Genomic DNA, 144,179 nt, shown 5'->3' with positions numbered 1-144,179 from the left:
CTGCAAACAAAATAATTTCTTAACATTTAAATTCACAATGTCCTGAAGTTGCAGTGCCAGAATAAACATTTCAGCATTGCAGTTGCTTTCCCAGGCTTTTGACTGCAAGCACCTAACTGATAACTTTTGAAAATTTGAGGGCACTTTCAATGAAAGGGACATTGAAAGACCACCAGGCTGCAATTAATTAGAAAAAAAAGACACAATGTGCTGGAGGAACTCAGCAGGTCAGGTAGCATCTCTAGGAGAACATGGATAGGTGGAATTTCAGGTTGGGACTCTTGTTCAGACTGATAATAAGAGGAAGTAAAGAAAGCTGGAGGTGCAGGATGAAGCCTGGCAGGTAATAGGTTGATACATGCATCTTATTTCTCATCCATGCGTTGGCCACTATCAAAATCTGAAAACAGTGTTAATCTCCACACGTACACAGATAATTAGTTTCATCGCCAACACTCAACCCTTTTGGTCCGATTTGTCACTTCAATGCTCCAATTCTTCTTCCAACTGGCTATTCACTGTATATCATGACACATGACAATAATAAAATTAACTATTGGGAAGCCCAAAGTCGCTACCTTCTTTCCAGAACCCATGTGCAGTGCCTTAAACACCAACCTTGTTGTTTCCCTTGACAACTTTGAAGACTGCCACATTTTGTCTAGAATGCCTACTTCTTCAGTTTTAATCTCTTCTGCACCCCAATGTAACTGCTCAACACAGGTGGCTACAATTCCAGGTGCTGTTGGCTTAAACTCTGGAACTTCCTCTCAAAGCTTTGCGTTAACAACTTTTCCTCCTCCAATTTGTGATAGTCTTAAAAACCGACCTCTGGATTCAAATATTTAAAAATTTGCTCCGGCATTGAGATGATTTACTCCTATCAAATTGATATAAGGAGATCTCACCGCCAAATACAAAAACAGGAGAATGACACACTCAGGTTAGAAATTAAGATTTACTTTTGCAGTAATTAACAAAAGCAGTGTTGTTTATATTGAGATGTTAATGTGGACTCAAAGACACAAAATTTTAACATTAAACGGCCAGAATTGCCTGCCAGAGACAAGCTACTAATCCGCATAGTATTGCAATTACACCATTATTTTGCAGTCCCAGTCAAAGTGGCAAGAGTAAATCCTGCCCACAGAACAGGTGAAGAATGCAGTTAGCTATCAAGTCTGTTAAAGGCGAAAAATATCTGCCATTTAAAAGCAACCAAATTTTTTTAAACAATATTTAAAGGACTGACTAATTCTTAATTCAAAATTGCATAAATTAGTTAACACATGCCTTTGAACTTTCCCATATATTTCATTTCATTCAAATTAATGGACACACAGGTCCTGCACAAGTTTTGCAGGCAGATTTTTCAGTGCAAGTGTAACAGAAATTTGGTGTTCCATTATTGGACTTCAACACCAATGTGTTGTTAGGAAATGGTCAGTGAAGAGCAAGCTTAGGACTAATATTTTAATGAGAAATCCCCAACTCAATGTCAACACTTCCACACAAAATTGATATAATTTCCGATGACATTCCATCCCATTAGTCTAGGAAACACTTTATAATTTCACCATATTCTTTTCAATGCAATTATTTTGAATAATTTAAAATTCTGCCTCCTTTTAAATGGATATGAAGATAGCTACTTTCATACATAATTTCCACAAGAAAAATTGACTGCAAAACTGGAAATAGATAAAAAGGCTCGCCTTTCAGTTGGATTTCATCCAAGTCTGGGTTGGGCAACTGTTGAGGTGTGGTTCTACATTCCTAACCTAATCACTTTACTAAATCAACATGCAGAATTTGTAGTGTAGGAAAGGAAAGATGCTGGTACAAATCGAAGTACTGGCCACATCTTCCCATCCCCTCCCCTTTCTGCGTTCCGCAGAGACCGTTCCCTCCGTAACTCCCTGGTCCACTCGGCCCTTCCTACCCAAACCACCCCATCCCCGGACACTTTCCCCTGCAACCGCAGGAGATGCAACACCTGTCCCTTTACCTCCCCCCTCAACTCCATCCAAGGACCCAAACAGTCTTTCCAGGTGAGACAGAGGTTCACCTGCACCTCCTCCAACCTCATCTATTGTATCTGCTGCTCTAGATGTCAACTTCTTTACATCGGCGAAACCAAATGCAAGCTCGGCGATTGTTTCGCTCAACACCTTCATTCAGTCCGCCTTAACCAGCCTGATCTCCCGGTGGCTGAGCACTTCAACTCCCCCTCCCACTCCCAGTCTGACCTTTATGTCATGGGCCTCCTCCAGTGCCATAGTGAGGCCCACCGGACATTGGAGGAACAGCACCTCATATTTCGCTTAGGCAGCTTGCAGCCCAGCGGTATGAACATTGACTTCTCCAACTTTAGATAGTTCCTCTGTCCCTCTCTTCCCCTCCCCTTCCCAGTTCTCCCTCTATCTTCCTGTCCCCACCTATATCCTTCCTTTGTCCCTGACCCCCCCTGACATCAGTCTGAAGAAGGGTCTCGACCCGAAACGTCACCCATTCCTTCTCTCCTGAGATGCTGCCTGACCTGCTGAGTTACTCCAGCATTTTGTGAATAAATACCTGCAGAATTTGTAACTTTGATACAAATATATTTGCTGTACATTCAGCAGTGCAGTCATCAATTTGCTCTACAGACTTAGTTTTTTTGCACTGTTATGGTTACCTAATATTATGTACTAATTTATTGTATTCATTGTATATTTGTGTGGTTTTTTATTTACAGGCCTGCTAAGCTGCAAATTTAAAAAAATAACCGTTCTATTGCCAGTACTTATGTCAACTAAACACACCTGACACTTGAATTTAAATATACAAGAGTGAGTAATCAGCAACACTGGAAAATATAACTATTTAAAGTACTTTGGATTATTTATTCTAAATGTTCTGCAGACAATATTTGCAGTAAGCACATTAAGCTGACTTGTAAGGATTATTTCCAGGTCAAACTACTGTAAACACTAATAAAAGCTGTGTTGGTGCATAATTCACACCTCATTTCCAGCAATTTCGATTTTAGAAAACAAGTTCAAAGTACCCATTCCACTGTAAGGTTTAGGTCACCACTTAAACATTTTTTAAAAACTAGACTAACCAATTCAAGATTCAAGATATCTTTATTTGTCATCCAAAAAACAAGTTTTTTGGACGAAATTCAGTCACCCACAGTCCAACAATAAAAGCATTAAAATAGACAAATTACACAATAAAAGCATTAAAATAGGCAAATTACACAACCCCAACCAACACACACAAAAAAAAAAGAAACATCCATCACAGTGAGTCTCCTCCAGTCCCCTCCTGTGATGGAAGGCCACAATGTATTTTCCCTTCCCCTGCCGTCTTCTCCCGCGGTCAGGTTGTTGTGGTTGCAGGCCGCGCCGGACGGTGGAAGGTCAATTGCTTCAAGTTTAATAAAACATTTTTTTTTAAAAATTCTGCCAAGCCTAGATTTAATAGGGGAAGCATATTGGCATATACATTGCCTCAATGTAGCTATCCCACCAAATCAACCCGAAAGCAGAATTAAAACAGCAGTTTTAGTGTTTCTGTATGGGTGGGGCAGGCGTTCTGTTCTGAAGTGGGAAGGAGTGATAGGGTGGTGAAAGGAGTCTTTCAGAATCTGAATGACTATTAGGATGAGAAGTGATGCTTCAATATTTCTGCCTGAACACACACACACACCTGAGTAATCCTCAGGGATCATCAGTAAAAATCTATGGATTTTACCTCCTTACAATTGGAAAAACTTCCCTTACAACTTCCCTATTAAATATGGTGTGCATCCCCCCCCCCCTCTCTCCTCTGGTTCCCTTTCACCTATTTTCCTTCATCTGGCTTCATGTTTCACACCTCTTTCCTTATCTCACACTTTTTCTCTTTTCATCTTTGGCCTTTGTCCAACCATCTGCCAGTCAAAACCTCCCTCACTTGTAATCCACACATCACTTGCCAGACTTGGCCCTGCCCCACCTATTCCAGTTTTCTCCTCCCTACCACAATCAGTCTGGGAAGTCGAAAGTACCTTTCTTCTGTACGAGGTCAAGCCCAACTATAGATAAATTATGTTCACATCCAATAATTTAACAATTTAACATCTACCAAATACTTAGATGTAAATTAAGAGTAACCTATGTTATTAATATCACAGTATGTTAACAAAATAATATAATTTCACAGCTTTTTTCATCCAAGCCCATCTTTGATAACTTGGCAAGAAAATGTTCCTCAGGCACAAAGAGATTATTTTAGTTATGTAAATGTGAATATACTTTAAAGTGGTGAATGCTTTTGTTGTTCCTTGCTGATCTCAGCTTATTTGCCGCTGAAACTCACAACAATGTCCCTGACTATTTTCCTTCATTTAACCCTTTGAACATTTAGATTAATCTTGAATTTTGGACCTGGTGGTTTAAATTGTACCAGGGTTCACTTTTCTCCTCCACAGTTGCAGACTCATATTTATGAAAATGGTTCCATTAAAAAAAAATCTAGTCACTACTTTCAAATGTTTCCATAGCCTCCTTCAGCTCTATTGATTTTGAGGATATCTGTATCCCTTCAATTCTGACCTCAAACTGGTTTACCATTGGCATCTATACCAAGGTCCTCAACTCTGAAATTCCCACCCTCACCATCTCATTCCTAAAATATGCCATTATACTCAAACATGGGCAATGTTCTGTTCGTTTGTACTAATATTTGCTTATTAGCAACGTTAAACTTAGTTATGGCCCAGTTGAGACATTTTACCGTGTTAAAATGAACTAAACAAATGCAAGTTATGGAAATATCAATAGATCCTATTGAGGATATCATTAACTTCCATAATGTAGTATAAACTATTTGTACTGAAGTACTCAAATTCACATTTTGAAAAATGTTTTGATTTCCAAAGAAAAGTTGTGTCTTTCTTTTCCACCTTTGGTTTAAACCAAGATTCTTTTTCAGTCAAGTGTCAGCAGATTCTATGCATGCCTCTGCATGTAACTGGAGATTGGATGGGCCAGCAAGGCTGAAACAAGTAATTTCAATCTGACTCCACCCATGAAGCTGGTCTAACTAGAGCATTAAGGCAAATTATGATTTGGAGATTTTTAAATACAAATCAGAGCATAATACTAAAGACATTTCCATTCTTAAACAAATGTTCTCAGTTTCCAATATTTCAAGCCATTATATTAAATCCATCACCCAGATCAATTTACCTTCTTGGTCCTAATATTTTGATATTGTAATTAGTTATATCATATTATACAAACCCATTTCAGAACAAATCTCAATTGCTAAAACAAAATACTCATTGGAACAAATTTCAGCACCTACCGCTTAAAAGATAAAAATCTATACATTTAAATACAGATAGAAATCTGGCACAATACAATTGGTTTCCATTGAGCACAACTAAAGTTGAAATCACAAAGTCGGAACGCAAAATCCTGGCACAATAAATACACTTTACTTCAGTTTACACCACTTTTAAAGCCACTTTTAAAACAAAAATGGAAGATACTGAAACAGAGCCAACACTTCAGATGACAGACACAAACAGCTGGAGTAATTCAGCGGGACAGGCAGCATCTCTGGAGAGAAGGAATGGGTGACGTTTCAGGTCGGAACCCTTCTTCAGATGACGATCTTCCACCAAATGATTCTGTTTCTCTCTGTAGAAGCTGCCTGACCTGCTGAGTATTCCATAACTTCATTTTTATTTCAGATTTCCAGTATCTGTAGTTTATTATTTTTTCCTTTAAACACCTCTTCCCCCATTGAATCCTAAAACAATGAGTTTTTCTCAAATTTAATTCCACCTAATTCCTCTCATAGAACCCTCAACGGTCTTAGAGAAAAGGCAAGACACAAAATGTTGGAGTAACTCAGCGGGTCAGGTAGCACCTCTGGAGAAAAGATTTAGGTGACATTTCGGATCAAAACCCTTCTTCAGATATTGCAATATGTGGCATGTTCTACATGGAATGCTTAATAATGTAAACACTTTTGATCATTTCATTTGTAAATTTATGCATGATCCTTTCATTAGAATTTTTAATGTTGATATTTACTGATATATTATAGATATTTATACAGACATTGAAGGGTCCCAAACATAAACATCACCTATCCATGTCCTCCAGATATGCTACTTGACCCACTAAGTTATGTCATGGCATCTGACAAGTTACTCCAGCATTTCGTGTCTTTTTTGGTTATTTCCCTGTATTGTTTCATTTTGTAAACCGGCATCTACAGCTCCTTGTTTTTACAAAGAAACACCACCAGGTCAGGCAAGTATCTATGAAGTGATCCATTTAACGATGCAGGTTGAAATCCCTTCGTTAAACGCCCATTTTCTGATCTGAGTTTTATTTCAACGTACTATAGATGTCAATGGTATTTCCAACTTTCCTTCACACATCATTCACAATACAACCCCTCCTGGATTTAGTTGCTGATGGGCAAAATGCGTCACAGATTTGAGTGCAGGGAGGGAGGTGAGGTCCAAACTCTTCAGGTATGGGCGGCAACGGAGGGTGTAACCAAACTGCGCCCTAAACTGGGCGGAGTGTCTGGAACCAAAGTGGGATTTTTCCTGTCGTTTACCTGCAGTCGCGGGAAGGCGGAGAGTCGTGCGGCCGGTGGCATCCGTTCCGTTTCTCGTGAAAGAGTGAGGATTAATTGGAATTCCAGCCACCGACCTGGCCTGGGAGACGGGCCACCATGAGCCAGCACGGTTCGCAGACGATGCTGAACCGGCGCCTTTCGGAACGGCGCACCATTCACTCGCCCGGCAACTTCTCGGCCCGCAGCGACGGAGGCGGTCTTTCTGATGTCTTTCTGCCTGAGCAACATCAGTTTGCGGGAATAGGGGGTCAATATGTATCCGGAGTCCAGATGCACGGGATGACGGATAGTAGAAGTGAGACGAACAACAGCAGCAGCTTCAGACACCGGACTCTGCAACAGTCCGTGAGCTCCCGCCCCATCATCGACGCCGGCTTCGGACAAACGCAGCAAGTCAGGTAAACACCACCTCACCCAACCCTCCAAAACAGGTCGGGACGACTTTATAGGGGCTAAACCTTCTTTTTCAATGTTTCGAGACTATTTTTCTTAAAGCCTTTCAAAATACTGAGGGGGGAAAAAGTTTTTGTTTTGGGGAGAGGAAAGTCAGGAGTTCCTGAATGAGCAACACAAAATGGACCCCACCTGCACTGGGCGTGTCTCGTCTTTGCTCGTCGGTTTTGTCAAGTTCGAATTCAAGTTGCCTGTTTCAACAGGTTGGTCCATTTGTAACCGATTAAGTAGGAACATCTGTTCCAACGCGTTTAAAAAAAAAAAAGAAAGCATTTTGTTTAACAAAACGAAAGAAAGCAAACGTTAACAAATAAGCTCTGTGTAAAATGATTGGGTATGGAGAAATGGCACTGGGGAATATTTCATCATATGAAATGGTGGGACAGGCTTAACACAAGAAAATAGGAGCAGGAGTAGGCCAACCGGCCCCTCGAGCCCGCTCCGCCATTCAATACGATCATGGCTGATCCTACCCCAACCCCCTTCCCACTATCGCCCTTCTTCCCACCCAAAAGAACCGTGTGATCTCCTGGGAGAGGCTAAAAACCCAGGCCAATTTGGGGAAAAATCCGGGAAATTCCTCTCCGACCCCAAGCTAGGCGATCGAAACTTGAAAGGGCCTGATGGCTCACGCCTGCTCCTATTTCCTTGTGTTCATATGACTGTGACTTGCCTTTATCGGTGCATTTAAAGTTCTGCCCAAATCTTAATACCCACCTCATCCCTTTATGATCTACGGTATGATAGTGTCTCGATTATTAACATTGTTTGTTTTGGTTTCAACTAATTACACGGCCAAATTATGTCTGTAACCGCCGCTGGCATATCAGACTTGTGAGACAACGGTATTCCTTTTGACACATCCCCGATTTTAAACCTTATAATTGGTACCTATGCCCGTTGCTACCACATCATTCCGTGGTTGAATATTTTGCTGCCTATCCTGATGTCTTATGATCTTCTGTTTTTACGAAGTTTCTATGAATTGCTGTGCATTGAAAGAGCTATATAAATGAAACTATTTTGTTCAATCTCCCTTTAATGGCCTTTTTATATGGGGCAGAATTAGGCTGTTGATTGAATTGTGGATTATCGTTGTGAGTTGAAGGCATTTACAGCCACCCGGGGGGGCATCACATTTAAAATAAATAATTACAAATTAACTTTTCAATGAGCATTTCTTGATACTTTGCCTCACAGAAAATCACAGCACTGTAGAAACTGTTTTTTAGGAATGCAACCCCCCCACCCCACCCTTTTCAACTTTAGAGAGCTACATCGTGGAAACACGCCCATTGGTCCACTGGGTCCATGCCGACCAGCGATCACCCCACATACTCGCACAATCCTGCATACACTCGGGACAATTTACAATTTTACAGAAGCTAATTAACCTACAAGCCCGTTAATGCAGGGGTCATCTGCAGTAAAAAAAATTCTAAATGTTGTTCTACTTATTATAGGGGACTATGTTGTCAAGCTGATTATTGCAATAAATTGAAGATCAATGGGAAAAATAATGATTTTCCCAATGATTACACCTATCCATCTTCACCTCCCATCTTGAAATTTGAAAGCAGAAGACATTTAATAAGTTTGCTCACTAAATGGTGTTATTTTTAAATCATTTTTTCAACTAATCTACATGTTTTATGTAACCACTGTACACAATTTCTATATGACTTTTGGACAATAGAGTTTAATTTAGAATTAAGTTTTCTAACACTGTGCTAATAATTCTATGGATTCCACTTTGTATTCGGGTCGACTTGCTCTAGTGTGGAATTAGGGTTTCACTGGACCAAGTGGACCCGTTGGGCCCAAACCACTCCTGCATTGGTGCAGCACCCTCTCCTCCCCCACTCCCCCTCTGAAGGGGGGTGAGCTGGCCGGGGAGAAGAGGGGGGACGGGGGAGAAGAGGGGGGGACGGGGGAGCAGAGGGCAGGCCCAGCACCAGGCGTCGGCCCGGCCTCACTACTGCTGCTGTTGCCGCCTTTCCCACTCGCCCACCTCAGGCTCACTTCCCGGCACCAGGCCTGGCTCTCCCGCCCCCGAGACAGGCAGTCGAGCCCTGCTCAACTGGCCCCAACTGCGCTCGCGCGGATGCGTCAGCCATCTTATGTAAGCAACGGAGCGGGTTTTTAAACTTTAAAAAGTGAATAACTATAAAAATATAACACCGATTTCAATGAAACCTTCCATAGGATCACGGGACGAAGGTGAGTAAGGTGGGCTTAAAATTGTCGCACTATCGTGTACCGTTTTGGCTGTATTTCAGGAACAAGCGAACAAACAAGTTTTAGTATTATAGATGTTATGGTATGAAGTGTTTGTTATATGTAAATATCTCAACTTCTGAATGCACTTTCTTTTTCTTTCTAAGTGGTGGGGATGTGCTGAAGAAACGGCATGATATCAGCTTTACAATGACCGAACATTGTGCTATAAAACTTACTGAAACAGAGAAGTTGCTGCAACAGGTACATTATTTTTCCAGTTGGAACTGGAACTCCGATAACTCCTTTCAATGCAAATTACAACAAAATGAAATGCTCATGTGCCTACAACCTTACATAAACAAGATCAAAAATAATTTTTAAATCGACTATTCTTTGTAGTATGCAATCCTTCTACGTTTTTAATAAATTTTAAGGTCCTTTTTAAAATTGCTTCTCTCATTAACAATATGGTATAATTTAAACTTTGGTGCAATTTCAAGATATGACTAAGACTATCAACATTAAAGCTCTTATTGTGCTTGTAACATGAGACTGATGCTATTGCACTACATATCACTTACATTAACATCATAGAACTACTTATGGGGTGGTATCCATAACAGGCAGCCAACAAGACAGTCCCCTGTTTATGCTTGAAAGTGGGCCACCTGTGCCAATGTTTCAACTGCATTCGGAATCCCTCCCATTTTTCCTCAGCATTTCTTTTAGCCATCACTGTCTGCTCAATTTCCCTCGTGTTTAACTTGCTCCCCTTAAATGCGTCTTCACTTTGTTGTTGGCAAATTATTTTTTCCCTGCATTGGGAGAATGCTAAAACTGGCTACTTCCATAACTTCACTGGCTCTCTGCTACAAGGAATACAATTGAAGAATGTCCTAGTTTTGATTTAGTATATCAAAGTGTAAATTGTGCAGAAAACACAACCAAGTATCAAATGGCTGTCTCCAGATTCCATAAATGTGCATTTAGAGTGGGGATTATTCGTGCCAGGGAAACAAAACTAACCCTTTTCTCCATAATCCAGGAGTTAAAACTGATTGCATTATTGTACTGTAGTTCTGACTGCATATTTAACCATTTCATCACCAATTGAGAAATGCACAGAATATTTTGTCCATGTTTTACTAAAACTCAGATCTTATGTATGAGTATATTTGTATGTTGGGTTTGTGTATGTATCATCCTTCTAAATTCCAGTGTATACAAGCCTAATTGCTCCAGCCTTTCAACATACGACAGTCCCGCCATTCCGGGAATTAACCTAGTGAACCTACCGCTGCACGCCCTCAATAGCAAGAATGTCCTTCCTCAAATTTGGAGACCAAAACTGCACAGTACTCAAGGTGCGGTCTCACTAGGGCCCTGTACAACGCAGAAGGAGCTCTTTGCTCCTATACTCAACTCCTCTTGTTATGAAGGCCAACATTCCATTGGCTTTCTTCACTGCCTGCTGTACCTGCATGCTTCCTTTCAGTGACTAATGCACTAGGACACCCAGATCTCGTTGAACATCCCCTCTTCCTAACTTGACACCATTCAGATAATAATCTGCCTTTCTATTCTTACTTCCAAAGTGAATAACCTCACACTTATCTACATTAAACTGCATCTGCCACTCACACAACCTGTCCAAGTCACCCTGCAGCCTTATAACCATATAACAACTACAGCACGGAAACAGGCCCGTTCGGCCCTACCAGTCCACGCCGACCACTCTCTGACCTAGTCTCATCTACCTGCTCTCAGACCATAACCCTCTAATCCCCTCTTATCCATATACCTATCCAATTTACTCTTAAATAATAAAATCGAGCCTGCCTCCACCACTTCCACCGGAAGCCCATTCCATACAGCCACCACCCTCTGAGTAAAGAAGTTACCCCTCACGTTACCCCTAAACTTTTGTCCCTCAATTCTGAAGCTATGTCCCCTTGTAGGAATCTTCCCCACTCTCAAACATGACCTTCCAGATACAAATCCATGTTGACTGTTTCTAATCAGGCCTTGTTTATCCAAATAATTATATATATTGTCCCTAAGTATCTTTTCCATTAATTTTCCCACACAGACGTCAAACTAACAGGTCTATAATTGCTAGGTTTACTTTTAGAACCTTTTTTAAACAAAGGCACAACATGCGCAATGCGCCAATCTTCCGGCACCATCCCCGTTTCTAATGACGTTTGAAATATTTCCGTCATAGCCCCTGCTATTTCTGCACTAACTTCCCTCAATGTCCTAGGGAATATCCTATCAGGACCTGGAGACTTATCCACTTTTATATTTTTCAAAAGTGTCCGTACCTCCTCTTCTTTAATCCTCATAATTTCCATCACTACTCTACTTGTTTCGCTTACCTCACATAATTCAATATCCTTCTCCTCGGTGAATACCGAAGAAAATAAATTGTTTAATATCTCCCCCATTTCTTCCGGCTCAGCACATAGCTGTCCACTCTGACTCTCTAATGGACCAATTTTTTCCCTCACTATCCTTTTGCTATTGACATATCTGTAGAACCCCTTGGGGTTTACTTTTACATTACTTGCCAAAGCAGCCTCATATCTTTTTTTCGCTTTTCTAATTTCCTTCTTAAGATTCCTTTTACATTCTTTATATTCCTCAAGAACCTCATTTACTCCCTGCCGCTTATATTTATTGTATATCTCCCTCTTTTTCCGAACCAAGTGTCCAATTTCCCTGGAAAACCACGGCTCTTTCAAATTATTATTCTTTCCTTTCCACCGAACAGGGACATAAAGACTGTACTCTCAAAATTTCACCTTTAAATATCCTCCATTTCTCTATTATATCCTTTTCATAAAACAAAAAGTTCAATTTCACACCTTTTAAATCCTTTCTCATCTCAAAATTAGCCTTTCTCCAATCCAAAATCTCAACCCTTGGTCCAGATTTGACCTTCTCCATAATTATATTGAAACTAATGGCATTGTGATCACTAGACCCAAAGTGCTCCTCAACACATACCTCCGTCACCTGACCCGTCTCATTTCCCAACAGGAGGTCCAACACTGCCCCTTCTCTGGTAGGTACCTCTGCGTATTGCTGCAAAAAACTATCCTGCACACATTTTACAAACTCCAAACCATCCAGTCCTTTAACAGAGTGTGGTTCCCAGTCTATGTACGGAAAATTGAAATCACCCACAATCACTACTCTGTGCTTACTACTAATATCTGCTATCTCCTTACATATTTGCTCTTCCAATTCTCGTTCCCTATTTGGCGGTCTATAATACACCCCTATAAGTGTGCTAAACCTTTCTCATTTCTGAGTTCCACCCAAACAGCCTCCCTAATCGAGCCTTCTAGTCTGTCCTGCCAAAGCACTGCTGTGATATCCTCCCTGACAAGCAATGCAACACCCCCCATCTCTTGCCCCTCCGATTCTATCACATCTGAAACAATGAAATCCTGGAATATTTAATTGCCAATCGCAACCCTCCTGCAACCATGTTTCACTGATCGCCACAACATCATACTTCCAGATGTCAATCCAGGCTCTAAGCTCATCCACCTTTCTTACAATGCTCCTAACATTAAAATATACACATTTAAGGGACCCATCATTTCTTATTGCATCTTCCTCACAATTCACACTACCCCCCCAGCTTAGTATCATCTGCAAATTTGCTAATGGTACTTTTAATCCCTTCATCTAAGTCATTAATGTATATCGTAAATAGCTGGGATCCCAGCACCGAACCTTGCGGTACCCCACTGGTCACTGCCTGCCATTCCGAAAGGGACCCATTTATCCCCACTCTTTGCTTTCTGTCTGTCAACCAATTTTCTATCCATGTCAGTACCCTACCCCCAATACCACGTGCTCTATTTTTGCCCACTAATCTCCTATGTGGGACCTTGTCGAAGGCTCATTAAATGCTCATTATACGTTAACCAAATCATCCCGGGAATAATTCTCGTAAACCTCCTCTGGACCCTCTACAATGTTAGCACATCCCTCCCCAGATATGCGCCCCAAAACAGCTCACAATGCTCCAAATGCAGTCTGACCAGTGCCTTGTAAAGCCTCATCATAAATGCTAGCATCGCATTTGCCTTCCTCACTACTGATTCAACTGCATCAACACTCCCAAGTCCCTTTGCACCTCCAATTTCTGAATCTTCTCCCCATTTAGAAAGCAGCCTATGCCTTTATTCCTTCTACCAAAGTGCATGACCATACATTTTGCTTTGTTATATTCCATTTGACACTTTACCCACTCTCTCAACCTGTCCAAATGCTTCTGCAGAGTCCCTGCTTCCTAAACACTACCTGCCGTTCCACCTATCTTTGTTTCATCCGCAAACATGGCCACAAGCCTTCAATTCCCTAATCCAAATCATTGATATATAACATGAAGAATAGCAGCCCCAACATTGTACCATGCGGAACACCACTAGTCACTGGCAGCCAACCTTTATTCCCACTCTTTGCCTTCTGCCATTCAACCAACTATCTATCTATGCTGGTATCTTCGCTCTCATACCATGGGCTATCATCTTCCTTAGCAGCCTCACAGGAGGCACCTTATCAAAGACCTTCTGAAAATCCAGGTAAACAATATCCACTGACTCTCCTTTGTCTATCCTGCTATTTATGTCCTCAAAGAATTCCAACAGATTCACCAGGTAAGATCTTCCCTTCACAAAACCATGCGGATTTTGGCCTTTTTTTCAATCATATGCTTCTAAGTTCTCAGAATACTCATCCTTTATAATGGACTCTTAACATCTTACCAACCACTGAAGTTAAACTAACCTAATGGTTTCCCCTCTTTTGCTTCACTCTCTTCTTGAACAGCAGAGTAATATTTGCAATTTTCCAGTTTTCTGGGACTACTCCTACCTCAATGATTCTTGCAACATCACCACAAATGCCTCCACAATCTCAAAATCTACCTAAGGTGTAGTCCATCTCATCCAGGTGATTTATCTACCTTCTGACCATTCAGCTACCCAAGCACCTTCTCTGTCTTAATGGCAACTCCACTAACTACTAGCTCTCTTGAATTTCAGGCACGTTGCTGGTGTCTTCTACTGTAAAGACTGATGAAAGAAGTTTATTCAATTCATCTGTTATTTCTTTATTCCCCATTATTACTTCTCCAGTGTCATTTTCCAGCAGTGTCTTGCCTCTTTCTTACTCTTTATACATTTGAAGAAACTTTCCCCGCCCCCTCCCTCTCTTTCCCCGCCCCCTCCCGCTCTTTCCCCGACCCTCCCTTTCTTTCCCCGCCCCTCCCTCTCTTTCCCCGCCCCTCCCTCTCTTTCCCCGCCCCCTCCCTCTTCACCACTCCCTCTACCACATCACCCTGTCTTCTCCACCATTCTGCATCTCTTCCACCACCTGTCTCACTCCTCCAGCCATCTCCCTCCTCGCTTTACACCTGTCTCCTCCAGCATTCCCACCTATCCTCCCCCACCCCTCCACTTAAATTAAAATGTAATCTTGTTTGATTAGATTTTAATGTGTTCTGATGTGAAATGACTTGGGAGATGTATATATGGCTGCTGTCACTCTCATGATGCAGTTTATAACGGATATAGCTGTTATATAAGGCAGTCAAGGATATTGATTTATTATTTATTTTTAACAGAAGCATTAAATTATGTTAAAATATTCCTGGAATTGCATGCAATAGATGTTAAAGTATTACACTGTTTTGAGGATCTGGCAAGGAAAATATGTTAATTCTTCAAATGCTGTTTATATTTCCTGCCAGGATTTGAATGCTTTTGAACATGGCCAGTTTGGGAGATACAGGCACCAGATTGATGCATACTTGAGAGATGCTGGTGATGACCTAGCACATGTTGAAGACAACATTGCCATTTTACAGCATAATGGGTACCCTTCAGAATCACTGCAAGAGAGGTGTGGAAAATTATTTTCTCTCACAATGACTTCCACCACTCTCCCCTTTACTGTCTCTCTCTTTCTCCTCCTCCTTGTCTCCCCTCTGTCCTCCCTCTCTTTATCTCTCTCTTTATCTCTCTCTCTCTCCTCACCATAGCTCTTTTTCTATTATTCATGTTTGGGACAGTTAATTTATTTAATTACTCTGGTTTGCATTATGCACAACCTTATCAATACTGCTCAGAGAAAAAGGCAATGAATCCATTCCACATTAATTAACTTCTGCTTTTGAAACTCCACAGTGTTTTTCATCTCCGAAAGCAGATGCGTATGATTGCGAAAACCATATCTGATCGCTGGACTGTGCGTTCCAAGTCAATGTACAATATCAATCAGAGACAATCCGGGTCCTGGGATGAAGGGCTGTCAAGATCGACCAATGAGCTATTCGCCTGGATACAACAGCAAAAGGTAAACATGATTATAAAGAGAGGTGATCTATTACAGTTCAGGTTTTTATCATAATTTCCCTTGTCATCTTTCTGAATTTCTTCTCAAGAGGTACACACTAAGCTTTTAAACATTTTTATATTGTTCTATGAGGTCTCCCTTCAGCTAAAGGCTGAAGGGACACCTAACAGGGTATACACAATTATGAAAGGCTTAGATAGGATAGACAGTCCAGAACCTTTTGACAAAGTGGAAATCTCAAAGGCCAGTGAGCATAGCTTTAAGGTGAGAGGGACAAATTTTAAAGCAGATACAGCTGAAAAAATTGTCTGTCGGTCAAATCCTTTGCACTCATCGGCTAGAAGTTGCTTTTGTGCATAATGGAGTATACGTAGGAAGTTAGTTTTGCAGCCATTTGGAGGGGAACATGCTTGTCCAATTAAATATTTGGGACAAACATGCACACCAATAATCTTAACCAAATGTTGCATTTTAGGTGATTGTCTGGGGTGGATGGGAAAATCCTTGCCTGTTCCGTCCTCCTGAATGGTCTGTCTTAAAGTGCAGTCAGAGAAAACACAGAAAAATTCCCCCTTCCCAGTTCTCCGATAGTCTCCCCCTTCCCAATTGCTCGACCAGTACTTAAAGTAGCCCTTGCCTCCCCTCTCTCTCCACCCCCCCTCCCAGTTCTCCGACCAGTCTTACTGTCTCCGACTACATTTTATCTCTGTACCGCCCACTCCCCTGACATCAGTCTGAAGAAGGGTCTTGACCCGAAACGTCACCCATTCCTCCTCTCCTGAGTTACTCCAGCGTTTTGTGTCTATCTTTGATTTAAACAAGCATTTGCAGTTCTTTCCTATACACAGAGAAATGAACTGTTTATATTGTGCAGACTAAGTCATTAGTCTTAATATTCTAAAGGTCACGTGTTATAAAGACATGGGTGTGTAGAAGATTTGAATCTGCTATTATATATTGTAAATAACTCACTGTATGTATATTAACTGCATCATAATATTTAAATAGGATTATGTAATAGCAAGCTTTTGAGCGGTCAGTTCATAATCAACACTGATTAAATTGGTTTCTTTCCCTGTGTAGGGTATCTTGGATTCTCAAGAATGGGGTGTGGATGCAACCTCCGTAGAGCAACAGATGAATAATCACAGAAGACACCATAAGAGCCTCGAAGATGCTCGCAGGAAAATCGATAAAATCAAATCAGAACAGGTAAATGCCGTGCTTTTTTTTGTGATGGTGCAGCGTAGGGGCACCTCCAATTTATTTTGGAATTTTTAGTATTACAAAAAGAATACTAAAGTTTAAAAATATAAAATGTATTAATTAAGTTAGGCAGTCAGGCCCTTAAACAGTTGCACAGCTAAAAGGATGATGATCAGCCACAAAAATCAATGGCAAGGGAAGATATGTGTACTGGCACCTTTTTTGTCTACAAAATAAGCATTGTATTGAGTAAATGTATGGTTGATGTCCAGGACTTCCAGCACTTTGTTTCTCCAGGTATGATTCACCTGGTGGAAGTGTATGTCACTACTCTACCACAGTACCCAGACGCCCATTCTTCCAAAAGATTCTTCAGACAGGCCTTTGATATTCATGATTATCAGCCAATGGTGGAATGTTTTTACTGGAATAAATTCAGGATTTAGTCACCCACAGTCCAACAATAAGAGCAATAAAATAAGCAAATTACACAACCCCAACCAACACAAAAAATAAAGAAACATCCATCACAGTGAGTCTCCTCCAGTCCCCTCCTCACTGTGATGGAAGGCCAGAATGTCTTTTCTCTTCCCCTGCCGTCTTCTCCGGCGGTCAGGCTGTTGTCGTTGCCACGTTCCTGGCCGAGCCGGGCGGTGAAAGGTTCGCAGCGGGCCGACCCAAGCCCCACGATCCGGTGCGGGCGAACACGCTGCCGCTGCACGTCGGGGCGGTCGTGGCTCCCAACATTGAAGCCCCCGCCGAGCGGAGAAAAATTCCGCGGCCTATTTCATGCCGCGGCGGGCCAACCCAAGCCCCGTGATCCGGGGCGGGCGAACACGCTGCCGCTGCCGGAGCTCCCGATGTCGGCATCCACGCGGCCCGAGCCGAAGGCGAGTCGCAGCCGCTCCCGCAGCCTCTGAGGACAGCCAGCTCCGCTGATGGTGAGTCCGGTCCGCGGGCTCTGCGAACCAGAGCCCTGGAGGCCGCCAGCTCCAGGAGTTTGGCCGATGGTAGGCCGCAGCAGGAACGGAGACCCGACCCAGAAAACAAAGGTCGGGTCTCCGTTCGGAAGGGAAAAATTTACAATTTTACAGTTCCCCCCTCCCCCCACACACACACATAGTACACAACCACAAAAACATGACATCACATCTACAATTAAGACCAAAAAAAACCCAACAAAAACTCAAAGACAAACGGACCGCAGGTAAGCCGCAGCTGCTAAGGCAGCGCCGCCATTTCCTGAACTGGCTTCAGTCTAAAAATCCTTGACTGAGATGAGTGAACATTATGACTGGAGTTTTGTGCTCCTCCAATAGGAACCATGTGATTCACTGTCCTTTAAATGAAAGTTGTAGGCTCAGTATTATAAAAGATTATGAAGCCCATATCCTGAGTGTTTATAACTTACCAAGGACATCTATTAGATGTAAAAGAGGTGACGCTGGGGATACATAATTTTTAGCATGTAGCAAGAGCATTTAGCGTAACTTAGAATAGTTTACAAAGTATCCACCTTGTGGTGGAAGTAAAATTAAGAATAGTAATGTGAAAGAGAAAGGAGCTATTTAAAATTGAAAGTGATATTTTGTAGATGTTATGTAGACATTACCTTCTAGTGCAATATGACAATTTATTGTTGATTTGTGGGTTCTAACAATGTGTTTGAGACAAGACTGAATTGTCCTAATATTGCTGTGAATCCCTCATGAAGTGTAGATAGCCTGAGGTCATTTCCAAACGTTCAACACAACTGGCAGATCTCCAGTGGCCATGTTTTCCCATGTTTTGGGTGCTATCTCTCTATACCAGTAACACACAGCTCCTCAATATATATATATTTTTAAAAAGCATTCTTCCGTGGCTGAACAAAATGTGAACAGGCGGCAGAGATGTGCGTTAAGGATGGTTGCCCGATAACACAGATGTAAGCTGCAGTTGGATGCCTGGTCATGCACGAGGATTGCTGCTATGTTACGTGACCCTCTCCGAATAGCACAAGATCAAGCTTGTAGTCAACTGATTCAATTGTCATCATGGTGAAAACTGGAATATTGTCTCGGCCAACACTAAAAGCACAGGGGAAACTGTGGTTGTAGCTTTAAAGAGATCCTGGGATCCAGGACCACATTTCCCTAAAAGAGGTAACACAAGTTGAAAGAGTAGAAAAAATGACTTATGGAATAGTATGCTTGCCTTCATTAGTCAGGGCATTGAATAAAAGAGTCAGAAAGTCATGATGCAGCTTTGTAGGACTTTGGTTAGGTTGCCTTTGTTGTATTGTGTGCAGTTCTCGTCGCCCCATTACAGGAAAGATATGGAGAGAATGCAGAAGTAGTTTAGCAGAATGCTGCTGGATTAGGGTGTATAAGCAGAGGCTGGTCAAATGGCTTGGAATGTTTTTTCTGGAATGCCAGAGTGAGTGGAGACCTAATAGGAATAAATAAAATTATGAGAGAAAGAGATTGGATAGACAGTCCAGAACCTTTTACCAAGGGTGAAAATGTCAAAAAACGGAGGGCATATTTTTAAGGTAAGAGGAGCAAAGTTTAAAGGAGTTGTTAAGGGCAAGTTTTCTACACAGCGGATGGTTAGTGCCTGGAACGTGCTGCCAGAGGTAGTGGTGGAGGTAGATACGATAGCGCCATTTAAGTGGCTTTTAGATAGGCACATGGATATGCAAGGAATGAAGGGATTTGGATCATGTGCAGGCAGCTGAGATTAGTTTATCTTGGCATCATGTTCCGAACAGACATTGTGGGCTGAAGGGCTGGTTCCTGTGCTGTACAATTCTATTTTGTATGGACTGTCATTGAAATGATCACATTTGACGAAATTAACGGAAATCTGCTAGAGACTGTCGGGTGGATATATATCCTCGGTCACTTATGCTAAAAGTGCTATATAATAGTGACTGCACATTAAACCTGGCTTCAAAAAAGATTACTTCTTTTGATTTCAATACAACTAAATTTCTGCAGGGGCATGTCTCCTCCAGGTAGGAGACGCACTGCCATCTGCTGGTAACATTCAAAAGATTTTTGCCTAAGAAGCGAAAAAAGTGTACTTTGCATCTATCTTAGGTATAAATCAGCATCTGCAGTTCTTTGTTTCTAAGAGACAATAATGCTCTGTTTCCACAAAATGTTGCTACCAAAAAAGATGAAAAGGCTTAATACTGCTCTTGGTTAATACACAATTAGTGAGTACTCAATAAATAAGTCAAAGTGCAGCAGAACCCTACTTAATTAATCTTGGTGTTCAATTTGAGCTTTAAAATGTTTCCCATATGGTGACAGTAACTGCACTGCCCAATTAGGATTTATATACCTTTGAATAAAGTTAGCCTAAACTGGCAGGCAAAATACCAATCCACAAAGTTTACAGATTGAAAATAATTTTCATTTATGGCTATATAGCTCTCTGAAATTCCATTATTATCCCTATTGAGAGTCTATAAATATTTATTTTCATCTCATTGTGATATAGAAGGAGGCCATTTTATTCATTGTCTATGCTGGCTCATAGAGTAATCATGTTCCTATGCTAATTTCTCTTTGTAACAATTCTGTTCATATTCTTATCAACGTAGTGCGACATAGTGGCACAGTTGGTAGAGCCGCTGCCTCACAGCGCCAGAGACCCATGTTATATCCTGTCTGTAGAATTTACACATTCTCTTTGTGACTGGGGTTTTTCCCCAGTGCTCCAATTTCCTCTCGCATCCCAAAGACATATGGGTTTGTATATTGATTGGCCTCTGTACGTTCCCCTTGTGTATTGGGAGTGGATGCAAAAATGGGAAAAGAGAACTAGTGAGCAGGTGATTGATGTGGACTCTGAACTGAAGAACCTGTCTCCGTCACCTACAACAGTCATCCACCAACATTTCCGTCACCTACAACAGGACCCCACCACTGGCCATATCTTCCCATCCCCTCCCCTCTCTGCGTTCCGCAGAGACCGTTCCCTCCGCAACTCCCTGGTCCACTCGTCTCTTCCTACCCAAACCACCCTAACCCCGGGCACTTTCCCTTGCAACCGCACGAGATGCAACACCTGTCCCTTTACCTCCCCCCTCAACTCCATCAAAGGACCCAAACATTCTTTCCAGGTGAGACAGAGGTTCACCTGCACCTCCTCCAACCTCATCTATTGCATCCGCTGCTCTAGATGTCAACTGATCTATATCGGCGAAACCAAGCGCAGGCTCGGCGATCGCTTCGCTGAACACCTGCGCTCGGTCCGCATTAACGCAACTGATCTCCCGGTGGCCCAGCACTTTAACTCCCCCTCCCATTCCCAGTCTGACCTCTCTGTCATGGGCCTCCTCCAGTGCCATAGTGAGGCCCGCCGGAAATTGGAGGAGCAGCACCTCATATTTCGCCTGGGCAGTTTGCAGCCCGGTGGTATGAACGTCGACTTCTCCAACTTCAGATAGCTCCTCTGTCCCTCCCTTCCCCTCCTCCTTCCCAGAGCTCCCTCTATCTTCCTGTCTCCACCTATATCCTTCCTTTGTCCGACCCCCGACATCAGTCTGAAGAAGGGTCTCGACCCGAAACGTCACCCATTCCTTCTCTCCCGAGATGCTGCCTGACCTGCTGAGTTACTCCAGCATTTTGTGAATAAAAAGAACCTGTTTCCATGTTGTGTCTCTAAACTCCTCCGGGATTCACTGCATTCTAGGTCATTTACGGTGGTCAATTAACCCACCAGCCTATTTAGGCTTAAGTACAGCCCTGTAATTAACCATTTTTTCCCTAAAAGCTTAAGATGTAGAAAAATATTTTATTTTTTGAACTCAGGAGGTCATAACTGGCAGATTTTCTCTTTCTGATGTAGAACACTGCCTGCCCCTCCACCATAATGCTGTTATTCTTTGTTTCTTACTATTTAAATATGAGAACAGTTAAGGAAAAAAATAGGTGCCAGAACTGCAAAGCTACATATAGTAAAAGAGGCTTTGCAGCTTTCTGTGACACTGCTGAAATGAATTACAGGTTCCTTTCTGGATTAAGGCAGGCTATTATCTAAACGGAGAAAGAATGCAGATGAGAGAAGTACAAAGGAACTTCGATGTCCTGAATCGCCTGAAGTAGGCCGGAAGGTGCAGCAAATGATTAAGACACAAATGACATATTGGCTTTCATTGCAAGTGAATTGGAGTTCAGAAAAAGGGAACTATTGATGTAATTGTATGGGGTGTTGGTATGGCGTGAGGACCTGGAGTGCTGCTCACAGTTTTGGACCTTTATTCATAGACTCGCTTTGGAGGCAGTCCAAAAGAGATTAATGTAGCTAATTCTTGAGGATGCCAGGGTTGTCCTGATAAGGGGTAGGCCATTTAGTTAAGAATAAGGGGGAGGACTGAGATGAGGAAAACCTTTTTCACCCAGAGAGGTATAAATCTGTGGAATTCTCTGCCACAGAAGGCAGTGGAGGCCAATTCACTGGATGTAGTCAAGAGAGTTAGATAGAGCTCTTAGGGCAAACGGAATCAAGGGATATGGGGGAAAGCAGGAACAGGGTACTGATTCTGGATGATTAGCCATAATCATATTGAATGGCGGTGCTAACTCGAAGGGCCAAATGGCCTACTCCTGCACCTAGTTTCTATGTTTCTATATCCTATCATATAGTTAACAAAGTTAGATTTTTTTGCAGTTTAAAACATCTTATTGAAACATGTATGATCCTGAGATACAATGACATGGTAAATGTCAAGTTGATTCCACTAAAGGAAGAAAATTGAGCGAGGGGACATAGTTACAAGATTAGGCATTGGCCATTTGAAACTGAGGTGCATAAGAACAACTTTTTGAAGAGGGAAATATAGGTCTGCAATTCTCCATCCCAGAGGGTTATAGAGGCTAGATCGGACATATCCAAAGTCCGGCCCGGGGGCCAATCGCGGCCCGAGGTCAGATTGTATACGGCCCGCAGCTTCCGTCTTAAAAATTATTATTTATGGCCCGCCAGCACTGTCTAACAGAATGAAGGGAGGGGGAGAGGGGAGAGGAGAGGGCGACTACACCTCCCGGCAGTCAGCGCTGCCCGACCTCCCCTTCCCCCCCCCCCCCCCGCCCCGAGCGGGAGAAGCGACGGCGACTACACTTCCCGACGGTGGGGTTGAGAGCGTGCGGGGGCGACTACACCTTCCCGGGGAGCGCATTAGTTAAAGGTCCGGGGGGGGGGGGGGGAGCGCATTAGTTAAAGGTCCGGTGGGGGGGGGAGCGCATTAGTTAAAGGTCTGGTGGGGGGGGGGGGGAGAGCGCATTAGTTAAAGGTCTGGGGGGGGGGGGGGAGCGCATTAGTTAAAGGTCTGGTGGGGGGGGGGAGCGCATTAGTTAAAGGTCCGGTGAGGAGGGGGGAGCGCATTAGTTAAAGGTTCGGGGGGGGGGGAAGTATTAGTTAAAGGTTTTGGGGGGGGGGGGGGGAGGGCATTGGCCCTTGGGTATTTTCACATTATCAAATCTGGCCCTCTTTGAAAAAAGTTTGGACACCACTGGGCTAGATCAACAAACAAGTCGATATATTCTAGAAAGTTCCAAAGATTGAGGGCTATCATGAAATGGCACAGAATTTCAGGGCAGAGTATGGGACAGCCACAATCATATTGAATAGCAGGGCAGGCTTGAGGGGCCGAGTGGCCTACTTCTGCTATTTATTTATGTTTGGGGGGCCTTTCCTAGAAATTCATTACAAAGCACAATATGGACACCACAGAAAATTGTTTTGAATTCCACACAAACTTGGTCCTTTATCCTTTATAGGGATAAAGGATCCTCACCCCAAACTTTTTTTGTTCATTCCCCTGCACAGATGCTGCCAGATCCACCTAGTTCCTCCAGCAACTCTACATTTTTAGCCTTTGGAAACCACTTGAGTCTATTTTGTCACAGCTGACCCATGGCCAATCTGCTTCTTGTTCCTGGTAGTAATGACAGATCCCTCCAGCCCATGTGTAATATACCAGGTTTTGTCAGATATTCTACTGTCTGGTTTGGTTAGGAACTGGAAGCATGACCTCGATTAGATATCCATGTTAGACTGTATAGAATTTCCCGCTCACTGAACATACAAAACACATATGATTAGTCTGAAGAAGGGTCTCGACCCAAAATGTCACCCATTCCTTCTCTCCAGAGATGCTGCTTGTTCCGCTGAGTTCCTCCAGCATTTTGTGTCTACCTATGATTAATCTGCTTTGGTTTATGGGAATGTCAAATTACCAGCATCCAGTTTATCGAGTTATAAAATCATATAGCGTCAAAACAGGCCCTAAGGCACAAGTTTTCCATGCCAACCATGAGGCCCATCTAAACTAGACCCATATGCGTGCGTTTCACCCATATTCCTTCAATCCTTTCCTATTCATTTATCTGTCCAAATGTCATTTAAATGTTGTTATTGTAACTACCATAATCACTTCCTCTAATAGCTTTTATACAAAGATTAAATGTGATATTCATTTACAAATGTGATATTTCAATTACAATTTGAGCTGCATTGCAGATGCTCCACAGTTACATTACTCACAATGAAGGACAATAATCAAAACTTGCAAGATGCGCAAACCTGTGCTGATGAACCTCCATCATCATAATAATAACCAATGGTAGCCGATCAGCTGTAGGTCGTTCACAACTTTTGCCTCCCATGCTGAATATCTTCTGCATGTTAAAATCTCTACTGTCCTTCTGCACATCCCCTTTCCCTTAATGTTACATATTTCTGATGGATATGTTTGTGTTGGATAGATAGAATGTAGCACAGATTCACCAGGATATCACTTGCATTGGAGGGCCAATCTCATAGGGGGAGAGAGATTGGATGGGTCTAGCTTATTTCCCCTGGAATGGAAATATGCTTGTACAAGCATATGATTATGAGAGGCATAGAAAATCAAAATATTTTTGCTGGCGGTAGGGGAATCAAAACAAGAGGGAATAGGGTTAAGATAAGTGGTAGCCGGTGTTAGGGATAAGCTTTTTATACAAAGAATTGTTGATATCTGGAAATCGCTGCTAAAGGATTACCATTACTATGTTTGAAAGGCATTTGGATGCATACTTCCATCGCCAAGGCATGGAAGGATACAGTTCTGATGCGGGCAAATGTGATTAGTATAGATGGACATGGTGGGCTGAAGAGCCTGATTCTGTGCTGTACGGCAGGAATTTAGAAGTAAACTAATTTAAATTAGGTAAAACAGATCCTGCACCCTAGTAATAGGTCTTTTGGATTTGACCGCAAGGCTGCATTTTGGTTACAACCAACTACTCAAGACCTGAAATCGTTGACATCTTTTGTAATACAAAATAAGTTTTAATTGAACTTGAAAGAGGAATAATTGTAAGAGACTTTTACTGTCTTGGACAGTGATTGGTTAGATATAATCATTGTTTATTGGATTTATCAAATCATTTACAATATCAGTGCATAAATACCAGTGACATATTTTTCTGCCATCATTACAAATTAATGACAACATGTATTCACACGTTTCGATTAACGTTTCTTTCTCTCACAGTACGACAACCATTCTAGCAACTACAGGGAGGCCATCGAAGCAATAGAAAATGAATATGAAAGTATGTTGGTAAGCAGTAATGATTAATGAAGCTGAACTCTGACTTTTTGGTGATTTAGGAATATGGGAGCAGCAATAGTCATATTCCCTTCTTGATTCAAAGAGATGGAGGGTTGGTCTGTGACCTAGTTCCACACCACAAAATCAAATAACGGTTACAATATGGAAGAAGACCATTCAGCTTATTGAGTTCATGGTGGCCTCTATGTAAGTCTTACTCCACCACCCTCTCTCCATACTCCTGCATTTACTTTCCTTTCAATTCCTGACCGAGCTCGCTTTTGAATCTTGTGATTGAATCAGGCTTCACTACTGCCTGGCAGTGCATCCCTGATTCTTAACCCTGACCCCGATACTTAAAATTGTATGAGTTTTGATCCTTTTGCCAATCACCTTTACTCAATATCCTCTTATTCTTCCACCACTGTGAACGGTTTCTCATTTTCACTTAATATCTACCTGTTCAGACCCTTCATGAATTTAAATACCTCAAACAGATCACCTTGCAGCCTCCTTAGTTCCAAGGGGAATTATCCCAGTTTCTCCACACTTTCTGCATAACTAAGGTTTCTCACTGTTGGAATTATTTTGATCAACCTCTTCTGCACGCTTTCCAAAATCATGGCATTTTATTGAAACGTTGAATAAACCCATTTTTTTCTACATTTTCACTTCGGATCTAAGCTCCATGTAAATTGGTTCAATTTACCTTTCCACTTTCAGAACTCAAGTGAATCACCCCTAAATTGTTGAGATTCCAGAGAATACAACCCTTGTTTCTGTATCTTCTCTGTGTGTAATTAAACAATGTTGTTTCTGTACATCTTAGAAAGCTTCAGAGGACAGATTTGATCAACTGAGAAAGTTTCAGGACATCATTCAGGCCACTTCCAACGAGATCATGTGGATAAATGACCGTGAGGAAGAAGAACTTGTCTATGATTGGAGTGATAAGAATACAAACATGATTCAGAAGCAAGAAGCATTCTCAGTAAGTCAGTGTATTTCAGGATAGAAAATGATTGCCCTGCAATTAGGAATTAGTCTTTTAAATGAACATCCAAAATCTCTGAAATGCAGTGGGGTTTGGCAAGGATGTGACCAAATTGAACAACCAGGAATGTGCATGTGTACTTATTTCATGTATTTTTAAGGATGAGTAGTTTCTACTGATTTAGCGGGCTTGACAATGAAAAATGATAGTTAAGCCAATCAATCACAAGAAATACTTATTGTTCATGAAAAAAACTTCTTTACCAACCAAGTGGTTAGACTATGGAACTTGCTACTATAAGTAATACTCAAAGCAAACAGTGTAAGTGCTTCAGATCCCTGAACTGAATGTAGAGCATGCAGCACAGAAAACAGCCAATTGTTCTCCTTTTCTCGGGAAGCTAAGGGGTGATATTATAGAGGGGAATAGATAGGGTGAATGCACAGTCTTTTCCCAGGCTAGGAGAAATCAAGAACTAGTGCGCATAGGTTTAAGGTGAGCGGGGAACAATTTAATAGGCAGCTGAGGAGCAAACATTTTCACACAGAGGATGGTGCATATATGGAATGAGCTGCTGGAGGAATAGTTGAGATAGGTATAATAACATTTAAAAGACATTTGGACACATGCATGGATAGGAAAGGTTAGAGGAGTATGGGCCAAGCGCAGGCAAATGGGATTAGTTTAGATGGTCAGCCAAAGGGCTTTTTCCATGTGTATGAGATGACACTATGGCTGAACGACTCTATAATTACCCCTGATTATCACTTATCTGGATTTGGAGTAGTGGACAACAGCCATTGAACCCATAAGCACATTTTGGGATGTGGAAAAAATAAGAGCATCTGAGGGAAACCCTCACAGTCAAAGGTTTCAAAGGTCTTTTATTGTCATGTGTACAAATTAAGGTACAGTGATATTCGTATTATCATCGTAAGCAGAACATGCAAACTCCACACCGACAGCACCTGAGGAAAGCCCTGATCCCACATTGCTTGAGGCGTGAAGCAGCAATAACTCGTGTATCACTGTGCCACCCCAAGTCGAAGTATGTTTGGAGAAGTTGAAATGCCTTCTGATAGAGCAATTTGGTGATTTAGATGGTTTTAAAATAACAAAGTCCCAGGGAAAATACAAGCTATACACGAAGCAAAGGAACCGTATACATTCTTTAGGTTCTCATTATCAGGTAATAAAGGCCAACAATACTGCTGTCACTTGTTCTTTGTATTTCTTTGTGGATGATCAGCTCCTAACTGATTACCACAATAGTTATCTAATAGTTAAAATTTTGCATAAAGTACACGTACAGTAATGCCATACAAAAGGACAAAAATTATTGAAGATTAGTTTTTATACAATGTCCTCCATAATGTTTGGGACAAAGACACATCATTATTTATTTGCCTCTGTACTCCATAATTTGAGATTGTAATAGAAAAAAATCACATGTGGTTAAAGTGCACATTGTCAGTTTTATTAAAGGATATTTTTATACATTTTGGTTTCACCATGTAGAAATTACAGCTGTGGTTATACATAGTTCCCCCAATTCAGGGCACCAGAATGTTGGACACATGGCTTCACAGGTGTCTGTAATTGCTCAGGTATGTTTAATCGCCTCCTAAATGCAGGTATAAGAGAGCTCTCGGCACCAAATCTTTCCTCCAATCTTTCCATCACTTTTGGAAATTTTTATTACTATTTATCAACATGAGGACCAAAGTTGTGCCAATCAAAGTCAAAAAAGCCATTTTGAGACTGAGAAACAAGAATAAAACTGTTAGAAACATCAGCCAAATCTTAGACTTACCAAACTCAACTGTTTGGAACATCATTAAGAAGAAAGAGAGCACTGGTGAGCTTACTAATTGCAAAGGGACTGGCAGGCCAAGGAAGACTTCCACAGCTGATGACAGAAGAATTCTTTGTATAATAAAGAAAAATGCCCAAACACCTGTCCGACAGATCAGAAACACTCTTCAGGAGTCAGGTGTGGATTTATCAATGACCACTGTCCGCAGAAGACTTCATGAACAGAAATACAGAGGCTATACTGCAAGATGCAAACCACTGGTTAGCCGCAAAATAGGATGGCCAGGTTACAGTTTGCCAATAAATACTGAAAAGAGCAACCACAGTTCTGGAAAAAGTTGTGGACAGATGAGACGAAGATTAACTTATATCAGTGATGGCAAGAGCAAACTATGGAGGAGAGAAGGAACTGCCCAACACCCAAAGCATACCACCTCATCTGAGAAATACAGTGGTGGGGGTGTTATGGCCTGGACATGTATGGCTGCTGAAGGTACTGGCTCACTTATCTTCATTGATGATACAACTGCTGATGGTAGTAGCACAATGAATTCTGAAGTGTATAGACCATCCTATCTGCTCAAGTTCAAACAAATGCCTCAAACCTCATTGGCTGATGGTTCATTTTACAGCAAGGCAATGATCCCAAACATACTGCTAAGGTAACAGAGGATTTTTTCAAAGCTAAAAATGGTCAATTCTTGAGTGGCCAAATCAATCACCTTATCTGAACCCAATTGAGCTTGCCTTTTATATGCTGAAGTGGACTAGCCCCCAAAACAAGCATAAGCTAAAGATGGCTGCAATACAGGCCTGGCAGAGCATCACCAGAGAAGACACCCAGCAACTGGTGATGTCCATGATTCACAGACTTCAAGCAGTCATTGTATGCAAAGGATATGCAACAAAATACTAAACATGACTACTTTCATTTACATGACATTGATGTATCCCAAACATTATGGTGTCCTGAAATTGGGGGACTAAGTATAAACACTGCTGTAATTTCTACATGGTGAAACCAAAATGTATAAAAATGGCCTTTATTAAAATCTGACAATGTGCACTTTAACCACATGTGATTTTTTTTTCTATTACAAATCTCAAATTGTGGAGTACAGAGGCAAATAAATAAATGATGGGTCTTTGTCCCAAACATTATGGAGGGCACTGTATGATGGTTGATGTGCCAGAAACATCGTCGAATGTGACATAACACACATTTGGCTTGCTGTCAGTGTTATATCATTTTGTGAGGCAGCTTTTATGAAATTAGATGCATTTTATTTTGCTACTTTGCATTTTGTGCTTAATTATTTAAATATCTTTTCTTTTCCGTTAGATGTTGATGAGTCAATTGGAAGAAAAAGAAAAGCAGTTAAACAAACTCAAGCAAGATGGTGACCAACTAGTAGCAAATAATCATCCTGCATCTGACAAAATTGAGGTGGGATATTGGTCTAAACGTTCAACTTAGGGCCAGGGCAAATGCTGACAAATCCTTTGACATTCAAGCTTGCTATCAGTTTTGGACATTGAGAATTTGCTGGACTTACCTAACTGCATATATTCACATATAACTGCTCTCAATAATGTGATGTATGAATAGATTTAATTACCTAGGTATTTAAACAAGATGTAGAAATAAGGTACTGCAGTTGCAGACATCCAGTCTGAAGAAGGGTCCTGAAACGTCACCTATGGTGTGCTCCAAAGGTGTTGTGTCACCTGCTCAGTTACTGCAGCACTTTGTTTCTTTTGTTTATACAAGAAGTTAAGAGATAATTGCTACAAGGCTTTGATTTAGGTTAGGTGCTGGTTTTGTATCAAGTTCCTTCGCTGTTTTAATGGACCTTTAAAATGTACAAGCTAATGTACCCTCTAGGGGTAATTTTGAAGCAAAAGTGGGGAAGAGGTGACTCCTGAATTCCTGCCTTCTCTACTCATAAAAAAACATAGATTTTAACCTTTATATGATTGAAATTATATTGCATGCAAATAGTTATCAGTTGATTGAAATACTAAAATAAATACAATGAAAACCTCTGAAACGTTTGTACATTCATGATGTAATTTCCAGATTAGAAGTGCCAAGCATCTGCAAAGTCCTAATAACTGGAGCTTGGAATTAGCAGAATTTGAACTAATGGGAAAAATGGTTTTTTTTCTTGCACTACAGGCATACATTGATACATTGCAGACCCAGTGGAGTTGGATTCTCCAGCTTACCAAATGCATTGACGTTCATCTGAAGGAGAATTCCAATTACTTTCAGGTACACTCCAACATTCAATACCTTTGAATAATTTACCTTTGAAAATATTGTGTGTACTATCAAGTGGGAGAGTTAAAAAGATATTTCATTAATGTTACAATGATAGACAATTCATCTATGGAGAATGGGGAGGCGAAGGGGAAGCAAAATACTGCTGGTGCTGAAAATCTGAATGAAAACAGACGATGCAGGTTAAACAGTATCCACAGAGAGCAACATAGCTGATGCTTCTGGTCTGCTTCCTTTCACGAGAATTTACTTCAAATCAAAGGTCCCCTTGGCTGGAAACAATAACTGTTTCTCACTCGATAAATGCTGCCTGAACTAATTTTCATGCATTTTCTGTTTTTATATCGTGAAAACTATTGTAATTCATTTTGCTATGCTGATTAACAAACTACAGCGCCTTAACTCAGAGATCAAGTTGGGTTTAGTGGACAGAATGAAAGAAAATATTTCAATGGGAAAGGAGAGGAATTAATTAACTGCACTCTTCGCTGCACATTTGTTAGATTTTGTTATTTATCATTTTGCAGTTTTTTGAGGAAGCGCAACTAACCGAAACCTCTCTGAAGAAAATGCAGGATTCCCTAAGAAAGAAATATGTCTGTGATAAGTCAACATCACTGCAGCAATTGGAGAAAATGATTGCTGAATCTGAGGTATTTCTTTCAGAATTTTAAAGCAGAGGTTAAATAAATGTGTGCAATGAAACTGGATTTTAGTAAGGTTATCCTGTAGAACGTTAATGTGTGAAGGAGTAATGGTTAATTTTTCTGTGCTTTGTTTCCCACCCACCTTGCGTCACTGAATTTTGAAGGGGATAAGAGAGCTGGGCCACCAGTGATGCAGCGCAAATGAGAGTGGACCAGGTGTACCTGATGCCCCTGACTTGGCTTCTTCTGGTTGGGCTGAATTTGGCTGAATGTGTACCTTTCATGGTTTCTTAGGCAGCTTGCAATAGTCTATAGGCTTCTACTGCTGTGAAATAGCTGACTCTAAAGGCAGCTGTGCAGTTTTTAAACATTCAAGATTTAAGTTTCTGCTCCAGAGGTTTACCAGTTGGTCTTTCCCTACATTAGTGCAGTTAATACAGCTGCTGTCTCACAGCGCCAGAGGCAGGTTTCGATCCCGACCTTGGGTGTGTGGAGTTTGTACATTCTCCCTGTGATCACATGGGTTTTTCCTCTCACATCCCAAAGACGTGTGGGTTTGTAGCTTAATTGACTTCAGTAAAATTACCCCTAATGTGAATGAGAAAGTATGATGACATTAAACTAGTGTGAATGGGTGATTGGTAATCAGTGTGGTGTCACTAGATTGAAGGGCCTGTTTTCATACTGTATCTCTAAACTCTGAATTCTAAAAGATCAACCAATGTCCAAAAAGCAAGAAACTGCAGTTGCTGGATATGTGAAATACTCCCAATGGACCAAAAGCATCACCTGAAGCTCTGTTTCTATACATGGAAAAATAGGTGCAGGAGTAGGCCATTCAGCCCTTCGAGACAGCTCCGCCATTCAATATGATCATGGCTGATCATCCAAAAAGCCCACCCAGTCAAATGCCTCCCCTCCCTTCTGATTGTCTCTAGCACTCACTGATCTTGTTTCAGAAATCCTGAGCTTTGGCAGCAAGGCACCAGCTTTCTTTTACTAGTATACTTCCTGAAATGCAGCCCTGCCAAGGCACTCCTGCAACAGAGATATCTCAATGTATCATATTGAATGGCGGTGGGGGCTCGAAGGGCCGAATGGCCTACTCCTGCACCTATTTTCTATGTTTCTATGTATGCTAATACCCTGACATACCAAATATTCAACAGTTTAGTTTAGAGGCACAGAAAGAAAGCATGCCCTTCGGTCCCCTGAGTCCACGCCGGCCATCGATCACCTGTTCACACTTGTTCTATGCTTTCCCACTTTCTCATTCAAGCCCCACACACAAGGGACAATTTACAGAGGCCAGTTAACCTACAAACCCTCACATTTTTGGAATGTAGGAGGAACCCTGAGCACCCAGAGGAAACCCAAGCAGTCACATGAAGAATGGGCAAAATCCACATTCCCAAGACAGCACCCAAGGTCAGGATCGAATCTGGGTATCTGACGTTCGGCGGCGGCAGCTCTTCCAGCTCCACCACAATGCTGTGAATCAACTCGAACATTGGGGAAAGGTCAGAGGAATCAAGCAAAAACACTTGATTTGTGGACTGTAGAAACAAGAAACTGCAGCTGCTGGTTTACAAATAAAAAGACACAAAGTGCTGGAGTAATTCAACGGGTTATGCTGCCTGACCTGTCGAGTTACTCCAGCACTTTGTGTCTTAATTTGAGGACTATTTCTTTTAGATTAAATTTCTTCTAGAATCCTACAATCATTGCCTATACTGAAGCAGCACCAAAGTGAATGGTTTCAATGTAGTTGTATTAGATTTCTTAGCTGCTACTATAAAATAAAATATTCAGTTGAATATATGATAATCAAAGTGACTTACTACGATTTGACTTCAAGTTCCTCTTGTTATATTTGTTTTCTTTATTTTGCAGAAAGATAAGGAAAAAATCCACGAATACAAAAGACAGGTGTCAAACTTGATTAACAAGTCGAAAAAGATAGTACAGCTAAAGCCACGCAATCCATCTACTGGTATTGAACAACGGGGTCCAAACCAAATAATTCTCAAGGCTCTTTGTGACTACAAACAAGATCAGGTATAGTTATAGCTCTTATTTTGGTGAACATGTCCTTGTCAGTTCAGTGCTACCAACACAATCAGCCTGTGTGCAATGGATCAGGGTAGACACAAAATGCTGGAGTAACTCAGCGGGACAGGCAGCATCTCTCAAGAGAAGGAATGGGTGATGTTTCAGGTCGAGACCCTTCTTCAGACTGAAGAAGGGTCTCGACCTGAAACTCGCCCATTTCTCCACTCCAGAGATGCTGCCTGTCCCGCTGAGTTACTCCAGCATTTTGTGGCTACCTTTGATTTAAACCAGCATCTGCAGTTGTTTCCTATGCAATGGATCAGGTATTGGTAGTGGACTGCTGTCAATGCAGCTAGTTTGATCATAAAGCATTCCCATTATTGAATCTGTTTTTTTATTGGCCCTGCCTTGTTAGTGTCCTACCCAGTTCATTGGAAGCTGATGGACTTGTTAAATCAAAGTGAGAAACTTAATATTAGCTAATATTGTTGAAAATACATTTTTAAGTATTGAGAACTTTCCTTGCATTGGATTGAGTTCTACACAGAGTTCCTTTAACCATTAAATCTCATCCTGATCATTTTATTTCCCAGTATAAATTTACTGTAAAATGACAATAAAATGTGACTACAGTGAAACCATTACATCATATAATTACCAATTCTCAATGCTCAAAAATGTTTGTCAAGTTTGAGGACTCTGTTAAACGTTATTGTCAATACTAAAGCTGAGCTGCAAATCTGATTTGACCAGTGTTGTATCAGGCCCTGTGAGCAGTGATGATATCTGTATTTTTTTTAAATTGTGCATGTCACCATAATTGTCTTGAAAGATAAATTTTGCTGGGCATTTAAGTTAATAAAATATTTTACTTTGCTTAATGTAACAGGAGACTACAGTGCAATTTAATTGTAATAATTTAACATTTATTTTAACAAAAAATGTAGTAATTTTATATGAACCATTTGCTATTTATACATTATTATGCATGAGAACAACTTGAGGTAATGATAAAACTTTCTCATCGGAAAACTAAGCTTGAAATGTTTCTGGCGTAAGCAGCATTGTGCTAAATCATGACAATATGTTCTTGGTTTAAATTTGTAGAGTTATAGTTAACATGTTAAATAATTTTACTATGATTCTAATATATTGTTCACTCTCTTTATCTTTTCTTAAGAGAGCAGTCCAAAAAGGAAATGAATGCATTTTATTAAATAACTCGCAACGCAGCAAATGGAGGGTGATTGGACCGGGTGGAATGGAAATGGAGGTTCCATCTATTTGCCTTCTTATCCCACCTCTAAATCCTGGTGCAATTGATCTTGCAAACAAGTATGAGGCAATGTTACATGGCAGTTTACATATCTTTTAAACTTATGAAGGGAGTCTTGTGTTTTGTTGAAGATTCTGAAATGGTGCTTTTTGTTATTCTGCCCAGAATTGATCAGTACTATGAGGCTATCCTTACTCTGTGGAACCAGCAGTACATTAGCATGAAGAGCTTTGTGTCTTGGCAATACTGCATGATGGATATGGAAAAGATACAGAGTTGGACCATATCCATGGTAAGCCCTCAAAACCTATCATCTGAATATGTTTCGGAAAGTTTTATGTCCTCGGACGAAGGAACACTGCAGGACAACACCATTTCAGTGAAAGTGAGTGTGTAATTAACACACTCTCACGGTAGGTATACAAAACAAATCTAATGAGGATAAGCAATTTTTTCAGAGCAAGGAAAGATAATGACAAACTGACAAGCCACCTGCTCCAGTCGACTGGTTGTATCAGCTTATTAACTCAACAATGGTAGCGATCAGAAATTATTTTGAGTGTTCCAAAAGAAGACTCTTTCCTGGATAAGGATAGATATTGGAAACATGAGATTGTATTTTAGTTGCTTTGGCCCAACTTTAACCTAGTTATGAGAAAACTGCGCTCTGTTTGGCAGTATGGCCTTGTAATTGACAAGGTAACGAGGCATAGCCACTTGCAAGTAATCTTTGTTTTGTTTTCAGTTACGAACAATGCCTCGTGAGGATTATGAGTCGGTCCTAATAAGCTTAGAGAAGAACTTTAAAGCTTTCCAGATGTACAGTAAGGATTCGAAATACTTCTCTGATGCAGACAAGCGAAAATTGGAATCTGACTTTGGCAGGAGCAAGACGTGCTATGTGAACATGGTTACAACACTGCAGGAACAGAGCAATACTGGGCAAGGTTTGTAACATTTACTGTGCTTATCTCTTGAGTTGTACAAGTTACACTTTTCAGTGATGAAAGGAGTAGAACCTGCTGTTGGATCTGACTCCACCACACTGTTGAGCATTGAATTCCAGATCATTCTCTCAGAGCACTGGAACATCCTCAAGGGAGAGGATGAGCAGCCAAAAGTTGTGCACGTTGGCGCAATTGATATAGGTAGGAGATTATAAGGAATTAGGCAATTGGTTAAAAAGCCGAACTTAAAGGGTAGTAAACGCCAGATTACTTCCGGTGCCTCATGCTAGTAAGGATAGGAATAGGAAGATAGGACTAATGAATGTGTGGCTCAGGAGTTGGTCAGGGGGCAGGACTTCAGAATTTTGGATCATTGGGATTTCTTCTGAGGTAGTGGTGACCATTACAAGAGAGCGGATTGCCCCTGAACTGGAGGGGGACCAATATTCTTGCAGGAAAGTTCACGTACGTAACTCATGATGATTTAAACTAGTGTGGTGGTAACCAGAGTAAATGGCCAGTAAATGGAAGGACTGATGGGAAGGTAGAGGTTAGGACCATCAATTCTCAAATGACAGGCAGGGAGAGGTGAAGGAATATCATGAAACTAATGGGCTGAATTGTGTATATTTCATTGCGAAGAGTATTGTGGGGAAAACAAATAAATTTCGAGCCTGGATTGGTACTTGGGACGAGGATATTGTGGGAATTATAGAAACTTGGTGGTGAGAAAGACATGATTGGCAAATGAACATTCCAGTGTTTTGATGTTTCAGATGTGATAGAGAAGAGGGTTACCTAAAACCATATGTGGATAATTCAACTCGAGGAGGGACAGTACTGGACCTTGTTGGGAAACGAGCCTGGCCCAATGACTTGTGTTTCAGTGGAAGAGCGTTTTGGGGATAGTGATCATAACTCAATTATTTTAAAGATTGTCTTGAATAGAGATAAGTCTGGATCTTGGGAGAAGGTACTAACTTCGAGTAAGGCAGATTACAAAACTATTAGACAGAAGCTCAGGGGGGTACATTGGGAGCAGTTGTTATTAGGTAAGTCCACATCTGACATGTGGGAGTCGTTTAAAGGCGTTGAGTCATACAGCGTGCATAGAGCGTTTCAATTGTGGGTTCGCCGCAGCAGACTGGCTTAAGATATTTGAGTGGAACCACAGGGAATCGGGGGATTGGATTGTGAGATTTGGGGAGTTAACAGTAACATAGTTGAGAAACATTACCAAGAAACACCCAATGAATGATTTCACGAACAACACTCCCAATGATTTTTGTACAAGGAGTGGCATTACCCTGAGCACAAATTTACAATTTGATAGACATTAACATTAGATCTCTGGAAAAGGAAAGAAGGAAGTATGAGCTGGTAATTATGGGAGGTTGCTGTTGGCAATGTTTCCCATTACGACAGTGGCCACACTTAAGGAGTATTTGATTTGCTGTTTAAAAAAAGGTATTTAAGAAATATAGAAGAGAAATGTAAGCTTTTCAATTTACTGTATGATTAGATGACATGCTTGGCAAATTAGCAAGCTTTAAAGGAGAAATGTGACATATTTGTACTGTTAGATATGTATAGTATTGTCAATTGACCCCATCAAGCATGTGCTGATCAGAGAGGTGATCCATTGCCAGTGTCAGTCTATAGTTTTACAGATTATTGTACTTCAAGTGCATATCTGAATATTTTTTAAATATGACGAAGGCTTTGACCTGTAATATCTTTAGAGAAATGAGTGCCAGACTCTGACCTTTCTGTGGTGACAAAAAATATCAACTCCAATCCAATTTTTCCAACAATTACATAGAATATCAACTCCCTGGTTATTGAGCTCTCTGTTTGGGTAATTGGGTCCTCCTTATTCCTTTTATCATACCCCCTTTTAATTTTATGTATCTCAAAACATGCTCCCATCAACCCTTTTGCACCCAAAGAATACAGACCATTCCGTCTCTCCTTGAAACTAATGTCATCCAATCCTAGCACCAGCCAAGAAGGCACACCAATGCCTCCTCTTACACACCTACAGATGCACCATAGTAAGCATACTGTCGAGTTGCATTGCAGCTTGGTTTGGGAACTGCTCTGTCCAAGACAGGGAGAAAATGCAGAGAGTTTTAGATGTAGCCCAGAGCATCACACAGACCCGACTCCCCACCACTGACTTCATCAACACCACGCTGCCCCTGAAAAGCAGCATTGATGAGATAACCTGTGAACATTTTCTCAGCAGTGTTGAGTGAGGAAAATCTGTTTTATATTTTTTAGCTATTTCACTTGTTTGGGGTGGCTGGCTGCTTCAGGAGATCAAGTAGGGTCAATGATGATCATTTGACCTATGGAGATAATTGTTTCATGGAGTGATTGATTCCTTTTTAATCTTGACCTTCGTTATCCAGTATCCGAGGTCGTTCCAAAAATACCTACACAACAGCCAGCACCAAGAATTCACATGAATTTCCAGCAAGACCTCCAGAAGATACGTCATCGTTTAGAGTTGAATGATAACAAAATGATGGAAAAAATACATCTCCTCATAGATTCAAATGCACAGGAGGAGTTTGCACAGAGAATGTCTGAGCTGGAGGTAAGAATGAAATGACAATTGAATGTGAATTTTTAACTGCACACTTTGTCTGCAAGTGAGTACTTGGGTTACTCCATGTAGTTTTACCAAGTACAAGCTGCCCCAGGTTACAAACATGTTTCATTTTGACAGGCGTTTTAGATCGTATGTATGGGGTTGCCTCTAAGTCATGTGTTCGTAACCTGGGGAGGTCCTATACAGTGACATAGAATAAGGATGTCACATGTTGAATGACTAACAATTCAGGACCCTTCTACAGACTGGATCTGGGTCATCCTCTGTACTCTGATAGAAAGCTCTCGCACAGTTAGGAATGGCTTTTGTTCAGAACCCCAGCACATAATAGTAATTGGCTTTTCAAAGACCAAAATAAAAACATTTTACATGTCCTCTGCACTTGATAAAGAGAGAGAAAACCCTCATTCAATTTAGACTGGGTTAGAGTAAAAGGGTAAAAAATGGTTTTATTAACGTGAGTAGAGTGGCAGATTTTCCATTGCAAAGCATCAACTGGATACTGTACCAATAATAAAAAAAATAGGCAGCTTTGTAAAATCATGTACAGTAGAGAGGGAACTCCATTTTTTTGTCATTTAAAATGAAAGTACAAAGCCTACACATTTTGTTATTGTCCACTGTATGCTCTTCTCGGCCATCTGTTCACCCCAAGTACGATAGACGATGATTTTCACGACAGAGAGAAAGAAAAGAAGGGGGGGAATGCAAGTGGAGATTGTTGCTGGAGAGAGTTAAGCAGGGCCACAGAGGCTGCCAGTGCTGGAATTATCTAGTAGAGTTTATTGGCCAATGCACAAGTATGGTGAGGTATCGATGTAATAAAACTTTTCTTCCATTCTAATATTTCTATATTTGCCCTTGACAGTCTCTGCATAATCAGTTGAATACAATTGATGATGACTTTATCAGTCTTCAGAGTAGGTGGTATAAATCACCACATGCATCAAGTGAAGAGAAAGCGTACTTCGAAACAGAATTTAGCCGAATAAGCCAAAGATTAAAGAGCGGCAGTGACTTTTCTTCAGCCTATTTAGAGAGGTAAGAGAAAGTAAATAATAATCATGTTTATAGAAACAAATAATATACGTTGAAACCGCAGTATGTACAATGCGTGTATTGATGTACTTTACAACAGCGCAAATGTTAAGAATACATGCATTTCTTTATATAAATCTTGTGATGAGTACCATTGTTCTGTGGTGCGTTTAATCTGAGATTCAATCTGCTGCAATCTTTCCTGATTGACATCAGATTTGCATTATTCATGGTTTTCCTCCATTGCCTTTTTACAGTATTTCCCAGGAAAGAGTTCGTTAGATCCTTTAAAGAGGCAACTCAATTAAACAGCAGTTTATCACAGTTGCACTTCACTCTCACAGTGAACAGCATTGTAGGAACTTTGTTTGTGACGTGTTTGTACGATACGATAGAACTTTATTTATCCCAGGAGGGAAATTAATTTGCCGACAGTCATAAAAACACATGAAACATGAAAATAAAGTGACGAGTGGTAAGGCTGTGGAGATGTGCAAAGATTGAAGAGATGAGGTGGTGGGAGGGGGGTCTGTCTCAGTCTCAGTCTACTCCATGACAAAAGGGGGGAGGAGTTGTAAAGTTTGTTAGCCACAGGAAAGAAGGATCTCCTGTGGCGTTCTGTCCTGCATCTTGGTGGAACCAGTCTGGTGCTGAAGGTACTCCTCAGGTTGACCAGTGTGTCATGGAGGGGGGTGAGCTGTATTGTCCAGGATGCTCTGCAATTTGAGCAGCATCCTCCCCTCCAAGACCGCCTCCACAGAATCCAACTCCGCCCACAGGACAGAGTCAGCCTTCCTGATGAGTTTGTTCATCCTATTGGCGTCCGCAGCCTTCATCCTGCTGCCCCAGCACACGACAACAAAGAAAATGGCACTGGCTACCACCGATTGGTGGAACATCTGCAGCATCTCACTGCAGACGTTGAAGGAACGGAGTCTTCTCAAAATGTACAGGTGCATCTGTGCCTTGTATAGGGCCTCGGCGTTCCTGGACCAGTCCAGTTTACTGTCCAGGTACAGTCCCAGGTATTTGTACTCCCTGGTAAACTGAACATCCACACCATTGATGGAGACGGGGACAGGGATCTTCCTCGCCTCCTAAAGTCCATCACCAACTCCCACTTAGTCTTGTCGGTGTTGAGCTGCAGGTGATTCAGGCACACCACTCAACAAAGTCATTGACTACACCTCTGTATTCAGCTTCCCTCCCCTCACTGCAGGTGATACAGCCGACAATTGCAGAGTTATCCGAAAACTTCTGCAGGTGGCAGGAGACAGAGTTATATCTGAAGTCTAACCCTAATGCTCTAACCCTATAACCCAAACCCTAATGCTCTAACCCTAACCCTAATGGATTGAACGCAATTCTGTTAAGGAAATTTAATAGTTATTCTCGGCAGTTGTAAAATCGAGACAAAATTATCCTTGACCAGAGGTGATGCTGACGAAATTGATGACAATTGTGCTTTTGTAACAGAAGCTTAAAGTGTGCTATTACTGTTTCAGAAGAGCCTTTAATGTGTCATTTGACATAATGCTGCTGTTTGAATTTGTGTATGTCATTTGAGCCATTTACTAGTTTTTTACTTTTACTTCATTTCATAATGTTTCCCTTTTTAGAATCCCATTCTGCAACTTTGTTTTGCATGCCATCCCTGATGTACCATGCATGAGTCCATTAAGATAGTGTAGAAAGAGAAGTAGACGCAGTGCAGCATAGCGTATTACAGTCAAGGAGAAAGTGGAGTACGTAAAATGTGCAAGGGACACAACAAGGTCAATTGGGAGATTGGAAAGACATCCTTCGCATGGGAGGTCTATTCAAGAGTCTAATAACAGCAGGAAATAATCTATTTTTATATCTGGTGATACGAGTTTTTAAGATTTTGCAGCCCCTGCCCTTCTAGAAATTTAAAATTAGAACAAACTGAATAATATATTTTACCATAAGCAAAAGATATTTTTTGGAATGTCTAACATTTACATCCGTAGTGATATTCCCCATTGTAGATTTTGCTATTCTAAAATTTGTGAGTTTTGTTTTGTATTAAGGCACTAATTTAATTTATTTTGCCTTAGAATGAAAGCATTGAGATTACTCTTTCAAAATATTCTGGAAGTGGAAGATCTGATAAAAGTTTATGAAGCAAGACTAACAGAAGAGGAGACTGTCCCAATGAGCCTGGAGAAAATAGAATCTTACAGACACAATTTGAAGGTACATAGAACTACGAGTATTACTTTCACTTTTTTAAGTAGGTGATAATTTGGTGGGGCAGATATTCCACCAATTCCATTGATTTCCACAGGAGGCAAGTAAACTACTCAGCCAGTTTGTCAACCAAACTAAAAGTTAGCCTTTCAACAGTTCTTTTAGATGCTCGTTGTGTGTTCTGCAGTATAAAGTGGTTACTTTTTGAGTGTAAGTGATGCTTGGCTATTAAATCACCTATAGTGACGAATGTAGAATTTCTAAGCCTTAAAAATAAATGTGAGCCAAAACAGATCCCTGATAAAGATTGAAGGAAGTAAATTATTGTTTGTGGAATTCTCATATTGATATTTTTTCCCAATAGAACTATATTTTCCTACTCATCCCTTTGTAAAAAAGCATGTTTAAGTGCTGGGTTCCAGTTTCTAACAAAGTGTTTGATTATGAGGGTTATTTGATCTAGCTACTTACATCCATTAGCTATCAGTGCAGTGAATCTGGCCAATATTTTGTTTTTGTTTGTGGTTCAAACCACGTGTGTTTTTCTAATTACTGAATGAATTAATAAATTGTGTATTTCTAGGAAACCATTCTGAATTAAGCCTAGAATTTGGGACATTAGTCTCTCAGAAATGTATTATTCATGCTAAATACTTTTTAGGCAGGGTTTCAGTACATGTACACCATTCCCTTGAAGTCCTATCCTAGCTCAGATATCATTTCTCCATGGTCATCGACAGGCCTGAAGATACTAACAATATGCATGGTGCAAATTTCTGGATCAACAGGTCATGCTTAAATCGCTCTTGAAGAACAGAAATTACTTGCATTTGTTAAGCTTAGTTAGTAGAAAGAAAGATTTGTATTTCTGTAGTATCTATTACAGCCTTTAGAAGTTAGTTGTTTGTTGCATTGGTGTGGAGGGGGGGAGGGGAAGAGTCTTATTTCCAAAGTTTGCATACCATCAGTGAGAGTGATCAGAGGTCAGGTGGTCACTTCAATGATATTTAGCTGGGTCCAAAGGAAAGGGGATGTTGCTTCTGCCCCAAACCTGACCAATGAGCATTTTCATGGCAGGAGTTTGGCATGGTCATCAGGTGTTCTGACTTCATCCTGTCATTGCCATAAAAATTCAGCCATGCCTGATTTCTAGGTAGCTTTCTTCTCTCAAGCTCTCAAGCTTTGAGATCAAGGTTCTCTTGAAGTTTACAGAAGATGGGAATGCATAAAATAGGTCACTTGCTTTTCTCCTCTCGTCCTGCCCATCACAAATAGATTGATACCACGGAATTGGATCCGCCTGCATTAATATTTATGCACAGAGCCAAACTCCGTAACATGGAAGTCTTTCAGTAATTTCACTGTGCTTCGAAAGTCTTATTTTTGTTTTGCTCTTTCCCCTTAGAAAATGAAGAGTGAACTGGATCAGAAGAAGAACTTGTTGACATCGATGCAGGGAAATTTGCAAGAATCCCTTCGTATCAATGATTACATAATGCCATCTTTCTACAAATGTGATATAGATCTTGCAAAATATAATGAGAAAGTCACACAGCTGTCAGACCGATGGCAGAGGATCGACAAAGAAATCGATAGCAGGTGGGGTTTTGCTGAACCTGGTGTCAACCAGTTAGCTCAGGCAGAGAACTAATAGCTTCACCTATACTCCATATCTGGTGCTATTAACAAACTGCAATTGCATTCAGATTCTCCTGGAAAGCCAGTTGTCTTTGTAAATTTGATTGTGGCTGAAGAATCAAGGTTTGAGATTTGAATATGAGTGCTGGCATACATGTTAACACCTATAAACCATGTGTATTTTAAGTATTTCTGCAGAGAATCGATGAAGCGATGACGGGCTTAATAGATCTTAGTAGATCTGAACAAGTTCCTGGGACCTTTATGCATGTCAGATTATATTCCTTTGGCAGTGGTCTCAAAAGAGATGTCTACCTGAAGGAAGTTTCCAACCTCAGATGTCCTGACTCCTTAAGCGGAACTGTTTGGCTATGGCTACTCCAGCTTCGAAAGTACTCAAGTGCCCGGCCCTAGATAGAGTCATCGTACTTGTCTACTTTTGATCTCTATTGCTTAAAAGCACATCTCATAGTGGAACTCAAGATTAAAAATGAGCAAAACTATGCAGTTGAGGAATCTACTTTTCTTTAATGGTGCTATTGAGGGAAGATATTGTATTCATCCTTATTGGCCTCTTTGTCTAAGTAGAAGTGTATTAGAGCACCATTTATCTGCAGTCGCATTAGTAAATGTCAGAAGAACCTAAACCTGAAATGCACAAGTAAAATTCTGTAACAAAAACAGGGAATATTGAAAACATTCAGCAGGATAGGCAGCATCTGTGGAAAGGAAAACAGAATTAACATTTCAAGTCGAAGACCCTTCATCAGTATTGGGAAAGAGAGTAAACAAGTTAATATGAGCTTGAGTGAGGTAAAATAAAAGGAATACTGTCGCTATGAAAGGGTGCCTGGGTGTCCTTCAGTCAGATGGATCAATGGGGTAGTGAGAAGCTGATATTACAGACAAAGAGGTATAACGTGTAGCAAATAGAGGCGTTATGCGAGATGCCCAGCAGGTCAGGCTATGCTGATGCGGAGAGAACAATGAGCCAAAAGCTCAGGTGAGTGACTTCCAACAGAAATGACAAGTTCTAATGCAGACAGAGCAAGTGAATTATCTGAACTAGGAGAATTTGATATTGAGCCCAGAAGTTGCATTGTTTAGTTTAATTTAGAAATACAGCTGGAAACGGGCCCTTCGGCGCACGGAGTCCACGCCAACCAACAATCATCCCATACACTAGTTCTATCCTACACTCTAGGGACAATTTACAGAAGCCAATTAACCTATAAACCTGCATGATTTAAAAAACCAGAGCACCCGGCGAAAACACTCATCACAGGGAGAACATGCAAACTACGTACAAACAACACTCCGTAGCCTGGATCGAACCAGGGTTTCTGGTGCTGTAAGCCACCCATTTATATTTTTCGAAGAAACCATGTCAGATAACTTTTAATTGAACTATTACTATTCTCAAGGAATTAAATGTTTGTGTTTTATCTGCATCATTGCAGGTATTATGATTTAGATAAACAGCATAAGCAACTGAGAGACTACCAAGATTTGTTTCAGAGGCTCAGTAAATGGATTGATGAAACAAAACACAAACAGGATGGGTTGCAAGTCAACAGATACCAGGATATCGATGCCCTTTTACAGCACCTAAATGAGCAAAAGGTTAGTATGCTATTTAAGATTTTTATGGTATACTAGAAAAGGGTGGACCCGTTGGACCTAAACCTCTCCTGCGTTGGTCTTGCACCCTCCTCTCCCCCTTCCACTCTTCCCCCCCCCCTCACTCACCCACTCCATTCCCCCCTCAACCACCCTTTCCCCCACTCCATCCCCCCTTATCAACACGTAAGTACAAGTGCTCCTCAACTTACAATGGGGTTACGTTCCGAGAAACCCATCGGAAACCGAAAATATGACGAAATGCATTTAACCATCGCAGTCGAAATTTCATAAGTCGAAGCATCATAAGTCGGGGAGCATCTGTATTAGATTAACAAGCCCAAACTGCGCATGTGCGGACCCGTTGGGTTCCCATTGTGACCATGCGTGCAATCTATGGAGTTTGCATGTTCTCCCTGTGACCACATGGATTTCCCAGGACATGCTGCCGGTTAATTAGCCACTTCCACAGTAGGTGGTGGCAGGAAAGCCAGTGGAGAATCGATAGAATTATCAGGAAGTATAGGTTGTAGGGTAATACAGTGCCCATGATCTTTGGGACAAAGACCCATCATTTATTTATTTGCCTCTACTTCACAATTTGAGATTTGTAATAGAAAAAAATCACATGTGGTTAAAGTGCACATTTGCAGATTTTAATAAAGGCAATTTTTATACATTTTGGTTTCACCATGTAGAAATTACAGCAGTGTTTATACATAGTCCCCCCATTTCAGGGCACCATAATGTTTGGGACACAGCAATGTCATGCAAATGAAAGTAGTCATGTTTAGTATTTTGTTGCATATCCTTTGCATGCGATGACTGCTTGAAGTCTGCGATTCATGGACATCACCAGTTGCTGGGTGTCTTCTCTGGTGATGCTCTGCCAGGCCTGTATTGCAGCCATCTTTAGCTTATGCTTGTTTTGGGGTCTAGTCCCGTTCAGTTTTCTCTTCAGCATATAAAAGGCATGATCAATTTGGTTCATATCAGGTGATTGACTTGGCCACTCAAGAATTGACCATTTTTTTAGCTTTGAAAAACTCCTTTGTTGCTTTAGCAGTATGTTTGGGATCATTATCTTGCTGTAGAATGAACAGCCGGCCAATTTGTTTTGAGGCATTTGAACTTGAGCAGATTGGATGTGTCTATACATTTCAGAATTCATTATGCTACTACCATCAGTAGATGTATCATCAATGAAGCTAAGTGAGCAAGTACCTTCAGCAGCCAGACATGCCCAGGGCATAACATCCCCACCACCCTGTCTCACGGATGAGGTGGTATGCTTTGGATCTTGGGCAGTTCCTTCTCTCCTCCATACTTGCTCTTGCCATCACTCTGACATAAGTTAACCTTCGTCTCATCTATGCAAAAGACCTTTTTTCCAGAACTGTGGTTGCTCTTTTAAGTACTTCTTGGCAAACTAACCCGGCAATCCTATTTTTGCAGCTAACCAGTTGTTTGCATCTTGCAGTGTAGCCTCTGTATTTCTGTTCATGAAGTCTTCTGTGGACAGTGGTCATTGACAAATCCACACCTGACTCCTGAAGAGTGTTTCTGATCTGTCGGACAGGTATTTGTTTTTTTTTCTTTATTATAGAGAGAATTCTTCTGTCAACAGCTGTGGAGGTCTTCCTTAGCCTGCCAGTCCCTTTGCGATTAGTCAGCTCATCAGTGCTCTCTTCTTAATGATGGCCCAAACAGTTGGTTTTGGCAAGCCTAAGGTTTGCCTGATGTCTCTAACAGTTTTATTCTTGTATCTCAGTCTCATAATGTCTTCTTTGACTTTCATTGGCACAGCTTTGGTCCTCATGTTGATAAACAGCAATAAAAGGCTCCAAAGGTGATGGAAAGAGTGGAGGAAAGACTGTGCTAAGAGCTCTTTTATACCTGCATTAAGGAGGCAATTAAACACACCTGAGCAATTACAAACGCCTGTGAAGCCATATGTCCCAGACATGATGGTTCCCTGAAATGGGGGGGGACTATGTATAAACACAGCTGTAATTTCTACATGGTGAACCCAAAATGTATAAAAATGGCCTTTAATAAAATCTGACTATATGCTCTTTAACCACGTGATTATTTTCTATTGCAAATCTCAAATTGTGGAGTACAGAGGCAAATAAATAAATGATGGATCTTTGTCCCAAACATTATGGAGGGCACTTATTCACAAAATGCTGTAGTAACTCAGCAGGTCAGGCAGCATCTCGGGAGAGAAGGAATGGGTGACGTTTCGGGTCGAGACCCTTCTTCAGACTGATGTCAGGGGGCGGGACAAAGGAAGGATATAGGTGGAGACAGGAAGATAGAGGGAGATCTGGGAAGGAGGAGGGGATGGGAGGGACAGAGGAACTATCTAAAGTTGGAGAAGTCGATGTTCATACCACTGGGCTGCAAACTGCCCAGGCGAAATATGAGTTGCTGTTCCTCCAATTTCTGGTGGGCCTCACTATGGCACTGGAGGAGGCCCATGACAGAAAGGTCAGACTGGGAATGGGAGGAGGAGTTGAAGTGCTCGGCCACCGGGAGATCAGTTTGGTATGGAGAGCACTGTAGGTGGGTGAATGGGACCAATGGAAATGTTCTCTGTAGAGACTCAATAAGCTGAATGGTATCCTGGATTGTAAGAAAATATGAAAGGCGGAAGTTCAAGATAAGCTGGAACTTGGATGCTGTTCCATCTGACTACCCATTGCATGACGGGACTCTCCATTGAAACCAGGATTGGATCATTGACAGCATCTCCAACATCAGTTTTGAGTTTGGGACCACTACTCATTCCTCCATATAATGGCATCATATTGTGTTTGGCCCACTGGCAGGATATTCTGGGCCGTGAATTCAAGGGAGCTTTGACCATTCAAACTGCCCAAATGTCAACCTGACCCAAAATATTACATATCCATGTTCTCCAGAGATGCTTCCTGACCTGTTGAGTTACTCTAGCACTTTGTGTCCTTTTTGGTAAACCAGCTTCTGCAGTTCCTTGTGTCTCCATGCCATCCAATAAATATATGATCCATTGATTAATTTGCATTCCATGATGTATTGAGGTGGAATAATTTTATTGAAAAGAACTTCCTATTAACATATTTGCTTTATTCTTGATCAGAACTTGCACTCAGAAATAAAAAGTAAACGAAACGATGTTGATGAGTACCAAAGACATGCAGACCACTGCGCAACATCTGTAAAGGTAAGAAGTTTTGATGGCGTCTATGATGTGAGCATTGCTGCTTGTGTGAAATTAGTCAAATACATAACCATTGTTTATTGAACAGGATTATGAGCTACAGTTGGCATCGTATAGCGCTGGGCTGGAAACGCTGCTCAATATTCCAGTCAAGAGGCAAGTGGCTCAATCAATTTCCACTACAATTCTTCATGAGGTATGTAAAACTTTGTGTGTTTCTGCGAAAGCAACCATGATTTACAATCTATTTGCTGGTCTAATTTAAATTCAAAACAAAATACTGAAGGCTTAATTCTCTTCTGAGGCCATTCTCTGTTTGCTTAAGTAACTTTGTTCAGAACTGTTTTTCTAACATTTATCATTGAATCAAAGAATGGTAACAATTAGTTTGGAGGCCTTTCTGCCCTTACTGTGTTTGGACCCAATATCATTTTGTAGATCTCCATCACGTTTCCACTCAGGTTACCTACCTGAGAATATTCCACCTTCTTCTGCCTTGTGGGAGACATTCCAGGAAATATTTTCTACATCTTCTCCAAGTCCACCTCAATCTCCCAAAGCGAGGTTACTTAAATACTCATGGGAGGCTGGATCAATATTTTATAAAAGTTTATATTTATTTATTACTTCAGTACCCTCTACCTCAAGCTCAACATTCTGTGTGCATTTCCTTCCCCGAACACATACACAAAACATGTGTTAGGATTTGCTGTTCTTGATTCTCCGTTAGATTTCTGCCCATTGACTCTCCATATTCTTTACAAGAGAATGTATCAGTTCATACCTTTCTGCATATAAATATATCATCTGCACATTCCTGCACCCTTCCCAGGTTCTCATGGTATTCTCCCTCCCTGCCATCCTTCAAATTTTAGTTGTTAACTAGATCAAGTGGACCTGTTGGGCCCAAACCTCTCCTGCATTGGTCCAGCACCCTCTCCTCTCCCACTTCCCCCATCCCCTCCCACTCACCCACTCCATCTTCCCTTAAGCCCCCCCTCACCCACTCCATCCCCTCTCAAAACTCCCCCAAACCTCTCCTGCATTGGTCTAGCACCCTCCCTTCCCCCTTCCACACCCACTCCATCTCCCCTCAACTGCGCAGGCGTGGACCCATCGGGTTCTGCGCTTGCGTGGATCAGGCAGCCTTCTTACGTAAGTATTAGATCAGCGGTCCCCAACTGCGCAAGCGCGGATGCCTTGGGTTCCCATTGTGACGTCAAACACGTGGACCCATTGGGTTTCGATTGTGACGTCATACACGGCTGACAGGGATGGCAGGTGGAAAAGGTATTCTTAAAGTTTAAAAAGGTGATTTTTAATGTTTAATAGGTGAAAAAAAAATGTAAAAATATTTCCTGAATGTCTCCCACAAGGCCTCCAAACTAATTGTTACCATTCTTTGATTCAATGATAAATGTTAGAAAAACAGTTCTCAACAAAGCATTTTAGTAACATATAATGTATTTAGTAATATACATTTTAGTAATATATATATTAATATAACTACCCCTGATAGTTTTCTAAGTTGCAGTACTGAGTTAAACATTCAATCATCTACTCTATTTCAAAGATGATCAAATTGCTGATTCTATTATTGTGTGTTAAAATATTTTGTGGATGTTTAGTGGTAGACAGCAGCGGCTCTCCCACTGTTGCTGAGCCTCTGGGGAAGGCACTGAGGCTGGGGAGAGGAGGGGGGCAGGGGAGCCGAGGGCAGGCCCCGGTGCAGGCCTCGACATCCACCAACGCCCGGCCTCACCGCTGCCTCTGCTGCTGCCGCCTTTCCCCTTGGCCCACCTCAGGCTCGTGGTTACCGGGTCAGGCCCAGGCCACGCACCGACTACTTCCCGCGGCACCAGGCCTGCCTCTCCCACCCCCGAGACAGGCGGCCGAGCCCTGCTCAACGGGCCCCAACAGCGCAGGCGAGGACGCATTTGTTCTGCTCACGCACAGATGCGGCGGCCGTCTTATGTAAGCACCAGATCAACGGAGCCCCAAGTGCGCATGCGCATTTAAAAATCTTTAAAATGGGAATAACTTTAAAAATATAACACCGATTTCAATGAAACTTCTGCCATAGGACCACGGGATGACGGTGAGTAAGGTGGGCCTAAAATTGTCACGCTATCGTGTACCGTTTTGGCTGTAGTTCGGGAACAAGTGGACAAACAAGAGTTTTAGTAAAAAGATTGCCAGGGTAGAACATATTGTTTAAATCTTTAATGGATCACTTGGCTATTATGGGGTATGACGTGCATAAATTACTAATAACTGTTAATAACTTGCCCAATTAAAATGGGACATTTTCTCCATTTTATTTCATTAAAATATTGGGAGGTAATTTTCACATTTGGCTTGGGTGAGGAGATAGATACCACCTAAGTCTCACTTCTGGTGTAAAGATGAAGAACAGGTGCGATCGAAACATGCTGATTCAGTTTACTTCAGGTCTCTAAAATTCCCCCATCGATTTGTGAAGTTGGAACCACCGTCATTGGCAGAAAATGCTGAAAACACTCAGCAGTTCAAGCAGTGCCTGTCGAAAGAGGGTCAGAGTCCTTGTCAACTGTGTTTCCCTTCCACAGGTGCTGCCTGACTTGCTGAGTCTGACATTTATTGTTTTTAGAGTTCCAACATCTGTAGTTTTTTATTAAGATTTTCACTGATTTATTTTCTGGGTCAAGTGTTTCTGCATTTATAGCTTCATTTCCTTGCATGGACTTTAGTAACAACATTGCCGAAGCACCACATGTCAACTCTGATCTATTCAAGCTGCTCTGCAAAGGTCTTATACAAACTAAACTGAGGGATTGAATAGACCTAACCACTCCTGTGTGGCTGTGAAACCAATCTGAATATTACCAGCTACTAGATTATTTGAAGTATAACTGCTGATATTCCCATTTTCAATATAATCTATTACTCTTCCTTGAAGGTGCTCCCCTGATATCGATTAAATAATTTTACACATATCCCTTTGGCCTCAATCATTTTGGGAAATCAAATTTGTTTACGGTTCCTTTCTTTTATTTGAATCCTTATATTAACAGTGCGCCTTCTTTGCCTCTCCCATTTCTTTGTATATCCCCAGTGGTAGAAGATTTTTAGGTTGTAAATGTATTCCACCCGGAAGCTTAGAGACTGAGGCGTCACCTGTTATTTTCTAATGGGTCATTTTCTGCTATAAGCAAAAGGAGAAGGTTAAGGCATTTGGCTACTATCACATAGAATCAATCCAGATATCAAGGAACAATGCTGACAAGGTGGTTAATAGATGACTAATCATGCCTTACTTTGATAATTGGACTGCTAGACAGAATAATTCGGGATTAGTTGGGATTGTTGTAGATATGTGGGAAAAATGGTGATAACTAACAGCATTTTAGCGGTTCTGTATTCACACAAAAAAAGGAAACGAGCACTAGTTGTTTTAACATTATGACTTATACTTTTTTTCTTCAGTCTGCAGATCTGCAGTCTCGTTATATAGAACTTCTTACAAAATCTGGTGACTATTACAAGTACCTAAGTGAGATGCTGAAGAACATGGAAGAAGTAAAGGTGAATATAGTTTTGTTCCATGAAGCTTTAAAATATATACTTTACCTCTTCCAGAAAATATTATTATAGTTTTAGCTGGCTGTTATCAGTTAGAAAGTAAAACTTCTTGCTATTGAGGGCGTGCAGCGTAGGTTTACTAGGTTAATTCCCGAAATGGCGGGACTGTCGTATGTTGAAAGACTAGAGCGACTAGGTTTGTATACACTGGAATTTAGAAGGATGAGAGGGGATCTTATCGAAACGTATAAGATTATTAAGGGGTTGGACATGTTAGAGACAGGAAACATGTTCCCAATGTTGGGGGAGTCCAGAACCAGGGGCCACAGTTTAAGAATAAGGGGTAGGCCATTTAGAACAGAGATGAGGAAAAACTTTTTTAGTCAAGAGAGTTGTGAATCTGTGGAATTCTCTGCCTCAGAGGGCAGTGGAGGCCAATTCTCTGAATACATTCAAGAGAGAGCTAGATAGAGCTCTTAAGGATAGCGGAGTCAGGGGGTATGGGGAGAAAGCAGGAACGGGGTACTGATTGAGAATGATCAACCATGATCACATTGAATGGCGGTGCTGGCTCGAAGGGCCGAATGGCCTACTCCTGCACCTATTGTCTAAAACTATACATTCATTTTTCTAATAACTTTGTTTATTCTTAAAATTGTGTGAATTTATAATTTGTTCTATATCCATGATTAAAATTGTAATCAACTTTTAGATTGATGGCTTAATGTTTGTATTAAAGAAATGTAGGTTAAAAAAATCAAAATATCACAGGCCACTTCCATCTAATTTTAATTATACAGATAAAAAACACAAAAATAGAACTTTTGGAAGAGGCCCTTAAAAATTCCCAAGATGAGAATGCTGATAGTATGCACCAGAAGAAGTACCTTGATCAACACATAAGCCAGGTTCAAACAGAGTATACCAACTTCCGGAAAAATATTTTACTCGTCGAGGAACAGAAGAGATCTGCTGAAACAGACCGCGATGCCACGAAACACAATCTGGATGCACAGATTATCAAAATAAAAGAAATCAATGAGAAGATAACAAGGCTGACGTTTGAAATTGAGGAGGAAAAAAGGAAGAGAAAATTAGCAGAAAACCAATGTGATCAGCAAAAGGGGGAATACGAAAATGTTTGCCGAATTAAAAAGAAGGAGCTCGATGACGCCCACTGGCAGAAATTGGAGCTCGAAAGATCGACCAAAGAGAGAGAAAAAGAGATAGAAAGGCTTAAGGATGCATTGCAGGAGGAATCCTTAAAAAGGCAACAGTTTGATAGTGAGCTAGTTAGGCTCAGGGATGGTTTTGAGAAGGAAAACAGGATATTGAAGTCACAGATTGAAAGAGAGGTTCACATAAGGGAAACCACAGTTGAAAAGTTAACCTTTAAAAAGGAAGATGATGTTGCAACTTTGAATATTCAGTTAGAGAAAGCATTGAGGGAGAAAAAGGATCTTATGAATGAACTAGATCGATTAAGAAATTCTGCCAGAGAAATTGAAATGAGTAGGAATAGGGCAGAAAAGGATGTTTTGCAACAGAAATCAGCTAATACTGAGGAATCCAGAAAGAGGAGGAAACTTGAACTAGAAATTGAAACACTCACTAAATTTAAAACCGAAGAAACGATAAGGTTTAAATCATTTCGGGAGGATACCTCCAAGGCTATCCAAGACAAGACAAAGGAGATTGAAAAGCTAAAAATCTTGTTAGAAGAAGAAGTAAATAAGCGAAAGCATTGGGATAATGAGAATGATAAATTGAAACAAATGCAAAATGATTTTCAGAAGAAAGAAGCAGAAAATCTTACCAAATTTAAAAAGACAGAGCAAGAGTTTACTATTATAAAGGTAGAACGTGAGAGAATATCTCGAGAAAAGGGTGGTTTGGAAAAAGAAATTGCACGCCTGCAGAGCAGTATAAGGGAGGCAAACAATGCGAAATATAAGGTCGATGAGGAACTGATACAGCTAAGGAAGAATGTCATTGAAGAAAGTTCAAAGAGAAGAAGTGCTGAAGAGGAGATTGAACGCCTTGGACAAAAGTATAGGGAACATACAACTTCAATTACACGGCTCACCAATCAAATTGAGGAAATCTCAATCTTAAAGCAGAAGGCTGTGAATGATCTCTCCCAGCAACGGAATGCTTTTGACCAACAACACAAAGAGAAGGCTATCAGCACAGAAGAGTTAAATAGATTGCGCAGCGATGTAGAAACGTTGCAACGCCAGTTACGTCATGAACAAGAAAATTTGAGACAGGCTCATCAAAGAAACGAATATTTGCAGAAAACTATTGAAGAGAAAAGCAAGGCTTTGAATGAAAGCACAAGTGAGATAGATAGACTGCGTTCAATTGTGGAAAATCTCACAAAAGAACGCCTGAAACTAGAAGAAGAATTAAGAAAGTTGAAGACTGATTTTGATGATTTCCGGAAATTCCAAAATGAAGCTGAGGGTGATAAATCACAAACCATCTCTACACTTCGCCTGCAACTTGAACAAACTAACAGAAGAACAACTGACCTTCAAGGGCTAATTAATGAGTTAAAGAATGAGAGGGAAAAGTTGAAACTGGAAGTTGAATCATTCCAAAAGCAGGCTCTAGAGGTACATGCAAGTTTCTTTGTTTTATCATGTGGTGTATTATTATTATTAACCTTTACTATACAAAAACATAAAGGATGAATGCTAACACAATAGGGTGATACCATTTCATCATTTCAAATGTCGAAAGATTTCAGAAAACTTGAAAGTAAATTCCGATAAAATTTTATCGAATTTCCCAGTCTTCCTAAGGAACCCTAGTTGGAATTGGATAGAGGGCTATTTATTATCATTCTGTAGAACTTCAATGAAATTGCATTGGTCAACACGGACACCCTTGCAAACGTCACTGCTACTTATTCCCACAGTCCGTATTTAGACGGCCACAGTAAATAGGTGAAATGTACCATGATTCATTGATATTTTCTACTTTTAAAAATGAATTTAAAGCAATTCAAAAAAGAATTAACATGATTAATATTGTTACAAATAGATTCGTTCAGAAAGATATGTTATTTTTATCAACCTCATAAATTAAAAATAATTTGAAAATCAATCAATAGATTTTTTTCTGATTTTTCATTGTAAATTGATGAGAGGTTCATTGGAACTGCTGGAAAATTGATCAAATTGGAGCATATATTAAAATTCTACCCAAAAAGCACTTTCCGATTTCTACATTTATAGAATTCATTATTATCAAGCATACCCTGCCTGAGTGATATCTAGTGAGATGATTTAAGCCTTCGACTTTGTCATTTGTCCTTTAGCATTCCTCAGCATTGCACAACATTATTTTTGTATTTGCTTTACCCATATGAGAGAATGGACACAGGTATTGGCAAATCTGTAATTTTAGTGGGAGAAACTGACCAAATAGACATTTCTTTTGTGTTTGTGGTTTGATGATATTAAGGCAGTTGATTGAGAGAGGCCTTCAGCAAATTATAATCCCTTTCTTAGCACCAGGTATGCTTTTGCTTTTATTAAATAACTCAACATCAAAATCCTTCAAAAAAAGTTATTGATGGAAAAACAAGGAGCTTCCTAGAGGCAAGTTGGGTTTTGGGTGCCTATGAATCCTACAAATCTTTTAAAAAAATTATTGATATATCTATTTATGGTATCAATGAATCAGTTTATGAATCACTGATGAATCAATTTATTTAACAAGGCAGCAAAAAAACAATCTTGAGGAGCATTAAAGCAGATGGAGCGGTGTTGACAACGTATCTCTGCTGTTTAGTTAATATATTGAACTTGTTATTGCTGGTAGCTGTTAGACTGGAGATGACCCCTTTATATTTACCAAACCATTAAACTCACTTTAATGAAATTACTTGGTTTCATATTCCAGTAGGTCAAAGGTAATGAAAATACTCTAACCGTTTATCCCAAACAGGATATTGAATACACCGGTGGAAGGCTTAATATCATAAAACACAATTTAGGTTTTAATTTGCTCAAAGAAATTATATTATCCAAGAAAAGTACCTTTGACAACTGGGGTATTGTTGGCACAATCGTGCTACAGATGCAATGGTCTCACAGCTCCAATGATCTGGCGACAGTATTTAAGTGATTTACCTGTCTATTTGAGTTCCTGGTTAGTGGTGAGCCCAAAATGGTGATAGTTGAGAACTTAATGTATATAATTGTCACGGGCAGATAGCTAGATTCTTTCTTGGAGATTATGATTGTTTTGACAGCTTTTGTGGGGTGAATATTACTTGTCACTTATCAGCCCAGGCCCAAACTGTTGTCCAAGTCTAGGTGTATGCAGGCATGGACAGCTCCATTTATTGAGATGTTGCAAATGGCATTGAACAATATGTAATAATTGGACACCCCAATTCTAAATTACTATTTTTTTTTAAAAAGTGTATGCTATAACACCAGGATAAACGCTCAATCAAGAAAACTATGCCCAAAGCCAAAGTAGTATCTAAACTGTCTATACACACATATGCTCTAGGACAATAACTAACTCCATATTCAATAATAAGCTATCTACATGTAACTAGCACATGAAAAACTAATCGTGTCGGTGCTAGTATAGGGCTATCAAGGGGGCACCTCCCTTCACTGATGTTTCAGTGAGTTATGTCCATGACACCTCGGGAAGGCTCAACAGTTAATTCTGGCGATTCTGAACTATCCCCCTCAATACATGCTCTCATCGCCTATGCTACCTGGATGCACGGAGCAGCTAGCTATGTAAATATCTACAGACAATTAATGAACAAATGCTAAACATTCGCACCCTGTCTTACATTTATCTTAACCCATGATCAAACCATCGTAGTTCCACAAATATCAACCGCACATATTAAACCGGGATACACTGACACAGAATACACTTACGAAGAAATACATTTACCGCATGTATACATTTCCCTTCTGCCCCCAACTGACTCTGTTTCTTCTCCACCAAATCCACCTACTGCCCTGCTCTGCTGCCTCTGGCATTTCGTTTACGGCCTGACGCAAACTCTGTCCGCGAATTCTTAGCTCTCCAAATAGCCACATGGTCGATCACACTATGAAATGTGATTGAATTCCAACAACCACAACTGTCTTCCTTTGTTCTGGGATTGTCTCCTACCAGTGGGTGGATGTCACTTTTCCTGTGATGTCATGTCTGTGTAAATGCAACCTTCAGATCAAGTGCTCTCACCTTTACCAAAAATTAGTGCTTTATCGTTTCTGCTAAGAAATACTTTCCATTTGGTTTGTCGATTTATTTTTTAAACTATTGTGCCTCATTGTGAATAGACCACATATTTTCACTTGCTAGAGGACACAAGAAGTGATGCAAGTGGAAGCAAAACTGCTTTGTAGTATTTGTATTCTTTACACATAACTTAATTGTGTCATCTAGCCAGCCCCTGATCTGTTTAAGAATGAGTACAACTTCAATATTATTGTATTATTTCATTTTTGTACACTGCCATGTTTCTCTTATGGTGACATGAAAAAAGACACATGCCTTAAGTGTAGGTTGATAACATTTTTTAAAAAGGGTAAGTTACAAAATTAATGTCTCAGTTGCTGTAAACAGTTTGCAGGTGATATACCTCATGCAGAAACATGCAATTTATTTTTTGTTCCAAATATCCAGGTGATTATTAATTTTCACTTTGTATATTATCTGTGTATATTATCAAGTTATACTTTAAAAAAAACATGAACCTTTCATGAAGATTTCTTAATTTTTATTTAAATACACACCCAATTAAAAGACAATGCTTTACATCAGCATTCTAATGCTGAGAAGCCTTGCCAATACCAGTGAACATCATGAGAATTATGGAAATTACTGCTAACATTTGTTCATCCTAGAAGGAAGAATAATTTGATCGCTGAAATCACTTGTGTCTAACAATTTTCAACTGCATTTAAATGAATAGGTGAAAGATGCAGCTTTGCTTTATTGCATTTCACATGAAATAGCTGGAAATATAAGATGGGCAGTAATATAAAGTTTTTCATGGTCCTATTAAAAGAAGATTGCTCAAAAAAACAATCTCTGATTGCACATAAACAAAGATAAAAATGTAAAGCCTTTCTTTAACATCTCCAATAGAAATTTTGATGCTTTTACCCAATTTCATCCAGGTTTTTGTATCAATCTTTGAATTTGCTTGGCATTAGTCTTTCCAATGAAGAAGTTATACATTGCAATACTAAAAATTCAATAGATCTACCCAATTATGTTGTTGTTGTGTTATAAATGGAAATTGGACAGGAAAAGTAATTTTGATATTGATAACGATATAAGAAAATAGTTGTTTGAAATCAAAGGATTTGTTGAAAGAATAATTGCCGTGCTAAATTATAATCAAAGGTAAAAGCAATCTAGTTTAAAGTTATAACTTTAAATATCTTCATTGTGTTGGCCAAAGGTGAAAACCTTGAAATGTTAAAACATGATTATGTTCTATCTTAACATTTAGGCAACTGATATGATTAAGCAGACTCATACTGCTCATAAAGACATTTTGCAAGAAAAGGAATCTCTACTGTTGAAGATAAAACTCTTGGAACAGGATAAGTCAAGGCTTCAGCATTATGAAGATGAACTAAGTCGAATGAAGGCATTGCTTGCAGCCGAGTCTCGCATGAAGCAACGAGTCCAGGATGAAATTGAAATAGTCAGAACTGATCTAAGCTATTGGAAGAGTCAGGTAGAAGTGCAACAGTTAGAAAAAGGAAAGTCAAGTAGTGAGTTTGAGCGTTTGAGAGCCGAACTAGATAAATTGCAAACAGAATTGAGAATGACTGAGGAAAGATACAGACGGAAACTTGAGGAAACTGAAAGAGCAAATAGGATGGAGATAGAAGCTCTCCGTTCGAAAACCAAATTAGAAATTGAAAGGATTAGCCAGACACCACCAGCACTCAACAAGCAAACTCAAACAGGTGATATGGTTGTGATAGATTCTGCAAAACTTCTGTTTAATGGAATCCGTAAAAAGGTTACAGCAAACCAATTGTATGATTGCCAGCTAATTGATAAATCAACTTTAGATAAACTGCTCAGAGGAGAAAAAACAGTGATGGATGTTTCAAATGACATTAATTTGAATCTTCATGGGTTGGAGAATGTAGCCGGAGTCTACTCCCAGTCAAATGGAGAAAAACTCACAATGACAGAAGCATCAAAAAAGAATATTCTTACACCTGATGTGGCCGTATCTCTTTTAGAAGCACAAGCAGCTACTGGATTCATCATTGATCCACACGGAAACAAAAGGATGACTGTGGATGAAGCTGTTGCCACAGGCCTTGTGGACCTCAAAGACAGAGACAAACTCCTGGTAGCAGAAAAGGCAGCATCTGGGTTTAAAGATCCATTCACAGGAAAAATTATCTCATTGTATGAAGCAATTAATAAAAATATCGTTGACAAAGAGACAGGTTTTCGCTTGTTTGGGGCACAGATTGCAACAGGTGGAATAATTGATTCAGTCAACAGTGTGTATTTACCAAAAGAGCTTGCTTATAAACGTGGGCTGATTGATGCACAAATGTATCAAAAACTCACCTCTCCTTTTGATGAATCAAAAATCTTTGTTGATCCAAATACAAATACTAAGGTTTCCTATCAGCAGCTGAGATTACAGTGCAGAACCGATCCTGGAACAGATTTATTACTTTTGCCAGTGCAGAAATCAGAAATAACATTACCAGGAATCAGAAAACCTGTTCCAATACACACTCTAGTGGATGCTGATATTATAGGTCAAGACACTGTCGACAATCTTACACGCGGAGTGCTGACAGTAGATGAAGTCGCTGCCCGATATAAAGACTACCTGCAAGGCAACAGTAGTATTGCAGGAGTGTTTGTGGAAGCCACGCAGGAAACATTGCCAATCTACCAAGCAATGAAGAAGGGCCTGCTCAGACAAGGCACAGCTTTAGAGTTACTAGAAGCCCAGGCAGCCACAGGTCATGTAATTGATCCTATCAATAACCAAAGGCTGACTGTTGAGGAAGCTGTTGCAAAGAGACTTATAGGTATGGAGTTCAAAAATAAACTTATTTCAGCGGAAAAGGCTGTTATTGGCTACAAAGATCCAGAAACGGGGACAACCATCTCACTGTTTCAAGCAATGAAAAAAGGCTTGATTGAACACACTCATGGTATTCGGTTACTGGAAGCCCAAATTGCAACTGGTGGAATTATTGATCCAAAGCACAGCCATCGTTTACCAGTTGATGGTGCTTACAAGCGGAATTACTTTGATGAAGAATTGAATGAAATTCTGGTGGATCCAAATGATGACACCAAAGGGTTCTTTGATCCCAATACAGAAGAAAATTTGACCTACCTTCAGTTAAAGGAACGGTGCATTACTGATAAAGTTACAGGCCTTTGTCTGTTGCCTCTAAGGGAAAAGAAAAAAGAGCCCACAACTTCTAGGTCATCTGCAGTGAGAAAGCGTAGAGTTGTTATTGTGGATCCTGACACACAGCGAGAAATGACAGTACGTGAGGCATACCACAACAACATGATAGATTATGACACTTTCCTTCAACTTTCTGAACAGGAGGCAGAGTGGGAAGAAATAACAATTAAAGGATCAGATGGGAGCATAAAAACTGTAATTGTTGACAGAAAAACTGGGAATCAGTATGACATTGAAGAATCATTGCAGAAAGGCATAATTGACAAGAAGAATTTAGAGGACTATCGGGCCAGAAAAATGACTCTTTCACAGTTTGTTGATTTGTTCGCTAACAAGGTTAATCGTAGTACATCTATAGAAAGCAGTGTAACAAACTGTGGTCCAATTCCATCACCAAGTTTAAAATCAACTTTGGATTCTTTTGAGGAACCCACTGCCGTTGCAGCCATCTTTGATGTTGAAACATTGGAGAAGATAACAATTTCTGAAGCCATACGCCGCAATATTGTTGATGCTATTACAGGGCAGAGGCTGCTTGAAGCTCAGGCCAGTACAGGAGGTATAATAAATCCTGCAACTGGCCAAAAACTATCCATTCAAGATGCGATATATCAAAGTATCATTGAGGAAGACATGGGAAAGCGATTAAAACCAGCACAGAAAGCTTATGTTGGTTTTGATGATGTGAAGAACAAGAAAAGACTCTCTGCAGCAGAAGCAATACAAGAGAATTGGTTGCCATATGAAGCTGGGCAACGGTTCCTTGAGTACCAGTGTGCTACAGGTGGTCTAGTTGTGCCAGATGTTACAGGGCGAATTGCCATAGATGAAGCAGTGACGAGAGGGATGCTTAGTGCCAGAACAGGTCAGAAACTGCAGGATGGCAGCAATTACTCGAAATGCATTACCTGTCCCAAAACAAAATTGAAGATTTCGTATAAAGATGCAGTGGACCGTTCAATGGTTGAGGATAAAACTGGCCTAAGGATGTTGGAAGCAACATCATTTTCTTCTAAAGGCATTAACAGTCCATATAATGTAGGCGGCTTCTCTGGACCAAATTCCCGGCCTGGTTCCCGTTCAGGTTCCCGATCAAACTCAAGAAATGGATCAAGACGAGGAAGTTTTGATGCCAGCTCTTCCACCGTTACTAGTTCTACTCAAATGACCATTAAATCTTCTAATATTACATTCTAATCATTTATTACACATATACAAATGCAGTGGATTTTCAAAATGTTGAAGATCCAAATTCATATTCTTTTCAAATGCTTTCTCAATATGTTTGATTCATACATTGGTGCCCTGTTAAGATCAATATCAGTTTGATGCAAAACGTTAACTCGAGTTGAGATTGAATATTCAAATCCAAATGTTGCTAATATTATGAGCAATTCAGTATAAAACCTTTACCAGAAGTGGCTGCTGTTTCACAGAGCACACCCTAAGTAAATCAGATTTAAAATGGCAGAAAATAGTGTCTACAAAGTGGTCTGTTAAATGTCTCCATTCTTTTATTGTACAGCAGTGATCATAGAATTATTGCTTGTTTTACACTACGCTAGAAATTTTCCATAGATAAAACTGATTGATCTTAAATTGGCTTCATTGTATTTATATAATCTTATCGTGGGATGTTTTAGCAGGTGGAAAGGAAATTGTGCTTATAGTTTATTTTCTATTATTTTAATGAATATATAGTACTTGGCCAAAAAAAATCTGAATTAATGAAAAGGATGAATCTTTCAGTTTGAAGCTTGCTCAATTATAATAATATGTATTTTTGCTTGTCATAATAAAGTTTTATAATTTGAAATGTTTTTGTATTTGATTAAATACTTTAGAAGTATTATTCACTTATTGAAAGGTCGTAGTGGTTATGGATGTAACAGAAACATAGAAAATAGGTGCAGGAGTAGGCCATTCGGCCGTTCGAGCCTGCATCGCCATTCAATATGATCATGGCTGATCGTCCAGCTCAGTATCCCGTACCTGCCTTCTCTCCATACCCCCTGATCCCTTTAGCAAAAAGGGCCACATCTAACTCCCTCCTCAACTACCTTCTGTGGCAGAGAATTCCACAGACTCACCACTCTCTGTGTGAAGAAATGTTTTCTCATCTCGGTCCTAAAAGACTTCCCCCTTATCCTTAAGCTGTGACCCCTGGTTCTGGACTCCCCCAACATTGGGAACAATCTTCCCGCATCTAGCCTCCAACCCCTTAAGAATTTTATATGTTTCTATAAGATCCCCCCTCAGTCTTCTAAATTCCAGCGAGTACAAGCCCAGTCTATCCAGTCTTTCTTCATATGAAAGTCCCGCCATCCCAGGGATCAATCTGGTGAACCTTCTCTATACTCCCTCTAAGGCAAGAACGTCTTTCCTCAGATTAGGAGACCAAAACTGCACACAATACCCCAGGTGCGGTCTCACCAAGGCCCTGTACAACTGCAGTAGAACCTCCCTGCTCCTAAACTCAAATCCTCTTGCTATGAATGCCAACATACCATTCGCTTTCTTCACTGCCTGCTGCACCTGCACGCTTGCTTTCAATGACTGGTGCACCATGACACCCAAGTCACGTTGCATCTCCCCTTCTCCTAATCGGTCACCATTCAGGTAATACTCTGCTTTCCTGTTCTTGCCACCAAAGTGGATAACCTCACATTTATCCACATTATATTGCATCTGCCATGCATTTGCCCACTCGCCTAATCTATCCAAGTCACTCTGCAGCCTCCTAGCATCCTCCTCGCAGCTAACACTGCCACCCAGCTTCGTGTCATCCGCAAACTTAGAGATATTGCATTCAATTCCCTCGTTCAAATCATTAATATATATTGTAAATAACTGGGGTCCCAGCACTGAGCCTTGCGGTACCCCACTAGTCACTGCCTGCCATTCCGAAAAGGACCGTTTATTCCTACTCTTTGCTTCCTGTCCGCCAACCAATTCTCTATCCACCTCAACACTGAACCCCCAATACCGTGTGCTTTAAGTTTGTACCCCAATCTCCTATGTGGGACCTTGTCGAAGGCCTTCTGAAAGTCCAGATATAACACATCGACTGGTTCTCCCTTATCCACTCTACTAGTTACATCCTCGAAAAATTCTATAAGATTCGTCAGGCATGATTTGCCTTTCATAAATCCATGCTGACTTTGTTCGATGATTTCACCACTTTCCAAATGTGATGCTATCACATCTTTAATAACTGACTGTAGCATTTTCCCCACGACCGATGTTAGGCTAACTGGTCTATAATTCCCCGTTTTCTCTCTCCCTCCCTTTTTAAAAAGTGGGGTTACATTAGCTACCCTCCAGTCCTCAGGAACTACAGAATCTAAAGAGTTTTGAAAAATTATCACTAATGCATCCACTATTTCTGAGGCTACTTCCTTAAGCACTCTGGGATGCAGCCTATCTGGCCCTGGGGATTTATCGGCCTTTAATCCATTTAATTTACCTAACACCACTTCCCGACTAACCTGGATTACCCTCAGTTCCTCCATCTCGTTAGACCCCCCGGTCCCCTGCTATTTCCGGCATATTGTTTATGTCTTCCCTAGTGAAGACAGAACCAAAGTAGTTGTTCAATTGGTCTGCCATCTCCTTGTTCCCTATGATCAATTCACCTGTTTCCGACTGCAAGGGACCTACATTTGTCTTAACTAGTCTTTTTCTCTTAACGTATCTATAAAAGCTTTTGCAGTCAGTTTTTATGTTCCCTGCCAGTTTTCTCTCATAATCTATTTTCCCTTTCCTAATTAAGCCCTTTGTCCTCCTCTGCTGGACTCTGAATTTCTCCCAGTCCTCAGGTATGATACTTTTTCTGGCTAATTTATATGCTTCATCTTTTGTTTTAATACTATCCTTGATTTCCCTTGTTAGCCACGGATGCACTACCTTTCCTGGTTTGTTCTTTTGCCAAACTGGGATGAACAATTGTTGTAGTTCATCCATGCAACCTTTAAATGCCTTCCATTGCATGTCCACCGTCAACTCTTTAAGTATAAATTGCCAGTCTATCTTGGACAGTTCACGTCTCATACCCTCAAAGTTACCTTTCTTTAAGTTCAGAACACTTGTTTCTGAATTGACTTTGTCACTCTCCATCCTAATGAAGAACTCCACCATATTATGGTCACTCTTGCCCAAGGGGCCTCGCACAACAAGACTGCTAACTAACCCTTCCTCATTACTCAATACCCAGTCTAGAATGGCCTGCTCTCTCGTTGGTTCCTCGACATGTTGGTTTAGAAAACCATCTCGCAAACATTCCAAGAAATCCTCTTCCTCAGCACCCCTGCCAATTTGGTTCACCCAATCTATATGTAGATTGAAGTCACCCATTATAACTGCTGCACCTTTAGTGCACGCATTTCTAATTTCCTGTTTGATGCCATCCCCAACCTCACTACTGCTGTTAGGTGGCCTGTACACAACTCCCACTAGCGTTTTCTGCCCCTTAGTGTTTCGTAGCTCTACCCATATCGATTCCACTTCCTCCAAGCTAATGTCCTTCCTTTTCACTGCTTTAATCTCCTCTCTGACCAGTAACGCTACCCCACCTCCTTTTCCTTTCCTTTCTGTCTATCCCTGGATGTTGAGCTCCCAGCCTTGGTCACCCTGGAGCCATGTCTCCGTAATCCCAACTATATCATAATCATTAATAACTATCTCCACATTTAATTCATCCACCTTATTACGTATACTCCTTGCATTGAGACACAAAGCCTTCAGGCTTGTTTTTACAACTCTCTTACCCCTTATACAATTATGTTGAAAAGTGGCCCTTTTTGACTTTTGCCCTGGATTTGTCTGCCTGCCACTTTACTTTTCCCCTTGCTACCTGTTGCTTCTACCCTCGTTTTACACCTCTCTGTCTCTCTGCTCCTGCTCCCATCCCCCTGCCACATTAGTTTAAATCCTCCCCGACAGCACTAGCAAACACTCCCCCTAGGACATTGGTTCCATTCCAGCTCAGGTGCAGACCGTCCTGTTTGTACTGGTCCCACCTCTCCCAGAACTGGTTCCAATGTCCTAAAAATTTGAATCCCTCCCCCTTGCACCATTTTTCAAGCCACGTATTCATCTGGAATATCCTCCTATTCCTACTGACTAGCACGTGGCACTGGTAGTAATCCAGAGATTATTACCTTTGAGGTCCTACTTTTAAGTTTATCTCCTAGCACTCTAAATTCACCTTCTAGGACCTCATCCCGTTTTTACCTAAATTGTTGGTGCCAATGTGCACCACGACAACTGGCTGCTCACCCCCCCCCCCCCCCCCCTCCAGAATGTCCTGCAGCCGCTCAGAGATATCCCTGACCTTTGCACCAGGGAGGCAACATACCATCCTGGAGTCTCGTTTGCGGCCGCAGAAACGCCTATCTATTCCCCTTACAATTGAATCCCCTATCACTATAGCCCTTCCACTCTTTTTCCTCCCCTCTTTTGCCGCAGAGCCACCCACGGTGCCATGAACTTGGCTGCTGCTGCCTTCCCCTGATGAGCCATCTCCCCCAACAGTATCCAAAATGGCATATCTGTTTAGGAGGGAGATGACCGCAGGGGACTCCTGCACTACCTGCCTACTGCTACGCTGGCTAGTGGCCACCCGTTTCCTTTCTGTCCGCTTATCTTTTACCTGTGGTGTGGCCAACTCGGTATACGTGCTATCCACGACCATCTCAGCATCGTGGATGCTCCAGAATGAGTCCAACCGCAGCTCCAACCGTTCAATGCGGTTTGCCAGGAGCTGCAGCTGGACACACTTCCTGCACACGTAGTCATCAGGGACACCGACAATATCCCTGATCTCCCACATGTTGCAGGATGAGCATTCCACGGGGCCGATCTCACCTGACATGTCTTACTCCCAAATTAAATTAAATCCCTCTTAATCCTTTAAACTGTACCTTTACTAAAAAGCACTGAACCCTTCACTCACTGAACCCTGAACTCACTGAACCCTTAACTCACTGAACCTTGAACTAAAAGTACGAACAAAAAGCAGAAATACAACCCTGGGGTTACGCCCAATCAGCTGCTTCCTCTAGTCCGCTTCCACCAATCAGCGGCTTCCTCCAGACCACTTCTTTTAAAGTGTGAGGGAACGTTTTTATCCCGCTCCAACCGCTCCTGGGCCTCTGTGTGAACAAGCCCCGCGCTGGGTTTTTAAACCTGCTGCTCCAACCGCCTCCAACCGCTCCTGGGCCTCTGTGTGAACAAGCCCCGTGCTGGGTTTTTAAACCTACCGCCTGGACGCTGCTCCAACCGCTCCTGGGCCTCTGTACAAGAGCTCTGTACAAGCTCCTGGGCCTACTGTACAAGAAATATCACACAAGATGAGATGAGATTGTGCAGATAACAATTTCTTGAATTATACACCAACCAAAAGGAGGTAGCTTCTGTGCTGGTTGCTAACTTGATAAATGGGCTGCCTCCAATTAGTTTTAAGAGGACCATTGTGTACAATGTTTTTGCATTTAGCTGATAAAGTACAATTCAATCCAGCAATGCCATAAATTTAATTTTAAAAATTGAACATTCTACATACTTGTAAGTGCAGCTTGCAAATTGGCTTAGAGTCAAAACATATAAGAGATTGAATGTAGTATAAGAAAATAACTGCAGATGCTGGTACAAATCGATTTATTCACAAAATGCTGGAGTAACTCAGCGGGTCAGGCAGCATCTCGGGAGAGAAGGAATGGGTGACGTTTCAGGTCGAGACCTTTCTTCAGACTGCTGTCAGGGGGGCGGGACAAAGGAAGGATATAGGTGGAGACAGGAAGATAGAGGGAGATCTGGGAAGGAGGAGGGGAAGGGAGGAACAGAGGAACTATCTAAAGTTGGAGAAAGTCGACATTCATACCACTGGGCTGAAAACTGCCCAGGCGAAATATGAGGTGCTGTTCCTCCAACTTCCGGTGGGCCTCACTATGGCACTGGAGGAGGCCCATGACAGAAAGGTCAGACTGGGAATGGGAGGGGGAGTTGAAGTGCTCGGCCACCGGGAGGCCTACATTCGGCCCTTCGAGCCAGCACCGCCATTCAATGTGATCATGGCTGATCATTCTCAATCAGTACCCCGTTCCTGCCTTCTCCCCATACCCCTTGACTCCGCTATCCTTAAGAGCTCGATCTAGCTCTCTCTTGAATGCATTCAGAGAATTGGCCTCCACTGCCTTCTGAGGCAGAGAATTCCACAGATTCACAACTCTGACTGAAAAAGTTTTTCCTCATCTCAGTTCTAAATGGCCTACCCCTTATTCTTAAACTGTGGCCCCTTGTTCTTGACTCCCCCAACATTGGGAACATGTTTCCTGCCTCTAACGTGTCCAACCCCTTAATAATCTTATGCGTTTCGATAAGATCCCCTCTCATCCTTCTAAATTTCAGTGTATACAAGCCTAGTCACTCCAGTCTTTCAACATATGACAGTCCCGCCGTTCCGGGAATTAACCATATAACCATATAACAATTACAGCATGGAAACAGGCCCGTTAGGCCCTACCAGTCCACGCCGACCACTTTCTCTGACCTAGTCTCATCTACCTGCTCTCAGACCATAACCCGCCAATCCCCTCCCATCCATATACCTATCCAATTTACTCCACCACTTCCACCGGAAGCTCATTCCATACAGCCACCACCCTCTGAGTAAAGAAGTTACCCCTCATGTTACCCCTAAACTTTTGTCCCTTAATTCTGAAGTTATGTCCCCTTGTTGGAATCTTCCCCACTCTCAAAGGGAAAAGCCTACCCACGTCAACTCTGTCCGTCCCTTTTAAAATTTTAAAAACCTCTAGCAAGTCCCCCCTCAACCTTCTACGCTCCAAAGAATAAAGACCCAACCTGTTCAACCTCTCTCTCTAGCTTAAGTGCTGAAACCCAGGCAACATTCTAGTAAATCTCCTCTGTGCCCTCTCCATTTTGTCGACATCCTTCCTATAATTTGGCGACCAGAACTGCACACCATACTCCAGATTCGGCCTCACCAATGCCCTGTACAATTTTAACATTACATCCCAACTTCTATATTCGATGCTCTGATTTATAAAGGCAAGCATACCAAACGCCTTCACCACCCTATCCACATAACCTAGTAAACCTACGCTGCACGCCCTCAATAGCAAGAATATCCTTCCTCAAATTTGGAGACCAAAACTGCACACAGTACTCCAGGTGCGGTCTCACTAGGGCCCTGTACAACTGCAGAAGGACCTCGTTGCTCCTATACTCAACTCCTCTTGTTATGAAGGCTAACATTCCATTGGCTTTCTTCACTGCCTGCTGTACCTGCATGCTTCCTTTCAGTGACTGATGCACTAGGACACCCAGATCTCGTTGTACGTCCCCTTTTCCTGACTTGACACCATTCAGATAATACTCTGCCTTCCTATTCTTACCACCAAAGTGGATAACCTCACACTTATCCACATTAAACTGCATCTGCCATGCATCCGCCCACTCACACAACCTGTCCAAGTCACCCTGCAACCTCATAGCATCTTCCTCACAGTTCACACTACCACCCAGCTTTATCATCTGCAAATTTGCTAATGGTACTTTTAATCCCTTCATCCAAGTCATTAATGTATATTGTAAATAGCTGCGGTCCCTACACCGAGCCTTGCAGTACCCCACTAGTTACTGCCTGCCATTCTGAAAGGGACCCATTTATCCCCACTCTTTACTTTCTGTCTGTCAACCAATTTTCTATCCATGTCAGTACCCTATCTCCAATACCATGTGCTCTAATTTTGCCCACTAACATCCAACGTGGAACCTTGTCGAAGGCTTTCTGAAAGTCAAGGTACACCACATCCACCGGCTCTCCCCTGTCAATTTTCCTAGTTACATCCTCAAAGAATTCCAGAAGGTTAGTCAAGCATGATTTCCCCTTCGTAAATCCATGCTGACTCGGAACGATCCTGTTACTACTATCCAAATGCTCCGCAATTTCGTCTTTTATAATTGACTCTCACCAACTAGAGAGTTGGCCTGACCGCCCATCTACCTCACTGGAGACCATCAAACTATCTTTAATTGGAATTTATATTGTACGAATCATTATGCGCTTCATCCTCTATCTGTGCACCATGGATGGCTTGATTGTAATCATGTATTTTCTCTGACTAGATAACACACAAAAGGCTTTTCACTGTACCTTGGCACACGTGACAATTATAAATCAGGACGTTATGCAACCTACCAATATGCTCTCTACCTGCAGAAGTTCAAGAGAGTATCTGGGGGTCGACGATGGACCGGGTGCGATGGGCCACAATGCACAAGTCGGCAGACAATGGAGGTAAAAGCATGCCCAACGTCGCCCTCATCCTGATGGCCACCTTTGTAGGCTGCATCAGGCAGAGCGTAGAGCCAAGGCACGTGGGCACCAAGTGCCACTACCTGCTGAGGTTCTACCTGTCCCCGGTGTTACGAAGGATGGGCCTGGCGCAGATGCCACGCAATATGCCAGTCAGCTGGACATTGCTGCACCATCTGTCGCTCGTGGAAAGGTTCTTCCGGACCAACACCTTTGACCACAAGTCCATTGGGCAGTGGTCAGCACGGAACATCCTGCAGACACTGCAGGGAAATGACTCCATGGATCCTGTGGCGTGGTTCCCAGAGCAGACTGCCCAGCTTGTCTGGCAAAATGCCTCATTGCCAGAACTCACCAACAAGCACCAAGTTGGCTGGCGGTGAGGGGAGCCCTCCCAGTCAGATCCTTCCTGCACCGCTGGAACCTCACTACCAGCACACGCTGCTACGGAGAGGAGACGGTTGCCCACCTCTTCAGAGTGTGGATTTGCCAAGAGAGTCTGGAGAGGTTTGCAGGGGTCCCTGTCACGATGTATTCGGAGCAGCTCCATCACAGAGGACTCTGTGATCTACGGACTGTTCCCAAGGACGCATTCAGAGATTGACATCGAGTGGTGCTGCTGGAAGGTCATCATCTCGGTGAAAGACGCTCTTTGGTCTGCCCGAGTTTTGTTGACCTCCCAGTGGAACGAGCTGCTCGTCGGGGAATGTTGCCGACTGGCCCGCTGCAGACTGCAGGAGTACGTGCTGAGGGACGCACTGAAACTTGGTGCAGCCAACGCCAAGGCTCTGTGGGGGAGGACCACTGTCTTGGGTCCTTCCGCTGCTGGACATGGGGGGCAGGGCGTGGTGGAGAGAGACGCCCCTCCAAATAAGGGAAGTGATTCGGTATAAATTTGGCAATTAATATCTGTATTGAATGTATAACAACCGGGAATGTCGGATGGAGTTTTGAAAAGAAAATGTTTTGTAAATATTTATTTCTGGAATAAAGTATTTTTTTTATATTAAAAAAAGAGAGTATTCATTGGCGTACTGAATCTCCTCAATCCCTTAAATGTTATAAAAGAAGTGGGAATTGTTAGCAGGAAGTGGTCTTTGCTAGTTAAACCCGTTACAAACAGTGAAGAGAAACGAAGGACAGCAGTTGCTGGCTCATACCAAAGATAGACACAGAGTGCTGGAGTAACTAACTCAGCGGGTCAGGCCGAGAAAGGATGGGTGACATTTCAGCTCGGGACCATTCTCAGACCAGAACAACTCTCTGCGTGAGGCTGAAAATGAAAAATAAAACTTGCAGCAGATCACCAGAGAGCCGCGAGTGGCGCGGGGAGAGAGGGAGAGTTAGGTGGCTCCGCGCTTCCGGCGGCCGCTCACAGGCACGTGACTGCGGCGGCGAGATGATGATGATGGCGGCGACGGCGGCGGAGGAAGAGGAGGCCAACATCGAGTACTCGAAGCGGCTGCAGAGCCGCCTGGAGCGTGTGAGCGAGCTGGCGAGCTTCACGCAGCACTGCGCCCAGGCCGTGGAGGGCGTCCTGGGCGCGCTGGGCTGGAGCGCCGAGGCCCACGAACGGCCGGTGAGCGGGGCCTGGGCCGAGCGCGGCGGGCACGTACGCTAGAAAACGGTCCCCACACTGTGTTACAGGGTGCCCACCCTAGGAGACCGTCCCCACACTGTGTTACAGGGTACCCACCCTAGAAAACTGTCCCCACACTGTGTTACAGGGTGCCCACCCTAGGAGACCGTCCCCACACTGTGTTACAGGGTACCCACCCTAGAAAACTGTCCCCACACTGTGTTACAGGGTGCCCACCCTAGAAAACGGTCCCCACACAGTGTTACAGGGTGCCCACCCTAGGAGACCGTCCCCACACAGTGTTACAGGGTGCCCACCCTAGGAGACCGTCCCCACACTGTGTTACAGGGTGCCCACCCTAGAAAACGGTCCCCACACAGTGTTACAGGGTGCCCACCAGGAGACGGTCCCCACACTGTGTAACAGGGTGCCCACCCTAGGAGATGGTCCCCACACTCACTGTGTTACAAGGTGCCCACCCCAGGAGACGTCCCCACACTGTGTTCCAGGGTGCCCACCCTAGGAGATGGTCCCCACACCCACTGTGTTACAGGGTGCCCACCCTAGGAGACGGTCCCCACACTGTGTAAAAGGGTGCCCACCCTAGGAGATGGTCCCCACACTCACTGTGTTACAGGGTGCCCACACTAGGAGATGATCCCCACACTGTTCTCGGGTGCCCACCCTAGGAGACGGTCCCCACACTGTGTAACAGGGTGCCCACCCTAGAAAACGGTCCCCACACAGTGTTACAGGGTGCCCACCAGGAGACGGTCCCCACACTGTGTAACAGGGTGCCCACCCTAGGAGATGGTCCCCACATCCACTGTGTTACAGGGTGCCCACCCTAGGAGACGGTCCCCACACTGTAAAAGGGTGCCCACCCTAGGAGATGGTCCCCACACTCACTGTGTTACAGGGTGCCCACACTAGGAGATGATCCCCACACTGTTCTCGGGTGCCCACCCTAGGAGACGGTCCCCACACTGTGTTACAGGGTGCCCACCCTAGGAGACGGTCCCCACACTGTGTTACAGGGTGCCCACCCTAGGAGACGGTCCCCACACTGTGTTACAGGGTGCCCACCCTAGGAGACAGTCCCCACACTGTGTTACAGGGTGCCCACCCTAGGAGACAGTCCACACACTGTGTTACAGGGTGCCCACCAGGAGACGGTCCCCAGATTGTGTTCCAGGGTGCCCAACCTAGGAGACGGTCCCCACACTGTGTTACAGGGTGCCCATCCTAGGAGACGGTCCCCACACTGTGTAACAGGGTGCCCACCAGGAGACGGTCCCCACACTGTGTTCTAGGAGACGGTCCACACACTGTGTTACAGGGTGCCCACCCTAGGAGACAGTCCCCACACTGTGTTACAGGGTGCCCACCCTAGGAGACAGTCCACACACTGTGTTACAGGGTGCCCACCCGAGGAGACGGTCCCCACACTGTGTAACAGGGTGCCCACCAGGAGACAGTCCCCAGATTGTGTTCCAGGGTGCCCACCCTAGGAGACGGTCCCCACACTGTGTTACAGGGTGCCCACCCTAGGTGACGGTCCCTACACTAGGATGCCCTGGCACACACAGGCTGGCTGTTATTATTTCGGTCACATCTTTCCCTTGCAATTAATCATCACTCAGCCCCCTTCCATTAATTCCTGGAATTAATTAGCTTGCTTTCAGTATTAAATGTCTAAATAGTACTGTGCTTTTGAAATCTCCATGTTTGTGCGCAATATAGTCGTGGCTATATAAAGTTCTTCCCCGTTATCACAAGTTGTTATTTTGGTTAAACATTGCCCCTGCAACTAAACTTCCCTCAGTCCTCGTGGTAAGAATAGGAAGGCAGATTATTATCTGAATGATGTCAAGTTAGGAAAAGGGGGCGTACAACGTGATCTGGGTGTCCTAGTGCATCAGTCACTGAAAGGAAGCATGCAGGCAGTGAAGAAAGCCAATGGAATGTTGGCCTTCATAACAAGAGGACTTGAGTATAGGAGCAAAGAGGTCCTTCTGCAGTTGTACAGGGCCCTAGTGAGACCACACCTGGGGTGGTGCTGGCTCGAGGGGCCGAATGGCCTACTCCTGCACCTATTGTCTATTGTCCTCAATAATTTCCTGGAGTTCACTTTCTTGTTCAACTAACTGGCCACTTTTGAGGTAGACATTTTCCCTTTATATGCATTTGTTCCTGAAATTAATTTACGTACAGTATAAACTTGTGAATGGTAGTTCCATTTGCCTGCATTTGGCCTGTATCTCTGAACCTTTTCTATCAGGTACCTTTCTAAATATAATTTAAACCTCACCATTGTACCTAATTCTGGAGCCTCCTCTGGTAACACACCCTTGATCGCTTATGGAGTAGCCTACCTTGCAGGACCTTGTCAAAGCTCTCACTGAAGTCTATATAATCAGGCTCACTAGCCTATATCTCCTTGGCTTGTCCTTTCAGCCCTTCTTAAAGGTACATTAGCAACCCTTCAGTCTTCCGGTCTGTCCCACACCAATAGCAAACATGCAAACGGTTACCTATATTTAACATTTTTCAATTGTAAGATATTCATAATGATTTTATAATGAAATCAGTTAAAGGTCCAATTGAAAACAGTTTACTGGTTCCATGTTTCTTACAGTGCACTACATCAACTATATTTAGTTTAAAACTACTCTTATTTAGTTTTTAAAAAAACCCTTTTTAAAAAGAAAACACCATAGAAAACTGCCTTGATGAGATGACAATGTTTATTTATTCTGAACACTGAATTATATGGCTTAATTTTAGATTTGATGACCTGCAGATAATTATTCTTTTCTAGGAAAAGCATGTCATGGAGTCAAAAAGTACAAAAACGAAGCCTTCAGCAAACAAACTCCTTGCCAACCATCAAGGGTCTATTTACATTTCCCATTTTGATCTCCCCATTAACTTTATTTTCCTTCCACCGACAAAGATCCCGTGATCCCATGGAGTAACTAAACCCCATAGTATCAGTATTCAGTTATCTATTGATGTTGCCATACTATCGACAATGAAATAATTGAAAATGAACATCCCTGAAGTGAAGCATTAAACAAGGGGTTTTAAATTATTTCAAATGTTTTGAATGGCATCCAGTCATCTATCTGCTTCTGGTTAATGGTTGTAGATGGTGTTTTGTCTTTTCCTGCCCCCTTCTCTGAGTAGTGACAAATCCATTTCTGGAGCACTTGTATCTATGATCTAGGATTACTTTATGTAGCACTTGGATCTGACATGACTGTGGCTGGGTCAAGAAATTGATGCGTTTTTAATTTCTGCTTTACATCGAGGAGGGTCAACTTTGTAATGGGACTCAGGATTAATTTCATTAAGGTAATCCAAAAACAGTTTTATGAAATTTGGGATTCAACCATAGATTTGCTCTGGTACCTAATTTATAATTTTAAAATTTAAACTTATTCCTTCTGTTCTCCAGTCTATGTACAACTAATACTTTGTTGATTAAAATCTCAGTGCTTGATTGAACCTTCCACGTTTATCTGGTTATTTTTTCCTCCACTTTTTCTTAAATGTAGGTAAACATGAATATTGTTCAGAACAAAACTATAGTTTGGAATATCTATTTAAAAATATGCTATCTAGTTATAGATTCCTTTGTAATATGGAAGATGTCTCATTATCATCGCTGTCCCATAATTTTGGTGCAATCAATCAAATTATCCCTTGGGCTTCTCCACTCCAAAGAAAACAAACCTGCCTCCTCAATTATTTCTAATGGTGAAGCACTCTTCTTCAGAATGAAGGATCATAGTGTTGGCAGAAGTTTCAAGATGTTTGAGTATTAACTTGAAAATCTATTCCAAATGAGGTGAACAATTGTTTTTTTTAAAGTTTAAACATTGGACATGGGTCGATTTATATAAAATTCCTTGCATTTTGACTGCCATTTTCATCCATTTTACGTATCTTTTAATCCTGCAAATAACTTGGCATCCCATTAAATTTTCCAGCCTGATCCAATCACTACTTGTCCATTTGATGCAAATCACAGACTTCCGAAATCATCACTGGAGAAACATGTTGCCTCTTGCAGGCTGAGAAAACTGGAATATTCTAAAGAGGAAGAGGTTTGTGTGATGTCATTTTTTTTGTTAATTATGTGCATTAGTTTAATATGTAACTGCTTTTATTTAATATTTTTGAAAGAGTTTTTTTTCATCTTTACCCTTTTATAGTTTTTGACTGCTGGCATTCAGAAATATTGAAAGTACTAGGCCGTTTTTGCCAGATGGTTAGACTGGTGGGGTTGGTGTTGATTAAAGCTGTATCTGTCCAAAACTATTTTGTATGCTGTTGTGTTTTCATGAAAGTCATTCATAATTGAAGTTTGAACACAAATCTTACCCCAAATCCTTTTGTTAAAAAGCTATAGTACCATGAATTTTCCTAATACTTGTTATTTCTGCATGTTAAATTACTGTGATTTGTTTATTGGGGTTCTTTTTCCCTCTGAATGGAACCCACAGTTCCTGGCTGCCTAGACAAATGCATTCTGATGTGGCATATTGGCCAAGCAGGTTCTGTTTCTCATAAGCTCCCTGTGAAGTGGAATAGTTGTCTTACTGTAAGGAGACATTAAGTTTCATATACTGTAAATGAAGGCCTTTGACCCTGTTGCTAGTGGTTGGAAACATCTTAAATTTCAGATTTAAATAACTAAAACAGAAATTTAATTACAAACTTCTTTAAAATTATAGGATATAATTAAAAACAAAGTAAAATGGGTAAACCACTTAAATAAAACACAAAGTGCCGAAGTAACCCAATGAATCGGGCAGCATTTGTGGAACAAATGGATAGGGGTCATTTCAGGTCGGGATCCTCCTTCCGATTGCTTAAAAGCTTTCTTTTTCAAAGTAATAGTCACCTAACGAATAAGGCCACAGATGTTTTTTTATGAGCCCGTTGTAGCATGAGGGCAAGAGTGCAGACGTGAAGTATAATTTCCATCCACGTTCAGCTTATCAGCTGCTGGAATTAGCAATAAGTCCAACAATAGCACCAGATCTCCAGCTTGCATCAAATTTCTGTGTTGTCTGCAAATGCAAAGAGGTTTGACGTGAGTTGATTCAAGGACTTCAGCTAGCTTAGAAATCTTTGTGAAACTATCAGCTACTGGAATGGTCATTTTGAACCATAGAACAAGACACCCAAATCTTTATCATATCTATATATGTATTTATAGCGAGTCATGAAGGGGATCAGAAAATTAATTATTTCCCATATTATTTAATTTGAGATGTTTCAGGCTATTTTAAGTGAGGTCCCACTAACATTAAAAGAGATGACATTTCTCAAAGCGTTAGCTGTGCGTCGAAATCCAACAATTTTTATTTCTAGTCTTAAATGAGCAGTTAAATACTTCTGAGTTTTTATGAGTTCAAATTGTAATTTTATAATGTTTTCTTAAATCCTATGAAATATAGGCAGAAATGTATGACCCTGCATTTGCCTATGTGAACACTCCAGTGCCAACCTTTAAAATGGGTAAGCATATTGTCAATTTTGAAGGAAAGTAACTTTATTGCTACAGCTGCAACTTTAAAATATTTTGCTAAACTAGTTTGCATAAGGTTAATAAGAATATTATATTTACTGACTGCTCTTTGAGTATAAAATATATCGATTGGTACCTACCTTAAGCTGATGAGTTTTAACCCTTCTCTGATGTCATTCCTAAAGCATCCAGCAGGTATTTTTCTATGTTTGCTTGTGGAAGTTTTGTTACATCTCTAAAATGTCAATCTTGCATTTATCTGAGTATATTTCCTATCGAATTACTTAGAATTGTTTTAGTTGGAGCAAAAAAATCTGGAAGTAATACTTGATGCTATGTTTTATTAAAAACATATTTAAGCTATACTTCCTTTGCAAAAGCAAAGTGAAAATCTCGATCAGTGTTTCTCAACCTTTTTGATGCCAAGTCCAGCTGGCTGCTTGCCTGAACTGACATGAACCTCTTCAGGTCTTGGCTATTTTTGTTTATTTTTCTGCTGCTAGATTTGTCTGTAAAGCCTGAAATTGAATGTAAATGCATACACCAATGTTTAATTTGAAACTATCCTTATTTCCTACTTATGATGAAAATAAACATTTGCCAGAGAAACTGTTGAAACGGTGGTCAGTTAAAAAAAAATGCAAGCCCTATCTAACTAGTAGAGTTGGCAGAGAGTGCTTTACTTTTTATGCATTTTCAAAGTTATCTGGGAACCAGTCCATTATTTTTGAAAACCACAAAGGCCCAATAAAATGCTTCAGCTCTCGGTCCCTTGCAAAGAAGCCATTCCCTACTCTCAATTTGATATCTCTGCTGTATCTGCTCCCAAAATGAGGCTTTCCATTCCAGGACATCTGAGATGTCCTCTTTCTTTTGTAAATATGGCTTCCCCCCTTCCCTGTCCATGGATCCCTTACTTGTGTTTCCTCTGTCCCACTGTTCTGCTCTTGCTACCCCCCCCAGTCAAAACAAGGTTAGAATTACTCTAGTCCTAGTCTTTCACCCCACCAGCCTCCGCATCCGACACATCAGTCTCCAACATTTCCGCCGCCTTCAATGTGCTTCCACGACCAGTGATATCTTCCTATCTGTCACTGCTTCCACAAAGACCACTCTCTTGCAACTCCTTTGATTACTCATTCCTTCCCACCCAAACCACCCTTCCCCAGGTACTTTCCTCTGCAACCAGAAGAGATGTAACACCTGTCTCTACACCACCTTCCTCCTCCATCCAGGAACCCCTGCAGTCCTTCCAGTTGAGACAGAGGGTCACATCTCAAGAAAGCTTGCGACCCAAACATCATGTTCTCCAGAGATGCTGCCTGACCTGCTAAGTTACTCCAGTACTTTGTGTCTTTTTTTGTAAACCAGCATCTGCAGTTCCTTGTACCTGCGCCAACTTTTTCAGATTACTCTCTCTATTTAAATGGCACTATGCAATTTTAAAAGCCCTGGGTCCTCTTTAATGTATGGATAACTACAGTTGATTGAGGTGAATAAATGTACGTTCTATTCATTATAAATACCAGGGGACGCTTCATTTGAGACATTTACATTGTAACGTGCAAAAATAGAGATGATGATCAGCCTCCATTTATTCATGTACAACAGCAAAATGTGAAAATTGAGGGCATGAGGTTTTACAAAATTTGCAGATTTAAATACAGTAGGGAAGACATTAAGCCCTGGAGATAATTTCTTGGCTGCCAGTACCTCAGTGAATGAAGCATGGTGTTATTTGAACACTCAATGGAACTTTCATCAGTCTGCCACAAATCCTGAATGTTTGTTGTCTGTGACTTCCAATAGCACAAATTATATTGCAGTGTTCCCATTAGTCTATGCCTTGTCACATACTCATGCAGAGCTCAAAGAAAATCAGCACTGTTTGTATTTTGTGGCAGTTCTTCACAGCAAGGCCTCTACATGGGCATGACACATAAACAAAAGAACTGCTGCATGATGTGACAGATTCTCATCTAACTTCATTACAAAACAGCTGATAACTTACGATACGATAGAAATTTATTTATCCCAGGAGGGAAATTGGTCTGCCAGCAGCCATAAAACACAACAAGATATATGAAACATGAAATTAAAGTGAAGAGTGGAAAGTCCAAGATTGGGGATATGCAAAGACTGGGGAGGGGGAAAGGGGAAGGGGAGTCAGTCTGCCCCATGACCGAAGGGGGAGGAGTTGTACAGTTTGATAGCCACATGGAAAAAGGATCTCCTGTGGCATTCTGTGCTGCATCTTGGTGGAACTCTCAAATGGGATTCAATGTCTTTCGTATCATCAGTAATTCTATGAAATAGTATTGTTTGAAAGCTCTACCATACGAGACTGAAGAGTTGTCATCTATTATTGAAGGCAATCACCTATTAGAGTCATAGACATAGAGCACTGAAACAGGCCCTTCGGCCAAACTCGTTCATGTGAACAAAAATGCCCCATCTAAGCTAGTCCCATTGGCCTCATTTGGTCCATCCTCTTAACGTTCCTATCCATGTACATGTCCAAGTGTCTTTTGAATGTTGTTATTGTACCTGCCTTAACTGGCAGTTCCTCCATATACCTACCACCATTTTAGTGAAAAGGTTCCCCCTCGGGTTACTGTTAAATGTTTCCCCTCTCAACGTAAATCTATGTCCTCTGCTTCATGATTCCCCTACCCTAGGTAAAAGACCCAATGTATTCATCTTCTCAATTCCCCTCATGATTTTATACACCTCTCGAAGGGATAAAGTCCTAGGCTGCCCAGTCTCTCCCTATAGCTCAGACCCTTCAGTCCTGGCAACATCCTTGTAAATCTCTGCACTCTTTCCCGCTCAGTGGCATCTTTTGCATAGCAAGGCGACCAAAACTGAACGCAATACTCCAAATGCAGCCTTACCAACATCTTGTACAACAGTAACAGAATTTCCAAACTTCTACACTCAATACCCTGACTGTTGAAGGCCAATGTTCCAAAAGCCAACTTTACCATCCTATATACTTATGCCTTTTTCAGTGATCTGCGCACCTCTCCTCCTGGATCCCTCTACTCTATGACACTCAGAGGCCAACCATTTACTGTGAAGGTCCTGCCTTTTTTGACCCTCCAAGAGGCAGTATCTCACACTCATCTGCATTGAACTCATTTGCCATTCTTCAGCCCACTTGCCCAGTTGATCAAGATTCTGCTCGAACATTTGTGATATCCCTCTTCACTGTGTATGATACCACCTACTTTAGTGCAAATCTGCAAACCTACTAATCACACCTTGCACATTCTTATCTGAATCGCTACTAAAAACTACTAGAGCACACTACTAGTCACAGGCCTTAATTCCAAAAAACAACCCTTTGCTTCCTCTGTGAAGCCAATTCTATATCCAGGCAGCTGGGTCTCCCTGGATACCATGTGAACTAACTTTCCAGAGCGGCCTACCGTACAGAACCTTATCAATGGTCTTGATGAAGTCCAAATAAACAGTGTCTGGCCTTGTCTTTGTCCACCTTCTTGCAAATTGCAAATGGTAATTTGCATTTGTCAATGCAAAGGACCAGGAGGAGCTATGTTGATGTATCTTCATCTGTAGTTATTGTAATTTGTAATAGATTTTTTTAAAATTCCACTATCTTGTTTCTGTTGGAAAAATTCTACGTTTTCTAAATGTGGATTTTTGGTCTCAAGCTGATGAATCATTTTGCTAGCTCTGTATCATTGATTACAGTGGGGCCACCCAATACGGAGGTTTGGTATAAACCTTTTGCTTGGAATAAACTCATATGTTGCATATGTAGTGCTCTATTTTCTGTTGAAGGCCAGCTACTTCCTTGTCATTTCACCTATCCTTCCCTTATTTCAATGGTCATTACATTCCTCATCTGTTACATATGTCCTAAATTTTATTCGTTTGAAAAAGACATCCAGTCTCTGCTTTGCCAGAGAGTATGAGAAATAAAATCCTTGTTTAACATTATTTTATACTTCTGTTAATATCAGTTGAAAACAATGCTTAAAATTAATTTAAAAGAGTAAGTTCAAAGTTGAATCTATAGAAGATGGGTCTCGAACTTTAACATGTGCTATTCGGCAATTTGTGAACTACCACTCCAGTTGGAAGTCCAAATAGTTTGTGTCATTTTTGTTCCCGTAAAATATTTTATATACTCATTATTAATCTGTTTTCACGGACTTATGAATACACCACTGTGATCTGTGAACTGGTTGTTAAGGAACAATGCTTTGAAGTATCCACTTTAGAATATCTTCTTTGACTTTATTTCATGATAGACATTTCCATATATGAAATGCCATCGTACAATGTTGTACAATAAGGTCTATATTATCTTGTTCTATTTAGACAAAGATGTACAGACCCGGATAATTCAAGAAGCAAGAAGTAAAGCTCCAATTGGAAAAGAAGAGAGAGTGTTTTCACAAAGTAAGTGACAATTCGCATCTATTTTCCTAATATTTTGAAGATCATGAGTGATGTGATTGCAATGTAAATTTAATGTAAGTTCCTGGAACTCTGAAAACATTAGTATTGAACTGGTTATTGTACATAATTTGTACAACTGGAGCTTCAGTTATTTATCATATACCGTTACCAAATATTTTACTTTGATTACCAGGTATCTGTATTATTGCGCACAATTAATAAAATGTGGATATTAGGAATAAAAATTGCATCAGGCCCATTAATGGATGCAACATACTATATGACTGTTCTCTTTGTTGACAACTGGGGGAGACACAAAAATGATGGGCAAATAAATTAAACATTGGAATTTTTTCGAGAACGCAAATGACTCTTTCACACAATGTGTTATTGGATTTTCACAATATTTTCTCCATATTCCTAAAGACTATTAGGAACAGCAAAATGCTGTGTCATTTGAACATCAACACTGACTTTAGTAGCTTTCTTTAGGGTAAGGGTATTTAAGGATCAACTGTGTTCCATCTGAATGGCAGAGCAGGCTGAAGAGGCTAAATGGCCGCTTCTGCATCCAAATTCCTACATGATAGCATTAGAGGCAACCAAAAGTCACCATTATCATCTGTTACATGATTGCAAAGGTCACAGATTTCTGGCATTTTTTTGTAAATAATTTCAGTAGCCTTGCCTGGAACAGAGAAATCTACGTATTTTTAAACATTATATCTTTAGTGAATAATTTTGTATTTATTTTTTTGAAACTTGCTAATAATATTGAACATTAATACTGATTTTTTTTCTGGTATTCTCTATTCCCTCGTATTCTCTATTCCTTTATTGAAGCTATTTAAAACCAATTATTTTATTTCCTGATGCGGGTCCTTCATTGGGTCCTTCATTGTAACTCGTATTTCATTTATCAATCATAAGATAACAAAAGAAACCAGATTTAGGAATGAAAATTCACAATATAATTGCACTTTAATACAGTAACCTGTGAAATAATTCTTGACAATTAACTTTTATTTGAATTAATTTTGAGGTTTATCCTTGCTATCATTGTCACTGAAGTCATTCTGTCTGTTAAAATTGGGTAGAAAGTTAATTCATGTTTGCAGGGATAAAGGACTGTTGAAATATATTGTTTGGTAATCCATTTTGTTTCTTTTAAAAAGCATAGTGCATTTCAACAACATGACCTTGTTTTCTTCATGATGTAGAACAAAATACTTTAAGTAGAATTTCTCTCTATCAGTAATTAATTGTTTTTAGAGTATTGGACTGATGGAGTTGAAGGTTGATATTTCTCATGGACCCTTGCAGTTTAGAAATAGGGTTCAGGAGATTCATGCAAATCTGCAACTGTGGATCAGCTGTGGTGACAAATAAGAGTTCCTCCTTTGTTCCAAAGAAAGGTTTGCTTTATTGAAGGAGTGCACAGTTTACATGTCCATGCTAAAAATATTTCTAACAAATTGAACGATTCATTTTGTTTAGAGCTATGGAAAAATGCAAGTACTGTTAATTCAGGTTTACTGTGCAGTATGAGACTCCATTCCCATAATGTTTTCCAGAAAAAAAAAGTAGATATGTCCAGTTATCTTTTTGAAGATCTTGAAACTGCCACACATATATCACTGGATGCTAATCAGCATTTACTTCTACATTATGTTCCATTCTGTTCCCCTCTGGATGATACTTGACTGCAGATTGACATTGGGCCAATCTAAATGTGCATTTACTGGACCTAGGTGCAGTTGAATAAATCAACATTTTATGTAAACAAAAAATATCTATATACACAGTCCAATTGTTTTGTACCTTTCTGCCCAATGTAGTTGAAAGATTTTGGCCATGAGGGTGTGATTTAAGTTTGTTTGTTTTACGTCAGCAGTTACATATTAATTCCTGGAATTAAATCTAAAATTTAGCTGATGCATAATATTTACACTGTTACAGTGACAGTAAACTAAACTGTAATTCTGATGCACATTTCATTAAATATTTAATTTATTTTGAACATGATAATTTAAACTTTTTGGTTTTTCTCTTTCAGTAACAGGGGTGAGTATATATGACAGAGGAATGATGAACATGAAAGAATGTTCTCCTCATGTACAGATTTGCACAGAATTTTACTTGATGTCATACAGTATCCTTTTAATATTATTATATCCTTTAAAAATGGGCCATGAATGGATTGATTAAATGGAACTTCAAAGATTGTATTAAAGAATATTAATCTTTGCTTAATGTTTTCCAAGTAACCTATTTAAACCAATAAAAAGCGTAAAATACTTATCCTAGCAGGTCTGTACTTTAGTGGTCTGCTTTGTCTCATTTCATTAACTGGGGGATGTAAAGTGAAAGGTGTTAACTACTTTTCACTTTTCAAAATGTAGGTTTTTAATTGTTGCACAAAGCAATTCCTGCAAGAAATACTTATTTTAACCTTTTTTATAAAAGTGATTTTATCTTTAAAATTTTGTGGAATTCGTCACAGGAAATGTAAAGCAGAGTAGTTCAGCAGCATCAACAAAGTTGCATTTACGAAGATGCTCGAAGGAACAAAATTGATAGCGATCCAAAGATTAAATATGATCATAGAAGTAGATTTTGGTGAATAGTTTAATTGAGAAATGTTAGGAGTGAATTCCAGAACTTGGAATCTAGACAGATGCAATATGCTCTTCATTGAGTTATGCATAAAGTGCGGGATGGGCAAAAGACTAATCGGAGAAAAATGAGATTCTCATCTTATCATGACAGACTTAGAATGATGCAGAGGTTAAGGGCATGAGTGATTTTGTTCCGAAGATTTAAAAATCAAGTAAGTTGGGATCTAGGGGCCAATGATGACCAGCAGAAGGACGGAATTGATCTTACTGTGTTGTTACACAATGTGTGCCACAATATTTTGGATGAATTTATCTTCAAAGAGAGATGGAATTGGTAACAATGATGGCAACTAAATGAGCATTTAGTTGTTAAATCTGGAAATAACTTAATTGATGAGTGTTTCAGTAGCAAATGGATTGAACAGGGTGACATGAAGCTGGAAGCATCCTTTGCACTAGAGAGGTTGGGGTTCAAGCTCTCTTCTAGTGCACATTGGAAGACACGGTTGGAAACTTTTTGCATTGTGCTAATTAAAACATTCATATAGTTAAAGTTTTCATAACTAATCAATTCTTGAAGGTAATCTGGAGTAGGGTCCCAACCTGTAACGTCACCTAGGCATTTGAAGAAAGGTCCCACCCGAAACGTCACTTCTCCATGTTTTCCAGAGATGCTGCCTGCTGAGTTACTCCAACACTCTATCTAATTTTGTAAACTAGCATCTCCAATTCCTGGTTTCTAGAACATATTTGCCAGTGATTAACGAATGCTAAATGCATTTTGAGTAAGCATTTCATTAAATATTCATTTTCTGCATGATAATTTAAACACTGACTATTTTTAATTTCATGGGTTAATTTCTTGAGATGGAGTAGAATTAGCATACTTGACATTATTAACTAATTTGCCATCCTTGGTGCATGTTAAATTTTCGATCTGAATGTTTAAATATACAAACTTAATGTATTTTTTGAGAGATAATAAACAGATTAGTTTTTTTTCTGTGGGACTTTTATCTATCTTCAGTACTTTACACAGACCATCATATGACTTTTAACATATTTTGATATCGAAATATATTGGTCACCTTTTACTCAGAATTTTTAAGCTTCAGTTATCAAATTTGCTGCGACTTGAGTTCATTTTTGTTCCACTAAACCTATTGGACATAATTTAAATCTTTGGCAAAATGACTTTTTTGTGAACCTTTTTAATTGCCTCAATTCATTACGTAACATGAATTGTAAAAATCTAAACTTGCCATAATTACTCATTGCATTCATTTGTAACTGCTTTTTATCCATGCTTTCTGATGCACAGTCATAGCTGCCTCTTCATTGGTCCTTTACCTACATGTGCTATGAGGCATTGGCTGAATTTGAAGTTGACAATTTTTATTTAATTGTATGAGATCGAGTCAAATGTGTCAATTTACTTGGATGGTTTTTATTGAGAAATCTAGTGACTCCCAGACTAGTGTGGCAAATTGATGGATGAAACCACCAACTTAATGCTAAATATAGTTTGGGGGAAAAAAATTCTGTCTTTCTATTTCATTGTTGGATTAAAAATCCAATGGCTTTGCAAAACTTAACAACACCTTTGCTCAGTCCGCCTTGGCCTATGCGATATCCTGGTTCCAAATACTTCAACTCCCCTTCCAATACCCATACTGACCTTTCTGTCCTGGGCTTCCTTCAGTGTCAGAGTGAGGCCACATGCAAATTGGAGGAACAGCACCTCATATTTTGCGTGGGCTGATTGTAACCCAGCGGTATGAATATTGATTTCTCTAATTTTAAGTAACCCTTGCATTCCCTCTCTCTTCTTCCCTCCCCCACCCTAGTTGTCCAACTAGTTTCACTGTCGACCTACTTAGTTTCACTGTTTGTATCCACTCGTTATCACCTTTCCACAGCCAACGATGGACCATTGTGGGCTCCATCTTACCTTGATCCCCTCCTTGCTGGCTTTGATTTGTTCTTTTCATACATTTCATTCATTTGTCCTTTGTAGCTTTTCATACCTTTATTTTCCCTCTCCCTTGACTCTTCATCTGGAGAAGGGTCTTGACCTGAAAAGTCACCTATTCCTTTTCCTCCAGAGGCTGTTTGAATCGCTGAGGTACTCCAGCATTTTGTATTTATCTTAAGTTTTTTTATGTTTAATTATTGGTAAGAGTGAGTGTGAATGGCTCATCACTCACCAAAGCAGTCAGAACCTTGGGACAAATGTTCTGCCTAAATTATATCCTCAATTTGCTGCTTCCAATTGGGAGTGCATTGAGGAGATTGCAGGCTTCATGTCTAGACTTTCTAAAGATGTATTCTAGGTCTCTATTAGTTGCTGGAATGATTAAAAGAGCTAGATAGAGCTCTTAAGGATAGTGGAGTCAGGGGGTATGGGGAGAAGGCAGGAACGGGGTACTGATTGAGAATGATCAGCCATGATCACATTGAATGGTGGTGCTGGCTCGAAGGGCCGAATGGCCTACTCCTGTACCTATTGTCTATTGTCTAGTGAGTTTGGAGGAGATCTTCCAATTGAAAATAACATGCTAATTCAGGAACTCGCCCTCGTGGCTTGGTCAAGAGGTGACAACACTGTTGTTTTGAGGATTATAACTAATACAGGATCACTACGAAGGTTGTGATTTTAAAACTATATTCGTTCAAAATGTCTATTAATGGATTACCAGATATCTTCAGAGATGTCTCTATAATTGTAAAGATACAAGAATTGATTTTTTTTTGTTTGACAACACACTAGCCTATTTTCCAATACTTGAAGTTATACATTTGCAATATTTTTGGAAAATATGTAAAGTTTAGAAGTAATTAAATAAATTATTAATGTACATAGGTGATTATTCTTCAATGCCTATTGAAGTTCCTGAGAATCATCAACGTTCTATTTGTGACCTGACTCCTGCGGATCGCCTGGCTATTTATGAACACGTTGTCAAAGAAACCAGTCAGCAGAAAAGCGACTCCAAGTCTTTTGAAAATGACAGTGATTTGTACGTGGACCTTGCTGCAAAACTCAGCAGAGGTTTGTACTTAATTTGTTATTTAACAACTGCAAAGTTCAAACTAGCTTGGTTTGTTTACCTAATATCGCCAGCAAACAACACAAGGAAATTCTGGTTTTAAATCCAAGGTGAAGCTGACTTTAAAGTGTGAAAAAATGAGTTTAAAATGTAAATGAGTTATGAGTAAATGAGATTTTACAAGAGTTTTAATCATGCAGTGCTCCACATTACTTGCATTAATGTTAACTAATATAGTTGGTACAAGTTGAAAAAAGAGCTGTGTATCCATGTTTGTGGTAACATCAAATTAGTTGGACACACAAAAATGCAAAGGAGCATTAATAGAAATTGGAGAAAACTGGTGGTTTCACTTGAGGCAATTATGATTCCACTATTACATCTCAGGAAGTTGTAAGAATATGCACAGTCACTAGAATACCAATTACTAAAAATATTAGGATAGGCTGCACAAGAAATACGTAGTTCTTCATCTGCATCTTTCTTTTCATGAATAACTCAGTTAATGAGTGCCCCAACTGAGGTATCATGAAAGGAAATATGTAGATGAAGAACTATTTCCTTTGTGGGGGAGAGGAGCGAAGAGGCTGCCATCTTGCATTTCCTAAAATTAGAAATTTTAATAGATCGAATTTGCTGCCCATGGCACCAAACAATGTTCACAACAGTCAGCTGGAGCTGTTCAAACTGAACTAAGTCCCAGACTTAGACACAGCAGACACACTGTTCAGGGGTGATGTCAAGAAGCTTTTTTTTACACGGTAGAATTCTTGAAAATTCGCCCAATATCTCAGGAAGGCATTTGTCTAGGTCAGTTGAAAATGTAAATAATGTGATTGATAGGTTTTTCTTTAGCGCTCAATCGCTGTAGACGGCCTTTCTCCAAAATGCTGAGTAGGTGGCAAAACCTTGCATGGAGGTTTGCTTTCTCAAGCTGTTAAAGATTTTTTTAAATGAGATTTGGAGTCAGTGTAAGTATCTAAAGTTGAAGGAAAGAATATTAAAACAAAATTTAAATAATGTTTAAAAACTCAAACCGCCCAAGATTTTTTTAAAACAGCAAGACTTTGGAGTATCTTCCCCACTTTTTTCCAAATATCAGCGCTCTACAAACCCAAATGAAATCACTGTAGTTTTGGGTCCTCCGATAGATCTGTTCTAATACAGGATCCTACCAGCTCTCTAAATCTTTTGGGAAGTCCTGGATCGCTGCATTTCAGAGGGTATGCAATTGCAGGACTTGGGACAGCTGATGATGACTGTGTTATTCAAAGTCATACTGCATTTGGTTATCGTATAATCTCTTATAAACAAAATTAAAATGTTAAATTGCTCTAGGGAACTGGATATGTTTTGGATTTTAATGTTTAATATACTGGTGAAAGTTGTTATAGATTATAATTGGGTTATTTTGGAAGATTTCTCATATTTTTGCCTGGATAGAAGGAGGATATTTTGAGGCTTTTTTATTTCTTAATGTACATTTGAGAGATTATACCAAGAGTCATGCAGTTGTCTACATGTAGTCTTCCCAAAAAATCCATTACTTTTCATGCGAGATGATGTTATATTGTAAATTGTGCTATCAATGTATAAGTTACAGGTCATTCCAAATTTCTGCCATGGAGCTGGAATCACAGGTGCATTCTATTGGCGCAATGTTAGTTTGTTTCCTGCTGTCAGCAACATTATTGCACACAATAATTGCCTGATAAGGTATGCCATGTTTCCATGTTTTGTAAGTAAAATTCTCTTCATTCCTATGTAGATGACGAACAAAAAGGACCAAAATCGCACCTTGAAATTCTTGCTGAAATGAGAGATTACAAGCGTAGGCGCCAATCCTATAGAGCCAAGAATGTTCATATCACAAAAAAATCTTACACTGAGGTAATGTGCAAATTCATCTAGTCAGTCAGTGCAAGTCAGTGATAGATAATTTGACATTAAGTTTTCTATTCCAATTTTCTAATGCCATTTAATTGACTGTCAATTTCCATTAGCTTACACTAGGAAATAAGAGGAAGACAACCAGTAGGATATTAGAAGGACAAAATGAATTAATTTTACTGATGGTGCCCTTATTCCCAGAATAATGGAAATTGGCAGATATTAGAGTCATAGACATAGAAAATAAATGCAGAAGTAGGCCATTTGGCCCTTTGAGCCAGCACCGCCATTCAATATAATCATGGCAAATCATCCCAAATCAGTACCCCATTCCGGCTTTTTCCCCATATCCCATGATTCCCTTAGTCCTAAGAGCCAAATCTAACTCTCTCTTGAAAGCATCCAGTGAATTGGCCTCTACTGCCTTCTGTGGCAGAGAATTCCACAGATTCACAACTCTCTGGGTGAAAAAGTTTTATCTCATCGTAATCTTAAACTGTGACCCCTGGTTCTGGACTCCCCCAACATCGGGAACATTATTCCTGCATCTACCCTGTCCAAACCTCTAAGAATTTTAGCAAGGAGCAAGGAGGTCCAACTGCACTTGTACAGGGCCCTGGTGAGAGCGCACCGGGAGTATTGTGTGCAATTTTCGTCTCCTAATTTGAGGAAGGACATTATTACTATAGAGGGGGTGCAGCGTAGGTTCACCAGGTTAATTCCCGGGATGGCGGGACTGACATATGATGAAAGAATGGATCGATTATGCTTGTATTCACTGGAATTTGCAGGATGAGAGGGGATCTTATAGAAACATATAAAATTCTTAAATGATTGTACAGGCTAGATGCAGGAAAAATGTTCTCGATATTGGGGGAGTCCAGAATCAGGGGTCACAGTTTAAGAATAAGGGGTGGGCTTTTTAGGATTGAGATGAGGAAAAACTTTTTCACCCAGAGAGTTGTGAATCTGTTGAATTCTCTGCCACAGGAGGCAGTGGAGGCAAATTCACTGGATGCTTTCTAGAGAGAGTTAGATTTACCTCTTAGGGCTAAAGGAATCAAGGAATATGGGGAAAAAGCAGGAACGGGGTACTGATTTTGGATGATCAGCCATGATCATATTGAATGGTGGTGCTGGCTCGAACGGCCTATTCCTGCACCTATTTTTCTATTTGTGTATTTATTTTAAAATGTTTCTATAAGATCCCCTCTCATCCTTCTAAATTCCAGCGAATACAAGCTCAGTCGACCGATTCTTTCATCATATGTCAGTCCCGCCATCCCAGGAATTAACCTGGTGTACCTATGCTGCACTCCATCAATAGCAAAAATGTCCTTCCTCAATTTAGGAGACCAAAATTGCACACAATACTTAAGGTGCGGTCTCACTAGGGCCCTGTGCAACTGCAGTAGGAGCTCCTTGCTCCTAAACTCAAATCATCTTGCAATGAAGGCCAACATGCCATTAGCTTTCTTCACTGCCTGCTGTATCTGCATGCTTACTTTCAGTGACTGATGTACAAGCACACTCGGGTCTCATGGCACCTCCTCTTCTCCTAATCTGACATTTGGATAATAATCTGCCTTCCTGTTCTTGCCACCAAAGTGGATAACCTCACATTTATCCACATTATACTGCATCTGCCCACTCATCCAACCTATCCAAGTCACCCTGCAGCCTCATAACATCCCCCTCGCAGCTCACGCTGCCACCCAGCTTTGTGTTATTCGCAAACTTAGAGATATTACATTTAATTCCCTCATAAGAACACAAGAAAATAGGAGCAGGAGTGGGCCAACCGGCCCCTCGAGCCCGCTCCGCCATTCAATACGATCATGGCTGATCCTACCCCAACCCCCTTCCCACTATCGCCCTTCTTCCCACCCAAAAGAACCGTGTGATCTTCTGGGAGAGGCGAAAAACCGGATAAAAACCCACGCCAATTTGGGAAAAAAATCTGGGAAATTCCTCTCCGACCCAAAGCTAGGCGATCAAAACTTGTCCAGGAGATTACTCGGGTCTTACTAACAATAAGACCTTACTAATAATACTAACAATAGCTCATAATAATGTATACTAACAATAGCTCATGTCCATTTCCCTGCCCGCTCCCCGTAACCCCTAATTCCCTTGTCTATTAAAAAACAATCTATTTCCGTTTTAAATTTATTTAACGTTCCTGCTTCCACAGCTCCTTGAGGCAGCGAATTCCACAGACTAACCACCCTCTGAGTGAAGAAGTTTCTCCTCATCTCAGATTTAAGAGAGCCCCCTCTTATTCTAAGACTATGCCCCCTAGTTCTGGTCTCCCCGATCATCGGAAACATCTTTAGCGCATCCACCCGATCAAGGCCCCTCACGATCTTATACGTTTCAATAAGATCGCCTCTCATTCTTCTGAACTCCAATGAGAAAAGTCCTAACCTACTTAACCTTTCCTCATATGTCAACCCCCTCATCCCTGGAATTAACCGTGTAAACCTTCTCTGCACTGCCTCCAGAGCAAGTACATCCTTTCTTAAATATGGACACCAAAACTGCACACAGTATTCCAAATGCGGTCTTACCAATACTGTATACAGCTGCAGCAAAACCTCCCTACTTTTATACTCTATCCCCCTGGCAATAAAGGCTAAGACTCCATTGGCCTTCCTAATCATTTGCTGCACCTGCATACTAACTTTTTGTGATTCCTGTACTAGTACCCCCAGGTCCCTTTGCGTTGTATTACCACGCAGCTCCTCCCCATTTAGAACATAACTTGCTTTATGGGGTTTTTTCCAAAATGCATAACTTCACATTTATCAGTATTAAATTTCACCTGCCAAGTCGCTGCCCACTCTCCTAGCTTATCTATATCCTTTTGCAGGCTTTTTCTATCCTCCTCACTCCCTGCTTTTCCTCCCATTTTTGTGTCATCTGCGAACTTGGATATATTACACTTGGTCCCCTCCTCTAAGTCATTTATATAAATTGTAACAGCTGGGGTCCCAGCACCGACCCCTGCGGACCCCCACTAGTCACCGATTGCCATCCCGAGTATGATCCATTTATCCCAACTCTGCTTCCTGTTTGAAAGCCAATCTTCTACCCATGCTAATATATTACCCCTAATCCCATGATTTTTTATCTTAAGTAATAGTCTTTTATGTGGCACCTTATCAAAAGCCTTTTGGAAGTCCAAGTATACCACATCCACCGGTTCCCCTTTATCCACCCGAGATGTTACTTCCTCAAAGAATTCAAGCAAATTAGTCAAACATGACTTCCCTTTCGTAAAACCATGCTGACTCTGTCCAATTAAGTTATGTTTATCCAAATACCCCGTCAGTATTTCTTTAATAATGGTCTCCAACATTTTACCCACCACAGATGTTAGACTAACCGGTCTATAATTACCAGCCTTCTGTCTACTTCCCTTTTTAAATATAGGTGTTATATTTCAATATAGGTGTTATAGATCAACTTGCACTTTACCCTGTCTAAAAACTGTTACAATTGTTTCATTTCGTTGGGTTGCTGGTAATTACTTAAATTATTGCATCGTATGGGAGGCGCATTCCCAATCTCGTTGTACCCCTGGGTACAATGACAATAAAGATATATTGTATTGTATTGTATTGTATATTAGCCATTTTCCAATCCACCGGGACCCTTCCTGACTCCAGTGAGCTTTGGAAAATTATCACCAATGCATCCACGATCCCCACCGCTATTTCTTTCAAGACCCTAGGATGTAATCCATCAGGCCCAGGGGATTTATCCGCCTTAAGTCCCATTAATTTACCTAATACCATCTCCTTAGTGATCTTAATAGTGCTTAACTCCTCCATCCCTGTTTATCCAGCGTTGGAATATTTTTAATGTCTTCTATAGCCATTAAAGACTGATACAAAATATTCATTTAATGCTTTTGCCATCTCCATGTTCCCCACCAACAAATTCCCCGTCTTATCCTCCAATGGACCAACATTTACCTTAGCCACCCTTTTTCTTTTTATATAACTATAAAAACTCTTGCTATCAGTTTTTATATTTTTCGTTAATTTACTTTCATAATCTATTTTACCCTTCTTAATTAATGTCTTTGTTATTTTTTGCTGACTTTTAAATGCTTCCCAATCTTCTGTCATGCCACTATATCTGGCTACCTTATATGCCCTTGCCTTTAGCCAAATACTATCCTTTATTACTTTACTTAGACATGGTTGGCTGTCCTTTCCTTAGCCATGGTTGGCTGTCCTTTCCTTTACCTCTTTTTTTCTTCAGTGGAATGTATTTTTCTTGAAAGTTGTACACTACTTAATAATACACCACTGCTCATGTACCGTCTTATTCTTTAGTCTGTTATCCCAATCTACTTTAATCAATTCTGTTCTCATACCTTCATAATCTCCCTTATTTAGACTAAGTACCCTGGTTTGATCCTTTAACCCAATATCCTTCCTTTCTATTGCAGTTATTCCATCCTTTATTAACAAGGCCACCCCACCTCATTTCCTTTTCTGTCTGTCTTTTCTGATTGTGAAGTCACCCTCTATGTTTAACTCCCAATCCTGATCACCTTGCAGCCATGTAATGGCCACAATATCATACCTATACGTGCTTAATTGTACCGTCAATTCATCTATCTTATTATGAATACTATGTGCATTCATCTAAATCGTTAATATATTTTGCAAATAACGGGTCCCAGCACCGAGCCTTGCGGCACCCCACTGGTCACTGCGTGCCATTTTGAAAAGGACCAGTTAATTCCTACTCTTTGTTTACTGTCTGCCAACCAGTTCTCTATCCATGTCAGTACCCTACTCCCAATACCATGTGCTCTAATTTTGCACACTATTCTCTTGTGTGGGACCTTGTCAAAGGCTTTTTGAAAGTCTCGATACACCACATCCACTGGCTCTCCCTTATCCATTCTACATGTTACATTTCCTCAAAAAAATCCTAAAGTTTGGTCCAGCATGATTTATACTTCATAAATCCATGCTGACTTTGACCGATCCCATTACTGCTTTCCATATGCACTGCTATAACATCTTTAATAATCGACTTCAGCATCTTCCCCACTACCGATGTAAGGCTAACTGGTCTATAGAAACATAAAAAATAAATGCAGGAGGAGGCCATTTGGCCCTTTGAGCCAGCACCGCCATTCATTGTGATCATGGCTGATCATCCACAATCAGTAACCCGTGCCTGCCTTCTCCCCATATCCCTTGATTCCGCGAGCCCCTGGAGCTCTATCTAACTCTCTTTTAAATTCATCCAGTGAATTGCCTCCACTGCCTTCTGTGGCAGAGAATTCCACAAATCCACAAGTGTCTGGGTGAAAAAGTTTCTTCTCACCCTCAATTTTAAGGAAAAGTTTCTTCTCACCTCAGTTTTAAAAGGACATCATCTTGAAGAAGGGTCTTGATCGGAAACGTCACCCCTTCCTTCTCTCCAGAGATGTTGCCTGACCCGCGGAGTTACACCAGCATTTTGTATAGGAAAATAACTGCAGATGCTGGTTCAAATTGAAGGTAGACACAAAATGCTGGAGCACTTCAGCGGGTCAGGCAGCATCTCAGGAGAGATGGAATGAGTGACGCCTCGGGTCGAGATCCCCCCCAGACTGAAGAAGGGTATCTGTGGAATTCTCTGTCTCAGAAGGCAGTGGAGGCCAATTCTCTGAATGCATTCAAGAGAGAGCTAGATAGAGCTCTTAAGGATAGTGGAGTCAGGGGGTATGGGGAGAAGGCAGGAACGGGGTACTGATTGAGAATGATCAGCCATTATCACATTGAATGGTGGTGCTGGGCCAAATGGCCTCCTCCTGCACCTATTGTCTATTGACCCGAAACTCCACCCACTCCTTCTCTCCAGAAATTCCTCGTTTTCTCTCTCCCTCCTTTCTTAAAAAGTGGAGTTACATTGGCTACCCTCCAGTCCACAGGAACTGATCCAGAGTCGAGGGAACATTGGAAAATAATCACCAATGAATGCATCAACGATTTCTAGGGCCACCTCCTTGAGTACTCTGGGATGCAGACCATCAGGCACTGGGGATTTATCTGCCTTCAGTCCCAACAGTTTACCTAACACAATTTTTTGACTAATGTGGAATCCCTTCAGTTTCTCCCTCCCACCAGATCCTCGGTCCCCTTGTATTTTCGGGAGATTGTGTCTTCCCTGGTGAAGCCAGAACCAAAGTACTCATTTAACTGTTCTACCATTTCCTTGTTTTCCATTATAAATTCACCTGTCTCTGACTGTAAGGGACCTACATCTTCGCTAATCTTTTCCATTTTATATACCTAAAGATTCTTTTACAGTCAACTTTTATGTTCCCCGCAAGCTTTCTTTCATGTCATAGCTTTCTCAAGAGCCTGCAGGTAAGTCAATCTTCAAAATAGGTTTACAGTATGTAAGAATCCTGTCATTTCATGCTGTGCTTAAAATTAAATCTTGTTTATCTAATTTACAGATAATTAAGGATGTTATTAATGTACATATGGAAGAATTGTCAAGACAGTGGAAAGACCAGAATGAATCTGATAATGCAGAAGAAGAAGAAGAAGAAGAAGAAGAAGAAGAAGAAGAAAAAGAAGAAGAAGGCCAAAGCTCTTTATCTTTAAAAACCCCCACCAGTACACAGAGGTGTGTAGACCACATTTATGTTTGTTTCAGTTTGATTGTGAAACCGATGGGAAAAATCCATTTGGAGTAAATGAACTAGTCTGGGAGTAAGTGAATTTACCTTTTTGTAAAGGTGTATACCTCCACTTTGTGTTTATGAATATTCCACAGTGACATCTGCATAGTAGAAATATAACAGTAATTAAAAAAAATATGTCTAACCAGATGCTTGAGAAGAAATTTTACTTTTGCTAAATATTCTGAGTGGCCCACCACTTTTCTATTAAGAATGACAAATTAAATTTGGATGCTTTATTTTATAAGATAACCTTATATATAAAAGTTGACTGTAAAAGACCTCTCTTCAATATCTGCATAGATGTTTGCATAGAACTTGTAATGCATAAAATGAATAATCTTTGATATATGTAGGAAGGAACTGCAAATGTTGGTTTAAACTGAAGATAGACACAAAAGGCTGGAGAAACTCAGTGGAACAGGAAACCCTAAATAGTCTGAAGAAGGGTCTCGACCTGAAATGTTACCCATTCCTTCGCTCCCGAGATGCTGCCTGTCCCACTGAGTTACCCCAGTTTTTTGTGTCAATCTTTGATATATGATGGATAACTGATCTTTAAAGATTTTTTCCCCATTCGCTAAGACAAGCATAATACCAAAAATATTAATGTAGGTAGGTTTAAAGAAAATAAGTCAAATTATAAATGAATGATTGAACATGTAATTGCTTTGATTTGTCGGGATCAGGTATTCACTGAACCATCAAGGGAATCTTGGTTGAAATTTTCTAAATATTGAATATGGCAACTTCATCAGTTTCTCAAAACAAACTTCTGAGGTTGACAGAAATGGTGTGAAGGGGAGCAAAAGGCCAGATGTTGCATTTATTTTACCAAATGTGAACAGTGGACTGGGTTGTGTATAGCACTTAAGCATTCGGAAATGCATTTGTCAGAAAATTGTAGTGGCTGATCACACCTCTATTTTAGACTTGGAAAGGGCCTGAGAGTCCTTGAGGAACATGCAGAGAATAAATATATATTTATGCAGACATATGACTGAGGCCACTGCGTTGTTTCATTTTATGGGGAATTAATATACTCAATTTACCTCTACTGAGATATTAAGGATTATTGTTGCAGGAATGGCCTTGCGTTTTTGGGTGAACATGTTTTTTTTCTGTTGTAGAAGAAGATCGAAAGACAAAATATCTCCTTCAATTGAATCTCAGTCTTCTGGAAGTGGTAAAACTGCAGATCGAGAGAAATGGAAAAGGAATCACAGCCGAAGTACACGAGAACGGAAAAGAAGTCCAGAATGGAATAAGGAGAGAAATTCAAAGAAAAAGCAACAGAAGTGAGCCCATTCCTTTATTATAAAGCAGTGTATGTTTTGTTCCAGTGGCACAGATATAACCTTTTTGATGTACAATTTCAGACAGCATCAGTCTCGCGATGAAGACCGGCATCGAAGTTACAGGCGGCGGAAGTAATTTGGAAACACCGATGGAAGGAAGAGCTGAAATTCATTAAATACTAATGCTGTGTACGAAAACTGATCTTTTTTTTAAGCTCTAACTTTAAATACATGTTGCTGTTGGCAAGACAAAATAATGGTAAAGTTTCAGTGGAATATCATTCAGTATTATCTCTAGTCACTATTATTTGATATATGATGTCTCCAGCTGTAAAAACATGGTCAAGACATTTCCCATCAGTGTATTATAAAAGTGGATGTACACGAATGAATGTAAAACAAGCATTTGCATCTTATTTCAAACAGTTTACATTGCATTTCTTAATTTTTTGGCATTGGTGAGAACTGTTAAGTTGCACCCTTGAAATCGGTCCTAAAGTGCCGATTATTCTGATTTCTGTCAACTGAAAATGTTTGTCTGTTTTTAATGTTGACTTCTAATTAACTGCTGGAAGTGTAAACCTATTCAGTTGTTGAACCTGAAATAACTCTTGTGACAGATTGCGAACTTTTTGTTAAGTGAAAAATAAAGGTTGAATTTTACTGAAGCAAAATATCGCAGTGCTGAAAATCAGGAATAAAAACAAGTATTCTGAAATGCACAGATTAGTGCCCGTGAAGAGAGAAACTGAGTTAGAGTTCTGATGAAAGGTCATCAACTTTTCTCCAAAAAGAAAAGTTTTATTGTAAATTGGTGTGGTAAATTGTTAAGGAAAAATATGTGATGCATCATGTTAAATTTAACTTCCTGAAAATAAGTGTTTAGCTGCATAGTGCAGAACAGGTGCCAGGTTTATTTTTGAGAATAGACCCAAGCAAGTTGACAAAACATAAACCAAAAAACTGCAGGTGCTGAAAGTATGAACAGGAAATGTTCCATACTCAACAGGTTAGGCAGTATCAGTGGAAAACGAAACATTTAATCTTTCCAGTTAAAACACCTTATCAGAACAATGTGGCTTTGTGTGAATTACTATTATCCATATTTTGAGGACTGAATATAGAAAATGAGGAAATCTGGCTTTTCAGTTCTGCATGGAAAGCTCTGAATTCAAATATGATACATTGATAATAATCTAATGTTTTGAACCCAGGGTCCATCACTTCTGTGTACCATTTTATAAATCTGGAATGACTGGATGTTTTATCTTTGGAACTTGCAAGACTGCAGTTAACTATAAAATGAACAGTGCATTCAACTCTCAAATATGCAGTTTAATACGCGTGTATTCTGAGTGGTCTGTTTCCAACAGTGGGGAAATCCGCTTAATTTATATTCTCTTTATTGACAAGAAAAGGAGTCAGGATTGTGACAGAACTAATCACTGCACAATTGAATACACAAAGACCAAAAAGCTGTTGCAGCACGAGGTATTTCCCCACCTTGCTACAACCTCCCCACAGTCTGGCCATGTCCTCTTTTATGCAGAGCTTAGCTTTTGTGAGTAGTCTGGATTTGATCATAATCAGGAAGACTAATGACACAGCTGCAGACTTGAGTTAATTTAAAGTGTCACTTTGTGCTCCTTGATGAGATGTGAACATCACCACACAGCACCCATTAATTTAGATTTAGTAAAGATTTAGTAAACGACAGATAGGTCTTGTCAATCATATTGCCCAACTTGTACCTTTTCCAACATCCTTCCCTCTGCTCCTCACGCTGATTTCATTTTGGCTTTTAAAAAGGCTTTTCCCGTGGTTTACCTAGTTATTGGGGATTTTCATGATTCATTTACTAAAATAGGGTGGAGAATATGTGATAATAGGCTTTCAAATTGACCATGAAGCGAGTGTTTCTTACTTAATTTTAAGCAATATGCTATGATGTGTAGGCGATAGCTGAATCAGTAGATAGGCCAGCTGCAAATTGATGACAGGTTAGAGATGTCTAAATATGATCCGAGCAGAATGTTTGCATTGGATTCAAGAATTTCTCATGTGGACCTTAGAAATTGCAGGGACAGTTAAAACGTGCATTGAAGCTGCCTACCACAAGAGAATGAGATGCTGTTTGGCTTGGGAAGATTTTAAAATACTCTACTGTGCTAAATTATGAATAAAGAAACTTGAATTATCAGAGAGCCATTGTGTTGGATGAATTTGGTAGTTGGATCAAACTAATGGCTGATTGGAAAGTGCAGGTAAGATGAATTTTACTATTTGCAAATAGTAAAAATATACCCGAGAAGCCAAATTTATCTCTTATAAACACACCTTGTGTGCTTCCAGAGTACTTTGGTTTTCAAATATATGGCTTTAAGTAATTGCTTAGTTCGAAGCTTCTAAGTTTACATGAAGTCCAGGTTGTGGGTTAATGGTTTCCTTGAAGTAAGCAACATTAACTGGGTAAGAGAATGCACAATTGCAAATACATTAAAATGCATTTTGTGGAGGAATATTTTTGGACCTGGATACCATCTCCCCTAGGAGTGGGGGATACTAATGTAATAATGAAAGGATTATTCGTAATGTAATAGGCAATTATTGTAATTGCATTGCATCCCAAAAGTAGTGACAATTAAGTCTAGTTCTAAATTAAGTTGGGTGCTTTCAATGTAAGCAGGCAGTTTAGCATCTAAGAATCTTTGTAGTCAAATCTGGATTTGTGTTCATGTTTTGAATTCAAAATGTGTTGAACTTTAATTTGAATTGTTGACAAGCTTTGATCAATAATTCTGCAATTAAGTTATATTTGGAATGTTTCCAAAAATGTTAAAATATTTCATGGAACAGAAAAATATCCATCGGGTGTAGCAGGATAACATTTAAATTATTGTATCATTATTGTAAAAGGAAAATAATGTAAAAGATTCTGTGCATAACTACGCTATTTAGATTCTCTAGCATGTAATTTGGAGATAAGTTTGAAGCTGAGCTGCTTGTATAGTTTATACATTGTTTTGTGGGAGGAGGTGGGCAGCTTTAGTGTTAAAATCAATGAATTAATTATGCACTTGAGTATCTAACGATTTCTGGATATATAACTAAATCTTTCTGAGGGACTCAAATTTTAGTGACCAATAGAGACCCAATTTAATGTTAATATCAAAACATGTCACCACATGAGAACTAAAAAGAATTTGGATATCTAAGTATAGGTCTTGTAGCATTTAGAGCCTACAATTGAGCTTAAGACTATATATGCCAAAAAAAGTTTTTTTTTACTCCAGTCTGTAGAAATAATCACAAGCATTTGTATTATCAATCGCTTAACTACCATAAATCAATACCTGCTGGCTCTCCATATGACCACGACATACAGCTCTCACCCAGCTTAATTCTGTTATCTGGTTTGAATACTGCTGTGGTCCAATGGATTTGCAAACTGGAATTGCCAGCCTTACCTATTGCCCTGGAGGGCAAGAGACTTCTGGAATCTGGAGAACAAACAATCTGCTGAAGAAACTGAAGGAGATTTGCAGTGGAAACTGATATCAAAATTTTGGTGGGCTAGAGAATTGAAAGAAACTCTGGGAATGAAGACGAACTTGATATCAGATAGAGATGATATGGACTGTTTGGCTGGTGATCCAGCATACATTTCAGATGAGCACAAGAATAGCAAAGGGAGAGATTTAGAGAATGGGGCACATTCCCTTTACACACACCTCAATCTATCTGAATTTCTTCACTGCACTGACCTCAAGGATTAAGCTCAAATACAGGAGCATGGATCTGCTTTATCGCGTTTCAGGTGTATTTAGGAATAAATGCTACATGTTATTTAAATAATAATGAATGCAAAGATTGGAGAAATGTGGTTCATTGGTCAAGTATAGTTTGGAAAGTGTAGTTTTTATAAGATTGAGGATAGTAATATTTCACTTTTTCTAATTATGTTGTTCATCATTATATAAGGGTATTGAATTTCCTAGCTAGTTATGTAGCAAAAGGTCTGAAGTTTGACTTAAGATCATTTAAACAACAGGCCATTCAGGGATATTTTTTGTGCTGGAAGGAACTTCAGATGCTGGTTTGCACCGAAGGTAGACACAAATTGCTGGAGTAACTCAGCAGGACAGGTAGCATCTCTGGAGAGAAGGAATGGAGTGATCTTTTGGGTTGAAACCCTTCTTCAAACAAAGGGTCTCTACCTGAAACATCACCCATTCCTTCTCTTCAGGAGGTAGTTGAGGCAGCTACTATCACAATATTTAAAAGACATTTGAACAGGTACATGGATAGAAAGGTTTAGTGGAATATGGTCTAAACCGGGCAGGTGGGACTAGTAGAGATGGAGCATCTTGGTTGGCATGTGCAAATTGGGCCATAGAGCCTTTTTCCATGCTGTATGACTCCATGATTCAATTCAAGGGTTTATCTAGATAAGTCTTAAATACCATGAGTATCATCTTCCACCACCCACTCAGGCATTAAGTTCCAGATTCCAACCAGTCTTTCTCAGTTTATTCCTTCTCCATCCATAATTTTTGTATGGAGTGTAACTCCATGGGGCTTAAACAGTGTGTGCGTGTCATGTGTGTGAATCTTAAAATGCATGGTTCCTGGAGCAGTAAAATAACAATTGGAAATCTCTAATTTATCTCTTCTCAAATGTGTTATAAAGCACAGTCGGTGTACATTAATTTCAGGCATTCTTTTTACGCATGGCACCTATCCATGTTGTTCAGAGGTGCTGCCTGACCTGCTGAGTTAATTCCAGCAATTTGTGTCCTTTTGAGTATAAACCAGCATCTGCAGTTCCTTGTTTAAATAAATGGAGTTATGACTTCATTCAGTTAGATTTCACTGTTCTGTTTGCCACACTACAGGAAGGATATGGTAGCAATAGATTGAGTACACGAGCAATTCACCAGGATATTGTCTGGAATGGAAGTTCATAGTTAATAGGAGAAACTGTTTATTCTCACTAAAACTCGAGAGGTTTTGGGGGTGACCTTAAAGTGATTTATAAAATTATGAGGCATAGCTAGGATAAATAGTCATAATTTTAATCCTAAAACAGGGGAGACTAGAACCAGAGGGGACAAATTTAAGAGCGAAGAAATTTAAAGGAGATAAGGAGTGCAAGTTATTTCACACAGTGGTGGTTATTTTGAATAAGTTACCAAAACAGGTGGTAGAAGCAGATACAATTACAATGTTTAAGAGGCATTTGAACAGGTACTTGGAAAGTCATCGAAGGATATGGGCCGAATGCAGGCAGATAAGATTAGCACAGATAAGCATTATGGTGACCATGGGTGAGGTGGGTTGAAAGGGCTGATTTCTTTGCTGTCCATTTCTATGTTTCTATGAATGCTAGGAAGGGCTTGCAGCTAATGTCTTGTTTCTATCACAATATTAACTAATTGTTCAAATATTCAGACTTGGCTGCGAACAGTTAACTGAACCCAAAATGGTGATTTAAGCATGTGATCTTCCTGATCCATGTGGTTTTGTTGTTCACTATAAACTGGAGGTTCTGCTTAGTTCTGTGATGATCCGGGCCAAGTGGTCGCTGCTCAAAATGTGCTGCTCCATTGGAGTTTGTGTGGAAAACATGAAAATTTAATTGTAGGTGCAAAAAATATACAATTCTGTTTTTTTATCGTTTTGCAATGTGTCACAACAGTTTAGTAAAGTTACAGAGTTGTGAATGATTTGCTGACATATATTTCTCTGGAAGAGTTTTTTCTATTAAACAGTGATATAGAAGTGATCACCACTCAAATGTTTTGTATTTTAAAACTATGCTGATTATTATCTCTTTAAGACGAGTCATTAAATTAATCTCGCATAAACAGCTTATTATTCCTACATTTAATATTGAGACCCAAAAAAACTTTTCCGAATTCCACCACAATTCTGGTTCTGAACTCAGTAATGAATGATAAATGTTAATGATTTGTGAAAGGGTTCAGAGTCTGGGTGATAGACTTTTTTCCACCTTTGGCACTATTGGAATGCAGCATGGATGAAAGCAGTCTCTGATTGCTGGCTGTAACAGGCCCATGTGAAGTATTTTTAAACATTTGCGATGAGTGTGCACCAATGCACTAAGAATGTCGAATCTAGAAATCCCAAGGGCACTGGCCAGTTAGGTCAAATATACAGTTTGTGTTGATGTCGAATGGAGAGTATTTCTGAAGCTGAGAAAGTAGAGAGAGCATTACTCCTCACGCGGTTCACTTATCAGTTCATTATATCATTATTTCCATAACATCCATGTGTTAGATATGCACAGATGCTAGCATTACCGTATTAGGAATTTCACTACAGTCCTCACCATATGTCTGGAGGCAAAAAGGGATCAGCGTTATTGAATTTGAGTAGAAAGAGCATGGAAATAGCGTCATCAGCGAATTAGGTATTTTCTCCCAACCAGTACACTTAGATATGACATGAACATTTTGCAATTCAGAGACTTTGCAAGTAAGCTTGTGCTTTCATATGACTTGCAATGAAAATGCATTCATTAAAGAATACTGAAGGTTCTGTTGCAAAAGTTGGAATAATTGATAATGAGTTAAATTTTGGTATCTAGTAGTTATGCCTCTTTGTCTAGGCTCTGTATCATGGAGCAGATCTTCCAGTTCCAGGCAACTTGCTGAAGCACAAATTGATGCAATGGAAGCATATTATTTCTTCCAGCAAATCCCTGGGTGCATCCTTACAATGCAAGGGTGTCTCCAGGTGCTTGATGAGGTCCTGCTCAAAACAGTTTTGTTGTCTTCTTCGGCATAGCCTTCGGAAATCAGTGACCTGGTGAGATTATCCCATCTGGCCGGAGATGCGATTGCTTTCCAGATCGCATCTCCGGTCACTCTGCGGCCAAACATCGTGGAGCTGCAGGCCCAGCCTGGGACTGACTTTGAGCCCCCGCGGGGCGCGGACTTACCATCTGGGCGTGCAATCCCTTACCTGGGATCGACGCTCCAACAGCGGCATGCGGACTTTAACATTGCGGAGCTCGCAGTCTTGGGTTGAGACCGGTCGGTAGCTCCAAAAGCCACTGGAGGTTCGACAGTCCGAGCCGAGGTCCGATCGGCTGGCGCGGGGGAGATGAAATACCACCCCCCCCCCCCCCGATGCAAGATCTGGATCGCCCTGACGAGGAAGGCCTGCTGCCGGCTACGGAGGTCAAGATCATCTTGTCAACGGAAGTTTAGAGGCCCCCGATGGCTGGAGGACAAAGAAGGGATTAAACTTTTTCTCGCCTTCCATCACAGTGAGGAATGTGGAGGTCACTGTGTGGATGTTCATGTTAAAATGTATTTTGTGTGCCCTGTTGCTTTTTATTGTTATGACTGTATGGCAAATGACATTCCTCGTATGTTGCAAAACATACTTGGCTAATAAGGTATGATTGTGATTGTGATTGGTTAATACATTTGCAGGTGACACTAAAAAAGGTGATATCTAAGATCGTGAAGAAGATTATCAAGAATCCCAGTGGGCTCTTGATCAGCTAGGAAAGTGGGCTGAGGAATGGCAAATAAAGTTTAAATCAGATAAGAGCAAGATGTTGAATTCTAAGTCAAACCAGGGATACAAACCAGAGTTTGTACGTTATCCCCGTGACCGCGTGGATTTTCTCCAAGGTCTTCATTTTCCTCCCACACTCCAAAGACGTACAGGTTTGTAGGTTAATTGGCTTGGTATAAGTGTAAATTGTCCCTAGTGTGTGTAGATAGTGTTAATGTGTGGGGATCGGTGCGGACTTGGTGGGCCAAAGGGCCTGCTTCTGCGCTGAATCTCTAAACTAAGCAAAACGAAACTGAGGTTAATTACTGGTTTACGAGTAAAATCATGCCGACTGCAGTATCACAGGCACATATGCTTGGACAAAAAACATATTTTCAGCAGATTATACATAAATTACATAACCTTTCCAAAATTTAAAAAAATGCACAAAAGAAGACATTAGTGCAAAAACATAATTAGAAAAAAAAAATCCATGGTTGTGCAAGAGGCATTCTTTTTTTCAGTAGTATTAGGGTTGCATAGGTTGGTTCAAGAACCTAATGGTTATAGAAAAGCAGCTGTTTCTGAACCTACTGGTGTAGGATTTCAGGCTTCTGTATCTGCCCGATGTGAGAAGAGAGCATTGCCCAGTTGGTGGGGATCCTTAATGATTGATGCCACTTTCTTGAGGCAGCGTCTCACGTAGATGCTTTCGTTGGAGGGGAGATCTGTGACCAGGATGGACTGGGCTGAGTCCACCACCCTCTGAAGCCTCTTGCATTCCTAAGCATTGGAATTGCCATACCAGGCCATGATGCAACTAGTGAGAATACTTTCTACAGTATATCAGTAAACATTTATTGAGTATTCAGAGACGTAGGAAATTTCTTTTTCACACTAAATCTTATTTTAAATGTGAAAGGCAAAGTTTGCACTATTTCTTGGTTATTCACTTATCTACCAAAAATGTGCTTTCTAAAATAATATGAATCAAATAACTTCCCTCATTGTATTGTCATTAATTCATCATTTATTTTTATTCCAAACCTGCAGATTTTCTCCATGTCTTGGAACAGCCATACACTGTGGCTGGTTATTTATTTTCTAATTTCTCAGCATTCACCTGACGTTTATTGTCAAGAATATTCAGGCTCTGTTTCTGGTGAGTAAGATCTGTGCAACTAGTTTATTGTTATCTGAGCTGTGGCTGCTTCCTCCACTATCTTGTATGTGCTGGTCTTCTGCTTGTTTGTTTCCTGATTTGGGCTACATTTCTGTAAAAGTGCAATTAAGTTGCAACTGACTAGTAGCTTTGGCAGAGGGTTTGACATCCTCAAATGGCTTAAAAATCTCCATTTCACAAATGCCCACTGCATGTGATGAAATGTTGCAGTCCTGTTAAGCAGGTATTGGAGAGGGATTAAGTGCATCTTGCTCCAAAACTAATTCAAGATTTGCCTACTCTGCACCAGTTTGTACGTTCTCCCCGTGACCTGCGTGGGTTTTCTCCGAGACCTTCGGTTTCCTCCCACACTCCAAAGACGTACAGGTATGTAGGTTAATTGGCTGGGTAAATGTAAAAATTGTCCCTAGTGGGTGTAGGATAGTGTTAATGTACGGGGATCGCTGGGCGGCACGGACTTGGTGGGCCGAAAAGGCCTGTTTCCGACTGTATGTGTATGATATGATATGATATGATATATAGAACCTCCCTTGTACAACAGCAGAAAAATGGGGTGGAGTTGTCAGTCCTATATTTCAACTAAACTAGATTAGGTCCAACAGCACTGGAGCCAATGAAAATAATAGTTCCACTTTTACTTCACTTCTCCATTCTTCCACAATCAAAGTATTACCAAATACCAGCAGCAAAGCTTCACCTGTTCTACTTATCTTGGAACCGCATCCCAGGTGCTATTACCCGGAATGGGCTGCACAGTGATGCACCAGTTACTGCTGCTGCCTCACAGCACCAGTGACCCGCGTTTGATTACTTTCGCCAGTGCTGTCCGTGTGGAGCTTGCATGCTTTTTCTTGACTGTGTGGGTTTTCCTTGGGTGCTCTGGTTTCTTCCTACATCTCAATATCACTTGGGTTGGTAGATTAATTGACTGCTATTGTAAGGGGTTTCTGCGCCGAGCTTTCGCCCGACCTAAGGTCCCCGTGCCTTGCTCTGATCCCTTGACCAGGCCGTGCACACTGGTTCCCCGTGAGTGGTTCGACCCACTCACCCCTTACGGTTCTAGACACTGGACTTAGGTGCAGGAGCTCTTTATAGTGCAGAAAAAAATTCAACCAGACCAGATTTCAAAACCAGGGTTTAAATGAAAAGGCTTTTATTCAGCACTTGGGACTATTGTCCATGAATATATTTATACAGTTCTATAAGACATATCTATAATACACATACCGAATACATGGATATCTTTTATTTATTAATCACAAACGCACAGTTCACTAGACATATACCCGAATACCCTTTTCGCTGAAAACTTAAAAGCACACAGTTCCACGAGACATATATCCGAATCACACGAATACTTATAACTATGAATCATAAAACACACACAGTTCTATAAGACATATACACGAATACCTTTTACTTATGAATTCTTAAAACACACAGTTCTACAAGACATATACACGACTGTAAGATGGGGAACGTACGACGCATCGCAACCTTGACCAACACATATTTTAATACACACCCAACGTTTATTCACAACCACCCTCCCCTCTACACTGAACTATGTCCAGGATATGTAGTATTTGGAGTGCATGCTCACCATGGGGCTATTACTGGGGTTACTGGCTGTTCGTTTTGCAGTATTTCTTCTCGAGTTGCGTGCCTGTTCCTCTCTCTTGCATCCGTTCTTCTTGCCTGTCGTTTCTTCCTCCTGCATTCGTTTGACTTCCTTCTGACTTGCCTGCTTGCGTTCCTTGCAGGTTTTCTTCTCGAGTTGACTTAACTTGACTTCCCTCCGACTTAACTATTTCACCCAAAAGTAGTGGCCAGTTATACTGTTTCTGACCCATCCTATCTCCCGCCAGATCTTGGAATCTCTTTGATCAAAAAGATATGTATGAGGTTTTCTTCTGATCTGCGCTTATGTTCGGGGATGGCCAGACGGTGTAAATTGGGATTTCATTGTGAGGTGATGGGTGTTAACTGGTTTCCCATCACCTACCAGGTAGTTTTCTATGGGCTATTGTGCCCCCTCACTGAGATGAACTGTTTAGGTCGGCTTGGGGCATTGTGAGTATGCTGATGTCAGCGCCCCAGTGTCTGGACTCCGACCTGGTTTCGTGGGTTTCTGCATGGCCAATACCCATCCTTTGTTCTGGCCATGGCTTTGCAGAAAACCTAGAGACTGGGATGTAAGGTTTTTTACCTTTTGTGGCTGGTCACGAGGTCCTGCAGCCATTTTAGGACCCACAGATTGTGACATCCTTTGTTAAACTGACCGCAGCCTTTCTCCGCTATCAGCCCCAGTCTCTTGTTTAAAATGTCCAAACTGCAGCTCTTTGGTTTTGTGTTGATTTCAGAATGAGGGAAAACTTCTCAAATCTTACACTATGAAATTAGGCCGCGTGTGTGGTGTGTGTGTGTGTGTGTGTGTGTGTGTGTGTGTGTGTGTGTGTGTGTGTGTCTCTCTCTCTGTCTCTGTCTCTGTCTCTGTCTCTGTCTCTGTCTCTGTCTCTGTCTCTGTCTCTGTCTCTGTCTCTGTCTCTGTCTCTGTCTCTGTCTCTGTCTCTGTCTCTGTCTCTGTCTCTCCGTCTCCGTCTGTTGGACATGTGATGGAGAATAGGTTACAAGAAAATAGGTGGGTGTATGGGAATGCTCAGAGGGTTGTCATGGACATAATGAGCCAAATAGATTCTGCCGTAAGCGAATATGAGCACTAGATCAAGTATATGTAAAGCTGCAAACGCAATCCAGCAGCATCATGCACCAGAGATGTAAAGCATTGGGAGATCTTGAAAAGGTCTCGGCGTGCCCACTTAGCTAATTCTTGGATGTATCCTGACATACAGAGAAAATTTGGTACAAATCCAAAATTCAAGATTACCAAAGGATGCTGCTGAAGTTATTTACTGTTTCAATGAGGGATGGTGGTTGAAGCCAATACTAGGTGGGATTTAAGCTTTTAGATAGACACAGGCATAGGTTGGGAATAGAAGGATATGGATCACATGTAGGCAGAAGCGAGCAGCTTAATTTACCACAATGTTCGGCACACACATTGTGGGCCGAACGGTCTGTTCCTGTGTTGTATTGTTCTATCTTCTATGTTTCTTCTAGGAGATGGTGGCCCACATGCCTTGGAAGGGTCTGCTGCTAAAGATTTGTACAGACAATCGTCAGAGAGAAGAGGATCGGGAAGCACTTCCACTGAGGATGAATTGTCTGGTGATCTCCACATGACCACAACCAACATTTCCAGTATCATTAACACCCCACTCAGACTTTATCCTGAAATTTCATTTCCTGACCCATCTACCATAACGTCTGGAGCTCCAGACCAAGAAGGAAGTGGGTCCCCCATGGGAGGCGTGCAAATGATGACAGGTGGAGGTAATTCTTCCCATCTCCTACTACAAATTGTTCACCACCCTCCAGCCCACACTCCCCTACCAACCTTTCCATCCCTGTCAGAGAAGTTATGCATCTCATAGAAGAATTCCATATCCCACATATCCCACAGAACATTGGATGTGGAGATAGAGTTGCTTCCAGTCTGGGAAGCTGGCTATTATACCGAGGCTCAATCCCATCTCCACAATCCTACATGTTCCAGTGAACCTCTGGTTCCTGCAAAGAGTTAGCCTGCAATCTTCCATCCATATTGTTTATACACAGACAGAACTGGGTTGGGTGCAACTTTGGTGATTTGTCTCATAAAGGTCTGATCCTCAGACCTTTTAATCATCCGTCATCAAAAACATTTACACCCACCTCAGATAATACTCATCTCTCTCTCTACCTTTGTCCCTTTCACTTCTATTCATTATTTTGCCATTTTCAGAGGAGTCAGCTGACTTTTGACCTGTTATTCAAATCCCTGTAGACAATGTGCAACTCTGAAGTAAGTTTCACTTCATTATCTACCTACTTTCATTTTCTTTCTCTTTTTTCCAACAAATTAAGTTGACAATATTTTTCTGATATCAACATTCCCCCAACCTTCTACTTCATTCCTGTATCTTCTAAAACTATGGTTTTCAAATATGAATGCGCAATACACTGGAACAAACTGAGTAAAAAGCAAATGCTTTTTTGTTTCAAAGATGCTTCAATATTTTCACCATTGCTGATGATCTCTGACGCTGATGTTTCAACCCTCATCCACGTTATTTCCCATTTTGCACTAGAGCCAACAGTGTCCAATCACCTGGACTTCCTAATGTCAAATAGTAGAGGACATAGGTTTAAGGCGAGAGTGGAAACATTTAAAGGAGATGTGGGACTCTTTTTTTTAAATGTCTGAGATGAACTACCAGGGGAGGCGGTAGAAGCAGATACAATAGCAAATATAGGTATTTAGACAGGCACATGAACAGCCAGGGCATAGAGGGATGTGCAGGCAGATGGGATTAGTTAGATTGTCATTATGGTCTGTGCAGACAGGATAGGCAGAAGGGCTTATCCTGTGTGTTGTTGTTCTATGTTCAATGTTCTCAGTCATTTATCTTGCATTGGAGTGTAAATGCAAATGCTTTTATTTTCAAAGATTCCTCAACATTTTCACTGCTACTAATGATTTTCAAACATGGAAGATGAATGAATTGAGATTGGTAACCAATCCATTAAAAGTTATGGCTGGAGATCTGAAAACTCTGACTTGCCTATTACAGTAGTGTTGTGGAGGACCACAATAACTGCACAAGTGAAAAATGTTGTTTTAAAAGCGGAGCTTTTTCTGCATGTTTCAACGCACCTAGTGGTGTGATGTGTTTGAATTTATTGGGGTTAATCACAAAAAACTTAAAATTATGGAAATATTCATCCAGTCAGGCAGCCTAAGTGTAAAGAGAAACAAAGTTAATGTTTATTGATTAAGTTATTCATGATGTCAATTTTTCATCATAAAAATATGTGGACCAAAAAGGAATTGAATATTTTGAGAGATATAACTGCAGATATAACTGTTAAATATTGAGCAAGTTTAAAATCAAAACCACATTTCTTACAAATTTCAATTTGAACAAAATTGCTTTTGTATGTCATAACATTGTAATTGTGTTATTAACTTACCAAAAAATACGCTGAGAATGAAATTAACCAGTGTTAACTTCCCAGATGGATTTCTTTAAAAGAATAGCCTACGCTCAGATAACTTGACATAGTAAACTGCACAATGTACTAATTTTAATAAAAACCAGTGCACTATATCCTCCGTTCACATTTTATTGTTAACTGTCAACTCCTGGCACATCAACATTTATATCGTTCATGGCCTTGCTCACGGCCTTTGAGATCCTGCCCAGGGCTCTTATTGTTAATTGCTGGAAGAAGATGGCTTAGAAAAAGTCAATAGCCATTCGGCCCCTCGAGCCAGCACCACCATTCAATGTGATCATGGCTGATCATTCTCAATTAGTACCCCGTTCCTGCCTTCTCCCCATACCCCCTGACTCCGCTATCCTTAAGAGCTCTATCTAGTTCTCTCTTGAATGCATTCACAGACTTGGCCTCCATTGCCTTCTGAGGCAGTGAATTCCACAGATTTACAACTCTCTGACTGAAAAAGTTTTTCCTCATCTCCGTTCTAAATGGCCTACCCCTTATTCTTAAACTATGGCTCCTGGTTCTGGACTCCCCCAACATTGGGAACATGTTTCCTGCTTCTAACGTGTCCAACCCCTTAATAATCTTATATGTTTTGATAAGATCCCCTCTCATCCTTCTAAATTCCAGTGTTTACAAGCCTAGCCGCTCCAGTCTTTCAACATACAACAGTCGCGCCATTCCGGGAATTAACCTAGTAAACCTACGCTGCACGCCCTCAATAGCAAGAATATCCTTCCTCAAATTTGGAGACAAACTGCACACAGTACTCCAGGTGCGGTCTCACAAGGGCCCTACACAACTGCAGAAAGACCTCTTTGCTCCTATACTCAACTCCTCTTGTTATGAAGGCCAACATTCCATTGGCTTTCTTCACTGCCTGCTGTACCTGCATGCATCCTTTCAGTGACTGATGCACTAGGACACCCAGATCTCGTTGTACGTCCCCTTTTCCTAACTTGAAACCATTCAGATAATAATCTGCCTTCTTATTCTTACCACCAAAGTGGATAACCTCACACTTATCCACATTAAACTGCATCTGCCATGCATCCGCCCACTCACACAACCTGTCCAAGTCACCCTGCAACCTCATAGCATCTTCCTCACAGTTCACACTACCACTCAGCTTTGTATCATCTGCAAATTTGCTAATGTTACTTTTAATCCCTTCATCCAAGTCATTAATGTATATTGTAAACAGCGGAGGTCCCAGCACTGAACCTTGCGGTACCCCACTAGTCACTGCCTGCCATTCTGAAAGGGACCGATTTATCCTCACTCTTTGCTTTCTGTCTGTCAACCAATTTTCTATCCATGTCAGTACCCTACCCCCAATACCATGTGCTCTAATTTTGCCCACTAATCTCCTATGTGGGACCTTGTCGAAGGCTTTCTGAAAGTCGAGGTACACCACATCCACCGGCTCTCCCCTGTCAATTTTCCTAGTTACATCCTCAAACAATTCCAGTAGATTAGTCAAGCATGATTACCCCTTCGTAAATCCATGCTGGCTCGGAACGATCCAGTTACAGCAAACCAAATGATCCGCAATTTCGTCTTTTATAATTGACTCCAGTATCTTCCCCACCACTGATGTCAGACTAACTGGTCTATAATTTCCCGTTTTCTCTCTCCCTCCTTTCTTAAAAAGTGGGATAACATTAGACACCCTCCAATCCACAGGAACTGATCCTGAATCTATAGAACATTGGAAAATGATCACCAATGCGTCCACAATTTCTAGACCCACCTCCTTAAGTACCCTGGGATGCAGACCATCAGGCCCTGGGGATTTATCAGCCTTCAGCTCCATCAGTCTTCCCAACACCATTTCCTGCCTAATGTGAATCTCCTTCAGTTCCTCTGTCACCTAGGATCTCTGGCCACTAGAACATCTGGGAGATTGTTTGTATCTTCCTTAGTGAAGACAGATCCAAAGTACCGGTTCAACTCGTCTGCCATTTCCTTGTTCCCCATAATAAATTCCCCTGCTTCTGACTTCAAGGGACCCACATTTGCCTTGACTTTTTTTTTCTCTTCACATACCTAAAAAAGCTTTTACTATCCTTTTTTATATTGTTGGCTAGCTTACCCTCATACCTCATCTTTTTTCCCCGTATTGCCTTTTGTCCATGGAAGAGTGAGAGAGACAGATAGAGATAAAGGTTTACCAATGTGTTTAATGTATATCTGACACATAATATTTAAGGATGTTCTTGCCTTATGGGCGCATGATCTCAACTCATGATTGTTTCATTTTATGCACTATACATTACCAGATGGCAATAGCGTACAAAATGACTGAATCCCGTGGGCTTTTTTATGTGGTTCTGAATCTTCAAAACTGATTTGATTATTCGTATTATTGATTTTGAAGCAATCTCTTGCATTCTGTAACAATCTACATCCTCTGTTCCAAAAGGTTTGACTTTTTTTAATGTTTAGTTTTTGTGACAGCAGAGTTTGCTGCTCTTAACAATTGTTCTTGTAACCTTCAGTAATGGTTATTACCCAAAAGCCTATTACTGCAGATGCTGGAAATATCCAGCAGCCCAGGCACCATCTGCAGAGCGAATAATATTGAATTGATCCATAGGCTGCCATATTAAAATAAAATAAAATGGAAGTGAAACATTTCTAGTCCTTTCAACCCAAAACAATCTGTCCATTCTCAAAGAATAAGCGACGTGCAAATAAAGACCTATGCAAATAAGAAGAATGTTTGTGTCACTTTTCCTTGATGCTGTATTGCTAGGCTACTTTCTGCCTGATACCGTTCTGCTGAGAGAAAATTGTCCATGGGTAATGTTTAGGTTGGAGTATCGCTTTATGGAGAGGATAAACAGCTAAAAACCTAATGCGAATTATGCTTCTGCTGTGTTCCAGTTATTAACATGTTGGAAGCATTAAGGGTAACAACCACAGCTGGAGTCCATGTAGTGGAAGGACCACAAACTGGCTTAATGGCCTATCGTTTGCAACCGGGAGTGCAGTTTAGGAGAGAAACTAGGTATGTAGTGCCATACGGAATGGTCAGTCTGATAAATATTCTACAATTGTTGCTAAAATCTATGTTCTCATTCTCACCACTGCCAAATAAAAATACCACCCTCTAAATAACATTCAATGCATCATGCACCTCCCAATATCTAATTTTCGGTACAAATTACTTTTTTAAAATGTAAAAATAATTTACAATGGTGGATGTTTTTCCCATGGCATTTCACTTCCATGACATTTCACTTCCAAAAGTTATTGTTACAGTACTTTGCACTGATGGAGAATTATAATGTCAACATCCCAACACAGATATCATAGTAAGAGGTTTTACACAATTATGCCTCCTGCACTGGGATTACGTCTGTAACCAAATCCCCAGAACCACAATAAACTGCTCCCTATTTGAGCATCATTTTTATGGCCCTAATGCATCAATTTTTTTCTCTCCCGGAATTTCTGGCCTTATTAAATGAGAGCGGATTATTAGGTTAGTGCCAAAGATATCAAGAAGTTATGTGTCTTTAATAAAAATGCTTGGATTCCAAGATCCATAGGTAAGATCATAGTGTTCAATTATCTGCAATTTCTTCAGGGGAATTTTTTTATTATTCCAGCAAAGAGTATGTGAGTCAGATATCCCTGATGAACACTTAATTCTGGCAGAACTGGAGACTGGCAGCATTGTAATCATCCTGAGAGAAAAAGCTTAAATTTTCTATCGCATTGTTCATAACCATGTGATGTGCCAAAGTTCACAGAATGTTGCACGTGTGTAAATGAAAGAACAAATGTCCTTAAAATTCAATCACATAGTCCTGTTTTTTAATTTCCCTTAGCATAACTTAATTGAAAATGTATTTATTCTGTAGTGAAAAGAGGTAAAAATCATTTCCAGGTTGTTTCACATACATTGTAATTTAACCTGGCCAGTTCCCAATGTGGCCGAGGTGATATCCACATCAGTGGCGTGCAATGTGATAATATTCATTGCTTAATCATCCTTTTGCAGCACTGTGAATAACTTAGTCAAAAATTGTGCTAGCTGTAACTGTTGCTGGTGACTCCCATGTTGCAAATTTTTTTAAAACACTTTGGATTACTTCCCCTGCACTGCAAGTTCCTTATCCTTATCCTGTTGGCTGTCCACATCCAAAGAAGACTGAAAATCCACTCCCCCATTACCAACTAATTTCTGATCCCTCAATATAGCCTCCTCCCTGGCCCTACTCCCAATGTCCCTACACACCAAGGCGTTGCACCCCTCTTCCTTGGCCTCAATCCTCTGCAAAAATATACCTAACTCCTAGTCATTGACTGTCCCTTCCAGCACCTTGTTCTTAACTGCTGGATGCTATCTATCTATCTATCACTTAGCAGTTTCTATAACCTGCCTGCAGCAAGAGCAGGACTATCTATAAGTCCTGGATGATCAGCAGGGGCACAGTTTTATTGTATAGATCCTGCTGACTCTGAGCTGGTTTCTCAAGCTACATTTATTTTCTCTAAGTAGTCTTTCAAAGCCTTTTGGCTGGTAACCAAGCAATGCCTTTGGAAACAATAATTGGACTTTACTCGTGCACTTGTGCTACGATGAATAAAGCTTAACTTCATGAGTCCATCACTTGTTCAGGTCCTGCTGCAATGTACCAGTCCATCATCATGACTAACTACGAGGATAGCACTGGACTGGCAATTCCCTTACCATCTAAGCAAGCTGGGTGGCAGAGATTGTGGCAAAACCCAATAGGTGCATGGTGAGGGCAGAACCTTAGGCATAGTTGGCCACAGACTAGGAGCACAGGGTCTGCCTCTTTGGAGCCACTGATTTCTGCTCCTTGGTCTCTTTTATCTTTGATGCTCCTGGGTTGAAACATAGAACACAGACTTAATTTGATGTCTGATTTTGTTTTTATATATTTGATTTAGGAATGCAATTCAAATAAATTATTTTGTCATTTATTTGCTCAGAAGTTGGAGATGTCTTTGGCAATGCCAACATCTATTGTCTGTTCCAAATTATCCCCAAACTGAGGAGACAGCTGATAATTAACCACATTGGGGGTCTGGATTCACCTACAAGCCAGACAGGGTAAATCCAAAAGATTTAAGAAAACTGAAGCACATTAACTTTTACAACAATCCAATAAGTTTAATGCCACCACTGCAGATACCAACTTTCTTTATATAATGACCTGAATGTAAGCACCCTCTTGGGTTCACTTCACAGTAAGGTTAGAATACAGAAAATACAGCACAGGAACAGATCCTTCGGCCCACAGTGTATGTGCCAAACATGATGCCAAGATACAATAATCTCACCTGGCCGTGTTGTGTAAAAACAATCCCTGGCAGACAATCACTGCAATTGCTCTTTTTTTCTCCCTAAGGGATGTATGTCTACCTTGCCAATAGCTGAAAGTCATTGAGATAGAGCCTGTCCTGGAAATAGAGATAAAGAGATTCCCATTATCTGCCAGTTGCAACACCACCCTCCTAATTTTCATTTCCATTAGCTTCCCTGAAGAGGGCACAATGCGAGGGCCACTCTTCAACACTTGATCAACAATTGTTCAGGAATGACTAATTCCTACTCCACTGAGCAAAAAATAGACTGTTAAGGAACTCAGTGGGACAGGCAGCATTTGAGGATGGAATGGTCAGATGATGTTTCAGTTTAGAACACCTCTTTAGGCATGATGTTGCTTTGGTTAAACATATCCTGTCCCTCTGCATATTATTACTCTGTTGTCCATAAATGGTGGGTAAAATTAGAGTCATGCATGAAAGCCATGTCACTTCATTTTTAAAAGGTTTCCTCATAATTACACTGCTTTAAAAAAATATTATATTTTTTGTGATCCTTGCAGACTTGTGTACCAATTTGGATTCCCTGAGGAGTTCTCCATAGTCACAACTTTTAGAATGAGAGAAGACACTCCCAGGATAGTGTGGACTCTGTGGGAGATAACTGATAGATATGGCAATGAGCAGTTCCGACTTCGTCTGTATGGTGAGACCAATGCTGTTGAAGTCTATATCATAACAGCAGTGGGAGAAGAAATCACTACCTTTGAGAATGTGGGCCAGCTGTTTAACCAGGCCTGGCACAAGCTCTCACTTAGTGCCACAAGGACCCAGTTGACTTTATTTGTTGATTGTCAGCAGGTTGGCACGGCTCCCATTCAACTGTACGGCACCATTGCCATGGATGGAGTTACTGTTATTGTTAAAGGAGCGAAGAGTGATGCAACACTTCCTGTAAGCACATATTATTCCATGACATTCACAGTTCCTGTCATTAATTCTTTATCCCACAGAACTTCACATAAGTAAAACAAATTTAATTATTGTCGTTTGAATCTGCAATATCTGTAAATGCGACCGTGTTAATAATTACCCATGTTCTGGGACTTTAAATCTAAAGTTAATATCTTGATGATGCTTGAATTAATTTCATTTTTACTTTTCAGTGTTGGGACACTTTGACTGAGGGGGGATTTGTAGGTAGTGGAATTTGTTTAACTTTCCTTACTTCTTGTGGAAATGAGAAGGCAGCTCAAAGTCACTGGGGGATGTTGCAATCAATTATTTATGGGGAAAGGAGCAGATACCAGTAATGTTAGTAAAATTTCCACTTTAAATGTCAATAATATACAGGTAAAGTTGCAAAATATTTAACTATTCATAACTCATTTGGTTCAAATGGCTGAAATTGTTTGATTATTCTGTGGTTATACAACATTAATAATCATCTACAGAACTGTTAGTTATCAAGGGAAATGCTGGAAAATTGATCAGTTTGCTGCTTGTCATTCAGAGTGTTAAGCCAAACCAGTTTTAGTCATCTTTGTTCATGTGTGCAGTGGTGCAGCTGGAAGAGCTGCTGCTTCACTGCTCCAGCAACCAGGTTCAATCCTAATCTTGCATACTGTCCATGTGGAGTTTGCATGTTCTCCATGTGACTGAGTTTCCTTTTGGTGCTGTGGTTTCCTCCCATGTTCCAGAGATGTGGGGATTGGTAGGTAAATTGACCACTGTAAATTGCCCGTACTGTATAGGTGTGCAGTAGAATCTGGGGAAAGTTGACAGGGATGTGGATGAGTAGGTTAAAGAGATAATAAACTGGGGAATGGGGTGTCCTGTGAGCTGGCATAGACGTGAAGGCTGAATGGCTTTGTTTCATATAAGGAAAACTAGAAATGTGGGTGTATGCTTCTCTTCAGATTCACCTGACTACTTCTTTTGTAACCCAGGTGGATGTGCAACAGTTCAAAGTCTATAGCAATGCCAGCAAGGCAGCTGATGTAACCTGCTGTGAGCTACCTGGTGCCGTAAGTACAACCCTCACAGAGATCACCATCGATGGGCAGATTCCCTCTGCCCAATGATGATTCTGCACACTCTTAAAATTAAAAAGATGTCACTGTGATTTACTTTCACTTTTTGTTTAAGGTCATGATGTGAAGCTCCGTTGTCCTCATGAGTTTTTTAAGCCAGGCATCTGATCACAAGGGTCAAGTCTTGAGTTAGGGAACAACCTAATATTTAGAAAGAAACGGATGTTCGGGTTTCTTCACACATCCCAGATATGTGAAGTTTGGTCGGTAAATTGGCCGCTGTCAATTGCCCCAGGTCTGTAGGGAGTGGTAGAATGTGGGGGAAGTTGATGAAAATATGGCAGAATTAATGGGTTCATGGGGGATTAGTGTAAATGGGAGAATGTTGATCAGCGTGGTATCTGAGGCTCAAAGGCCCTATTTCCATTCTGTGAAACTCTATGAAAAGGATGTCCATATAGGACTCCCATTTTTCTGTTTAGCTTTCCCAACACAGGCTGACTCCAGAACATTGTCCACATCAGGATCACCCAACAGACACAATAAGCCAGCATGGGGCCCTTCCATCGTCAGCCCTTTCAGTCTGAACTAAAATGTTGGCGATTCTGCCTGTGGCTTCCTCCATGCACCCACTTGTGTTTCACATCCCTTTTATGCTCATGTGCATCAAAAATCAAATTTTCTCAGATTTAAAATTATTAATTGGGCTAGCCGCCTTTAGATTTTGTGGGGGAAAACATTGATATGGTATAATACATTTTAATCTCTCTTGAATGGCTCTCTTTTTAAGGTGGGTATATTATACTGAACTTCCTTCTGCGAAAAATTACTTTTTTCAAAAGGCTTGTAAAATTGAGTTTTTGGCTGCAAGCTAAAAAAGGGTTACATTATTTTTCTTTGGAACTCTTTCATTTATGAAGTGCGGAAGATCTGGAATTGAAGGCATGGTGGAATGTGACTGTTTATCTTCAGTGGCTGATTTCTTGGGATTCCTTGGTCCGGAGGTAAGGCTCTCCCATTTCAAGAACATTTTCCAAGAATAACCTTAGTAAAGCAATTAATAGCTTGCAGCATAGTTGACTGATCCAGAAGACTAAGGTACATGGGATCCATGGTGATTTGGTAGATTGCACTCTAAATTGGTTTATTCATATAAGGCACAAGGTACCGGTGGAGGAATATTATTCTAACTGAAGGTCTGTGACCAGTGGTATTCTGCAGGGATCAATCCTGGGACAACTGTTGTTTGATTTGTGTAATTGGATTTGTTGGATGAAAATATAGTTGAATAGGAAGTTTGCAGTCAACACAAACACTGGTGGAGCTGTGGATAGTGACAAAGGTTGTCAAAGGACACAGCCGGGTATGGACCATTTGTAAATCTTGGCAGAGAAATGTAAGAGGAAAGTAAACAGAAAAAAGCAAGTTTGTTAAGAGCATAATATCCAGAAGAATATTGGGTACAAATCCATAGCTCCCTGAGAGGATGCTAAAGAAGACATAATAGATCATAGAGTCATAGAGCATCATTGCCTCCAATAATTGAGACAATTAGTTTAAAAGTCAGGAGGTCATGATGCAGTTCTATACAACCTTGGCAACCACATTTGGAATATTGTGTATGGTTCTGGTTGCCACATTACAAGAAGGATGTAAAGGCTTTGGAGAAAGTGTGGAAGAGGTTCAACAGGATTAGACAGTATTAGCTGTAAGAGAGGAGGGATAAACTTGGATTATTTTCTCTGATGCGTTGGAAGCTGAGGTGCAACCTGATAGAAGTATAGAAAATTATGAGGGCTTACATAGGGTACTAGGATGGAAATGCCAAGTACTAGAGGGCATATCATTAAGGTGAGAGAGGGACAGTTTAAAGGTGGGGAAAGTTGTTTTTACACAGATTAGTAGGTGCCTGGAAAGGCTGCCTGGGGAAATGTAAAAGCAGATAGGATAGCAAGGTTTAACACGCATTTAAACAAGCACATGGTCGGGCAGGGAAAGGAGGGATCTAGTCCATGTTCAGGCCAATGGGATTAGTTTAATTTGGTCTCGTTGTCGATCAAGACACAAGGTGAAGGGCTTATTCTTGTGCTGTTTCATATTCTAATAACCATCTTGTACATACATGTTTTTGCATTCAGTTTTCATGAATTTAAAGGTACTGAGGTAAACATCATTGTTACAGGCTTACCCAGGTGATAAAGGCAATGATGGATTTCCTGGAACTCAGGGAAGGAAGGTAGGTTCTGAAACTTTGTGAGCTGGGAACATTTACTTATACCCTGTTATAGTGGGGAAAATAAGTCACTTAGGGCCCCATTCAATAGAGTGGAGCAGGTCCACGAATACTGATTGGGAAAAGAGTTCATCCTGCAAGACTCAAGTGCTTCATCCCAGCTTGTAATGTGTTTTGCTCAATAGTATCCATGGCTTTTAATAGATTAACACATTTTCCAACAACTGGATAGCTGTGGTACACGATACTATCCTCACTGACTAATCCAAGCTTTGCCATTAAGAAATCTTTCAATTTCAGGGGCTGTTTATCCCTCCCTCAGATGCCAGTGAGTTGCTTACTCTTTACTTGGATTCATCATTCAGGTCCCAATGTTGCAAGTTTGAGTTAAAGATGATTTATTTTGCTTTTTTTCAACATTGTCTGGTTATATTTAATAATTTTTTATAGTTTGCAAGTATTTTAAAATACTTAAAAATAACAACTCTCAAAATATATATTTTTTAATGCTTTGTTTATCAAGGCCTTTGACTGTGGCCTTGGGCAAGGCTTCAGGATCCACAACCCGAGGCCTACTCTTCCTCTCAGGCATTATCGGGTCGGCTCAACATCTAGATCCAGTTAGTTTGGCAGGCAACCATTAGATATTCTCTGGAACCTTGGGATGAAAAGGCAACATGCCCCCACAATCTACCCCCTACCCTGACCCCCATTGCCCTCTCCTCCACACCCCCACCCATCTCCCACCCCCCACCCTCAGTGGTTTACATGCTTGAGATACTTGCCTAAGCCTTCTTCCTTTCATTACCAGTTGAACAAATATCCGAGCTCGGAGACATGCCTAGAACTCGGAAATGAATTACATCTCACCATATGGGATTATTTTAGGTTTTGCAAATTTTATCTGTAAAAGCTCTGAACTATAGCAATGTACTTCAAGAACAAATGTAGTTGATTTAAATTCCAGGCAGGGAATGCATAGGCTGAGGAAGTATTGGCCAGGTGGACAAAGGCTCTTCGAGTTGAAAAGCTCAAAGAGATTTCATCAAAATGTACAAAATGAACCACTCTTTGTAATCTGTATGTTCCTGAGTACTGAGGACCATTACATCAATATGCTCATTAATCCCTCCCTAATAGATTCCCTGAATCACATCTTCTTTGGCAATAGAGTCCAAATTTTAACATATTCAGAATAAAGCGGATGTTAAAAGTCTAGTAAAAGCACTGATTACTTTTTTTTTAAAGGAGTAAGCAGAAAAAGTTGTCGGACTAGATTTTTGTCACCGGTTTATGAAGAACACGATTTTTCATTCATATTTTCAATAGGTTTTAAAATGAAATGATTTATGTGTTGTAGGGTTATCAAGGTTTTAAGGGTGCCCAAGGAAGGAGAAGTGACCCAGGACTAAGGGTAAGTTACAATTAGAATCCTAAATAAATATCATTCAGGGGGTAGAGACCATTTACAGCAAAGACTGAGACATGTTATTTAGGCTGCATTCTTCATCTCTAATGGAGAACCTCAGAGAATTGGGTGACTGATTTTAGCAATTGTGATCTTTTTTTTTTTTTTTTTTTTTTTAAATAAAATTTTATTGGGGATAGGTACATAACCTGTTTACATCTTTACAGTCATACATTTTTGAATTGATAATATTGTCAATTATTATTATATACCTTTTACCCCTTTTTTTTAATTTATTTTATATAAACTAACTAAAGCTAACGAAGTAGATGAAGTGAAGAAAGAAAAGAGAGAGAAGAAAACTAAAAACAAAAACCAATTTAAAAGAAAAAATAACTAAAAACAAAAAAAAAAAAATAAAAATAAGGAAAAAATTAGTTAAAGAAGAATGGAAAAATTTATTAAAATAACAAAAACTTCATTCGAGATATATTCGTACATTCCAAAGTATAGCATTTCATTCATTCTTTAGTCCGAGTGCTAGTCAGGTTCCTGTGCAATTGTGATCTTAATTTCTTTAGTTTTTCTTAATATAAAACTCGATATTACCTTTAGGTTTTCATAAAAGAAACTACCATTGGATTATTACATTCTACCGGATGGCGCCAGCAATGGCTGCCTTGCCAACAGTCTGTCTATCCCTTCCTTCTTTGTGTTTTAATAGTATGTGTTAAATGTATGTTTTCAGTATTCTTTAGCTTGTTTTATGTGGGGGGTTGGGGGTTGGGGGAAACTTTTTCTAATCTCTTACCTCGACAGAGATGCGATTTTTTTTTTTCCATATCGTATCTCCGTCCGCACTGCGGCCTGACATCGAGGGGTTTGCGACCTTTGCTGGAGACCGGATTGTAAGAGCTCCACCGTGGGGAGCCTATGGGACTTTAACATCACGGAGCCCGCAATCCCTTTGCCAGGGATCGACCTCGGACCTCAAACCGTGGGTGCTTGCAGACTTAACAGCATGGTGCTCACGGTCTCTGGTCATACCGACTTCTGGAACTCAAAACCACAGGAGCTTCGACCGCCGCGATGCGGGAGCTTCGATCGCCCTGTTGCAGAGGCTTTGATCGTCCCGACGCGGAGGCTTCGATCACTCCGACTGCGGATGGTTCAACTGCCCCGACTGCGGGAGAATAAAGAGGAAGGAGATTGGACTTTTTTGTCTTCCATCACAGTGAGGAATGTGGTGAATCTGCTGTGGTGGATGTTTATGTTAACTTTTATGTCGTTGTGTGTCTTGTTGCTTTTCTTTTCATATGGCTCTACGGCAATTCGCATATCATTGTACCTTAGTTGGTACATGTGACAATAAAAGACCTTGGAAACCGAAAAATTCTATTTACATATGTATATAAACTCTACGGTATTCATGGAATATAAAATATACAGTGGCACAGCTAGCAGAGCTGCTGCCTCACAGCTCCAATGACCTATGTTCAATTCCAACCTTTGCTGTCCATGTGGAGTTTGCATGTTCTACTTGTGACAATGTGGGCCTTCTGGTTTTCTGGTTGCCGTCCAATTGCCAAAAACGTGTGGGTTGATAAGTTAAGAGGCCACTGTAATTTGCCCTTTGTGTGGTTAAAAACTTGGGGGAGCTGATGGGAATGTTGGAGAATAAAATTAGTTGAGAATAAGTTGGCATTAGATGGTTGGCACATAGTCAGTGGGATAAAGTGCCTATTTCCTTGTTGTACGAGTTTATCCTTACTCAAGTTGATCTGAAACCAATCTGTGATAAGGTCCTCCTGAGACCCCAGACTATAAGGAATACATTTCTGATAGTTTAAGAAAATAACTGCAGATGCTGGTACAAATCGAAGGTATTTATTCACAAACTCAGCAGGTCAGACAGCATCTCGGGAGAGAAGGAATGGGTGACGTTTTGGGTCGAGACCCTTCTTCAGACTGATGTCAGGGGGGGCGGGACAAAGGAAGGATATAGGTGGAGACAGGAAGATAGAGGGAGATCTGGGAAGGAGGAAGGGAAGAGATAGTTTGTGATAGTTCTGATAGTTTGCAATTTGACTTCATTTGTCAAACCTGGTGGTTGTACAACAAGGAAACCAGATTCTGTTTCATTAGAGTAATGTGTAAAATGCATATTTGATTGGAGAACAGCTTAGGATTGCTCCTTAATATATTTTACCTTGCTTTTGGAAATTGTATTTTTAACATTGAAATAAAGAAATTGTAGGAACTGAGAAAGAAAAAGAGTAGAACCTTGGGTAATTCAGGGAGAAGTTAAGTAAATAGTACAAGAGGTAAATAGAATTCTCAAAATTGGCTACAGATACAGTGTGGTCAATTTTTATTAAGTTGTGAAAAGCTGAATATCTTGATTGCACAGTTACAAGACAATCCTACCATTTTATGCCTTCCAGGGAGAAGAGGGTGAAGAAGGTTCTCATGGAGATCCAGGTTACTCAGGCGCTATGGTACATGCATATTCCATTGCCCATAGAGGCTAAAATAGGAATTGAACTATGCTCTTATTTGATGTAGCAGGAAATCTTATTAAAATTTCTTTCATATTATAGGGTCTTCCTGGTCCTCGTGGAGCGCCAGGTGCTCTGGGAGAACAAGGGCAAAAGGTATTGGCAAAATATTGTACTTGATTTTTTACTAATAATTTATCAATGTCCCAATGCTTCTGGAGTGCAGATGGACAGACATTTGTCCATTGGTTATTGTAGCAAGGGTGACATGTAGAAGACCTTTCAACCAAAGTTCAAAATAACTCCTTAATATGCAGACATTGTCCCATTAACCCATCATAAACATTTGTGATTGATAAAGGCTAAAAAAAGGCAGAATTTTTTCATATTTATTTTAACAATCTCTGAAATCAAATTCATTGCAAAGATATTTAAATCCTCTCGTATGATCAGAATTTTCAGCATTCATCCTATATTTTTCCCGAGAGAATGAGTACTTTATACACCTCCATAAGATCACCCCTCAGCCTTCTGCACTACAAGGAATGATATCCTAGCTTGCCCACTCTCTCCCTGCAGTTCAGGCCTTTTAGTCATGGAGTCATACAGTCAGAAAGTCCTGCACAGAGGTGGTAAAACTTCAGTGGTCGTACTCATTGGTAACTCCTGTAGGTATTGCCAGTGACATGGGAGGAGTCACCGAGGGTGCTGGTTATTTGAGAGAGCATGTAACATAAAGGACAAAATGAAATGAAAGGACAAAATGATCTTTCAAATTCCTGAGGTTTAATTAATTGAAGAGAATAATTCTGTTCTGATGGGATTTGGAGAATAATTTCAAATGTTACCCTGCACTGCAAGATTTTCCGGTGAGATTCTCATTTTAAAAACACTTGAAATTCCTCTGCCTTTGATATCAAATCACATTCTGGTGGTCAATTGAAATGTCTTTCATTATCTTGAAGTCCTTCAGATAAGTTTGGTTGATGAAAACGCATTCTGTTTTATATGTTGACAGCATTAATCACACGATGAGACATCAAGAAGTGAGATAATAATTTTACTTATTTTACTTATTTACACAATCTGAAGAAGGGTCTCGACCCGAACCACCACCCATTCCTTCTCTACAGAGCTGCTGCCTGTCCCGCTGAGTTACTCCAGCATTTTGTGTCTATCTTTGCTTATTTACTTTACAGGGGGCTATCGGATATACAGGTCCACGAAGGGAGCCAGGAGACAAGGGTGAGATTGTAAGTATCTCAGTAAATGTCATCAATTATGTCAATCTCACGTTAACAAGAACTTATTATTAAGAGAGCAGAAGGGTTTAATAAATAGTATAGTGATTTTTTAAAGTTCATTTTAAGGGTGAAAGAGGAGAATCGGGTGAAGAAGGCAGTGCAGGTTCTTCTGGTGAAATGGTAAGTAAATCTTCAAAGAATCATTAGTTTAACATAATAAACACTCGAGTATTTTCTATTAAAAATAATCTACAGACTTAAGTCACTTGTGAATCTGTTTGGAAGAAGATGCTAACTATACTTGTTCACAATAGGGTTATCCAGGTGACCCAGGTCCACCAGGAGCGCAAGGCATTCCAGGATTAAAGGTAACACATCATTGTCCTTTTTGAACAGTGTACCAAATGTTAACAACATGGAGTAAATAGATACATATTATTGCTTTAAATAAGACTGCTGCTGGATAAGACCAGATCAATTAAGAGTCAGTAGCGTTTAATTGTAATGTGCACTGGCAACCGAACAATGAAATTCCCGCTTTCTGCAGTTTTACACACCCATTAACACAATAACACGCATAAATAAATAATAACTTAATAATCAATAATACTCGGTAGCCAGACCATAATGGCACAAAACAGAAGGTCATAATTGTCATGCACTTACTCCAGGTGATTAGATTGCGACAAAGTCCCAACCACTGAGCACCATCCAGGCTGTGTTGCACCCTTTCCTTATCAGCAAGATTTCACAGTTAATAATTCATATTAAATACATCTTAAAGCATCTATCTGCGAAATATAATTACACAAGGTTGCCACAGAATGTTCACTCGAATTTACTGCTGAATGCTCCCATTCCTCCCTTTTGGCTAGAATCCACTGTAGCTCTGCAGCCATTCTCTAGTTGCCCTCTGTTTCCCATGCTATCCCTTTAACCCTCTTCATCCAAGGAATTATTACTCAACATGTTACATCCTAAACCTTTCCTTACAATAATGCAAGCAGAACAAAGACCCGAGTAAATTATAGTTGCTGTGGTAGGGTTGTGGTTAGTATTGTGCAGTGTTCAGGAGCCCAATAGTTGTTAAGTAAAAGCTATTTTTGGACGTGGAGGTCATTGTTTTCAGGCTCCTGAACTTTCTTCCCAATGGAATAGCAAGATGCTAGTGTGGTCAGGGTGATGTGGGTCTTTGATATTAGATGGTTTTATGAAGTAATGCTTCCTAATTCCCTTCAGTGGCAGGAGCTCAGTGCTAGACCAGGCAATGTCCACTGCTTTCTGAAGCATCCTTCATTCCTGGGTGTATGAGTTACTGAACCAGGTCATGATGTAACCGATATGTTCTCTGCCATATACTGATAGAAGTTCATTAGAGTATAGAGCAACATACTGAATCACCTTAATCTTAGGATGTAGAGATGTTGACAGGCGTTCGCTGTGTTTGCATCAATGTGTTTAGATGTAAATTGAAGGACAAACATTTGCAATAACTATTAGAAATGAAGATTTGCTGAGAAATTGGTCAGTGCCTCTAAATCAACTAATCAGATTGTTCATGGTTGGCTAATGAGCAGCTGTCACTGAAAATGCATGACCCAAGGAAATTGGGCAAGGACAAGATTTGCGTTTGGACCAGGGAGCATCTGTAAAAGGGTAAGTTTGGGGAGGGTCAAAGTTTGGAAGCAGGACGCGGGAAGCATGGCCAAGAAATGATTAGGGTATAGGCAAATTGCAGGTTTGGTGGTTAGGGAAAGGATGTGGGTGTTAGGTTTGGGAATGAAGACTGGCTATGAAACTATTGGTTGAATGGGTTGGAAATGATGGAGTTAGAGGTTAGGGGTGAGTGGCGGAGAGAAAAGTATTTCAAATGTCATGGGAGAGATGGCTGGTTATTTAGGTGGTTAATGGTCAGATATAGCAAGCAGGGTTAGGTAAGGTCAGCTGAATGGTGGGGGAAGTTCATGCTTGAGGTGAATATTACAATTCATTCTAGGGGAGTGGGAAGAGCGAAGTGGGATCTGAAAGAACTTCACAGTGCCTGCTACTGTGTCATGCATTCAAGCACTATGAAACCTTCTGCATGCGAGGCCCATGGACACGTGGCCAGCTGAAAACTACTGATGTGACTTCAGCATGTGCGGCCCATTACTTGTTGCCATGGTACATGTCTGGGATTGTTTCTTTGTCACTGCATCAAACATGCAGGACCGAAAAAGAAAGTCATAGACTTTGTGCAACTTGCACAAAATTCCAGCTTTTCAGTTTATAATTGAAATTGCATTCCCACAAATGTGACGCTGGGAGATCTAATTTCTATGCAATATTTTGTTTGTTAGGCAGGTGTGTAGGAGCAGAATTACATTACAGGTTGAAACTCTCTGCTCCGGCATTCTGTGGTCTGGCAACTACTTTGATCCAGCAAGTCTTGAATCTGGTGGCGTTAGTTTGCGGAGCAGCCACAAAGTATTAGCAAAATTGAAAATGTGCAATAAAATTTGACTATGGAGTTTGTGAAAAAGTACAATTTACACAGAGTACAATCTAGTTTACCTAGGACAATGATGGCAGTCTGCTGTTCACTTTAAGGAATGTGCAGAGTGAATGGCAAGTTTAGGGGTTGAGCATGGATTAAATTAATTTTTTATCATCAATCTACACACAATAACAAAAGAGCGAAAACAGGTGTTTAGAAATTTTTGCAAAGTAATTAAAAAGAAATAACTGAAATATCACATTAACATAAGTATTCAGACCCTTTACTCAGTACTTTGTTGAGGCACCTTTGGCAGCGATTACAGCCTCAAATCTTCTTGGGTATGACGCTACAAGCTTGGCACACCTGTATTTGGGTAATTTCTCCCATTCTTCTCTGCAGATCCTCTCAAGCTCTGCCAGGTTGGATGGGGAGCGTCGAAGCACAGCTATTTTCAGGTCCCTCCAGAGATGTTCGATCGGGTTCAAGTCCAAGCTCTGGCTGGGCCACTGAAGGACATTCACAGACTTGTCATGAAGCCACTCCTGCATTGTCTTGGCTGTGTGCTTAGGGTCGTTGTCCTGTTGGCAGGTGAACCTTCCCCCCAGTCTGAGGTCCAGTAAGCTCTGGAGCAGGTTTTCATCAGAGATCTCTCAGTACTTTTGCTCCATTCATCTTGTCCTCGAGCCTGACTAGTCTCCCAGTTCCTGCTGCTGAAAAACATCCCCACAGCAAGATGCTGCCACCACCATGCTTCACCATAAGTATGGTATTGGCCAGGTGATGAGCGGAGTCTGGTTTCCTCCAGATGTGACGCTTGGCATTCAGGTCAAAGAGTTCAATCTTGGTTTCATCAGACCAGAGAATCTTGTTTCTCATGGCCTGAGAGTCTTTTAGTCGCCTTTTGGCAAACTCCAAGCGGGTGGTCATGTGCCTTTTACTGAGGAGTGGCTTCCGTCTGGCCACTGTACCATAAAGGCCTGATTGATGGAGTGCTGCAGATATAGTTGTCCTTCTGGAAGGTTCTCCTATCTTCACAGGAACTCCGGAGCTCTGCCAGAGTGACCATCGGGTTCTTGGTCACCTCCCCCGATTGCTCAGTTTGGCCAGGCGGCCAGCTCTATAAAGAATCCTGGTGGTTCCAAAGTTCTTCTATTTACAAATGACGGAGGCCACTGTGTTCTTCGGGACCTGCAATGCTGCAGAAATTGTTTTATACCCTTCCCCAGATCTGTATCTCGGAGGTCCACGGACAATTCCTTCGTTTCATGGCTCGGTTGTTGCTCTGACATGCACTGTCAACTGTGGGACCTTGTATAGACAGGTGTGTGCCTTTCCAAATCATGTCCAATCAATTTAATTTACCACTGGTGGACTTCAATCAAGCTATAGCAACATCTCAAGGATAATCAATGGAGACAGGATGAACCTAAGCTCAATTTTGAGTGTCATAGCAAAGGGTCTGAATACTTATGGAAATGTGATATTTCAGTTATTTCTTTTTAATTACTTTGCAAAAAATTCTAAACACCTGTTTTCACTTCTTCATTCTGGGGTATTGTGTGTAAATTGATGATAAAAAGAAAAGAATTTAATCCATTTAAAAATAAAGCTGTAAAATAACAAAATGTGGAAAAAGTGAAAGGGTCTGAATACTTTCTGAATGCATTGTATGCCTACATGGGAGGTTCTCAGGTTAATTTCTATGCTTTGGCACCAGTTAGTTTCCAAGGGTGCTGGACTGGAAAGTTTCAAGGTTTCAAGGTCAGTTTATTGTCACATGTACCAATTAGGTACAGTGAAATTCGAATTATCATACAGCCAGGTACTTAAAAAAAAAAAAGCGACAAGAGACACAACTCCATAAAAATTAACATAAACATCCACCACAGCGGATTTCCCACGTTCCTCACTGTGATGGAAGGCAATAAAGTCTAATCTCCTTCCTCTTTATTCTCCCGCGGTCGGGGCAGTCGAACCCATAGTCGGGGCGATCCAAGCTCCCGCAGCTGGCGATCCAAGCTTCCGCATCAGGGCAATCGAAGCTCCTGCATCGGGGCGGTCAAAGCTCCTGCGGCTTGGAGCTCCTAGTCGGTCTCTGACCAGAGACCGCGAGCTCCATGATGTTAAAGTCCGCATACTCCCGCGATTGGAGCTCAGAGGTCGATCCCTGGCAAAGGGATCACGGGCTCCACAACGGTAAGTCCACAGATGTTAGGCCGCAGTGCGGATGGAGATACGAAAAGGAAAAAAATCGCATCTCCGTCGAGGTAAGAGATTAGAAAAGGTTTCCCCCAGCCCCCCACCTAAAACAAGGTTAAGAACACTAAAAACATACATTTAACACATACAAACAAACAACAAAAGAAGGAAGGGACAGGCAGACTGTTGGTGAGGCAGCCATTGCTGGTTTCAACTCATAGTTAAAAAAAATATTGTTGTAGATTTAAATCAGGTACTAGCAGAGTGAAGATATTTACAGGGATAAGCTTTGCACACCAACGGCTTCATTTGTCCTCCTTTTTTAAATGTTCCTGTGCCACTGAATTGCTAACTTTTTTTTCTTTTAACCTCCAAATGTGACAGGGATTCTTTGGAGATCCAGGATTCTCAGGAGATGTGGGTGATCCCGGATATATGGTAGGCCTTTGGAATCCCATGCTGCTTACTCCGGCAATAAATTTGCTGTAGAGTGTGAACTGTTTTATGATTGTTACTTCAGGAATCATGCAGTTATGATCTGATGTAGCATATTACTGAGGTATTTGAAATAATTATTGAAGCAATTCATGTGAAAGAGTTCAAAATTGCAGACCGATGGGACCCCATGAAGCACATTGGACTGCGCCACTTGTTGCGATTTACCTGAGGAATGTTGATCTGTGTGTAGGGACATAGGATGTATTAAAGAGCTTTCATATTAGTTTTAATGCAACCAGTCTGAAGAAGTGTCTTGACCCGAAATGTCACCTATTCCTTCTCCCCAGAGATGCTGCCTGTCCCGCTGAGTTACTCCAGCATCTTGTGTCTAACTAATAAGAAACATTATTTTAGATATGATTTTTACTAAATATAGCATTTTCCTGGAATGCAACCACTTTGTAAATCAAGGAATACCGGTGGTATACAATCTTCTGATGTATTCAATATAGAGTTAGTTTGTAGCAAAAATTAAAATAAACCCTGGTAAATCATTCTCCTTCAATACCACTGAAAGTTTGACTGTGCAAGAAGCCATGTTTGAAGTTACGAGAACATCGACTTTGAATGCAGCAGAATTGTAAATGTTTTACATCTCCATTACAAATAATTTACAACTCCATTACAAATGATCCTCTGTCATGGCAAGTCTTAAATATTGTGTATGTTTTTTTCAATTGACTGACAAATACAAGTTACACATGTAATATTGCTTTATGTCATTTTCTAGGGATATCCAGGATCAATAGGGGAGAATGGGATTTGGGGCATTGAGGTAAGGAGGAAACTTTTGGTTCTGATTCACTAACACATAGCTATCACAGCCCTGAAGCTTTTTTATGTCTTCCTTAAGGGTTTATCTGGATTTGCTGGAATCCCTGGTACTGATGGTTTGCCAGGTGGTGATGTAAGTTGAAATTATTATTTTTTTAAATTAAAAGAAAATGCACAAGGGAAGAAAACAATATCTTATTATTTGACTTCAGGGCCGTCAAGGAATCCCAGGAATACAAGGTGAAAATGGACAAATGGGACCAAAGGTATTTTTGCAGATCTAATTCTGCTGCATATTACAGCTTTGGATCTCTTAGCTCAGATATTGGCTTATCAGAGGGATTTATATTCTCTATAATTTGTACTTAGGGAGAAAGAGGAGATCCAGGATCCAGAGGCCCTCAAGGCCCACGTGGCTTACCAGTAAGTAAATGTTTTATTGAGAATATAAAATATTGCGCTGGCTCTTTAAAAAAACCCTATATCTAATAGTTCATGCTTGAATTTTCTGTCACTTTTCCCAATTCCATTGGATGTCATAATGGAGGAACAGTAAATACATGTTGGTAACAACTCCTTATTAAAAGTTTAATTTTATCTTTTTGAATGAAACTCTTATTTAAAGATATTTGCTGTGACACACCATATCTCAGGTGGTAGAATAGAGTTAGATTTCTTCACAATGTTTGGAGACTTGATGTACAAATTCAAAGAGGAAATTGGATCAGGTTATCCCGTATCCAACCTGCTGCCTGCATCTAATCTTTGTTGTTCTATGGAGACTTTTGTACTGTAGGCCCTACAACAGCAGACATCCCATGTGGCAGATTGGTCTGTCAATGGTTACTGGGTCTCAGTGGAACCTGAGGCTCTGAGTATTTAAAACATTGGCTTCATTATTTTGCAAAAAGTTAGAAATTGCAATGTAACAAATGATTAATGCATTTTTTTTGCCCTCAGCTTTTTTTGAGCTATTTAAGTATAGTGTTTTTTGTTCTTATTCACCAGGGGCCAAAAGGTGATCCAGGAGAACCTGGAATACCTGGGAAACCAGGATTCCAGGGTGTGAAAGGCTTCCCTGTGAGTAGATTTGTCATTGAGACTTTTCTAGGTAATAAAACATCTTTATTGATAAATGTATCTCTTGTATTTCTTTTCATTACAGGGTCAACCGGGTGAAATGGGCGCTGTTGGCCAGAAGGTAAGAACTCAGTGATGAGTATTAAAAGGAAACCGACCAGCCACATTGGCCTGATGCCAACATTAATTCTTTAACAGGTCTTCCAATTGAATTGTGACCCCCTCAGGCCCAACAGAACAATGTGGAGGACATATCTCCCAGGGTCACTGTGGAGAGGAGCAGGATCATGGTTCTAACAGTGGCTGGTTGACACAAATCCATGTCCCTGAATGCCCTGAGTACCTGTGATAGCAGGTTAAACTGGCGATGCCTGTGGGAATCAGAGACATTTAAAATTGTTAAAAGTGAAGTAAATGATCAAAAGTTGTTTCATAAATTTTACATTTTAAAACTACGAGTCTCAAAACACATTATGAATAGTCACTAAACTAAAGCAAGATCATGTTTTAAAAAGTAACTTCCCTTCCATGTTGCTCCTAATTGTTTACCCTGCAGTTCCTCTTGAAATCAAAAAGGTTTCAAATGTTGGCACAGCTTGTGAGAGGCTCTTCCCAGTCGTAAGTTGTCAGAGATACCATGTGCCACTGAAGCTCAGGTGAATAACATGTTCCCAATTTTTATGCACTTGGTCATCTACATTTGGCTATTTGCGTTGCAAGATTGACCCAACAATCATCAGCTAATGCTACTGTGCTACCAGACTAATGGAAATGTTTAAGAATCATTGGGATGAAGCAAACTATCCACCAACTTTTCCCCCCTTGCAACTTTTGCAGCACAGCTCAAGTCCAAGGTATAAGTGAGAGTGGAAGTGCATAAGTTAGACAATGAACATTGCAAGCATTCTGCTTTTTCATTGCATAGCCAGATGCCTTTGGTATAGTTATAACCTTTCTGCAACTTTGTGTGAATGAACAATCAAGACTTTTTTTGCTGTCCGAAAATGATAACTTGACAAACCTCTTTATCAGGGTGAGCCTGGAGAAGTTGGAACTAAAGGAAGATCTGGACCCAAGGTATGTTGTACACAGTGGACATAAGATCAACAAATTCTGCTTCAAATGCTTCAGTTTTATACATATTTATTTTTCTTTCTCTATTTAGGGTGACTGGGGCGATAAAGGTGACAAAGGACAGGTTTGTAATTATATTTTCAAGAGAGGTCTCATTAGGTACAAACATTAAGAATAGTAGAGCAGAAAAATTTGCTTCTCTTCTCTCTATTTCCTCTTTCCTTTGGAGATCTGTTTCAAAATGGTTTTTTTCAAACGTTGCAACTTTTTAATGATAAAGTATTCTGCTTCTGTTATTGTTTTATTTAAGTGCTTTGCCACCCTACACAAGAGGAGAAATTCATCTAGCCACTTTTATACATTTATGATCACTCTGTGTATTAGCTATAAGAACAGGTTGGACAAACATGGATTGTTTTCTCTAGAGTATGAGAGGCTGAGGAAAGGATTGATAAAGGTTGATACCATTATGAGAGGGTAGGCAAAGAGAATCTTTTTCCCAGAGTGAAAATATCAAAGACTGTAAAGGCTTAGCTTTAAGATGATTGGGGAAAAGAGACGTGAAGATGAATTATTTTTATGGAGTGGGGGGTGCCAGGAATGATGGTGGAAGTAGAATTGTTAGTGGCATTAAAGAGGGTTTTAGATAGGCACATGGATAGGATATGCAGGGAATGGAGGAATATGGATCATCTGCAGGCAGAGTTTAGTTTAACTTGGTATTATATTCAGCACAGACATTATGGGCCAAAGGGCCTGTTCCTGAGCCGTACAATTTTATGTATGTTCTGTGTACTTGCATTTATACATAAACAGTACAGCACAGAAACAGGCACTTTGGCCCACATGATGCCAAATTAATCTTATCCCATCTGCCTGCACGTGCTCCATCTAGTTAGTGGTTTACTATAGAGGAAATATCTTTTCTCCAGTTGTTACCTAAGAAAATGAATTTTCATTGTTTTACTTACATGGACATTCCCTAATGCTGACCAGTTGAGGGCAAGACAAAATGCCCAAAAATATTTTCAAATCTTCCTATCAATTTCACCATAGTGCTTTTCAAATTGCATGTCTGTGAATAAATAGTGCAACCTCATAATTTATCTTCCCATTTCACATGAAAAGAAAAATATGAATTCTGCAACTGCATTAAACCATGATATTGTAGAAATCTTGTCACTGGGACTAATTTCCGTCTAATTCTAAACTGGTAGGCATTTCTGACCCATGTGTAAACTTCAAACAGAAAACTTTGATGAAGCTAAATGAATTGAAACCTGAGTAGCTTTTCCCTCAATATTTATATCCATTACATGGCATTACAGGAATGGAAAGTCTAACCCTTTGAATTCAGTTACATGACCATTTAATCTCGTGCCAATTAAATGATGCCTTGGAAATGTTTGACAATGTTTCACTCTGTTTGAATGCACGAGGAATGGAATCCAGTCAATGCATTGAAAGAGAATAATTATTGGCAATAACAATACAGTAAATCTCTGTAAAAGGATGGGGTTAAAACCATGGGGACTCTTATGAGAAGAGCACAGAGATGCAGTTTGTTTTGTTCATCCAGTGAATACGAAGGTCTCTGCCAATGCTGATATTTATTCTTCTTCCCTAATTGTCACTGAAAGATAGTTAAGCATCAACCATATTGGTGGGTCTAAGTAAGAAAAAGTGGAAGATTTCCTTTCCAAATGGACATTAGGAAACTGACTTTATGGCAATTGTTAGTTTCAAAGGCAAGGTTACCCAAATCCACCATTTAAAAAAAAACCTTATTTATTTAATTACTCAAAGTTAAGTTCCCAGTTGCCATATCTCAATCAGTGGTCCAGAACTCTGCCTGCGAGCCTAGTAACTTAACCGCTGTGCCATAGGACCTATAGGGCACTTAAACACGTAGCAGATGCATTCTTGAAAGATGGTGGGAATTGTTAGCTATGGGAAGCTGGCACAGAAGAGGAGATGAGATATGGGGCAGATTGGCCGTGATCGTACTTTTTTCCATTACTATGGAATGGTGGGGCAGGTTTGAGGGACCAAGTAGTGAACTTCTGCTTCTATTTTCTTGTGTTCTTATGGAATACAGTGAACAAGGGAGAGGATTCATTCAGAAGATTGAAAGTAACCAGATGCCAAATATATAGAAAGAGAAACAGAGTCAACGTTTCAGGCTGAAGACCTGGAATGTTAACCATATTTCTTTTTCCACAGATGCTGCTTGATCTGCTGAATGTTTCCAGCTTTTTCTGCTTTTATTTAAGATTCCCAGTATCTGCAATTTTTTTTCTAAATTCCGGTTGCCAGGTTTATTCACTTATCAAATGATTAAGTTGATTAAAGCCATTACAGTTATGCCTAGTAGCTCTGGGCTTGCTTATCAGTCTTCCTTTACGGTATGATTGGTATCATTAACCAGAATCAAATGGGATCAGTACTTCCCATGACATTATATTAAAGGTGAAGAGGTTTAAAATTGGTGTGACCGGCCTCGGAAATCATATTCTATATTTTGCCAAGAATTAGGACATCAGGGCTCCCAAATGATCTTTATTGGGTCCAAATGTGCAAACAAAGTTGGCTGCCTTGTCAGTGTTAGAAAGATGGGTGTATGCCCCGTGTCAAGTTAAGGCAGAGCTCCTCTTTGTCTCTTGATATTGAACTCAGGCTTTCTGTCAGACTTCCCAGTGCATCAAGCATTTTGCTGTGGATGACCTTCAAACTTCTGTAATTGCCTCACTGAAATCTTTACCTTATCCCCAAACCTTCCAGGCACTTCTGCCGGATCTGTTTGCTGTCCCACCATGGGTTACACCTGTCCAGCATCGGCCTGCATGCAGTTATCCTTCTGTATTATATAAATTGTCAGTATCAATGTTTGTGGATGCTAGTGTGAAGCTGAAGTGTCGTCTACATCATTATAACCTGGCTGTACTTCCATTCACTTATCAGTTTGCAATACCAGGGGTAATTGGGTGGGTGTTAGGTTTGGGACTAGGGAGGGAACATTAATAGATACAGGTTATAAATCTGAGAAAAACATAGTGATGGAATATGACAAGGATGATTCTAATATTTGGTCTTCAGACTAACGGTTGGCTTCTCTTTAGCAACATTTCTCCAAATAGTGTCTCCTTTGTTGGGATCAGGACATTCTGGTAAGCTGTTTGCCCTCTTCTTTGTCCCTGCTACCTCTTGTTTTGCATCACTGTCACTTGCAGGGAAGAGGGTAGTGTATCAAGGGCTGGTAGTAACGAGATGTGAACGTGGCCAGAGTGGTGTGGGTCTTTGATAGCAGCAATTCTTGAGCCAATACTTTTTGTAGATCCCTTTGATGGTGGTGAGGTCAGTACCCTTGATTGGACAGACAGGCAATGTCCACTACTTTCTGCAGCCTTCTTCATTCTTGGGCATTCGTATTACTGAACCAAGTTCTGATGCTCTTTACTGCACACCTATTGAGGATAAATAAGAGTAATTGGTAACATATCAAATTTTCTCAAACATAATGCTTCATTGAGGACAGAAACACCATTGCTCATAACTATCAGAGAGAGGAACGGAATACTGATAATCTGAGGAATATAAACATGCTCAATGGAAGGCACCATGGAAGGAATTTTTCAGAGAAGCACAAGAACATTAATGGGGCAGAAACTTTCAGGGGATTAAACATGTAACATTAGTTTCAGGCACCCGGGCAAAAATCCTGAGATTCAGGGTGCAGCATTGAAAATTGGGGTAAATGCTTGTTCTGCAACACAAAGGGATCAGTGGGGAATGATGTGGAGAAAGGGAGTTAAGGAAAGATATAAGGGAAGGATTGACTGGAAAAATGGGAATTCCAGTGCAGAACAAAGCAATAGTAATAATTTTAGAGAACATTTCCATTTAAATCTATCTTGGGGAAGCTTGAGGCTTAGTGTAACCGAATGAAATAGGCAATTGCAGTATCTAACTTTTGTAACTTTGCCAGTGGATCTTGACAGTCTCTCAAACACAAAAGCAACAGCACAGCGTGTTTATTCCAAGGGCCTCTACAGACCAGTAAGCAGTTACTCACGTGAATCTCTAGCTAACAATCCCTAAACCCACTGTCGACCCAGTTGATAATAAATACAGTCGTGTTAAATGAACAGCTAATGTTTACAGTTGAACACATGGCTTGTGGTTTGCATACTTGCTTCGAGCTGTTTAATGTTATTTACTACTTGTTTTACTTTAGCTTGGTGTACGTGGTCCACCAGGACCTGTTGGAAGTCCAGGAAGTAGAGGCGTACCTGGAATACCTGGCCCCCCGGGATTCCCAGGACCCATCGGAGAGACTGGTGAACTTGGTCCAAGAGGGGAACCGGGACCTCTAGGAATACATGTGCGTTCAAATGGGTCGCATAATAACTCTATGGAAGCAGCATTCTGTTTAATCTGTCTTTGCCAAAGAATAACGTTCAGGCTATTCCAATGTTACTCTTCCTGATTCCCTTTTCCAGAAGTGTAACAACAATCTAAACATATTCAGTTGATAGAGTTGGACTGCCAACATACACTACCTTAATCAGTTGTCTGGCCTATGCTCAGTTTACCAAAGTTCAGTCTGAATTAATTGAAGAAACTCTTCTGCATTTGTCAGACTCTATTTTACATGTTATTTTACATCTACTTTGTAAAGAGGGGCACACAGATTAACTACTGTAGCATATCAGATGTAACCTGATAAATCTTCAAAATGATGTACTCATCAAACCTTTTCCAGTTGACTTGAGAATTCAGTTCTAGTATAATTATTTTTATTTACTCTGTAAATGTAATCTGATAACAAATCAAAGATTTTAAGTATTTAATACATGAATTAAATTGTTGGGCAGAAACTTTTCTTCTCAATATGTTATCTTTCCCATTTGTTGGTTGGCACTAAAATTTTGGACCCATTATTTCACTTCTGAAAACAAAGGGGTCAATCTCCAAAGTGGATCCTGGGATTGAATAGTTGCCAGTTGTGAATAAAAGGATTCTGGACCTCTGGTGTTGAGTACCATCCTCCTGCTGCTCACACAGGTCAAGAGTGTCAGGCCAGTGGGTGAGGGCAGCGGTAAATAAATTATGATTTAAGATTCAAGTAAGGTCATAAGGTCATAAAGAATGGAAGTATTTTGGCCCATCAAGCCTACTCTGCCATTCAATCATGGCTGATCTATCTTTTCCTCCTAACCCCATTCTCCTGCCTTCTCCCCATAACCTCTGACACCTGTACTAATCAACTGAAAAAAGATGAGATATTCTCACTTCAAAAGTGTTACGCCTAAGTGTAAAAGCTTGGAAAAATCAATGGATGGAAATGTAAATCCATGAACACAGTGTCAGCTTAAGGTCAATGAAATAAAGATGTGGTGCAAATTCCATATATTTGCAATGCTCCAATGAGACCAAGTCACCCACAAAGATCTTCTCCTAATATGCATTTATAAAACACAATATTTTGCATTCTGATAAATAAGTATAAGTACTTTATTCTTTAGTTTCCTCTGAAACAAAAAAAATGTATAGTGTAGAAACTGCAATTTGTCATAACAATTTAACTTTCGAGGATGATGCTGCGGTATAAATGAGATCTCAGGGGTCAACAGCTAAAGTTAAAAAGTATATAGCATATTGATATAGTTACTAAAAAAAAATGCATTTCTCTGATGTTTATGAGGAATCTGTAGTGAGTCTGAAATCACAATATTTCCTTAAATGTGTTGGCGACTGTGTTTCAATAATGAGAAGGTTATTTTGCATTCGGGTTGTTAAAAGAAAATATATATATTTTCAGCACAACTCTTCAGGTAAAATATTTTTTGTATGCGTAATTGTTTTGAGAAAACAAATATTGCACGGTTTTGAAGGTGCAATTTCTGTTTGTTCATAGTTACAGAATCCACTAAATGTCCAACCGTCTAAAATGTATTTGTGTTTCTTCTAGGGGCCAGGAATGCCTGATGACCAACTTTACGAGTTGTGTGAACAAGTTGTGAATGAGCAAATAGCCAAATATGCATCTGCAATCCGGAGGGTTTGTACGAGGGCCTGCCCAATCGACCATGCAACATTGATAGGACCCCCAGGACCTCCTGGCTTACTAGGAGAACGAGGAGAGCAAGTAAGTTACTCCCTACTAGCTACAGTTATTTTTGTGTTTTATATGTATGGTAAAACTCCTGTAATTTGCTGTCCATCTATTTGGAAATCTTTGTGGCACCTGTGCTTCCTTGCATTCTCTGGGGTCCAGTTCCCATGCTCCATTCCATTCACGACAGCCCCATCTTCCGCACTCTCTTCCACTCATTGCATTCCCTGTACCTGTACACTGTTCCACTCACCAGGCCCCCACTTCCTAATCTGCTTCCATGCAATGGGGCCCAGATTCCCACATTGCCTTGAAAATTGCTTGATTCAGTTTCCCGCTTACTTTAAACTTATTCAGTTCACGAGAAACTTAATACCTGGAGTATCAGTCTAAGCAGAAAAAGTGAATTAAAAGTGTTGGAGAATTGGCTGGTGTCTTGAGGGTTTTATGGGGTGATATTAGATTCAATATGGACTGAATTGTACTGTTCCTGGCCCACTTCCTAGAATCATCTCCTTCCTAACCTCCAGCCTTTCGAGTTGCAAAGGACTTAGCAAGCTGACCCTCTCCACTCAACATCTGGGGCAGTGGTGGGTTCCACAAGGCGGAGAGGGCTGAAGCTATTAGTAGTCTTCATACAATGGTTTAGGATTAGTTTTATTATTGTCATATGTACTGAGGTACAGTAAAAAAACTTTGTTTTACATGCTATCCAAGTAGATCAAATAGAAAAATAGAAAATTAGGTGCTGGAGTAGGCGATTCAGCCCTCCGAGCCAGCACCGCCAATCTCTCTTGAAGCCATCCAATGAATTGGCCTCCACTGCCTTCTGTGGCAGAGAATTCCAAGGATTCACAACTGGGTGAAAAAGCTTTTCCTCATCTCAGTCCTAAATGGCAGACCCCTTATTCTTAAACTCTGACCTGTTGTTCTGGACTCCCCCAACATCCGGAACATTTTTCCTGCATCGAGCCTGTCCAATCCTTTAAGAATTTTATGTTTCCAGAAGATCCCCTCTCATCCTTCTAAATTCCAGTGAGTACAAGCCCAGTCGACCCATTCTTTCATCATGATAATCATATTCATCATATGATAATTACAATCAGGTCAAATTCAAATACAATAGATAGAACGAAGGGAAGATACAGAGTTCAAAATATAGCTCTCTGCATTGTAATACGCCAGTTCTATAAACTGGTCCAATTAATGAAATGGAGCGGAAGTGAATCGGACAATACTCTAGGCTATGAAAAGACAGTTTCTAAATGTTTCTGATATTTAAATAAATATTCAAATATTTTAAAGTAATTAAAATATGTAACGATTATTAAATTAAAAATATATAATTAAAGCTTTTTAAGATACTAACACATAATTCATAGTTATTAAGAGCTGAGTACAGCCAATATATATTCTGGCTTGTTGAGTTTTGGACATACAGCATTGGTAAGGTATTGCTTGGCATTAACACTGGAGGCAGAGGTGTAACTTTTGGCTTGGATTTAAGCACCAGGGTACATCGTGTATTTTTGACTCAGCACAGGTCTATGCTCGTAGATTTATTGACTCACAGCTCACAGTTCAATTAGATTAGGGTGGATGAATCAGTCTTTTTCCCAGGATGGAAATGTGAAATACTGGAAAACATAGGTTGAAGGTGAGAAGGGAAAAGTTTAAAAGAGATTTTATTTTGCAGATTTCTTTGCACAGAAGCTGGTAGGTGCCTGCAACACACTGCCATGGACGTGGTAGAAGCAATTATGGCAGCAACATTTAAGAAGTATTTAGTTAAACACATGAACATGTAGGGAATAGAGGGATAATAGACAATAGATAATAGGTGCACGAGTAGGCCATTCTGCCCTTCGAGCCAGCACCGAAATTCACCGTGATCATGGCTGATCATCCACAATCAGTACCCCGTTCCTGCCCTCTCCCCAAACCCCTTGAATCCGCTATCATTAAGAACTCTATCTAACTCTCTCTTGAAAGCACCCAGGGAGTTGGCCTCCACTGCCTTCTGAGGCAGAGAGTTCCACTGCTTCACAACTCTCTGAGTGAAAATGTTTTTCCTCATCTCCGTTCTAAATGGCCTACCCCTTATTCTTAAACTGTGGCCCCTGGTTCAGGACTCCCTCAACATCAGGAACATGTTTCCTGCCTCTAGCGTGTCCAATCCCTTAATAATCTTATATGTTTCAATAAGATCCCCTCTCGTCCTAAATTCGAGAGTATACAAGCCCAGTCGCTCCAGTCTTTCAACATACGACAGTCCCACCATTCCAGGAATTAATCTCGTGAACCTACGCTGCACTCCCTCAATAGTAAGAATGTCCTTCCTCAAATTTGGAGACCAAAACTGCACACAATACTCCAGGTGTGGTCTCACTAGGGCCCTGTACAACTGCTGAAGGACCTCTTTGTTCCTATACTCAACTCCTCTTGTTATGGCCAACATGCCATTAGCTTTCTTCACTGCCTGCTGTACTTACATGCTTACTTTCAGTGACTGATGAACCAGGATATCCAGATCTCATTGTACTTCCCCTTATCCTAACTTGACACCATTCAGATAATAATCTGCTTTCCTGTTCTTACCACCAAACTGGATAACCTCACATTTATCCACATTAAACTGCATCTGCCATGCATCTGCCCACTCACACAACCTGTCCAAGTCACCCTGCATCCTCATAGCATCCTCCTCACAGTTCACACTGCCACCCAGCTTTGTGTCATCTGCAAATTTGCTAATGATACTTTTAATCTCTTCATCTAAGTCATTAATGTATATTGTAAATAGCTGCGGTCCCAGCACCGAGCCTTACGGCACCCCACTAGTCACTGCCTGCCATTCTGAAAGGGATCCATTTATCCCTACTCTTTGTTTCCTGTCTGCCAACCAATTTTCTATCCATGTCAGTACCCTACCCCCAAAACCATGTGTTCTAATTTTGCCCACTAATCTCCTATGTGGGACCTCATCAAAGGCGTTCTGAAAGTCCAGGTACACTACATCCACTGGCTCTCCCTTGTCCATTTTCCTAGTTACATCCTCAAAAAATTCCAGAAGATTAGTCAAGCATGATTTCCCCTTCGTAAATCCGTGCTGACTCGGAACGATCCTGTTACTGCTATCCAAATGTTCCGCAATTTCTTCTTTTATAATTGACTCCAGCAACTTCCCTACCACCGGAGGAGGTAGGCATATGGAATTTGTTTAGATTTACATCATGGCTGGCACAGACATCGTGGACCGAAGGGCCTGTTCTTGTGTTGTACTCTTCTATGCTTTACATTCTATATAATCCTGTCCTCTGCTGCTGTCGGTGTGGATTTCACATTTTCTTCATGTGACCATGTGGGTTTCTCCCAGGTGCCCCAATTTCCTTTCACATCTAGAAGACGTGCAGGGTGGCAGGCTAATTGATTACTGTGAATTGTCTCTCCTGTTCAGGTGTGTGGTAGAACCTTGATGGGAATGAAGAGAGAATAAAAGTAGGATTAGTGTATGTGGGTGCTTGATGGTCAGCATGGACTCGGGTTTAAGGGCGTTCTTCGGTGTTGTATGACTTTAAGATGCTTGGAGGACTTGAACCATGGTCCCAATCATATTGTACGTTTAAATTGATACTTGTGATGCAGGATTCACTGACGTGTTGATGTCAAAAAAACTCTCCACACTTGAACTAGCATAGGCGCTGATATTTGTTTGAAGTTGGCCATCTTTTTTGGAAGTCTTTTCAATTTAAGTTATGTTTAAGTATGTTCAAATAAACATACATGGGTAACAGTATTTTTTGTTTCACCAACAGGGTGATTCTGGTAAACTAGGATTGGTTGGTGAACTTGGACCAAGAGGTAGAACAGGATTGCTTGGACCTATAGGTGCTCCAGGAGAGAAAGGTGATACTTGTTTGTTCGAGCTCAATGTACATGCATACAAATAATTCTCCTTCGGGATCACTTTTTGTTATTTTAACCACAACTCTACCCTATTTTAGGTGATAAAGGTGAAGAAGGATCAGTTGGAGCTCAAGGGGTTGGACTTCCTGGAACAGATGGAATACAAGGACCAAGAGGTTTATTGTCTTGTACTTTTAAGAGCAAATCCCAGTTCTGTCTAATCTTGTTATTTTCCAAGTCCCTTTACAAATATGATTTTAGATGGTGGGAGATTAAACATTTCTGGTCAGAATTTTTCATCACAATTTTTCATCATCAAATATTGCAGCTTATGCATTCAAATGAAAGTAACTGACCTTCTCCTCATCTTTTAGGATATCCTGGGTGTCCAGGAGTTGCTGAAGATGGGGAACCAGGCCCACGAGGACCAGTTGGATACACTGGGTGCTCAGGCGCTCCAGGATTGCCTGGATTTCCAGGAATTCCTGGAATTTGTGCACCTGGAAACTGTGGAATTCATGTTGCTGCTCTGCAGACTCAACAACAGATACATGAAAGGTTCAAAATATTAAGTGTTCAGCCACAGGCAAATGCTAAGGTTTAAACTGTATAACCTAAGAGGGCAAAAAAAATCGTTATTTTGTATACTGATGCATGCAGTATTATATTTTATAACCTCATCTCTTGGTAAAACAAACATTATGCAAGGTGATAACATATAACTGTTTTAAAAGAGACAAACTTGTAACTCAGCATTAAAATCTGCATGTGATGAATATTTTTCAAATTATGTGCTTATGTAAATAACTAAAGATCTTGCATTTTAATATTTTTGATTTTTTTAAATTCTTTAAGTATCTGTAACATTATTTCCAAATATCCATTTAAAAACTCAAAGTATTTTCAGGTCTTTTAAATGTTAGAAAGTGAGTTGGTCAAAATTATATACCCAAATACCCAAGCAAAAACCAACAAAAGTTATTGAAACAAAAGTTTAGTTTGAACATTGTTAAAACTCAATAAAGCAAAAAAGTTATAAAAATAAATGTTGATATACTATTCTTCATATGGTTCATGACACAACATTCATGACACAACATGTCATGCTTTCACTAGTTCTTCAGCATCGCTTTAGCTTAAAACTGAAGCAGGAATGTATCGGTTTTAGCTCCAGCTCGCTCATACTATGATACATTGACAGTTTAA

At 40.6% G+C, this 144,179-nt stretch overlaps 3 protein-coding genes across 3 annotated transcripts; all 3 read left to right on the top strand.

Moving 5' to 3' along the window:
• The first annotated feature begins 6,693 nt into the window (after positions 1 to 6,693).
• On the top strand, positions 6,694 to 61,560 carry LOC144592760 (desmoplakin-like). Its single transcript, XM_078397730.1, has 24 exons — positions 6,694 to 7,031; positions 9,471 to 9,567; positions 15,077 to 15,228; positions 15,513 to 15,681; positions 16,765 to 16,893; positions 25,421 to 25,489; positions 26,310 to 26,471; positions 29,632 to 29,736; positions 30,469 to 30,564; positions 31,101 to 31,226; positions 33,114 to 33,278; positions 34,453 to 34,607; positions 34,714 to 34,840; positions 35,294 to 35,495; positions 37,910 to 38,097; positions 38,981 to 39,153; positions 41,229 to 41,367; positions 42,767 to 42,960; positions 44,460 to 44,622; positions 47,744 to 47,827; positions 47,913 to 48,020; positions 51,290 to 51,388; positions 52,186 to 54,003; positions 57,897 to 61,560. The coding sequence occupies exons 1-24, from the start codon at positions 6,730 to 6,732 to the stop codon at positions 61,050 to 61,052; spliced, it is 8,178 nt and encodes a 2,725-aa protein (XP_078253856.1). The 5' UTR covers positions 6,694 to 6,729; the 3' UTR covers positions 61,053 to 61,560.
• An 8,997-nt stretch (positions 61,561 to 70,557) lies between these two features.
• On the top strand, positions 70,558 to 98,468 carry snrnp48 (small nuclear ribonucleoprotein 48 (U11/U12)). The gene is made up of 9 exons (XM_078397729.1): positions 70,558 to 70,774; positions 74,770 to 74,886; positions 76,246 to 76,306; positions 80,667 to 80,747; positions 86,229 to 86,417; positions 88,184 to 88,305; positions 94,781 to 94,953; positions 96,139 to 96,306; positions 96,388 to 98,468. The coding sequence occupies exons 1-9, from the start codon at positions 70,595 to 70,597 to the stop codon at positions 96,440 to 96,442; spliced, it is 1,146 nt and encodes a 381-aa protein (XP_078253855.1). The 5' UTR covers positions 70,558 to 70,594; the 3' UTR covers positions 96,443 to 98,468.
• Positions 97,609 to 143,577, top strand: LOC144593017 (uncharacterized). Its single transcript, XM_078398431.1, has 29 exons — positions 97,609 to 97,797; positions 98,508 to 98,570; positions 104,890 to 104,998; positions 108,140 to 108,412; positions 113,015 to 113,138; positions 115,996 to 116,386; positions 117,382 to 117,459; positions 118,386 to 118,469; positions 119,648 to 119,701; positions 121,059 to 121,112; positions 123,551 to 123,604; positions 123,707 to 123,760; positions 124,804 to 124,857; positions 124,975 to 125,028; positions 125,163 to 125,216; positions 129,911 to 129,964; positions 130,755 to 130,799; positions 130,878 to 130,931; positions 131,011 to 131,064; positions 131,168 to 131,221; positions 131,807 to 131,878; positions 131,964 to 131,999; positions 132,911 to 132,955; positions 133,044 to 133,076; positions 137,187 to 137,333; positions 138,924 to 139,100; positions 142,883 to 142,973; positions 143,072 to 143,149; positions 143,348 to 143,577. The coding sequence occupies exons 1-29, from the start codon at positions 97,609 to 97,611 to the stop codon at positions 143,575 to 143,577; spliced, it is 2,859 nt and encodes a 952-aa protein (XP_078254557.1).
• Positions 143,578 to 144,179: the final 602 nt, after the last annotated feature.

This window comes from Rhinoraja longicauda, chromosome 4, assembly GCF_053455715.1.
Source record: "Rhinoraja longicauda isolate Sanriku21f chromosome 4, sRhiLon1.1, whole genome shotgun sequence".
Lineage (NCBI taxonomy): Eukaryota > Metazoa > Chordata > Chondrichthyes > Rajiformes > Arhynchobatidae > Rhinoraja > Rhinoraja longicauda.
The sequence above is the reverse complement of the archived record's forward strand: the minus strand, read 5'-3'. Positions and strand labels throughout refer to the sequence as shown.

Coding starts and splice junctions, on each gene's coding strand:
- LOC144592760 (XM_078397730.1), top strand. CDS start 6,730: ATGAGCCAGCACGGTTCGCAGACGATGCTGAACCGGCGCCTTTCGGAA. Junction 34,608..34,713: donor GCAATTGATCTTGCAAACAA/GTATGAGGCAAT, acceptor TATTCTGCCCAG/AATTGATCAGTACTATGAGG. Junction 42,961..44,459: donor GACAAAGAAATCGATAGCAG/GTGGGGTTTTGC, acceptor GCATCATTGCAG/GTATTATGATTTAGATAAAC.
- snrnp48 (XM_078397729.1), top strand. CDS start 70,595: ATGATGATGATGGCGGCGACGGCGGCGGAGGAAGAGGAGGCCAACATC. Junction 70,775..74,769: donor CCGAGGCCCACGAACGGCCG/GTGAGCGGGGCC, acceptor TAAATTTTCCAG/CCTGATCCAATCACTACTTG. Junction 88,306..94,780: donor CAAAAAAATCTTACACTGAG/GTAATGTGCAAA, acceptor TCTAATTTACAG/ATAATTAAGGATGTTATTAA.
- LOC144593017 (XM_078398431.1), top strand. CDS start 97,609: ATGAACAGTGCATTCAACTCTCAAATATGCAGTTTAATACGCGTGTAT. Junction 119,702..121,058: donor CTGGAACTCAGGGAAGGAAG/GTAGGTTCTGAA, acceptor TATGTGTTGTAG/GGTTATCAAGGTTTTAAGGG. Junction 132,956..133,043: donor AAGGAAGATCTGGACCCAAG/GTATGTTGTACA, acceptor TTCTCTATTTAG/GGTGACTGGGGCGATAAAGG.